This window comes from Chenopodium album, chromosome 10 (assembly GCF_948465745.1).
Source record: "Chenopodium album chromosome 10, dcCheAlbu1.1, whole genome shotgun sequence".
In the NCBI taxonomy this organism is placed as follows: Eukaryota; Viridiplantae; Streptophyta; class Magnoliopsida; order Caryophyllales; family Amaranthaceae; genus Chenopodium; species Chenopodium album.
Genome location: NC_137843.1, coordinates 57,950,749 through 58,091,390, shown reverse-complemented (window position 1 = coordinate 58,091,390; position 140,642 = coordinate 57,950,749). Strand labels below are relative to the sequence as shown.

At 35.0% G+C, this 140,642-nt stretch overlaps 14 protein-coding genes, 1 long non-coding RNA gene, 1 other non-coding gene and 4 pseudogenes across 17 annotated transcripts; 7 read left to right on the top strand and 13 right to left on the bottom strand.

The window, feature by feature from the left end:
* Positions 1 to 259: 259 nt before the first annotated feature.
* On the bottom strand, positions 260 to 17,782 carry LOC145562691 (separase-like). Its single transcript, XM_081623057.1, has 26 exons — positions 17,076 to 17,782; positions 15,910 to 16,084; positions 14,559 to 14,693; positions 13,935 to 14,437; positions 13,534 to 13,627; positions 13,283 to 13,417; positions 12,504 to 12,797; positions 12,298 to 12,423; positions 11,980 to 12,198; positions 11,789 to 11,881; positions 11,528 to 11,674; positions 11,059 to 11,427; positions 10,887 to 10,976; positions 10,291 to 10,551; positions 10,060 to 10,183; positions 9,307 to 9,945; positions 7,166 to 7,394; positions 5,449 to 5,551; positions 4,639 to 4,833; positions 4,177 to 4,229; positions 3,847 to 4,076; positions 3,510 to 3,744; positions 3,010 to 3,394; positions 1,455 to 1,691; positions 1,114 to 1,201; positions 260 to 1,004 (listed from the first exon to the last, which is right to left on the bottom strand). Exons 1-26 carry the CDS (start codon positions 17,780 to 17,782, stop codon positions 487 to 489), a joined length of 6,384 nt encoding a protein of 2,127 aa, XP_081479183.1. The 3' UTR covers positions 260 to 486.
* Positions 17,783 to 21,581: 3,799 nt separating this feature from the next.
* LOC145562690 (luminal-binding protein) lies at positions 21,582 to 25,470 on the top strand. Its single transcript, XM_081623056.1, has 8 exons — positions 21,582 to 21,744; positions 22,684 to 22,951; positions 23,033 to 23,247; positions 23,354 to 23,596; positions 23,701 to 24,180; positions 24,288 to 24,442; positions 24,525 to 24,607; positions 24,707 to 25,470. Exons 1-8 carry the CDS (start codon positions 21,687 to 21,689, stop codon positions 25,206 to 25,208), a joined length of 2,004 nt encoding a protein of 667 aa, XP_081479182.1. The 5' UTR covers positions 21,582 to 21,686; the 3' UTR covers positions 25,209 to 25,470.
* Positions 25,471 to 26,417: 947 nt separating this feature from the next.
* LOC145562689 (acyl-CoA-binding domain-containing protein 1-like) lies at positions 26,418 to 30,839 on the bottom strand. The gene is made up of 6 exons (XM_081623055.1): positions 30,029 to 30,839; positions 28,648 to 28,753; positions 28,398 to 28,501; positions 27,636 to 27,727; positions 26,970 to 27,067; positions 26,418 to 26,844 (listed from the first exon to the last, which is right to left on the bottom strand). Exons 1-6 carry the CDS (start codon positions 30,604 to 30,606, stop codon positions 26,665 to 26,667), a joined length of 1,158 nt encoding a protein of 385 aa, XP_081479181.1. The 5' UTR covers positions 30,607 to 30,839; the 3' UTR covers positions 26,418 to 26,664.
* Positions 30,840 to 32,926: 2,087 nt separating this feature from the next.
* LOC145565547 (glucan endo-1,3-beta-glucosidase pseudogene) lies at positions 32,927 to 34,141 on the bottom strand (annotated as a pseudogene).
* A 2,438-nt stretch (positions 34,142 to 36,579) lies between these two features.
* TRNAG-CCC (transfer RNA glycine (anticodon CCC)) lies at positions 36,580 to 36,650 on the bottom strand. Its single transcript has one exon. It is a non-coding gene; the product is annotated as a tRNA-Gly (tRNA).
* Positions 36,651 to 37,699: 1,049 nt separating this feature from the next.
* Positions 37,700 to 41,272, bottom strand: LOC145562688 (thylakoid lumenal 17.4 kDa protein, chloroplastic-like). Its single transcript, XM_081623053.1, has 4 exons — positions 41,074 to 41,272; positions 39,874 to 39,995; positions 38,511 to 38,757; positions 37,700 to 38,199 (listed from the first exon to the last, which is right to left on the bottom strand). Exons 1-4 carry the CDS (start codon positions 41,189 to 41,191, stop codon positions 37,976 to 37,978), a joined length of 711 nt encoding a protein of 236 aa, XP_081479179.1. The 5' UTR covers positions 41,192 to 41,272; the 3' UTR covers positions 37,700 to 37,975.
* A 548-nt stretch (positions 41,273 to 41,820) lies between these two features.
* On the bottom strand, positions 41,821 to 43,500 carry LOC145562687 (uncharacterized; annotated as a pseudogene).
* Positions 43,501 to 43,619: 119 nt separating this feature from the next.
* On the bottom strand, positions 43,620 to 46,490 carry LOC145562686 (shewanella-like protein phosphatase 2 pseudogene; annotated as a pseudogene). Its single transcript, XR_014094431.1, has 2 exons — positions 46,247 to 46,490; positions 43,620 to 45,265 (listed from the first exon to the last, which is right to left on the bottom strand). The product of XR_014094431.1 is annotated as a shewanella-like protein phosphatase 2 pseudogene (transcript).
* A 7,892-nt stretch (positions 46,491 to 54,382) lies between these two features.
* Positions 54,383 to 59,552, bottom strand: LOC145562684 (WD repeat-containing protein YMR102C-like). Its single transcript, XM_081623052.1, has 8 exons — positions 59,235 to 59,552; positions 57,449 to 58,652; positions 57,274 to 57,364; positions 57,025 to 57,182; positions 56,867 to 56,918; positions 56,429 to 56,508; positions 56,226 to 56,319; positions 54,383 to 56,118 (listed from the first exon to the last, which is right to left on the bottom strand). The coding sequence occupies exons 2-8, from the start codon at positions 58,580 to 58,582 to the stop codon at positions 55,580 to 55,582; spliced, it is 2,148 nt and encodes a 715-aa protein (XP_081479178.1). The 5' UTR covers positions 58,583 to 58,652; positions 59,235 to 59,552; the 3' UTR covers positions 54,383 to 55,579.
* A 17,390-nt stretch (positions 59,553 to 76,942) lies between these two features.
* Positions 76,943 to 78,316, bottom strand: LOC145564297 (uncharacterized). Its single transcript, XR_014094791.1, has 3 exons — positions 77,408 to 78,316; positions 77,229 to 77,320; positions 76,943 to 77,080 (listed from the first exon to the last, which is right to left on the bottom strand). It is a non-coding gene; the product is annotated as an uncharacterized LOC145564297 (long non-coding RNA).
* Positions 78,317 to 78,607: 291 nt separating this feature from the next.
* On the bottom strand, positions 78,608 to 80,191 carry LOC145565546 (putative disease resistance protein At3g14460). The gene has a single exon (XM_081625513.1). The coding sequence runs from the start codon at positions 80,189 to 80,191 to the stop codon at positions 78,608 to 78,610; it is 1,584 nt and encodes a 527-aa protein (XP_081481639.1).
* Positions 80,192 to 82,021: 1,830 nt separating this feature from the next.
* On the bottom strand, positions 82,022 to 85,277 carry LOC145564296 (histone-lysine N-methyltransferase ATXR6-like). The gene is made up of 6 exons (XM_081624612.1): positions 84,993 to 85,277; positions 84,224 to 84,304; positions 83,881 to 84,110; positions 83,151 to 83,251; positions 82,856 to 83,068; positions 82,022 to 82,461 (listed from the first exon to the last, which is right to left on the bottom strand). The coding sequence occupies exons 1-6, from the start codon at positions 85,261 to 85,263 to the stop codon at positions 82,302 to 82,304; spliced, it is 1,056 nt and encodes a 351-aa protein (XP_081480738.1). The 5' UTR covers positions 85,264 to 85,277; the 3' UTR covers positions 82,022 to 82,301.
* A 1,464-nt stretch (positions 85,278 to 86,741) lies between these two features.
* On the top strand, positions 86,742 to 93,245 carry LOC145564295 (uncharacterized). The gene is made up of 8 exons (XM_081624611.1): positions 86,742 to 87,229; positions 87,591 to 87,722; positions 89,247 to 89,370; positions 89,997 to 90,436; positions 90,561 to 90,637; positions 90,719 to 90,854; positions 91,716 to 91,919; positions 92,757 to 93,245. The coding sequence occupies exons 1-8, from the start codon at positions 86,786 to 86,788 to the stop codon at positions 92,814 to 92,816; spliced, it is 1,617 nt and encodes a 538-aa protein (XP_081480737.1). The 5' UTR covers positions 86,742 to 86,785; the 3' UTR covers positions 92,817 to 93,245.
* A 1,312-nt stretch (positions 93,246 to 94,557) lies between these two features.
* Positions 94,558 to 96,216, top strand: LOC145564294 (AAA-ATPase At2g46620 pseudogene; annotated as a pseudogene).
* Positions 96,217 to 96,529: 313 nt separating this feature from the next.
* LOC145564293 (uncharacterized) lies at positions 96,530 to 100,772 on the top strand. The gene is made up of 7 exons (XM_081624610.1): positions 96,530 to 96,798; positions 96,882 to 97,028; positions 97,862 to 97,960; positions 98,738 to 98,929; positions 99,082 to 99,201; positions 99,551 to 99,622; positions 100,462 to 100,772. The coding sequence occupies exons 1-7, from the start codon at positions 96,538 to 96,540 to the stop codon at positions 100,684 to 100,686; spliced, it is 1,116 nt and encodes a 371-aa protein (XP_081480736.1). The 5' UTR covers positions 96,530 to 96,537; the 3' UTR covers positions 100,687 to 100,772.
* Positions 100,773 to 101,328: 556 nt separating this feature from the next.
* Positions 101,329 to 103,558, bottom strand: LOC145564291 (rhodanese-like domain-containing protein 14, chloroplastic). Its single transcript, XM_081624609.1, has 6 exons — positions 103,220 to 103,558; positions 103,044 to 103,090; positions 102,399 to 102,491; positions 102,077 to 102,215; positions 101,889 to 101,991; positions 101,329 to 101,556 (listed from the first exon to the last, which is right to left on the bottom strand). The coding sequence occupies exons 1-6, from the start codon at positions 103,434 to 103,436 to the stop codon at positions 101,442 to 101,444; spliced, it is 714 nt and encodes a 237-aa protein (XP_081480735.1). The 5' UTR covers positions 103,437 to 103,558; the 3' UTR covers positions 101,329 to 101,441.
* Positions 103,559 to 106,235: 2,677 nt separating this feature from the next.
* On the top strand, positions 106,236 to 111,402 carry LOC145564290 (uncharacterized). Its single transcript, XM_081624608.1, has 8 exons — positions 106,236 to 106,496; positions 108,115 to 108,259; positions 108,352 to 108,520; positions 109,325 to 109,595; positions 109,853 to 110,118; positions 110,200 to 110,415; positions 110,704 to 110,806; positions 110,910 to 111,402. The coding sequence occupies exons 1-8, from the start codon at positions 106,346 to 106,348 to the stop codon at positions 110,966 to 110,968; spliced, it is 1,380 nt and encodes a 459-aa protein (XP_081480734.1). The 5' UTR covers positions 106,236 to 106,345; the 3' UTR covers positions 110,969 to 111,402.
* A 7,957-nt stretch (positions 111,403 to 119,359) lies between these two features.
* On the top strand, positions 119,360 to 124,761 carry LOC145562683 (uncharacterized). The gene is made up of 6 exons (XM_081623051.1): positions 119,360 to 119,514; positions 120,880 to 120,940; positions 121,093 to 121,225; positions 121,406 to 121,733; positions 123,523 to 123,651; positions 123,737 to 124,761. Exons 1-6 carry the CDS (start codon positions 119,421 to 119,423, stop codon positions 124,159 to 124,161), a joined length of 1,170 nt encoding a protein of 389 aa, XP_081479177.1. The 5' UTR covers positions 119,360 to 119,420; the 3' UTR covers positions 124,162 to 124,761.
* Positions 124,762 to 124,875: 114 nt separating this feature from the next.
* Positions 124,876 to 128,205, bottom strand: LOC145562682 (disease resistance protein RGA2-like). The gene has a single exon (XM_081623050.1). It carries the CDS (start codon positions 128,095 to 128,097, stop codon positions 125,125 to 125,127), a length of 2,973 nt encoding a protein of 990 aa, XP_081479176.1. The 5' UTR covers positions 128,098 to 128,205; the 3' UTR covers positions 124,876 to 125,124.
* A 6,030-nt stretch (positions 128,206 to 134,235) lies between these two features.
* Positions 134,236 to 135,459, top strand: LOC145565545 (disease resistance protein RGA2-like). The gene has a single exon (XM_081625512.1). It carries the CDS (start codon positions 134,236 to 134,238, stop codon positions 135,457 to 135,459), a length of 1,224 nt encoding a protein of 407 aa, XP_081481638.1.
* The last annotated feature ends 5,183 nt before the right edge of the window (positions 135,460 to 140,642 follow it).

Sequence of the window (140,642 nt, the reverse complement as noted above, 5' to 3'; positions counted from 1 at the left end):
TTGTTTAGCTTCAGGAGATTTTTGGTTTCAGACAATATCTGAACATAATAATGAAAAAAAGCCCTCCCAAAATGATTAAACATGATAGGAAAAGTGGTTATATTACTTATAACCGTTGATTTTGGAAGGTACAAAGTACAATGACAATGTTAGGTACTAATGTAACGAATTGCAGCCTGTCAGAATGTATTTTTAACAGAAAAGTTAAACATCTACAGCCAAATGACCATTAATAAAAAGGTATAACTAAAGACAGATATTACAGGATGTATAATTTTTTTTCATAAATGTGGTCCAAGTAAAAATAATTTTTAAACAAATAACCTGTGATTTAATGATCTCTTCATTTCTGTACAGCTTTTTTTGCTTTTTTTTTTTTTTTTTCATGCTAAATCTAGGATTATAATGTGTTACACTGATCAACTAATTGTACTACAAATCTACGCCCCTCACTTTGTTTGAAGGGGATCAACAAGATGTTGAGGACTAAATATCTCTCTTTTTCTTTAAACCTGTAGGAACACCATAACAAACAGGTGCAGCTCCAATCAAGAAGGGAAGTTTACATGCTTTTCGAGCTTGACTTACAAAATATCCAGCTCTTAACTTATGTTTGTAGCAATATTCACCTGAAACATCAGGCACAGGATCAACCGCTTTCTTCTTTCCTTGGCCTTTCTTAGGGTTTCTTTTCCTTTCATTTACACTCATAGACTCCAATTCTTCCGCTAATAAACTGCATTGAATGCAGTCTGTGGAAGACATTGATCTTTCTTCAAAGAAAGATTTAAGCACGGCTTTAGCAAAACGGTCAATGTCCAAGTCTGTCACTTCCCACAGGTTAGCAACCACGATAGGAGCGCCAGCTAACATATACGAGAGAGAAGTACCAACTGGAGCATAGCACCCGTTTAAGTTCAAAGATCCGCTGCTGCATCCCATAAGAAGCATAGCAGAGCAGCTTTCTAGTTTTTGGATCTTGTCTCTGGGCATATATTGTGCACCTGCATGATCACAAAGAGTAGCATAGTAAGTGCATATGCCGTGAGAGAATGGAAAGCGAGACTAAAAAATATAAATACATGATTATGTAACGAAACATGAGAGACACACCACTTCCATGGCCAAAATATAGGAATAGATCATGGTTCTCCAATGCTGCACTCAACTCTTCAGTTGACGGAACAACTCCTGCCTTTCCCTGAAAGCAAGGGAAAGAAAGATAAAAAAAATAGCCAGATAATGGGAGAAAAATATAAACTCATGTTACGCATTGAGATCTTATAGCAGTAGCCTTTTCAATGGAAAAATAATTCTAATGTCGTTGTGCACTTGACTTGATCATAGGGCATGAAAACAATTTTGACTTATTAGAACTTGTGTCAGTTGCTTTCCCATTGCCTTACGTGATTTCTCATCATCTTTTAGCCACTACAGAAGCAGCAAGAGCATACCTGCATGTTCTGATATCTAAACCACTCCTCAAATTCGGATTGTGTGCGACTTAGGTCACCACTTGGATTCAGGAGATAAAAAGCATCCAGTGGATCTATCAATGGAAATTTGGTACCAAGCCTAGCAGCTTCTTCTAAGACAGACCTCCTTTGCAAAGCCATGAAGATACTTGCAACAGAGGGCATGCGATACACCTCTTGCTCCCTCATAATAGGAATGCTCTCCCAAGGAAGCATCTGCAAATAATTACAATAAAATCAGCACAGGAAAGATGAGTAAAATAAGGGGCATGACATTACAACCCAAAGTACACCCAGAACCACCATTTACGGACCAACAATTTGGATTTGGTGTCACTGCAGGGGAGTAAAATTTTCAACACTGAAATTATCATGACATTATGCCATCCCAAGAAAGATTAGAAATTAACTACAGAAACATCATTTTGCCAGTCAATTAATTCATCACTAGAGCTTAAAGCACGATAAAGGTAGAGATTTGGGGATTGAAGTTATACTTGAATCCAATCTGCAATGATGCTGATACCTACCTAAACACTTGACCTTTGTCTACAATATCAAAAATAAACACTTGACTCAATTATGACCAAAGTGCCATCCAATAACATAGTTGCCAATATTACAGAAATTAAGGACAAATCATTTTCAATACATAGAGGTGAACACAAACAAGATCATATTCCTGATGGGTTAGGCATGACATATCATTTACACATCTAATCCACTCATTAATACATCCATAGAATGGTCGAGATCAATAACAAACTTCCACACAACAAAATACTGACTAAGAAATATTTTTCCATACTCGAGTTTTCACTGCATTATCTAATTGAGTGGAATGGACAAAATAGCATACATTGGAGTAATTCATCTCCAGGGTTGGAGCTTATAAGTGAACAACAAACCTTCCTAAGTTGAAAACAAAGAAAGAAGTGGATGATTCTAAATGCCTTCAATCTCTTCTAAAGCATGGGACAAATGACAAAAGGAGATTAAATAGCTATCGAGGATGAAGTTCCAATTAGGATCAATCACAAACAAAGATCTTTTGTCATAATGAGATTTTATGAAAGTATCTTCTTACGTAAATTTTCATGTGGACATTATATGTCGCAATTAAAATTTTCCTAAAATGAACTCTCAATATTGTATATCAAAGTTTTCCTACCAGGATCACTTCTCTTACTGGTTAAATCAACCTTTTACATGCCACATCTTCCTCAGGTAAACAAACAAGGATAGATAGTGTTAATGACACATTATTCACGGGATGGAGGATTTTAGAGTAACGATGAGGGGGAAGGGGGAGGAAGGACTCAAGAACCGTCCCTGCGAATGCTGCGAGTAGGTAATTAGGTATCTAATCTTGGCACTGGCAGAAACACTCCAAGGACATGACTCATGCCTATGCGTCTCCCACGAGACACATGGTACCACTTGCCAAAATATACACATTTGAAATATTTGTTCTTTTCAACACCAGACAAAAGATTAAGAAAGCAGTACATATTGCAAGATAAACCAGACCAACCTGAATGTCGCTGTCTAGTACAAGAACAACAGGTTCCCTGCGGCTGCAGTATTCTAACTCAACCTGGTTAGCTGCAGCAATGAGTAAATCTGATACATAATGAACACCATCATATTCCTTATCCAATCCTCGAACAGAATCTATGATGCTTCCAATGAAACAACCTTTCTCAAGGAACGACTTTGGGATTTTCAATTTTTCCATATTAATGGACTTGATGCCTCCTATAACTATCTTTACTATACTTTCATTTATATCCAATATACATCCATCTTTTCTGGTATTATCCATGAACTCCTTCACGGCACACTTAAGGGGGTCAGTGTCCAACCATCGACCCAGAAGCAAGTATTTCCACTGACCAAGCCATTTTTCTTCTATATCCCTAAGATATTGATACCCAAGACAAATATATTAGTTTGTTACAATCAAGTTGTACAACAGGCTCCTTAAGCAGGGTTATGCATGCCTCCATTTGAAAATTTTACAAAAATGCTTACCACAGTAACTTATGCAGGCACTTATCAAGGTTATCTCTCAAAGTCCACCATAGTTCACGGCTTTTTTCAGTGTGTTCTTCAGGAAAGCTTGAGCAAGATAAGTAATTTCCTCGCAAAATCAATTTAAACAAAGGAGCTACATCATCAACCAAGGCGTTGGACCCCCATGGTGAGCACCATTCCTTTAGTACATTCTTCTCACCAAAGATTGAGCAGCTTGTATTCGGTTCTTCTTCTGAATTATTAAACCCAAAAACAAATAATTAGCAATCTGAAAAGGATACCCCTATGTTGACTAAAATTTTAAATAATATTCCCCTTTAAGGAAAGATGTTACCTTGGATAACATTACTTAGCGGTAACATTATCACAGCTGGCTGACTGTCAGCATCAAAATGGGACAAGAGCATCCAACCATAAACAGTAGAGGGATAACACATCAATTCTTTTAAAAGGCTCGCATAAGAAGCCCCTAGTATGCTCACACATACTATTGTGGTACTGGGAAGGTTTTCAAAAAACTTTGCCACACATGATTCCATATCTTTTGTTGATTCAGGAACAATCCTGAAATAAAATGTTGCCACGTGAGATTCAGTTTCAGAAAGGTCAAGATGGACCCAATATGTTATATGAGATCAATAATGCATATAAGAGTCACTAGTACCTAAGCAGCTTGCATGTATCTGTTACGCTTGTCGCATCAGTAGCTTCACAACCCTGCATTGGTAAAAGACCAAATTAATTTATTCAAAAACACAATAAATATGCTGAATAATGGTATCAAAACAGGAGCACGCACAGGTAAAAGCAGAAACTCGCCCAGTATTCTGAATACAAAAGAGAATTGCTTGTTGAATACAAAATCAGCTGTTATTATGCACACAAAAAAGAGTTTCAAGTTTATCCTTAGGAAACTCTTACCAGATTACTTTATCCACAAAGACCTAACCTTTAAATTAAGTACCTAGGTTTAGGACCTACAACCTGCATTTTAAGCTACAACAATGATTACTTGTAAACCCACTAAACCTATCATCATATTCATTGAAAATACGTTGTCAGTTTACAGCACCCGAATGGCCGAACACCTGTAATATCCTCAAAGAGTCACTACAGCACAACATACCTCATTTTTGGATACCAACTGGGATTTATGCTTCAAAGAAATGGCTGAAAGTAGCTGCAAATCATGATGAGATCCAACTGAGGCTTGGTGAAAATAAGCGGCCCAATAACTTTCTGAAAGCACTTTGCAAGATATAAGAGAAGAGTTCTTCTTGGAAGACGAAACCACATAAACCAAAGCAAGCAGTCTCGACACCTATCATTGTCAATTTACCATTATTAACACCCAAAAAAAGGAAGAAGTATCATATAACAAACACGCAAGCTAAAGCAGGTTTAAACCTGCCTTTTCACCTATATTCAAAAATCAGACTACAAAGCCTAGTTCATGCTTCAACCATTCAACAATCAACAATCAGACAATATGAATCACCGATTCTCCACCAAAATAGATCACCTGTCAGCACTTGCAAGGGAGAGTGCAGCCTTGATGAAAGTCATTTAGCTAACACATATAGCCAGGGGCATCTCAAATGGAGTTTTAATTCCATAATGGCAACCTCCCACACAACTAAGTTCTTGTCAAAAGCATGGTAAAACTGCAAATCTAGAATTTATTTCAGACATATTGTAAACTTACTTCGATGCCAAAATATATCTCACAAATAAAAAAAAATAAAATATAAATCTGCACTTTAACAGATTTAAATCATTACGAACAATGCCCAACAATATTTATTCACAGCTTAATGTTAAACCAGCAACAAGGATCAGACAATATAAATCACCAATTCTCCACCACCCTTGAGCAAATAACATGATTACTTTACTGTAAAAATACCTGTACAAAAAATACGTTTTGGAAACAAACCTTCTGAAAGAGCAAAGGAATCTCACGACTCAGCACAAAGGATAGCTTTAGGAAGGATATTACATGAGACATTTGGATGCAGCAAAAAGGAAAACAAGTAGTCCTGGAATAAAAAAATAAAAAATAAATTAGTTACTTAATTATTAAAAAAAAGAAAAAGAAAAAAATAGGTTGCATAGGACTGCAGTTAGTTATTGATATTCCTAAAAAAAATAGTTATTTGGTAATCTCATAATATGAAAATCTGAATGAAGTCTAGGTGTGACACTAATATAGCCAGTAGACACAATCTCTTAACATTATCTAATTTTATTAATCACACAGCAATGCAGATCCTGCAATAGATTAGCACATGCCATTAACTAACAACACATGAAGGGTGGCAAACGAGGTTGATTGAATACAATGCCTGTGCATAACCAGAAATTAATATAATAGTTAATACAATGCCTTAAAAGTAAACTCTTCCGCAGATAAATGAATGAGTATAAACAGCAAGTCTACAGCATTAACAGCAAGGTACAAGTAATTTCCCACCAAGCATGTTCATCCTTTCAAGACTAGAATCTTCCTACAGATCGCCCAGAGATTACCTGACAAACTAGTGGCTGGCACGTCCACTAAATTAAAACTTTAACTAGGAAAATATTGCTAATGATCCTTCATGAAATTAGTAACCACAGCAAAATGCCAAAAATATCAAAAATGAACAGTCACTACAGTCTCCCTTCCTAAAGTGTCTCTCTATAACTCTGCCTGACAAACAAGCCCCTAGAATATGTAAAGTCAAAATTTCCAACCGAAATCCTTGAGACTTGGTTGAAAACTGCACCTTCATTTAATATTTATAAAAAGAAAAACCCCTTAGAAAGTTTTGGCATCCCACAAACTAGTCAATCCCCTAAGCATCCAATTGCCCATGGGCCATAATATGCACTGTAATCTTTTGGATTCCAACATTAAATATGGAAATAGAAATACAGTATATGGAAACACCGGATTTCTATCTAGAGACTAGTTACAGCACTATGCTCCACAAATTCTTCCTTGTTCCCAAAAAATCATTCCTAATCAATGGTCACATGACTCACATCACATCAGTGCCTAGTTAAAAGGTTAGGCAAAGCTAAGATAAACTCACAGGAGAAATACGACGCTTTGCAATGATAATCATGTATAAGTCCAATAATGTATATGATTGAGATATTTGTGACTAAAATAAACAGATGATCACTGTCACTGCATCCACTCATCATCCACCAAACTTTGGTAAAATAATGTTACAGAAAAATCAAACATGATCCCTCAAAATAAATCAGGAGATAATTCATGTGAAATCTAAGCATAAGTAATGGGAGGTAACCAATAGTACTCTAATCTGCCAATGACAAAACAGAGCTGCAAAAGATCATAGTCTCCAAAATCTTAATCCTTTGAAATTATGGACTCTTTAAAATTCAAGTAACAACTAGCACAAAGCCTTAAATCTTAATCACAAATAAAATGTATATGAACATATAAAATTGATGCAAACAAAAGATCATAGTCTCCAAATTAATACCCATTTCTTGTACTTTTTTTATCTTGAAATGGGTCCCCCAGACAACACCACAATCTTTTTTTATCATGTGCAAAGTGATGGTAGATGTAATACTCGAGCTCAAATGCATGTGCTGTCTATGCAAGGGTAAATTGTAAAATTGAGCATCTACCATACCTGATGTCCTCAGAACACAAAGCTTTCAAGGAAAGCAAACAAATATTGTACAGCACTTCTGCACGTTCGCTAACCAGAATATCCCCAGGAATCTCTTTGCTGATAGAATCAAAATCTAGAACAGTAGAGCTTGAACAATGACAATCATTTCCTCCCAGCAATATAAATATGCATTTAGAGTATATAGTGTGCAATCTATGAGTTCCAACCAAAGCTCCCTGATGCTTCCCTAGCAACAGAAAAAAATATATAGAGATTCGGGTTAGTCAAATTATCACAAACTTTCATAGGTCAAGATATTCCTTGTATGGAAACTATATAAAGCAGCTGTAAACATGTTTCATACTTCCTCTTTTCACTTTTAGTTGCAACACTTGCAAATTTACATTCACCTTCTTTCATTTGATCCCCTTTTTTAGGTATATGTTAAGCAAAATATAGTCATCATAAGGGATCCTGTTAGATTCGTCTCAATTTATTCTTTCACAATATCACATTTATCTATAATTAAAGATATGAATGATTAAAATAATGCATTGGCAAGTGTGAAAATCAAAATGGTGCAAGCTTGCAACTAAAAGTGAACGGAGGAAGTAATACATTATGCGACGCCATGACGGCAATGGCTTATCATCTTGATGTTTGTTAGAAGGATTAATCAAGTAGCTAGCATGTTAACATGCATTAGATTTAAAGTAATAGACCAAATATAATCAAACAGCCCCTTTTTCCATGAAAAGCATAAATTCTTTTACATGATCCTTTCCCAATTAACCTTCCGGGCAGTTCCAGTTGAATAAATATGAAACCAACGTATACAAAATCTATTCACATAGAGAATTCTCAGTTTTCATTTACAGTGTATGTCATGCAAAAAAATAATAAGGGACCACAAATTCTCTATTCACAACAACTTGTTATGTTTAATTTGAAAAATGGAACAAAAAATAAATAAACACACTATGCATCAAACAAACCTACACAGACCAAATGACAACCAAAGGAAATCGGCAAAAGAATGTGAATCTATACATTATAAAAAAAATATGCTGATGTATGACGACAAATAAAACATCAGAGCCATAATCACAAAAGTATGGGGTCGACCACACGAACCAAGACGACATCCCCAAGAGTTTCTACCCAGAAAACTCATGTCTTTCTTGTTTATTTCACCCCTTCCACTAAGGTCATCTACAAAAAAATTTGACTTCTTCAAGATTTCCTGTCCATTCCATTCCTTAGTTTTAGAGGGCGCACCAAGGCGCAAATATCCTTGGAGCCTAGGTGCAAGGCAAAGATGCGGGCCTTTTGTAGGTGAGGTGTACTTTATTAATATTAAAAATGTATAATTTCTATTAAATTAGTCTAAAGAAGGAATGGTAAGAAAAGGTGATAGCCTGAAAAGACCATGGGATTAATAGCTAGGGCTCTTCAAATCGAATTGAGGGATATGAGAATTCAGGGTACATGAGAATTCTCTCTGATTTAGAATTAAAGTAAACCTGCCAGTCACAAAGTCTTGTGTTTTTTTGTAAAAAAAGTATCTTACACATTAACTATTGATGCCTTACAAGTTACAACATCAGGCGCAAGAAGCCTCTTTGGAAATAAAAGTGCTTGTAGGACTTTGAGCTTCACAGAGCTAAGTCGCCAGCTCTTGAGCCTCACTGTACCTTGCGCCTCAAGCGCACTTTTTTAAATCTAAGTTCCATTCTACACATCTATGCATATTATGTTGACGTAAAACAAAATTACTCACTATATTTCACTTCAGAAACCTAATATTGAAGTTCAAGTTTCAAAATAATTCAGTAAGCCAAGACCTCTTAAAGGAGGAGAACCAAAGCTCTGTTATACTTTGCTTGAATGTACAGTATATCAATACATAGGAATCATCATGTCAATACGTATAAAATCAACAGCTTTAGTAAGTGACTATGTGTAACATATACAAATAATTCTTTTGACATGGGTTTCTACTGACTATAAGAACATAAAATGAATCATAGCTAGGTCAATGAGTATTCTCAATATTAATATGAAAGTATTAATCAACAACGTAGATTGAAAGTAAGATATGCAAAACAGCTTCATGGCCTGTATTTCTAAAGACAATAAGAATAAGAAATGAACTATACCTAATCCAATGAGTAGTCTCAGTATTTGTTGCCGGCGAACAAACTCCCTTTTCATTTGAATAAAACAAGCTAAAGAACCAAACAAATTAAGTTCGCTTGAAAAACATTTCTGGCATGAAATTTTCTTAGAAACAATAGCTTCTTCAGTTTCCAGCTGGCCATTGGTCTGGCAAGTTGTAACATTCTTTCCGTCTTTGACAAAGGCAGTGATTTTGGCATTAGAAGACAGCTTTCTAGAACGAGTTACCCTTTTATTCTGCTCAGCTCCACATGAATTAACAGTTACCTGAGTTTCTAGTTCCTTTTTTGTCTTCCTAGACCTTTTAGCTTCCACAATATCTTTTGCTTTTGTAGGTCTTGATATAGTGTCAATGCCTGAAATAGCAGCATCACATTCATGCACAGAGTGTGCTACACTGGCTTCCTCAAGTGATAACAGATTTAGAATAGATAATTCATAAGGATTTCCTGGAGCACAATCAACACCTTTTCTACGCAAATTACCAAGTTCAATAATATCACTTTCCAACATGAGTAAACACCTTGAGCAAGTCATAGAGTTACTTTCAAAATCCAAATTTTGCTCTGATAATTCTGTGGATGCCAAGTCCAAAAGGCCCATACCGTGGTATATTTTCCCTGTATTATGTTTAAGAACTACAGTCAACACACCAAATCTCCAACGATAATAAAGAACAATATTCAAACAAAACATAATTAAAAATAAATAAAAACAAAAGTTTATTCACATACCTAAACAAGAGGAAAATCGGAAAATGAAACGGGGCAGGCACTGCAAGCAGGAGATACTCTTGCCTAATATAAACTGAGCTTCTGCCTCAGCAACATTTCCAAGTTTTTCATGGATTATACCAACCTAACATATAAACCAACAGTGAAAACATGGTGTAACATTAAAAATTCAAAATTCTAGTAATGCTACTTCAAATATTACATACACAGTCAAAATAAAGATTTGGAAACCTGCAGCGTGCTCTCAAGATAACAGCAGAGCACATTCCACGGGGAAAGAGAAGAACTGTCTAAAGACGGTGCAACAGAATTAGCGGGCCAAGCTCTAATAGCTATTTGATTCAACACAGAGAGCTGACTAACAACAGCTGATGATTTCTTCATCGATTCCTCAAGTTTTTGATTTTCATCATATTGTTGAATTGAGCAAGAAAAATGCTCTTGCAATAGCTTACCACGCAACCGATGAGCTTCTTTTGCATAAAAAAATGCCTACAACAAGAGAGATAATAAATTGATTAGATCAAGAGAAAAGATAGTATTTTTGAGTTCAATGACACAAATCTTGTCCTTCAGCTATCTTTAATTATAATGAAATAAGCATGAAAGAGAGTTGAGACAGTCCTAATAATTTAACATATATAATGCTGATAACCAAAATCCATTACAAATAGTAAGCATAAACATCAAGTATTTTAATTCAGTCAAAAACTGCCTGTCACCAGAAGAGTACAAAATTTTAACACTAAACAGCAAATAAACCTACCAGAGATGATATCCAACAGACTATAGGGGATTTGGGTGATAATTCCGAGTATTAAACATACCTCAATAGTCCTTCCACCAGCACAAAGCCATTCACTCAAATCATGGTATAAATATCCAGCTAGAAAAGCTGAGCTACGAGATACAGAAACCTAAGCAAAAAGTAAACATAAATGGGCAGTCATTTATAGTACTTGTACAGAGATAATTGTTTAATCTAACAATGAACCTTACATTTGAAAGAAGGTTCGATGCAATTTTTTTCACTTCATCAACAGAGATCTCGGACTGTAAAGAATGCTTGCGTTGAAAGAAAGCAAGGGGAAAAAGAGAGGATAAAAACGAGAAATTTTGCTGAAGCCCTACTAGTAGCGGCTGGGAATCTTTAAAACAACTAATCCAGAATTCAAGAGACTCCGCCTCTTTACCATAATGTTTTGAAAGAGCCTCAATGAATGCCTCATTAATGGGTACAGCACATAGTGCATGGTTAACCCTTCGCGACTCCCACAACAGTGACAGACACTTCTCCAGTGGGACATTCAACTGTTTAAACACTTTCATGATTACAGATAGTACTTTTGCATGAAGAGTCACATCGCCCTGGCAATGAAGCAAATATCATAATCAGGAGATAGTGTTAATGGAACCATAAAGTTACCAATGAAGAAAGCCAGATTCTGTTAATATTTTATCAGCAAACCTTGATGGATAATAAGTCAGCAATGTGATATAGAAGCTGCAACACATACTCACATCCCATCCCACAATTGCCACTAGAAGAGAAGCAAAGAACATCAATAGTCGTCAACCATAGGTCTACAGCCTCATGGATATCTCTAAACATATCCTGCCCAAAGGACAAATTAAGATGAAATTAAAAAAAGGACCCAGGCACATTTCCACATTGAAAAAATACCTTTGACCAAGTCTAGAAACGTGAACTTTTATGTAGAAGACAGACCTTTGATGTTGGGTCAGCTTCATGGCTGGAAAGCGCACGCAAACAATACACAACAGCTAACTGATTATACACTTTATCACCAGACAAGCCATTCTGTTGAATAAATTAATCCATATCAGAAAAAAGAAAAAAAGAAACTAGTCAATATGGTAAATGATGGATTGACCAAAGAGCAGAGTGATGTAACTCACAACTGATTCAATTGCTTTTGACAAACAACCGATACAATCATCCAGATTTTCGATTCCAAAGGTCCTTAATAACAATCCTTTCTTGACTAGAATAGTCGATCTCTGCAAGCACTTGCTAGATATATACAATTTCTTCAAGAGGGTGTCAATTAAATTCATTTGCATTCTCTGACAAAATATAGGATACAAGTTGCTCATCTCCTGGTAAGCTGAAAGTTCCTGAAACATAAATTTCAAGCAGTAATCTAAAACATTATACAGAGATGAGCAAGAAGATAGCAGAAAATACTAGGAAGAATTGAAGACAAAACGCCAAACCTGCTCTAAAATGGTCCCAAAAATTTCAGATGAAATATTGTTTTTCGCCAAGCAAGGAGATTGGAGGAGATTATAACCCAAGATTGGAGCATCATCTTTGGTATTCTTATACAACTTACACTGCATCTGCAAAAGTAAGTTGAGATTAGTAGCGCACCAACTAAAAAAAAATAAAAAACTGCAAAAATAAAAATCACTAAAATTACCTTAGTCCAGTTCTTTATCAATGTCACAGGACAAGGGAGCTTCCTTAAAAGATTTTTGCCAAGGCACCACTTTACAAGTCCGCTATCTATTGCCTTCTCCACTTTACCGCTATCAATACGATGGTCAATGTCAATAAGAAGAGAACTAACTTTGCATGCCTCATTCACAGACTCAGCAACCATAGTTTCTGATACCTCTCCATCAACTCCTTTCTGCTTGCCCACATGTATCTCACACAAAAGTAAACAGTGATTCCATGATGCTCTAGAACATAATTCTAATGCATCAAAGGCCTGCATGGAAAATACTAAACAGGTCAGCATCATGAAAATGAAAAGAGAAGGTTACACTCTCCCTGACATAACCAGGAGCAACAAACTCAGAGAAGATTAATAATATACATAAAGAAATATGGGTAGATTATATGGTAGGTCATTTAACACATACTGCACATCAGCTTATAAGTTATAACATCATCCTCACCAGCATATTAACAACAGCACAAGGACATAAAAAACAAAGATAATCGTCTAATTTATAGGCAATTACTAAATGAGATTTCAGAAATTTTATCAGTTGCAGCATAATTACCATAACAAATTTTAGATCCACACTAAGACTAACCCATTGATTTGAATAGGAACAAAAATTCTTAAGACACTCCCTAAAGTGTAAAACCAAATTAAAATAAATAAAGGGAAAAACCTGTTATAGTACCAGAATTATCAATAGGTTTTTTAATTAAAATAAAATGGAAAAAAAAAAAAAAATTAAAAACCTCTTTAAACTGTTCATGTCTGTAGAATTCGACAAAATTGTTGTGAAGCAGGGCTATGATGTACTTCAGCATGTGAGGCCGTAACAATGAAGTACACTCATCAGAGAGAATATAATTTACAAGCCTTGTACTTCCCTGAAATTACAGGAGCAGAGGGAATTAGCCAATAAAAACAAAGAGCTTCATTATTGTATTTTAGACAAAAATAGTTGCATATCAGCATGTAATACATCAGCTCGCCATCAAGATACCTCGGTGATGAGATTTAGCTTCAGGGAGAGAGTAAAACAAGCCACGGAGATGTTTAGCACAATCATGTCAATTTCAACACGAGATTCGCCATTCCTGTAATGTGTAAAACCAAATTTAAGATACATAAAAGGCAATACAAAAGCCAATGCAGCTAGTTCAACGAGATATATTGCTGGAGCAGGAAATTAGAGTAACTTTTCTGCTCTTTTGAATTCAGAAGAAATAATAAAGAATAAAGATGAGCAAGCAGAACTTTAGTGAGTATTTCATAAACTAGCGTGTGAGATAATGCAGCTTTTAAAAACTTACAACACCACTCTCCTTTCCAGAACCAGAATGTCAGAAAGCAGGTAGGTCAGAGGAAATAAAGAGAACAATCAACTTAGTAGCTGCTACTTACTGCTGACAATGAGAAAAGAGATAGCTGTATTCAAGGAATGCCTCCAGGATATGCTTCAATGCTTCTCCTAGGGGGGACTCGGTGTCTTCCACAATTATCCTTTTTCTTTCTGAAGTTACAAAGTCAGCAAGTGGCCAACATAGGAACTTCAAGGCATTCAGATAATAAGATAGATTTTCTTCCCCATTTGTTGACTTAAAGGATTTAGAAATCTTACAATCAGCTCTAGAACTTATAGATGCTTTCTCAACATAATCCCTGAAATCATGACTTAGTGGGTTGTCATAGACCTCTAGGTGAGAAGGATAGTATTTCTTGCCACTACTCAGCAAACGAGATAAATCTTTTAGCTGATCCCAATCATTGGGAGAGAATCCCGCAGAATGAGTACCTGTTGAGCTCCCTGAAGTCGAAGACATACAATTGTTTGATTCAAAACATAACTCATAGAAGTATAGCCCCAAAGCATGAAATCTCTGAATAAGTGAGAAGTATGAAAAACCCTGCTCAGAACAAAAAAAAAAATACAAGCCACATCAAAATTTCAGCTATAAGAATATCAGTCTTATAAAAAATTATTATGTAATTTATGTTAGATTTATATTAGAATTTCAAACAATGAACCTGAGAGAAATTGTCAGCAGATTTGTACAAATGCATAGCAATGGAGACCCGGACATTCTTGCTTGCTGACCGACATTTGGATGTACAATTTGATACAAATTTTACAAATTCTTCTTGTTCCTCCGTTGTTGTCCCCTATAAAAGAGTATAATAGCTTAAAACAACAATGATATTGTTCACAATTTGTAATTTAAGTCATTAAACTCAAGCAAGCTGACGTTATAAGGCTTCAAATACAGATTATTGATGTTTTTTCAACATATCCAACACCTCACTACAGAAAGCAAAGTGCTCCTGACAACAAAGGTGAACTAGTACTGGTTGTTAAAGCTACTGAGAGTACTTAATGTGTCTTTCTTTATTAATGTTATAAGGAAATATATTCCTAAAAAGAATTTGGAGATTCTTACATCACAATCATAATAGTTTGGTTTTAAAAGAGTAACATAGAATAAAGCATTAGAGAAATTCAGGTTGTGTGCAGCAGGCCAGATATGGAGGGAAAAGTTAGCAAATCGAGGCTCTGCCAATTACACTAAGCCAGTAGCTAAAAGAGAGATATTCAATTCCCATAAAACTTCCAGTAGAGCAGCTACTGGAGCATAGGGGATAGTAGTGAATAAGACAAAGGACTTGAGTAGCAGACTGCGGACCTTATTATTATTACATGTAGCTAGATACAGGAAAATAATGCTAAAACTATGATTTATCCCAGTAATTAGGTGATATAATCTCTCATCAGCTAACTCTTTCTTTGAGGAGACTAGGACTTAAATGAAGCCCTTGTAATCTACTTCCTCCATTCCAATAATATTGCAACAATGGGACTTTTGCACTATTTATAACTTTTGTTTGACCATATAATATGATTTTAACATTAAACAAAATATAGTCATGTGAGATTTTGTTAGATTCGTGTCATAAAATACTTTCACAATATCAACTTTTTATAACTTTTACTCTTACACAGTTATAGATATTTAACATATAAAATATGTTTTGGGATGCGTAATTTCATCCTTGTTGCAATATTATGGGAACGGAGGAAATATTTTGGTTTGAGATTCACTTTCAGTGCGGGATTGCATAACTGTAGCAGTTATTTTATGTTGACACTTGTTATTGTAGGTCAATTTAAAAAGTACATTGACATTGCTGTCAGTTTCTTACTTAGTTGTATCCCTTAACTGCTATTGATCGTAGGGCACATAATAAAAATGTTATACACCTAACTTGCAAACGAAGGAGGAATGAGAAGTTACCGACAAGTATTAGGATATATATAGCATCACAAGATGGTTTGCAATTCTATAGCCAAATTGATCACAAAAGTAAAGACCAGATAGATCACCTGGATACTTTGAGCTTTCAATAATTGCGTATACTCGTTGAATACAGCAGCACAGAAATCAGGTACCAAATCCCCTTTAAAATGTGTAACTTCTCTAACCAAAAACAGCGCAGCATTCTTCATGTGAGCTAATAGCTTCCATTGCAGCTTACTGCATACACTAGTTTCCAGATGCCTTAAGCACCAACAAATACTTCAATAAGAGCAGGATTATTTATCTGAACCATCAATTTACACCATAGCATGTGCATCAACATCTAAAACTCTAAAAGAGAATAAGAGAATTTCTGTCAACATCTGAAAGAGAATTTTTTTCAAGACCCAGCAACCCATCCATACTGTTTTATTGTTTATGACAGGCAAGTCACCATATAACTTCTTAGAGCAAGTTTAGCCCTAAGTCTTAAAGACTTGGATGTGACATCATTTTTGGTGGTCCTTATTGAAAATGATGTCATTAAATTCTTGTAAAGACTTACTAAGACTTGTCCAAATTTATCACTTTAACCCTAAGACTCAAATATATGACATATTTTTTTATTTTTTTTTATCTCTTTATATGTAGGAGGAAAAAAAAAAGGATAATAAAAATAAAATTGAGGTGGATCCCAATCTCAAGTCTTAAGCTGAGTCTTGGAATTTCAAGACTCAACTTGAGACTTGCTTGAGATTTAAGAAGAAAAATGGGGGAAGTCTTAAACATAATTCTTAAGACTCAAAATGATGATGTCACCCCATGTCTTAAGACTTGAGGCTAAACTTGCTCTTAGCTATATTCAAACTACGCAACCCGGTCAAATGCATTACCAAACTTCAATTAACAAGTATTGTTGTTCTAGCCTCTTAAAAGTTAAAACTACCCCAAAATTTTTGAAATGCGGACACACTGCTGCATCATACCAATCCAGATGTATGTCATCTTTCTGCTGTCTACATTTAAACATAGGCTTTGTTTTCTTCAACTTGTGTATGTTAGTTTCAACAAATCCAATTTGGGAGAATTCAGTTTTAATTAGAATTGTCAATTGGTGTCAACACATATCATTTCAATTCATAAACAAACAATTGAAGAGAAAAGGGTACAAGTGTTGAACATAATTCCAGTAAAACTTGATTTAATAACAACAACCTTTGAACTCAATTCTAAGATTAACAAGATCACACACCTGAACCACGGGCGAACCTCGTCGAGCAAGATCAACAAACCAGTATACTTCCCAGCATCTTTAACTTTACTCAATGATACAGACTGTGCAACAGCAACAACCAAATCCACAATTAGGTGCACAACATCCCCCTCCACCTCCACTCCTCCATTATTATGGACATCGACAGAGATTAACCGAGGAGCGAGCTCCCCCATCGAAACCTTCCATCCAGCCCCTTCAAGCTTAACCCCTCCAAGGTCCTTCAAAACCCTAAAACCTTCATTGATAGCATCCTCATACCTCTCCCACCTAATCAAACAATGTACATACCTACCTCTCTGCAAATGCACACAATACGGCTTACCCGAAAGCTCGGACAACAAAACATCTAAACAATCTAAGCACAGTTTGTAACAATTGAGCAATTGAGTCACATATTCGCGAGTTTTCGGGTGTTTGGGAGATTCGGAGAGGCGTTTCGGGAGGAGAGAGAGAGAACGATTAACGAAAGGTAGAAATGTCTTCGCAAGTGACCTAATTGACGAAGAAGGGGAAGATTGTGAGGGTTTTATGCTGCGAGAAGGTTTTTTGCTAGGGTTTTGAGGTTTGGTGGAATTGAGGAGAGAGAATGGTTGCAGAAGTTCGGAAAAATGAGTGTAGATTTCGGCGAATTCGTAGGTTTCGAGCTTTGAGAGGAGAGATGAAGCTTGAGTTGGTTCATCCATGGCGGATGAGATGGAGGAAGGTGGTGGAGGAATGAGTGAGGGGCGTACTGAGTGTTTGAAAAATGTACTGTATCAGAGCAAAATGAGCGCCAATTATAGAATCCGTTGCTTTTTTTTTTTTTTTTTTTTTTTTTTTTTTTTGTGATTGGGACTGCTTCGCATATTGGCTTCCTCGGTACACTTCTTGAAGGTGACAATATGGTTTGCGCCTTTGCGGGGTTAGGTCAATCATATCGGATTATTACCTAGTGTTGATATGTGTGTAATAGAGGTGATCAATAATGCTTTGGTACGTTACCTGGTCTATCTCAGTCTAGAGAGGTTATGAGTTTGGGTAATTTAAAAAACAAATTTTAGACACAAAAATCTCGTTTTGTTTGAAAATTTTCGAAATTTCGAAAATGTCAATTTGTCCCAACATATGTGATACTATTTACAATGCAAACGATTTTACAATTTGGTCTGATCTATTGATTCTAGTATGATGTGATTTTCATCACCTTTGGTATGTGACTAATGTGAATCCATTCATTTTGATTTGAGTTTAGTTTGGGTCAAGATCAAATGAAGTATCATTTTGCATTTGAATCCAGTTTTTATCATGTGTTTTGGTCAAATTTCTATTAATTCATTCAAATTGCGAGTCAAGCTTAATATAGTCATTTAATAATATATATATAGATACAAGCAATTTACTTAAAAATAAGTTGTCACAAAGTATAGTCTGTTTGGTTTGAATTGAATTTTCATAGCATAGGTTTTAGGTTGATCGTTGCTTGGTAAGGTTTTGTTTAGGCTTAGGCTCAAATCACTAGATCGATATAAAGTTGTGTAGTCATTTACCAATAATGGAAGAGATTGTGGTCCAAAATCTTATTATCATGTTAAATCAATGGCTATTTTGACATCAATTAATTTTCCAAGTATTCAATTTCTCAATGTTAATTGTGTTATTGATTTGATACATGCAAATACTTCGTTAAAATTTGTTCAAACAAAGACCTAGATGTACACTTGATCACAAGGGGCAAGCTTTGGTGAAAAATTTATCCAAGTTTGGAATAAGGGTTGGCGGTCTAAGCTTGTAACTAAAATTCTTCCTAAATCCAACTTCCCCCCAAACCAAACTAAATTACTCCCTCTGTCACTTTTCTATTATTATATATTCTATTGGACATATTCTTTTTATGGTTATAATTTAAAACCGTCCTAAAATATAATACGACTTCATATTTCCACTGCACGTTTCCTACTTACTCTCATATTTTTTTTTATTTTTTTTAAAAAAAACATCGTCAACCGAACATATTATTAAACTTAAATCAAATCAAGTTCCACCAAAGTAGTAATACTTTAAGGGAACGAGTTCATACAAACATGCTCTACATTACTACTTACTCTCATATTATCTACTTTCAATGCAACTATTCTCATTTACCAAAATATTAACACATTCTCAGATCAACTATTTCCATTTTTCAAAATCTTAATTGCTATCTTCAAAACAAATATTTTCATTTACCAGAATACTCACCTACTCCAAAAACAAATTATACATACTCCCAAAGACTTTTTTTTAATAAAAAATATTAATACCCATGATAAAGACTACATGTAACTGTGAAAAGGTGACAACGAATAGTAAATTTGTCATAACAGGACAAATTGATTGGCATTTCAAAGGGATAACAATTATGCATGGTCAAATGCATAACATGAGGCATTCTATATATTTAGTGGTTCTATATATGCCCATTAATTTAAAGTGGTATCATTAGGTAGTTAAATAATACCATTATATATATATTTAGTGGTACTATATTTGCTTGTAGTGGTAGTAGATACACTGTCATTAGTACTTAAATAAAATTCCAATGATATCTTATAAGTTCCAAGTGGTATAATTAGAGTGTTGTCCTCATCTGATGGTCAAGTAATAACATTGTATATTCACTAGTACTATACAGGCTTGTACTGGTATTGAATAAACTCTCAACAATACTTGCATAAAATTCAAATTGTATTTTATAAGGTTTAAGTTGTAACAGTTGAAGTATGATCCCATCATTAAATCACTATTTTCATGTGATTGTAGGGTCCACGTCCCCCTTTCTTTATTTTCCATGCACTTTTCTGAAATAATCCACAAGTGTGATCTTCCATGCACTTTATTTTAACAATGTTATGTATTAGCCAAGGCCCGAGGAAGTAGTAATGCAGTATTGTTATGCATATTCAAATGCATAACAAATACTACTAAAATATTCAAAATGACATAGAAGAGAGAAAGGAGGAGAGAGATAGGTAAGTGAAATCACTTTTAATTGTACCACTTAAAGCTTGTATGATATTATATTTAATGATACTATATATGCACATAGTTAGTATCACTGAATGTATATATAGTATCACTACATACACATATAATACCACTAAATATTCAATGGTATTATTTGATCACTCAATAATACTATTGATCACTCAATGGTACTTGTTTTGGGGTTTTTTATACGTACTCGAGTGGAGGGCGTGTACGTCTCGCGAGAGACAGATCCGCAATGCAACACTCGAACGGTTTGGTCACCTGCAAAACAACGGACCCCCGGGGGGGCTGGAGGTCCGCCTCCGACGATCAAGTTAGTGACCGGAAGAATTTATTTTTAGAGAGAGAAAGTAGAGAGAAGGGAGAGTGATTGTGGGGGGCATTGCCCCCTTGGAGAATGAATTAACTCCCTTTGAACTAATGTAAAGATCAGTATTTATAAAGTATTGGGATATGTGCCTTTTAGGTTATTTAACCTAAGTAGATTGGCTTCCCACCGTTTTACGGTTTCTTGGGTTATGGGGTTAGAGCCCAATTTAACCCTTCTATCATTTGAGTGACACGTGTCATACTCTAATTGGCTCATTGAGCGCTGAGCTTGCAGACACATGTCGCGGTGGCATTGGTCCACACATAGAGGGTATTTTTACCCTAAACAACACTCCCTCCGTCTTCAATTGTTTGCCCCAAACCATAAATCCACTTTATTAAGGCTTTGGGCAAAAAATGGTGCACATGGGTTGACACAAATATCAATGAGGAAAGAGATAGAAAGAGTGTAAGTGGGAAAACATGCCAAAAGTAGTATGGGGCAATCTTTTAGGGACACCTAAAAAGGAAAGTGAAGCAAACAATTAGGGACAGAGAGAGTACTACTCTAAATTTAGAATATACATTTACGTGTAATTACACATTTACCCATTGTTATACAATTATGATGCATAACAATACTCCCTTTAGACCCCCTCGTATTAGCCACTACGTAACTAACCTACACCATTACTTCCCTGTCAAGAGTCAAGACTCAAGAATGAAACCCAATACGATAGACATAGGCCCAACATGTCACGTGAAAGAGAAACGGAGAATCGGCCCATTTAATTCTCAGGAACGACTCTTCAAACTAGAACCGCATCTCCCATCCATCAGATCCAAAAACCAACGGCCACGATCAACCCAACCAACAAATTCAACTTATTGGTCCACGTAACAATTCTCCAAACCTCATTGGTCCACGTCATTTCAAATGACGCTTTGTTCGTTTCAAATTCCTTCTTCAATCAACTCCATTCCCACTAAAAAAAAGAAAAAAACATCAAATTCCCACACAAACTCTCCAAAATTTTCTGATTGGCTAACAACACCATCATCGCATTCCTATTGGTCCACGTCACCACTTCTGACACGTCCCAACTTTTCTCTCTCTCCTCCTCTTCACTCTATAAATACCCTCTCTCTCTCCTTTCACAGAGAAGAGAACTTCTGTGAAGAGAAGAAACACAAAGCACTACCTGAAGAAGGAGAAGAAGAAGAAGCGTCGGAAATACTAAACGACGTCGTTTTATATCACCAGCGAAGATAATGGCGGGAGCGTGGAATTCACGCGCATCGTCGATCGCATTCGGCATCATCTTATTCGGTGAGCTTACTTTCTCTAGATCTTTGTAGTTTTTTTTTGATGTAATTGAGTTTTAGGAAGTTGAGATTCGAACTGCATTTGAATTTGAATGATGTTGATTTGTTTATTGAATGTTGTTTTTGGTTAATGATTTCGGATTGTTTTGAATTAAGGAGTGAGAGTGAGAGTGTGATAGTGATTGATCGCATTATTGTTTGATTTGCGGCATTAAAAGCAGATCTGATGTGTTAGTTTTCAGTAATTAGTTATCATGAAACAGTAATTTTGCGATCTCACTGAAAAATAAGTGTATGAGCTTGAATCTGTAAGTTTCAACGAGAAGTTTGGTTGGATCTATAAGTATTTCGACGCAATTTGGAATGATATATGTATGTAATGTGAAGATCAAACGTAAGGTAGCTCAATATGTTTATGTTTGTAATTGATCTGTGTTTTGATTGGTTTGATGAGTGAATCTATGTAGTTTAGTTCGTGATTGATCGAAGATATTAGGAATTAAGTATTGAATTTGGTACTGTTTTCACGAAATATAAAATACAGTATTAGCTAATTGATTATCATAGCCAGTTGAGTATTGTTTCATGTATTATTAATTTACATAGTAGTATAATTTATTGATTTGACAATCAGATGTTAACAATCCGATTAATCGAAGATAATGTTGATGAAACTGTTTAATTCGAATAAATGCAATGCAAATATGAAATATGCAATATATGATAAACTTCACAAGTGATATTTGAGAGGATGTTAGTGCACAATTAGTGCTAAAATTCGATTAAATTAAGTTTTGCAATAATGTACGAAGTATGTTTTTTTAGGAAGCTACAGGGTATATGCATGTTTATTTACTTTAATATATAAAGTGTTACACAGTAAATGTTCCCAAATGCAATTGATTTAACATAAATTTTTTTTTGCTTTTGAAATGAATTTCAGGTAGTTTATTTGCTTTCGTTAGTGCGAAAGATGAAGCTCCTAAGCTCGGTACAGTTATTGGAATTGATCTTGGTACCACCTACTCATGTGTTGGTGTGTACAAAGATGGTAAAGTTGAAATCATAGCAAATGATCAAGGTAACCGTATCACTCCATCATGGGTGGCCTTCACCAATGACGAGAGGTTGATCGGAGAGGCTGCCAAGAATCAGGCAGCTGCTAACGCTGAGAGGACTATTTTTGATGTCAAGAGGCTTATTGGAAGAAAGTGAGTTTCTCACTCTTCTGTTTCACTATTATATGCAGCTATCCAAATTTCGTGCTTATCTGATGATATTTTATTTGACAGATTTGAGGACAAGGAGGTCCAAAGGGACATGAAACTTGTGCCTTACAAGATTGTGAACAAGGAAGGAAAGCCTTACATCCAAGTTAAGGTTCAAGAAGGAGAGACCAAGGTTTTCAGCCCTGAGGAAATCAGTGCTATGATTCTTACTAAGATGAAGGAGACAGCTGAAACTTTCCTTGGAAAGAAAATCAAGGATGCTGTTGTCACTGTTCCTGGTTAGATCTCGAAACCATAATATATTGAATAATATTATTACTGCTAAGACTTTGTTGTTTTACAAAATTTGAGTGATTACTTATATTGTTGTTAAATATGTTACAGCTTACTTTAACGATGCCCAGAGGCAAGCTACCAAGGATGCAGGAGTCATCGCTGGTTTGAACGTCGCTAGGATTATTAATGAGCCTACTGCGGCAGCCATTGCTTATGGATTGGACAAGAGGGGTGGTGAGAAGAACATCCTTGTCTTTGACCTTGGAGGTGGGACATTCGATGTCAGTGTTTTGACCATCGACAATGGTGTTTTTGAAGTTCTTGCAACCAACGGAGACACTCACTTGGGAGGTAAGATTGCCTCTAGGAATCATGACTATTGACATATATTTGTTCATTGCTTGTGATATGAGCTTATCAATCAAATTGACATGCTTTGTTTCTTTGTTCTATAGGTGAGGACTTTGACCAGAGACTCATGGAATACTTCATTAAGTTGATCAAGAAGAAGCACAACAAGGACATTAGCAAGGACAACAGGTCTCTTGGAAAATTGAGAAGAGAGTGTGAACGTGCCAAGAGAGCTTTGAGTAGCCAGCACCAAGTCCGTGTTGAAATTGAGTCTCTCTTTGATGGTGTTGATTTCTCTGAGCCACTCACTAGGGCTCGTTTTGAGGAGTTGAACAATGATCTTTTCAGGAAGACCATGGGACCCGTCAAGAAGGCCATGGATGATGCTGGTTTGGAAAAGAATCAGATTGATGAGATTGTTCTTGTTGGTGGAAGTACTAGGATTCCCAAGGTCCAACAGCTGTTGAAGGAATTCTTCAACGGAAAGGAGCCCAGCAAGGGAGTTAATCCTGATGAGGCTGTCGCTTTTGGTGCTGCTGTTCAGGGAAGCATTCTCAGTGGAGAGGGTGGTGAAGAGACCAAAGGTATTTCAATTCTTATTCCTCTATACTATATTAGTTTGAATATGCAACTAGCAGTGAAAGTAGTTTTTTGAACATCTGACTAAAGTTGAGTTTTGGTTCTTTTACAGAAATCCTTCTATTGGATGTTGCACCTCTTACCCTTGGTATTGAGACCGTTGGTGGAGTTATGACCAAATTGATTCCAAGGAACACCGTTATCCCAACCAAAAAGTCTCAGGTTTTCACCACTTACCAGGACCAGCAAACTACCGTCACCATTCAGGTATTTACATGTTCATCATTGATAACCTCGAGTTCTTCAATTGAAAATTGTGTTCTAACATGACATTGATTGCTATAATCAGGTATTTGAAGGTGAAAGGAGTCTCACCAAGGACTGCAGACTTCTCGGGAAATTTGATCTTACCGGAATCGCACCAGCTCCAAGGTTTGTTAGAATGCCAAAATAATATCTGTCCTCCCTTTGCTTTTAGTTTTAACTATTTTATGTCTGGTTTGCTAATATCTAGATTTTGATATGAAACAGGGGAACCCCTCAGATTGAAGTCACCTTTGAGGTGGATGCCAATGGTATCCTAAACGTGAAGGCAGAAGACAAAGCCTCAGGAAAATCCGAGAAGATCACAATCACAAACGACAAGGGTCGTCTCAGCCAAGAAGAAATCGAGAGAATGGTTAGGGAAGCCGAGGAGTTTGCTGAGGAAGACAAGAAGGTGAAGGAGAGAATTGACGCCCGTAACAGCCTAGAGACTTACGTCTACAACATGAAGAACCAAGTCAGCGACGCCGACAAGCTTGCTGACAAGTTAGAGTCTGATGAGAAGGAGAAGATTGAGGCCGCTATCAAGGAGGCCCTTGAGTGGTTGGATGACAACCAGAGTGGCGAGAAGGAAGACTACGAAGAGAAACTCAAGGAAGTCGAGGCTGTCTGCAACCCAATCATCACCGCTGTTTACCAGAGATCTGGTGGGCCATCAGGTGAAAGCGCTGATTCAGAAGATGCTGAGGATGGGCATGATGAGCTATAAGTAGATCACTGATTCAATTGTTCGGTGTATTAGGTTTAGACTAATGGTCTCCTTTTGGGAGCTTTTGGGAGAAAAAAGACGCAGTAGAATGTTTACGGGAGTTGGAAGAAAACTGGGATGGGAAACTCGTTTGGATTTTCGGTTTTCCTCTTTCCCTTCACCAAGTTCAATTTTTGAGGGACAATGTATAGGATATTTCAACTGTTTTATCAGCTGAAACATTAGTATTTTATTTTTTTACTTAAGAATTTATAATTGCTTCTGTTTTTGACTCGTCTTCTATATCTTGTTTTTAAAAGAGATTAATATTAATATGTGAGCAAAATTAGGAGGTAAACACACGGGTCGTTGTGCCCTATTTTCTTCAACAAGTGACCTTCGACTTTTACCTTCATACCACCTATCTGCTATCATTCTAACATGATAAAGAACAGGATTCTAAGCACAAAGCATTGAGCTTTTCATTTCTTATACTCCGTTGTTACCAATTCCTCGCAAAATACATTCTACTCGTATAATAATTGGGTAATTCTAATTCCCCCATTCACTTGATTCAAGGAATAGCAACTGGAAACTCTAATGATAACCTATTACTTCATCACTGACATTTCCAAGAATCCTATATGCAACATAAATATCCAATTTCAAATAGGAATGTATTTCATATACGTTTCTTTTTTATCTACTTCTTAGCAACTATTACGGACATGAGTCCTTGATCAACAATCCAAGTCTCTACTTGCACAGTTGTACTCTGTATTACTTTAGGGTACATAGATGATAGGGACAATCACAACGAATAAAAGTAAATAAATGAAAGCAGTTAATCTCAAATTTAGAAATGAAGAAAAAAAGAAGTTAAAAGTACTAATTTAATAAGTTGAGTAATTGAAATACCCTTATTTTGATATACAAGTATTGAATTACAACTAGAACATATTTTTTTTAGTCACTTTGGAATATTTTATATCTCACAAATAATACCCCAAAATTGCAACTAAAAAAAATCGAAGGTAGTAATTCATATTTATTGAATAAATTGAAAGGATGGATTCCACTTAAGTTGGAATGCCAGAAACAAAGGACTGGAGTTTAACGACAAGAACTTGTGTCCATGATGGTGGGGTTGGTGGATGTAACTGTGTACGTGGTTTAGACAGATTCAAGTTCATTATTCAGAATGCTAACATCTCCTAGCAGCACAAGGAATGCCAAATTACTTACAACAGATTATAGACATTTAAATTTGCGAATACAAAGTTTAATCTTCTTCAGATATTGCAGACAAAGAATAATTTTACCACTTGAAACGGCATACAATATTAACCTATATCAACACATCTTCAAGACAAAACAGGAACATGATTGATAATATGAAGCATGTACAAATCCACATGGAAGTTCCTAACTGAATTAATTAGCAGTAGTGGGAGTGTAGGACAACCAAAAAAACCCATTACTCAACCACTTTATCAGTTGCTTGCATCCAAGGCCAATTCTTCTCACAGAGCTCACTTGGGGATGCACCGTCATTATCTTTTATGTCAATATCAGCATTATGCTTCACAAGGTACTCTGCAATAGCTTCTCTATCACAAACAACAGCATAATGCAATGCGGTTTGTCCTTCATTGTCCTGCAATAGCAATTAATAGTTATAGTATGATTAATGTAACCAGTAGCTGATCAGATATCAAGATACTGGATCCCCAAACAGACAAAAACAGGATGAAGCAAATGGAACAATATATGGAACATTACCTTAGCATTCATATCTGCATCCTTGCTATAGAGCAAGTCTATGACAGGAAGATGACCACGATCAACTGCCCAATGCAACGGAGTCCGGCCTTCACTATCTGGAGAAAGGAATAATGTATTAGATGTTCTCACACAAATGACTAGAGGAAAATAGTCCTGCAATAAATCATGCCAGCTCTATTTACATATGCATTGGGCTCAAAATAACAAGTAAACTGGAATATATTAACCACATTCGCCTATTTGACTGGGTTTACTTTTTCCCACCACCTCCAAGGATAAGAAGAGTACTTTTTTTTTTTTTTTTGATAAAATATAGTTACCTCACTTTGAATAGTTTCCAATGTATCTACAAGTCTGGTCCAACTAAAACTTCCAGTACAGACAACTTCATTCGCTTAAATTAAGAGTTAAAACAAATTAATTCTATCTCCTGTCAGACCTTACTAATATATAGATCACTACAATATCATTCATAACAACTGCTTGTCAAATTTTTATAATTTTTTCCTAAAGACTGATCTAATCATCCAGATCTATAAAACCAATAGGTTCACATAAATCACATATAATTCTTGTGTGCAGAGACACATGAATTTACATAAATCGTTCAGTAGTTGTTTTAAATTTAGTTTAAGATAATATTCATAGACTTAGAGCACAAACCTTTCGAATTTGGTGAAATGCCATTCTCGATGCATTTAAGCAAATTCTCTACATCACCTTCTCTAGCAAAGGCATGTATAGCATCCATTTTCCTAAAAAGAAATAACAGCATGAAACAACATAAGAAATAACCGACCAATGTTGCCCATCTCCCATATAAATACTCAAAAAATTACACACTGAATTCAACAATAAAAAAAAAAAGGATTTCCAGACCTAAGCATCGAAGAAAAGACATAGCACCAAACATGCCCATGCATGAGAAAGGATGGGCCATTCAGTGACTGGAACAGCTTTTAATGTCAGATGTCTTAAATCCATACAATTTCATCCAGACAGCCTATGTTTAACGACAAACCAGACAGACTCCAACAGCCATTGAAAATGTACGAGTATTCAAGCATATAAGTAATGATGATCTTGTAAGATGGAAACCTAAAAATAATGAATTCTTAGCTTTACATTTCACAAGCATGTGAGACATTATGTAAACAAATATGCCCTTGAACATGTCTTTCAGCCCAGCAAGTACTTAAATAATTTCATGACATAAACAGGACCAATGGTTGGACAGAAGGCATTGCAATTTTCCAGCAGAAGAATGATATAGATTATAGATAAGATCTCACAGCACATTGAAAAACATACTGACCAAACATAATCCGCACACACACCCCACCTCCCACCCCCCACCCCCACAAAATTATCATAAACAAAAAATACAATACTTGTATATAAGTTTCATAGTTCTGGCAAACTTACATTTCAACTCCAGAATCCTCCTCATGAATGAAGCTGCTGAAAACTGGTCCCATAGGTCCTTTTGGATCTGAACTATGCTCCTCGGCATCTCCATTTTTGGTTTTCTGTCAACATGGTTGAAGGAAGAATAAAGGAACTTATAAATTGGAACCAAAAGTTATTAGCATTAGCCAGACCAGACATAGATTTGCTAATTTTCAGGGGGTGTTGTCTGGGGAGGGGGGGTTGCCTTCTAAAAGTATAATCTCACCTCTGCTCCACCACTTGCCCAAGAAGGAAATAACTCTGTCACAATATCAACATACTTCTGCATTGCATCCTCAGGAGGCATAGCACCCATTTTCTGCCACGCATTCCTATATCATATCCCAAAACAAATTATAGTTAGCTGGGAGAGTTTCTCATGATCATGGGGGTCAGTTCTAGGTCATCATATTCTCCTAATTTCATTATTCTTAGTTTAACTGCGATGGATGAGGTATGGACTCATGTCCACCGAGAGTTATACAGAGAAGATTGCTAAATTTGATATTTTGATCATCATACTGCAATGCCTTGATCCCCACCCCAACACACACAACAAACACAGGAGAACAAGAAATGTGTCTACTTTACTTTCAACTCCATTACTTTTTCACTAGCACAACACAAACATAAAAATGTGTCTACTTCTTGAAAAACTCCCTTTTTCTATCTAGTATGCCTAAGGTAAGAGGTTAGAGTGAGTGATCACAGCATCCACTTCTCCGTACATTTTTACAAGCAGCACGCCAACCACAGGGAGCCGTCCTACTCCACATAAGACCAACATTTTCAGAAATCAACAAAGTATGTAATGTATAAGGCTTCCATGAATGATTATGGCATCAACTTCACCAGAACAAAACAATATAGAACACATCAAGGCTACATCTTTAAGATAGAAAAAGACATCCCTCACTTCAGCTATTGTTTAAAATGCTTAATTGATCTTAATCAAAAGGTCCACAAAGGCAACACCTAGATTTTTTTCAACTTGGTAATGTTGCCTAAATCGAAAATATAATAATCCTCACACAAGCTACAAGAATGTTTCTTAAAATCAAATAATGACATCAACGTACTAGCCATATCGATTATTGGCCTTAATCAACATAGGAAATCCTCTTCATCAGAATTTCGATAAGATACTAAACCAAAGTTTCTTGTCACATTCCAAAATCAATATCTGTCACCAACTATTAAATAAAAACCCCGTTAGTACAGTTTAATTCAACTTCCACTTTAGTAAATTCCTATCACAATAACACAAATTAAACCTCCTACCACCCAATACTTCCTTTTTGTCACATCATAATCCAACAGCATACTATCTCCATCCAGAAACAATAATCACACATACTATACTTAAATATCCGGAAACACTGTCCTAATTTATGATTGGATTTTCTCAAAATATGCCTCTAGTTATGTTTTTGGATATGGTCAAGCGTAAGATCCAATCAACAATCACATCAGTTCTTGGTGAAATCATGCCATATAAGGGGTTAGTATGTCAATGTGTCGATCACCAAATCACAGCCAAATCAAACCACCAAGAAACAAGAACCTGTACATATAAAACACAACAGTATTGACAGAAGTAACAATACCACTTGGCTCGAGCTGTCAACTTAAAAGCCGGTGGCGGCGGGGCGCTGCAGGGACCTTCAGTGGCAATCTTATACAAACCATAAAGCTGAAGCTGAGCATCATTCCCCACTTTCTGAGCCATAATCTTATCAGCAGCAGACGCCGCGACGAAGGCAGTAGCAGCACTAAAAGCCTCATCAAGCTCAGTACTCTCCACACCTTCCCAATCATCATCATCAGAATCAACATCATCCAAGTACGCATCACCAGCAGTCACACTCCCTTTCTCCGCCAATACCGACGCATTATCATCACTAACTCTCGACGCAATCTCACTCAATTCTCCCTCAGATACCGTCGAATCAGGCTCCGATTGAACCGACGCTTTCCGAACATGCCGCGCATTCGACGGCGCAGGCGCAGTCGCAGCCGCAGCTACAGCGTCAGCATCAGCATCAACGTCGGCGTCAGGTGCGCGAGTAATCGAGAGATTTTCATCACGAAATGCAGTAACAAACGAGATCAACTTCGCAAGCAAGAAAGAGAAGATTAATCCAATGATTACCGATTGTAAGAGCTGCTGCCAATCGCCCCCCATTTTTCTGTAACCCTAACCCTAACCCTAAACTTCAAACCCTAAGAAGCTCAAAAGTAGGGGAAAAATGGCGGTGATTGAGATTGAATCGAAATCGCAAAACCCTAATCTTGAACAAAATTTGATGGAATTCTTGACTAATTGATTGTTTAATCGGTGATCGAAGAAATAGAGAGAGAAAAGATTCGGAAGAAGAAAGAAGAGAGAGAGAGAGAGAGAGAGAGAGAGAGAAGGAGGTGTCAAAGAAGGAAGATAGAGAAAAGTGCAGAATTCAGATGAGGACGATGAGCTTGTACCACGTTTTTTTAATTTTAATAATTTGTCAAATGTGAAATGTAACAAATGTTGGATATTCTTTGTGTATATTTTGTGTCACCTTTTTGTATTTTAAATTTTTAATTAATTAATTGGTAACATAATCCAAGGAGAAGAAAACATTTTTATTTATTTTTTTCATTTTCTCAAAAAAGCCAAAAAATATGAATGAACGAGTCAAGACCTAATAATTTCTTTGTCCTTTGTACTTTTGTAGCTAGGATTAATTGGGAGTTTGGGACTCATGATTGTCATGCAACTCTTGCTTGCACCAACGTTTGTTAGTTTGGGTGTGAAATTTTGGGATGTAGATTTTGCTGGCATGAGAGAACTATGTTGTACTCATCAGAAATGGGAAATTGATAAGCAATGCTTATGCCATTACATTTAGGCCAGGGAATTAAATATTTGTATGGGATTAAACATTGGGAAGGGCTAGTAGGAAGAGCAAATTATTCCTAAGTGTAGCACTTATGGGTAGTGTAAATTGCATATAGGAAAATATTGTTGTTCTTGGTTTTTTGTTGGTAACTTGGTACTACAATATATTTTTAAAATTTCCAATCTTAAGGCTAGAGATATTAATGGCTCAAATCTGGATTTTACTCGGTCAGGGGTTACTTGGTCGATTAAGGGTTACTCGGGCAGGGTTACTTGATCAGGGATACTCGGTTGTTCAAGGGTTATTTGATCGGTGGTTACTCGTGTGTGGTTGGTCACAAGCCACACGGTGTGACCAGCCACACACAAAAGTTGTTTTCATAATGGTAGTAATTTTTATCCCTTTCGTGACAAATAATTTTTTATTTTTTTATAAAAGGACAAGATTCTCTATCTGTCTATCAGAATGAGCTAGGCTAGTTTAGCCAATCAACCAAAATGCATAGGCAAAATAGGTTGAAAGATATAGCATAAAAGTTGTAAAATTCCAAAGTTTAAAAGGTAGAAAAATCGTAAACATGGGTACACTTTATCCGTTTACATAACGTAGGTGGTGCTGTGGTGGTCCTAGCTCGAAAGGAATAGTTGGGATAAGATGCTAGCTAAGAGTTTTGTCAAACTTTACTTGAAATATGCTAGCTAAGATGCATTGCATGATCAACAGAAATCTTATGTACAACACAATTTTATCATTCTAGCAAGTTACAATTACCAAAAAATAAATAAAAAATTAACAAATGGCAACTCTTATCTAGATGGACATAGCACATGAACAAAAAAGAAAAAAAAAAGATTTGTATGAAAATTTGGAATACATAATTGTTTTGTTGTGGTTGTTATTGTTGCTTGTTGAAACAAGTTAATGAGCGGAGTTTAAGTTGAGTATATCAATCCTATAACATAATAGAAGTTGCTTGTTACTATCAGCAAGTATAAATGTCCATAAAAAATAACTTAAGATAAAACATAATTTTAGAAATCTACAAAAATTTATTTTATTTTCATCATGAATATAACTAATTCCTCATTGGATGTATACTTGACACTGTGGTACTCAAACAACAGTCTACAGTTCTCTGTCTTAGAAATGTTTCTTTCCATGATTTCCATCTAGTCATTTCTCAATATTTGCATCAACAACAATTCCCCTAAGAGAAAGAAATAAGGTTCAATATTTAGGTTATCCAACTTTCAGCTTGAGTGAACTAATAAATTTATAATGCTACTCGTAGTTCATATACTTCTTAGTCCTTACCATTTATTTATCCGATTTTATAAGAATGGAAAAGAAAGATTATACAAACGTACCTGGATTAGTTGAGGCAATTGCTGTAGACAGACACTAAACATTGTGTCCAAAATTGCGTAGTAGCATGACTGCATGAACCAGAATAATATTGGGCCTGTTAACTGGCTTAGCCCACTAGCATAATCGTTGTTCCTTCCTTAGCACATCTCTTGGTTCAAAGCCCAAGCCCAAGATATCAATGGGCTCAATGGCCCAATATATGAGTTTCATATGCTTCTACCCAAGCCATGTCACATATCTTGCTTTCTCAAGAAGTAATCAACTTAGAAGCCAGCCTATAATGGTGATAATCAGGAAGAAGCATATGAAACCATTAGGAGAAGCACTATATGCCATATTGGGCCGAAGGAGCCCAATATCGTAGATTGGCACGAAATTGGGGCTAAAAAGCCCAAAGTGCCTTTCGTAGGCTGGGCCCATCTTCAAATTTTCATCGAACAGTGCAAAAAGGCACGTCTCGAAGGTCCGATTTGGCATTAGTGGGGTCCCCAAACCGGAGGTGACATGGCGTATTACGTTGCCATTGTACGTGGCTGCGGTTCGTAGGTCCACGCCAACATGGTCTGACTCGTCTTGAGAAGGCCAACCAGTTTCGGCTATCACAATATCCACGTCATTATATCCAAATTTCTTCATGGCACAAAAAACAGCATCAAGTTGTACATCAAACATGTTAGTATAGTTCTTACCCGTGTATTCATCAAATACCCCCGAATTAGGCCCAAATAATGCATAGTTTAGGTCAATCTCATTATAATCAATATCAAAAAAGGGATAAGGGTTCACCATAAAAGGTGAACCTATATCCCTTAAAAAGCTTAATAACGGCCAAATAACATGCACATCGTACCTTTGCCTGAACCTCCCTGTTGAGGGAGGGTTCGAGCTAGAAAGTATCCCAAGAGAATGAGGCGTCGAAACTCGAACTTTACGTTCCAATGACTCTACAACGAGGGCGGTGTAGAGGGTCTCCATTGCAGGGACAAGGTTGGTAATGAGGAGTTTATTAGCTGTTGCCAACACCTCATTACCTACCAAGATACACTTAATGTTTGTAGAATGTAAGTGTGAAGAAATGTTAGTCTTAACCCACTCTTGAGCAAATGTGAAAATAGTAAACAGAGGAATCATAACATTTGGGATTGTAACAGTTATGTTAACCCTTGTATGTGCAAAGGCTTGAAGAATATCAGGGTTTGCATCGAAGATTCTAACATGGTTGATGATTGTCGAGTTAACAAGGAATTTCGCGACTTCTTCTGGTGGTGGAAGATTATCTGCATTCACTCCATAATTGACTCCAATGTTTGATTCAACTCCTACATAGTACCAACACAACAATAACATGTTAGAAACTGTACTAATTGTACTAAACTAGTACTAATGCTTGTGTGTAGAGAGTTAAGATTCGCGCTTACCTAAGATTCGGATGATCAAGGGGACAATAACATAGATTAGTGTTTTCAAGGCCATGATCATTGGAAGTTTTGCTTGTATGCTAACTGTTGCAGGGTATGACTTTAGCTTGTTACGAAGTACTTAGTTAGACAGAATTGTCTAAGAGAATAAGTATCAAAATGGATTAATGAAAGATACTTGTCTTTGTTGGTGAGTTTATGACCATGATGCAATTAGCTAGCTTGTGCATTGCGTAAAGTGTATTTGACACCACATCTTAACTCATAATTGTTTTATTACTATTATATGGAGTATGACTCAAGCTTTTCTTTACAAATGAATGTGATCTATGTTAACCGGATCAAAATGTTACATACTTCACATACATAATTTGTTTTGGCAATAATATACTCACTTTTAATATTTTCGTAGTCCGTGGAGAATCCCGCTAAATTTCGTGGACAATTTCTATAGTTTGTTGAGTCATTTCACCAGGCCAAGATCTTATCTTATCACATTTACTGAGAAGTTAATAACGCAGCAGATTATGTTACAGCGTTAGTACATATTTGTCAAACCTATCAAGAAAAGTACTTACTACCTCCGGTACATATTAGTTACAACTTTGGAATATTTTATCTCTCACAAATATTACCCAAAGTTGCAACTAATATGTAACGGAGGTAGTATATGTTTTCTCAAAGAATTAATGTCCCCTCATATGGAATCTGTATTTATAATTTTTAAAGTCTCAAAGAATTAATGCCCCCTCATATGAAAAGCTTTTAGGGTTGAAATGTGGATGTAGTATGGGCCACCCTAGTTCCCATACTTATTATTAAATATTCCACTTAGAAGGTAGAGGATCAGGGATATATGATTTAAACTTGTTACCTTCTTGTCACGCTGACTCTTGATACTATATGTTAAGCGGTAAAGCATTTTTGTTGTTCATTTGGGAAGCTTTATCTCTAAAGGGAAAAAGTTCATAACCAATGTAGCTTTAATCATATTTAAATGCAGCTTTAATTATATTTAATGTTTGTATAGTAACCTAGGAGTATTGTGTGGTGTTGTATATTGTGGTGGGTGAATTACATGGTGTTTAGTACTTTAGTACGTGGGAGCTGCCAGTCCAAGGAGTAACTTTAAACTAACACCCTAATTACATACCCAACAAACTAACTCCCTTCCCTTCTACATTATCAAACTTTCCCAAACTGACTTTCAATTGTGAACACTACTATCACGTTCCTCCCATCCCTATCTTGGACCAACAAACCCGACTTTTGGCAAGGGTATTTTCGTCATTTCATCTTGAGGCCGACGATATATATTGTGAGGTACATATATAAGTGATATAACCATAAGAGTTATTACACTTAAACTTATGAATTATGTTCAATAATTCCTCATGAAAACCTAGGTGTTGTGAAAACCTCTTTGTAATGTTTCTTGCTCAAATGAGTATTCCAATCACTGCAGCAAATGGCCTAGGAAAAAATTAGAAAATTGTTGTATTTTATTACTACTACAAATTATTAGTGCATTTTTTTTTTTTTTTGAGGCAAATTATTAGTGCATTTTGGAATGATATTTTTGAAAAAAAAAAGGTGTGAGCTAGTTTATTTAAAAGAATGATTATTTTCTGTGATTTCTTGTAAATTGTTGATGATTGATTGAGATGCTCATTTGAGTAAGCAATATTATGACAAGAGGTTAGTTTTCCAGTTTGTGTTCTACCTCCATTACGATTGATCTATACCAATTGCAGGTAAATCATCATTAAATTAAATATGTTCTTCTCAATTTCGATTTATTTGAAATATGTAATTTAAATCGTAGATATGATTAATCATTTTGAATAGTTCGTCCATAAAGTTTGTACACAATTATCTTGTCAATCAACTTTATACATACATTTCAATGTCTCCTCCGAGATTTACTGATTTACATGTAGTATATAAAGTACGGATTATGTTACATCCATCCAAAATTTCTTGATGTTATCAATATTATATTGTATGGAGTATCAATTAGTAATTATTTGTGAGATAAAAAGAGCCTAAGAATTAGTTGATTGTGAGAGGATGATATGTACTAGTAATTCGATAAGCATATTTTAAGGGTTGCTCTTTTTTTTTTTTTTTTTTTTTTTTTTTTTTTTTTTTTGAGCTTTTACTTACTTTTAATATTATATACGTATTAGATTGTTAAGACCTGCCTCAGGTAGTTAATATTGAATAAAAAGGATCGGATTATGAGCTTGTTGTTATAGAACTTACTCTTTATATGTATCATTAAATCTTGTAAATTTAGATCATAAGTTTAGATCATGAAGTGTTGTTATATTTTGTAGAAGAAAAATAAATCTAATGAACAACTGAGCCATAAGATTTTGTGAAGAAGGAATAAATATCCAGTCCAAGAAATTAAAAAGAAAAAAAAAAAGGATAGAATATGAAGTTTATTACTACGTATAAAAAAATAAAATAAATAAAAAAAAGAAAATTTGCGCATCCGGGGAATCGAACCCCGGTCAGTACCGTGGGAGGGTACTATGATACCACTACACTAGATGCGCTTATTGATGTATTGTTAACTCATTTACAAATAAGTATTGTACATTGTAGAAAGTCAAAATAATACTCCCTTTTTTCCTTTAGGTGACATCTTTTCATTATCACACTTGCCAAAGCATGTTTTTAATGCTTAATAACTTTAATTATCAACATTGTAAAATTAAAATATTAATAAAATATACATATAGACGATTCCAACAAGATCCCATATGACTATATTTTATCGTATCTATAAATCACAAAAGCGAGTCAAAATGTAATTTGTGAATAATGTAAAAGTCAAACGGTGTCAACTAAAAAAAATGAAGAAAGTACAACAATTTTTTTTTTTTTTTTGGGTGTTTAGAGAGCCACAAGAGCAAGGTGATAAAAATCGATCCCACAATCACCTAGAATCGAGAGGAGAGCTCTAACCGCTTTAGCTATCCCCCACTCTCAATAATACTCCGCATGACATTTCTCACCCATCAAAGTATTACTTCATTTACTCTTACTTTCATCGGTGAATATATGACATAGACACATGGTGCAAGTGACCATTATCTTTACAAAGCCCCTAATGTCGAATCACAAACGTACCACATAAATTTAAGATGATTGTGCAAATTCAAGATTATGATAATGCATTGACAAATTCAATGAAAATACGTTTGAAGAGCTACTCAATTTTACTTTGTATAATCCGATTCCTAACAAATCGATTATAAAATTTTAAAGTTTCTTTTCTCACTAGTTGTGAATTCTTTCTAATAAAATAGAATAAAAATAAGAAACCATGACATGGTCTTCCCAAAATACCAAGAAATTGTCCCCAAATTAGGTTTCATAAATGTAACAATTCAGATGTACATTTTTAGGTCCAATGAAAACGAGATCTTTAACTTACCCTATTGTACTTGTACAGTCCAACTCTTAACTACTTTACCCTTAAACCTTGATCCTTAATCCTTTTCTTTCTCCTGTTTTCTGATGAGAGACCAACAGACGATACTCGATACAAGGACAGTATTAACTGTTTATAACAGAAACATTATACACATGAGAAACTCAATGGTGGTTATGAATCTTATGATTCGTATAAAATGATAGGTACAATCGTACAATTGTACAAGTAACATAACTCATACAAAAAAAGACTAAAAAGAGAGAATTATGAACTTGTTCATTCTATCAGTATTAAGTGCATCACTATTATACATAACAAAATACTTGTAAACCTTTAGCTTTTGGTTACGATCTCTTCCCCTTCTTCGCTCTCAGTTTGACACTGAATCACGGAAAAATTGTTAAAAAGAGAAATGGGTTCGGAGAGCATAGGTTGGACGGTTCATCTGCACCCAAGTTCAGCTCTTCCGTCCTCGCTGATAGATTTATTAGTACAGATCTTTTGGAGATCAATGTAGCCAATAATGGTGTCCTCAAATACAGCACCGTCTAGTTTGGCCTCATCAAAAGTGGAGCCTGATAACACGGTATTCTTAAACACAGCTCCTTCTAGATCGGCCTTACCAAAATTAACACGATCTATAACTGCATTTGTGAAATCAGTACCTGCATAAAAATCAATCTTCCGAGGTCAGCAAGAAATAAACTTTACACGACACTTCACTCTTACTTGATTAATAAGCAAATACTCCCTCTTCCAGAAAATAGTTAACATCTTCCATTCTGCAATATAACTCAACAAAAGTCAGGATTACGTTTTTAACAGGATATTCATCCCTTTATATTTACTTATTAATCTCTGTGCAAAAGTAGATGTTACGAAACTTATTTTAGGAACGGAGGGAGTGATTAGCTTCAAGGTGGCTTCAAAAATTAAATAGAACTAATCACTAGAAGAGAAATAGGGAGTAATATACCCTTGAAACTAGCTCCCACAGCATAAGCCTTGGACATGACTACTTCTGTCATGTCAGCACCATCAAACTTAGCATCTGACATAAGAGCAGCAGTAAGAGACTTCCCCTTAAGTTGAGACTTTTCATTTGTAAAGTCACAAAAGCGAAGATCCAATGGCTTGTCATATACACCATTTGCTTGACCAATAGTATTACCAACGAATGCACGCTCACAACGATCAGGATCGGTTGACAATGGAGGAAGTCTCTGCAAAGGAATAATTATGAAATAATAAAAAACAGAGAAAAACAACTAGCAATCCTCTAAATTTATACATTAGAGTTTATAAAAAAGTATGCTTCTTTTGATCTTTTCACAGGTTGAGGAGGAAAATTATATAAGTAACTGAAACATGATGCATATCTGAAAAAACAGTTGAATTGTGCAATAATATTTTGTTCTGCAGCTGATTCAATATCACCCCACCTATTAGGAGAAATGAATGTTTTCTGTGAAAACATGTTAAAAGCTACTGAAAAATAAGAAGTTATCTGTTGAACCCACTATACAAGGTGTGAGTACAAAAGAGTCAAACAGACCAGATAAATGAAGCTTCTTAGGCATGAAGCTATAATTTACTTGAATTTGGGAATACTAACATCAGTAAATGGGAATAATTATGCCTATCAAGATGTGATGGAGCATCTAATCTGAGCTTTCTATGATAGATTGATATCATAATTTGCTGCGAGATTGACATGAGAGAGCTATATAGTCTAAATTATGAAACATAAGCTTTAAAATCAAACAATTGAGCTTTTCAAACCTAGTAGGCTAATTCGTGTTAGATATATAGCTTAGGATTAAGATTATGAAACGTATAACTTAAAGAACAGTATAGCAGCTTGAAAGCTTTTATGATGACCTAGGATCACCAAGTAAACATATCAAATGGGGCGGGGGCGGGGGGGGGGGGGGGGTGTTGGGGTGGGGGAGAAGAGCATAATTTTGGGTTTTGAGCCCAGAGAGAATGGAGATGCAGACAATCAAACTTCAACTGAGAACATGAGAGGTCAATTTTGTTAAGATATGGCTTTGATCACGAGTTCACGACAATCAAGAAATGTAAGCGTCCTAAGCAAAAGATAGATCAACTCAACAACAACAAACTTCCAATACCCCTACTTTTTCAACTAATGAACTCTAATTATCTAATAAACCATAAAACACTTCATTTGGACAATGTCAAGCAGTAGAGACGTAGAGTGTAAATCAGTAGCTGTATCTAGAAAAGTTTGAAGCATGAGAACAGAATCCTAAATCATAAATTGTTTCAAATGAAGGCATCTGCAATTGATACTGAAATCACGGCTAATTCCTAACCTGGTTAGCAGCTATTACAGGTGAAGCAGCTGTGACAGCCCACGTGGCCAGGAGGCCAAACGCCACATTCCTAAGTTCTTTGAATTGAGATGAATTTTCTTTCTGAGATCCATTTCCAACAGCTGCACCAATAATGAAAACATTTATGAGTTCATTTAACATCAGCGTTAGCCCAAAAGAATGAAGAACAAGAAAACAGCAAAGCATAAGCATTCTGCAAACTGTTAAGACTCTGAAATGGGTTAGGGAAAGAAATGAGAAGTATGTTTAATGATGCAGCATAGCATTGATGTATCGTCAAGAAGCACACAAATGTTATAATCCACTTCTATTTCAAGGCATTTGTTGGATTGGTGTAAGGTGAAAGAAAATGTTTATCAATTGACTTACCAATGTTACGTGATGGATCGAACTGTACTAATAGAGTGTCACACGGTTTCCTTTAGTTACAATTCAAGGAGTTTTTGACCGCTGTGAGTCCAACCATGTTGGTATTTTGGTGAACACACTAACTTAAACAGAGGTATTGATAACTCGACCATCTCAATTTAAACATCTGTCTTATAAAGATTGAGATATACCAAGAAGTAGACTTCACCAGAGCAGACACAATACCCTTCAACTTTCATTTTGCTTGGATATTATAAGTTTATAACACTTAGTAAAGCAGTTTGGCATCAATTTATCTCAATATTTTTCAATGTCTTCAAAAGAATCACCTGCCCTGGTTTCAAAGTATGATTGCTATGGTAACTAAGAAGTGTTAGATGTACTCTACTTCACCCAAAATGTAGTAGAGACGCAGCTGTCAAGAGATCTAAGCTCAATCGGAACTAGTGTTAGATGTATGCAAGGATTGTTTAACATAGGTTGTCTCTAAAAACAAAATAAAAACCTTGTGACGTCCCATTATAAACAAAATTACAAAGGCAACCACACGATCAATCAAAACATGTCAAGAAAAGCACATTTTATTCAAAATTGATAACCAAAAGAAAAAAAAAATGAACATGTCCCTTTAAATTACAAGAGATGCACAATTTTTCGAGAGCATAGAGAGCGCGCCACTTAAGCAGGCAAAAGAGTCACTTTAAGCATTTGCAAATAAGCTAAAGATAAGAAATTCAAGCTCAACCAATACAACAACTAAAGCAACAAAACAACTTGACATATGAAGAGAGAGTGAGAGACTGTGCGTACCGGAGCAGGAAATTGGGAAAGAAAGATGAAGTTTACGAGCAGAAAGAAGATGGCGTTTGGCAGAAGAATTATTCAAAGAGATGGCATTTGGGTGAATGGAAATGCCAAAGCTAGCCATGTTTCAAATGATGATTAACAATGTCAATTCCATTTCCTATCTTTTTCTCTCTCCCTTCTTCCTCCCTTATTGGGTGAGCTTATCTTCTTACGTGGCACTCAAACTTACTTGTACTTTTCTTTAATTTTTGACAAGACTCTCTCTTTTTTTTTTCTTTTTTTTTTTTTTTTGGTTTATTCAATTTTTTTTTTTTTTTTGGACTTTTAGTATTTCCTCCCCTCCCTCTAGAAGTGGGTATTTTGCACAATTCAATGACATTTAAAATCTGGTGATATTTATAGGTAAGACATGGATATTATCATAATGATATTTTCCTAATTTAAATATTGGTATTTCATTTTTAAATCTCTTATTTACATTTCATACTAACAAACTTCAAGAACTTTGATTGCCTTCAACATTAAATACGAGACAAAAAAAGAATGTAATCATGTGAATTCTCATTAGATTTATCTTTATGTGTGCTTTAACAATTTTTATTCTTGTTTTATTTATTTACTGCGAAGTAATTTAAAACTAAAGATATTGATATACAAAAGCGTATATAAGAGATCACACAAAATGCAAGTTGATATCCAAAATTCGAAAATGCTATAATATCAAACAGGAAATTTTGGTGAAAATAACAGGGTATTTTTTTTTTTTTTTTTTTTTCTTCAGAAAAGAACCTAGAAGGCTAAAAGGCTAAAAACATCCATAAACAATCAAACTAGGTCCCTAACCTGGGAATATAGGCCCATGGCTTCAGGAGATTCTATGTTATTACAGAGTACTCATATAACCAAGAAAACAGGACCCAAACTTAAGAGAAGGTAGCTCAGACTTCAAATTCACCATATATTACAGAGTAGATGGAAATTCCTTGCCACTGCAATACCCATGGTGAAAGTTCCTATTGCGCCATCCACCCCATAGGAGATCGATTTTTTAAAATGAGGGAAATCTGGTAAAGAATGAGATTGCTGACCACAAGTCCACAAGCCTTTTGCTATGCTGAAGGGCGAAAACATCAGTTCATTACAGTTGGGGCACTGACATAAACATTCATCAAAAGACAAATTCGGAGAGCTCGGGGCCAACCAACAAGGGTTATGCAGCTTCTATAGCTTAACTTTACTATTGGTATTGATTAATAAGCGGATTTTCAGAGAGCATGAACTGCAGGGAAGAATCACACAACCTGGCAAACCTTCAACGGTCCGAACAGAAATCTCATCCTCAGGATCCCTACACAGCACATAACCCATTTCTTCCAACTCGGACCAACTAATCATAAAAAAAATCACCACATCGACATTGATGACAGAAATCCAATTCTTCCCCATTATCCTCAACCATCATGTCGTCCAAAGCAACATCTTCCGCAACTAATTCATCACATCTCAAACTTCTTAGTTTGTCATCATAGAGAGTACGTGATCGTAAATCCCCAAGGGTTTCCCAAGCCTTTTGGACCTTCATGAATCTATCATCTACATTGTCAACTGATTTTGGCATTTTAGATGATTTGCACAGTTTATCAGGGTGGGACTGGAGTAAGGCTAACCTATAGCTTTGGCGGATCTCATCAAAGCTTGCGTCCTCCCTTACGTGAAGGATATCATAGTATGTTTCCAAGGTGGACTGCACATGAAGAGTCATGCTCAGAGGCAAATCCCTATGACAAGGCATGCAGAACATTATTAGCCCAAACAAGGGAAAAGAAGGCTGAGATCACAGCAATCTACTTGTATAAGACATGGATAAAACTTGGCTTGCCCACGGAAAAAAAAAGTTACCCAATAACATACTCCAGAGAAGGATTGGATTATAGAGGTATTATTGAGCAGTACTGAGAAATTCATTATAAAAATGCAACCAAAAATCCTAGTGTTTGCTCTCGAAATGCAAAAATTTTATGTTCAAAGTTCAGGGTAGCTAACAAAATAGCAGCCCAATTATATAAGTTGGACTCACCTTGTACCCCATCTCCTGTCCAACAAACATCAAGTTCCACAGAAAATGAGTTACTAAGGAAGTAAAGGTCCACGGAAGAGAGACAGTCAAATAATATAATAGTTCCCATGACAACATATACACAACAAAGATCTTTAAAATAACGCCTATAATTTGTAAACACCAAAATAAAAAGGACACATAAGATAATGTCAAAACCATAATAATCAGGTCTTCAACATAAAAGCTCGAGACTACATTGGCAACTCAAAATCAAATTTTAAATTTACACTCATCAGAGTCATCACCGTATGCTCCACTACAAGCACTAGCCAAATCCTAATTATATATAATGATGTACTAGAGAATACATCTGTGGCAATCTTAAAAGATCAATAAGCGAAATCATGACCCCTATAAATGGCATGCATGGCTCAAAACACTAATCTTGGATCACAGCTTGTGTAATCAAATTGAGGATTACATCATACCCTGAGCAAAAGAACCTCATTCATAGCATTGCACACAACAATAGACAAGATGGATCACCAAAAAAAAAAAAAAAAAAAAAAGAAAATGAAGTGATTTGCTGGAAGAATCAATTTTACACAGATTCTTGAGTCTGCCAAGTATGAAGATATATACAGCAAAGTAAAATATTAGGTCTATGAAGACACTGAGTAACTGCTCCTTACTTTGAGCATTCTGTGCTTGTATAAATCACCAAATATTATTCTAACAAAACAAAATAGTGTTCACTAAAAAAAGTCAATTTGCATATTTGCATCCAAATAATCTGCCCTATCAAGCAACACAGACTTCCACAGAGCAAAAAGTAGTTCTCCAAAATCATAATCCGTCCTCTTATAGTTGCTTTCAATCATCATCCATGAGAAGTAATATGCAACTCTTTGAGATCATATAAAAATCAAGCTTTAACTTGAACTTGCTTGCGTCTATCGTCCTCAAGCAACACACCAAGCCCTGCTCTCCCACCAATTCTCACAACTCTAGAACCATTACTATCCTGATAAGCAGGATTAGCTGTCAAAACTCGTGCCTCTGAATTCTTAGCAATCTCCAAAACCTCGGGCAATCCATTAATACAACCCTTTGACATACCTACATCAATCCTAATTGCCTTTCCCTCACAAGCACCATTGATCCCTTTCCCTTGAATGGTATGCCCCATGATCATCCTCTTCGCTCCAGGAATTGTAGTAAGAACATGCTCAAGTGCTTCACAATCACAACTCTCCGCTAATTCATGTGAAAACCTCCTCAACCAAACGACTGAGTTGCTACCCCTTCCAATATCTCTCCATAAATCTCCTCTGACCCCATTAATCCAATCTTTAACCTCCTTATTAATTCTCTCTAATCCATAATTCACATGATTTGCTAACAAACCCCCATGAACAAACACACTCTCTCCCATCACCAAAACTGTTGCATTATTCGCTAAAAATCGAGTGCTCAATGGCCCATTTGGCTTCAATGCTGCAATTCTAGCCCTAAATCCCTCATGAAACTCCTTCCTAAGACCCTTAAATTCAACAGGAACACCACGAAATGGATCTTTTGGCACATCCATAATTCCAGAAAATAGTGTTTTCATTGAATTACCAACATTGTACCAAAAGGCCCAATTCGAAAATTCTTTCAACGAATCAGCTGTAATAAATCTGAAATCACCATTAATGTTCATAATTTCATGGTTCCCGTTCATCGTGATAACCTTCCCACCAGATTTATCTGCTTGTCGTTTTAATCTCTCAAGAAAGTATAGGATCTTAATTTCATCACTTCCACGGTCAAGGACATCGCCAATTTGCACAACAGTAGAGGAGCCCCCAGACCAGTTCCCTGTGGCATCAATTATTCCGGAAAGAAGAAGAGATTGCTTGCACTTCTCGAAATCCCCATGGATATCACCAACGGCAATGAGGTGGTCCGGTGATGGGTAGAAGGTGGGTAATGGCATATTAGGGTCAGAATTTGAAGGGGAGGGAGGAAGAAAGAGGCCACTAACAGAGAAGTCGACAAAGGTGTCAACGAAGGAGGAGAAAAGGTTTGGAAGGTTTTTACAGGTTAGGGTGTCACTTTCTCCTGCCATAGTTGTTTTCTATGATGATTGATCTGTAAAAAAGGGTAAATGATGAAGTTCAGGGTTTTCGTTTCATAATCACATAAACTATCAATTATAATTCAGTGTGCCAATCTAAGGTTAATTAGTCACTATTTGCATCAACTTAAGGATAAGTATATGACCTAAAGAAGTTGTGATGGCTAAAAATAGATGTATATTTAGTCCCCCCAAAAAATAAAAAAATTATAATGACCATAACGAATTAATGTATAAATTGATCAAATTCAAAGAGGGTGATTCAAATAGATCATTGTTCAAAAGTAATCATATGACACGAGTTGTTTACTACTCGTACTCCATTAGATATAGAATCCCTTAGTTTACATCCATTCAGAAGAAACTACGGATAACTTCCAGCATATTCATCCAGGTAAACTTTTCCACACAATTGCCTCGTTACACGAAACGTAACAAACATACATCATCTACACATCTCTGACTCTCTGAGGCCACCTGAAAGAATGTTCAAACTAAGTCTTTGGTCACCTATGGAAATCTTTTAGCTCTTGGCCGGGTCCGAAATCCTATCCAAATCCCAAAGACAACTAGCAAGACTGCAACACAAACTCGATTTTTTCCACTATTATACATATATACAGTATCATACAGACATCTTTGAGGTCACTGCTATAGTGCTATAGTCCTTACTCCTGATCATCATCTAAGCATATTTTAAAACATATCCAAGCAAATTTCATAGTTCAAACCTAACATTAAAGGGTTCTGCAATCATTAGCAACCAACTTTGAATCAATTATCAAATAATTAGGGATATTTGACTCAATCATCAATTGAGCTTATAATTTTGTTTCTAACAACATAATTGCAGGTTCTGATCTTTAATAATCTTATTAATTAGAACCAATATTTCAGAATTCCGAACCCTAAACTCACTACACAGACAATTAGATTAAATTAAACCCTAGATTGAGAAATTCATATGACGATTACAAAAGGAAACAAGGGCTTACCTCCGAAGTTGCTTCAATGGGGGATTCAGGTATTAGAAGGACGTCAACTGAGCTTCAATGGAGCAAGAACTGAGAGAGAGAGATTTGTTATTGAGTTACTGACAAGTAGAGCAATTCAATGGGTTGGAGGCTTTGGAGGCTTGGACCCCACATTAAAAGCCCTGATTCGCCCCCATTTATATAATATGGGTCAGATCGATCAATTAATAATTAGGACGGGTCTTTTTGTATTTCAATTTGTATAATCTCTTATCTACCAATTTTTTTTTTCAAGATTTTAAATTATTTGATTAATTTTACTCTCAAAGACTGACATGATGATAATTGAAATTTGGCTTAGGGACATTCACCCTTTAAGAAGACAATCAATTTTGATTTTGAATTTATTGATACGATGAGAAATATAAAAGGATGGAAGAAAAAGAACAAAGTAATTTAATTCATACAAAATCTTTATTTGAGCTACAAAAAGACCTTAATGAGTTGGAGGAATCAGAGGCAAAAGCGATGAAATTGACTTACTGTTTAGAGTAAGATAATGCCAATTCACTTACTTGGAACAAGTATGATGACGAAAGTGGACTTAGGTTTTTTAAAAGGCATTTAATATGATACAACAAAATGGAATTATGTGCCCCAAATTCAGGTCAATGTATGTGCTTGTTCTTACAAAAAAAAAAAAAAAAAAAAAAAAAAAAAATCGAAATCTACCAATTCAATTTCAGTTAGTGCCAAATTGAAGTTTTAGTCATAGAAAAATGATTTACATTTGGATTGAGTAATTCATGTCAATGAATTATTTTTTCAATTCGCAACTAAAAAAAAAAAACAACAACAGTTGAGTGTATACAACCTTTTCTCAAATCAATTTTAGTTAGTATCAAATTGACGGTTTAATCTTAAAGAAACGGTTTACATTTAGATTGAGTCATTCACGCCAATCGATTATCAAAGAACGATAAAAATCTTGAACCCTGGAAATACCTATTCCAAGATTTCCAACAGTATGAATCAAAGAAGAGCCCAATACCCCAAACTCAATAATAACAATTCTATAAAACAAAGAGCCCATAATCAAAATCAATTAGCCGACTCCACTAGTAGTAATAATGTTGAAATTGTCCTTCTCAATTTCCCCCTTTAAAAAATCTCACTTAAAAACTAATCAAACTTTCCTTAATTCTCAACAACAATCCAAATTTCCTCTCTCTGACCTTTTCCCCTTCAATTTCTCCGATTTCCACTCTCTGCCCTCTTCAAATCCCTAATTTCCCCAATTCCCAATTTCCCCCTAACCCTAAAACCTTTGACCTTCGAATTTCTTCAACATTCATCAATGGAGGAAAACACCGCCATAACCACCACCACCACCACTCCCACCGGCAAGCTTTTCATGGTGGCCAACTACGTCGGCGCTAGCGTCGTCTCCGCCTTCTTCACCTCCCTCGAACGATGCTCCTGCATCAATCTCAGCACCTCCGACAACGACGATGAAGAAGACGCCATGGATCGCGGCTTAATCTTCAACCATTCTACTCGTCATGATGATCCTCGCTTCGCTCTTCCTGCTCCTCGTTCCGCCATTAATGCTTCATCTAACCCTTCTCCCTCCGTTGATTCGCTTCCCGTTTGATCTCCGCCGTTGATTCGAGATCTTTCATGGTGGTGAGGTGAGGTGAGGTGAGATGAGATGAGGTGGGGTCTGGTGAGGTGAAGCTCGTGTTCGTCATGTTTGTATGTAGTTCTTTCATTCTCCTTTTGTTTTACAATGTTGAAGGTGTGATGTTGAAGAAAGAATTCGATTAATTTTCTTTTTTTAAGTGTTATGCCTTGTGAATTAAGAATATGTTGATCTGAAACTTGATCAATTGTATGTTACTGCTATATACAAGTATGCTTTATTAAATGAAATCATAGGTATTTCCTCGATCAAGGTTTATGATTTCGCTGTGTTCTCGTTCGATTTTTTGCCTATAGACGAGTTTTGATGTTGCTTTATTAGTGTTGAATCTTCTTGGTACTCCATTGATTTCTGAATTATGTACTACATTGCTATTTTGAAATAGTCCAAGATAATTGCCGCTTTCTAGATTCTAATTTACAAGAGTTTTAAGTTCTAATTAGTGAAAGATAGCTATGAGAATTTATAACTCAACTCCTTAAAGATATAACCACCTGATTAAATCTGACACATCGGTTAGAAACCGAGTGAGATTTATTTGAACGGTATTCTATTATGTATAGTGTATACTTAGTTATTTGATTGATTGGTGTTAGTGAGATGATTGGGGGGATTAGCTATGTTGTTGGTTATGTTATTTGTTGTAGAATGCGATTGCGGACCAGCAAAGTCTTTGTTGTTGAAGCTAAAATCTTTTGTCTATCTTCTGCTAGGGTTTTTGAGATTGGATTTTGATTATTTATTTCAACAACTTACCCTTTGATCATCAAATAGTTCGTGTAAATAGGCATATGGTAGTTGAAGCCACTATCACAACAAAAGTAAACTTTTATCTACTCTTGCGTTACGTATGATGATTTAGAGTAAATTTTCGTGTAAATTTAGGATTCTAGGATAAAAATTTTGGGATCATTATTTATTGATAGTTTTGGAGCTGAAGTACCCTATGATCTACATCGAGGTGATCTTTACTTTGCTCTTTGCTTCATTTACACCTTTCCCTCCATCGATTCTCTCCCAGTCTTCCCATTTGATCTAAGCTGTTTAATTGAGATATCTCATTGAGGATTAAGTGAGGTGAAGTTTGTGCTCTTCGTATTTGTATGTAGTTCTGTTTTCCCCAATGTTGAGGTGTGATTTTCAAGAAATAATTCAATTATGTTTTATTTTATTTTTAAACCTGATTGTATCCGATCCACTAGGTTTTCCCCATTTCTCTTTTCTAGTTGTCCCATTGAATTTTCCCCATGTACCTTTGACTACCTTCCCTTGCATTAACTTTTAACAAAGTGAAAGAGCTGTTTTGGGCAATCTTGATGGGACAAACTACAGAGGGAGTTTTCTTTCCCTAAATTAAATCATAGGTATACCCGTCTTGGCTTTTCTCAATCAAGGTTTTTTGTTTTGTTGAAACTATGTTTGAGTTTCATCTGAAGATTAAATACAGTAACGAAAGAATGAAGAAATCTGACCTCTTATGGGAAGTTGTTTCTGAGGGGGGTGATGATAAACTAATAGTAATGAGTTGTTTGGGCAAAACGTTCACCCCTCGATTAAATCAAATATAATGTTTGAAATTTATTTGATATCCAGATTTTGCATTAATCTATACTCTGCTCATCCATGAATTGAACCATTTTGCTAATGAAATCACAAATAATATGAGAATTGCTTTTACATCATTGATGTATATATTTTGGATATTTTAAATGTTTTTAAGAATTATAAGCTAAGAAAAAAATAAGAAGAAACACTTCCCATGAAAGCCTTTGAAGTGGAGGATGACGAAGTTTGTAAGTGGTTCTTTTCCTAGTTTGGGTATTGTTTATGGTTTTGGTAATCTGATCATCCTTTTGAATTTTGTAGGATTTTTGTGATGTTTATGCTCGTTTTGTTCAATTTGAATCACGATTTTTTTTTTATTGATGTTTACTGCATACTCTTCCCTTTCTTCCTATACCTTCTTTTATAAGAGTACCACACAAACGAATGACATTGATGACTTCAAATTCCATTCCTTTTAAAAATACAACAATATGATCTCAGCTAGAATATTTGAGAACGAGAAAGATAGTGGAATTACACTATACACACTAAACCTTGGAAATTAGGCCCTTAACCCACTTTCTTACGATCTACACCATAACTCTGTAATTATCTTTTGGATGATTTTGTTTCTTCATTCTTTGTACTATATTTCATTTTCTTGCTTTTTACATTTATTCAGTTGAACTTAAAATGTGAACATTGATAAAGACCTACTAAAAATATTGCGTGGCCCAATATTTTGGGCTATTCAAAATAAATGTGGCCTATACGCCTATTAAGTGTGGAAGAGAGAGTGCATTGTGCATACACCTCTTATTAAGTTGTTTGGTTGATGAGTTTGGTGGAATGAATAGTGTGAATTATCATGATGATTAGAGATTGAAGAGGTACTTGCTAAAGATTGATTATTTATCTATTTTGGCTTGTATTTAGCAAAGCTTCTAGGCCTTATTTCCATATTTTTGGGTTCATTGTGGTTGGAGATGAAAATTTTAGCATGCCCAAATTTTGTCATCAGTCTTGCTTCATTACAACAGTTTTGTTTTTATTTGGATATTGAAATGTTTTCTGATCAAAGATATTATACTATGAATGGTAAGTGATAAGTGTGGGAATATGCATATGGTAGTTGAAGCTACTATAATATGGATTACCTAAGGCCCTAAAGGAACTTAATTTTATTCTTGTGGACTGGTGACATTAGCATTGATGATATAATCAGGGGTGAATCTCGCCTAGGATAAGAAAAATTGGGATCTTGATTGTATTTTGGAGCTAAAATAGCCTGTAACTGTGGTCTACAAGATTAGAGGTATTTAAAAGGTGATCTTAGGATGGAAAAATTAAGCTGTTAGGAATATTCTGGTTATTGTGGTAATCAAGCCGGAGCTCAAGGAATTTGGAATAGAGTTACACTCGCTCTTCACTTTGGGTTTTTTGTTATGTTCAGGCATTGGAGAGCTATTACATTAACATGTAGGAGTATTCCCTTGATTAAATTCCAAATTTTAGTTATCAGCCAGTAGCTTGGGCAACCCTGGTAGATTTGGTGCAACTCTTGGGAGTTTGGGACTGTTTGTCAAGTATTACCGATCACCTCTCATAGGAAATTAATAACACACCTACATTTTGTTCTAATTTATGCTTCAGCACTGTTTTTCGCATCATTGCAGGCAATACTTTGTGCTGCATTGCGTAGGATATCTTTTCAAGAAATGATACAGTAGTTTGTTCTTAAAGTTTTAGATGGCACGATATGTGATTTGTGGGGGAGGTGGGCTTTGGCATTAATTAAAAGGAGTCTATTGATTAACAAACATTGTCAAACAAATAGATTTGTCCTGTGTTGTGTAAAACTCAGACACCCTGGGTTTGGGCTTCATAAACTGTTAGATGGGTGATTGAGAAAGCCGAACTGCATCACAATCAGATGCATCATTTCACAGTACGATTTTCCTCCTAGTGCAGTGTCTTTTATAATTTGATCACTCCAAAATGTTGGTAGATTTAAATCCCAGGTTGTTGGGTCAATTTACCAGAAATGAGTTGGAAAGGTTGTACTACTCAATATGTCTATATCATTACACCTTGTGTTGCTTAGCCAGTTGTTGACTCACAAAACAGGGGTGAAATTAGCTGGTAAAGACACTATAAATCGAATTTATGTTTGCACTCTCTCACGACAGTCATAAATACTAGTATAGCCAAGAACGATTTCCTTCAATAGGAAGGTTCACTTCCATAGCAATGGAGACCTATGGCCATCATAATAGTCCTTCAGATACTCTTGAAGATGGCAACTGTTTCAGCTTAAATAGGATTCAATTTCTCCAAGTTAAGACGCAAGCTCTTAAGAGTCTTGGTAGATAGTCATTAGTCATTTAGAACTTATGCCGGGTAGATAGCTATTTAACCAGATTAATACATTAAGTATGCCTCTGTGTTCCATTTTACTGTATCTTGTTAGATTGATCTTCATAATGATCTTAGCGTCTTATGAGTACACTACAAGTGGAGAGGTACCAGCTCTCGGATGGTCCCTGGTAGGGTTATGAGGATCAGGCTCTTTAGCATAAGCTATTCAAGGAAAAAAGCACATTTGTATCCAACGTTCTAGATTTAACATTCATTTAGCACACATTCGTAATACTCCAAAATGAAATGATAATGGACCTATCATTTGCAGATTGAGGCATCTGGCAAAGCTCTTTTATGGTTTTTTTTATTTTTAAGCTGTCTCACCTTAGCATTAACATGATACGGGTGTACATAAGACAGCTTTTCGACTTGACGTTTCGGGTTTCAATGGTTATGGAACAAGACAACAAATGATGGCTCTTGCTATTAAGGTTGGTGAGAGAAGTTGATCTAAATAACCCTTACTTCGTCTTTTTGCAGCCCATTTTTACATGGATGATGGATCCTCATCCAACTGGCCAAATCATAATTAATAAATCATAATTCATAAATGAATTCCTAGACTTTGTTTGTGTCAATTCATGGTCTTACATTAGCCCAACTATATACCGAATAGTATACATTTTACAAAACTACAAAGTACTCTAGACATGGGATCAAATTTTATGTACCATGTCTACCTTTTGTAATTCTCTATATGACTTGTACAAAAAAAAAAAAAAAAAAAAAAAAAGATCATTAGGAGTCTTGAGGAATGTATTTCATTATAATAACTTTACGTTTAGTTCACTTATTTAAGGTTTTTTTTCTACTTATTTCAGATTATATCAAATATAAGAGTGTAGATTGGATAAGATAAGGAAAAAAAGGAGAGTTTAAATTAGATCAGATAAAGGGAAAAAAAAGTTCTGAAATACTTTTTCGTTCATTTTAATACACATTAACACAAATTTACTAAAATCTCATTTTAACTGTTTCACCGTCGACATTATCAAGATCGTCTTATGAGAATGATGTACGAATCTTTACCATAACCATTGATAATCCCTGTTTGGTAGATAGGTTTAAAAGAAGGTTACAAAGTTTCTTATTCTATGAACATAATACTCTATTAATTTTTGCCATGTCATTCACTCATACGCGTTGAAATCTTCACAGTTGGTCTAATTACATATTCCGTACAATGTGTTAGTGTGATTGTTCAATAGTCATTGTCAATCTTAAAGACTGTTTATGACGACAAAGTTATAAAGACTGTTTGTAGTTTTGTCTTCTTATATTTACTTAGTGTAACTAATTTTTTTGGTTCTTGCAATTTGTTACGGATACATTGATAATCAAGTAATTTTGAGGTAACAACAACGGCAATATTAACTATTCTACAAGAGATAGTTATATGTGCCCAAGTGCACCGTACACCCGTGAGTATTTTGTTCTCATTTTGATGATTGTTTTTCATTTAATCGTTAATTGAAGAGCAAAAACTAACCTTGGGTTAGTTGGGTGTACGGACCACTCGGGTGTATAAAACAAATTCTACTATCCTACTTGTATTATTTATGACGACAAAGGGATGAGTTTTACATAATAATGCTATTGAAATAGAATTTGAAGTAGACAAGTAGTATCATGCTGTGTCCAAATATGTTCCTTTATTGCTACAATAGCATTGATGCAAGTATTTGCTAACATATGTAACCACGGTAACATTTTAATGATCGCTAGCATTCTCGTATTAGTTTTACTCATACAAGTTTATTTTTTTTGGTGAAGACTCATACAAGTTTATGATTAAATGTAAATACAAGAACACATTTATGTTGCGTTGTGTGCGATTTGTCACACACAATACTTTTTCCGGTTTAGTTGCTAGTTGCTACGCCTCGTTTCTTGGAGCGCGAATCAACCACTCATGGTAAGATGCCTACACGGCCCAACACGGCTGCACTCGTATACTACACTGTCGGAGATGTACTAGCCAAAGTGCCAGTGAACACAAAACAGCTTGGTGCTTGGTGCTTGCTGCTCCATGCTTCTTTGCCGTTAACATAAATTGTGTCTAAAAAGAGCGTTTAGAAAGTCTGACATTTCATTGCAAGTAGGTAGCAGACCTAAATAAAGTTAGGCAACTAGAATTTGACAAGCCTAAAACTATTACCTCATTTATCTCCAGTTATATAAGAGTATCTCATTTATATAAACAGGACAGTTTTTAAAAAATAACACATAAAATCAGAGGATTGTGATAGATTTAAAGACAATTGCTGCACATTTTGTCAGAAAATTGCTAAGATGTTTTCAACCTTGTGAAAGATCTTTGTATAAGTCGGCTTTAAAAAGATGATTAAAAATTTCCAACCTTTTTTTTTTTTACACTAGCCCGTAACGCCCCATGCAGAAGAATTTCCTGCGACATGTTCATTTTCGAGCGAAACAGAAATACTTGTGGCTGAGTTCTTTGAAGGCAGCACGAGTTTAATGAGGATCTCGCTTACACGCCTTTGAATTCTGATAGGCAAAGTAATGAATGAGGCTTATAGCTTAGTCGAATACTCGAATAGAGGAATGATGCTGAATATTGATAAATTTACCAATGCAAGAGCGAGAGCATATCAAAAAACATCATTATCTATTTTCTTTGAGAAGTAAGGCGATACAAATAGACCAAGTACACTCTCATCTTCATATATAGACCGGGATATTGGATACATTAGATCCAGTATTCGAATCCTCCCCCATTTTAATTGTTGTATAGGCCATTGTGCCTTTACATGACCCGAAAGGGTAGGAGGGTGACCTAAAAAAAAAAGAATTCATTTACACAAGTTAACTTACAATTTGCATAGACCGAAGATCTAACCTGATAGATCTAGTAAATCCTAAACTATGGTGTTAGTACATAAAATGTCAGTAATTGTCCTAAACACACATATTTGACTCTCTATTTAACCCGAAAAAGGGTATATTTACCAGCAGATAGCAGTGACTATATGCTGCATTCCTCCTACCTACAGCTTGAAAAATGTCATTCTTGCTCTCTCGTCTTGAACACTTGTATACTAATGCCGGATGTTGACTTGCAACCAAACAGGAACATGGGTTGATCTCCACTTTTTAGCAACGGACCGATGAGCCAAGCCCCATTGAACCCCACCAGCTCTTTTAAATTTTTTCTTAAACCCAAATGTGCCTGGGCCTAACCATGGGGACAACATCCAAATGGCGGACAGGCGAATTTAAATCATTCTATAACAGCCAATATAGCATAAAGGCTGAGGCTTCCCCACTCCAAAAATTTCCTCCTCCCAGGGATAAAACCCACCAGCTTTGCAATCAACTTCCACACAATTTTAAGAGGAAGATATCAAAAGAGGTTCCACTCAAAGACCCCACAAAGCTTAAATATGCTCCTATCACATGGATATGCAATCCCAAATAGCCAAAATTAAGCACATGAATTGCTCCTTTCTGGGCCACCTCGCCCTAAATTCTCATGGTAAATGAATGGAAGAATCATATGATTATGTTGGGATTTGCCCGTGATTAGCATCCGTAATAGGTGGTTAACCTCAGCATCGCATTATAGCAAGAGGCTAAGCGGAGATATCTGGCATGGACCCACCAGAAAGCGCGATGCACCCCACTGTATTTTTCCAACTCCTGAAATATTGTTAAAACCAGGAATTTCAATGGGGTACTGGTAATCCATAATTATGGAATGATCTGATCCTGCCATCCCATCCAGCAGTTACAATAACCATCCCCCAGGCATTGGAATCAGATCTGCTCTGACAAGTTTTCAGAAATCTGTACTCAGATTTGTGCATTGAAGATGTTAAACTGGGAGAACGGCTTTGGGAGACAAGCTTTTCCTCGGGCCATAATGCGGAACCTTTAGGATGATACAGCTCTAAGAAGAAATCCTGCCTACATGAGAAATGAGGCGGAGAAAAGTAAGGGCGCGAACCATGAGGCAAACCATTAAAAGCACCATCGCGCCACTGAGTTCTGTTGACATCGTTTTGTAGCCCTGGCCAAGGTAGTGCAACAGACGCATTGGAAAGAAACCACTCAGAAGACTTAATCTTCTTTGTCTGTGAAGATTTGGTGTAGTCCTGATCATTACACTTCCAAATATAGACATTGGAGTCTTCAGATGCAGCAACTATATGCTTTCCATCAGCAGTGAAAAATGCTGTGCAGTGAGCACCAGTTCTTCGAAGGCCTGGAGAATAGAAGGGAAAAGAATACAAATCAATTAAGGAACTTATGAACTGTTTTAAAACACTTATAAGTCCTGCCAAAAAACTGGATGTCTAATGAAGAACTCACCCTTGTATTTTCCAATCACATTCACCCCTTGAAGAATCCTAACTTGTGAATCAGCACATGAGATCATCACTTTGTTTGGATCTTGAGGAAAGAACTGCATAGAAGAAACTTTTTAATGAGAACCATGACAGATTATTCCAAACGAATAGAATATACTCTATAATAGAAGGGGAAATTGGTAATAACCAAGAAAGGATGAATACCTGAAAACCAGTTATCCGTTTCCCAGATGATTTCTTCTTATTGTGCAAAAAGATCTGAGCATCTAGCTCCAATTGATTATCTGAAACACAGAAGGGAACACACTTCAACAAATCTCTTTCAAAAACTAAATCCTCCAGACAATACTTTAACCACCTAACGAAAAGACTAAAGTTTCACCACTACATGATTATCAGGAGCGATATACATACTTTGCTTAACTAGCCTATCTTAGACATCCTCTATACCAAAATTAAATCAGTTAAATCAGTAATCGAGTTTCTATTTGAGTTTCTATTTTCAAAATTATTTGTTTATAATTGCACTCATCACACTCTGTGAAAGCAGATATATACAAGTTTCATCATACCCAATGGAATACATTATGATTAGAGTTGCATTTAAAACAGCCTGGACAGGTATCTAGCAACATTTAGTACCTGATATGCTGTAAAAACGGCAACTCCCTGCAATCGACCCAATGATTCCTCCCTGATAAAGGAGCACAATTTATAAGTTTACCTCATTGAAGATCGGTAGCATTTTGAGACTAAAAAATAAGTTTGAAAATATTTCAGACAGCAAACAGACAATGTACCTGGCCATCAGGGCGATAACACACAGCAGTTACTATGTCTTTAGTCTCAGTCCAATTGACAACCTTACAATCAGATATTCCCCAAACGCGAACCTTCCCATCTATTGACCCGCTAATGAAGCAATTGTCATCAACAGGGTTAAACTGAACGCATGTTACTGCATCAAGACCAAATTAACTCAATAAGCAGATGATAAAAATCAAGAGTTGCATAACACAATATATATAACAAGATTCTTGAAAAATTACCATAGTTATTATGTGGAAAGACTCTAAGGCAATGGTCGGTTCCCACTCGCCACAAACGAACAGTTTTATCCACTGATGCTGACAAGAGACACTGCATTTCAAGCAATAGATGTAATTAGACGAGTGTCACAGCAATAAATAAAAAGTATACAATACCTTATATGCAATCACTTACATCATTTTTGGACCATGATAGATCCAATACTTCACTTCTATGGCCTTGAAACGCATGTAATGGCTTCTCCGATATCCGAAACACCTTTGGAGGAAGAACCACACAGGCTGAGTCAGAAGTTTTCTTCAATTTGCCATTTTTCTCTTTATCATGGTTGAGGGGTTTCAATTCAGAATGATGGTTCATTGTAAAGTACACACATGATGGATCCATTTCCGGAATGTCGATCTCATTCGATCTATCATCCTCCACCACTTGCCACACTCGTACAATTCTGTCCTCCCCGGCACTAGCCAAGAATTGCCCATCAGGGCTGAATTTCATTGTCAAAATCGCGCCTTTATGAGCTTGGATGTTCTGGCCATAGTATAGGGCTGAAAGTTCCTTTGACTGTTTCTTTGTTTGATGAACCTTCACTCTCTGAATTCCTCCCCTAGCAGATGAATCACAGTTACATGATTCAGGTTCTCCCTCCATAACACAATTAAAGCTGCGTAATCTGTTCAACCACCATTTCTTCACCTTCTTGGTAGACCCCACTGAACTGCTCATTTCTGTATTCTCAACAGGTGAAAATCCTTCACTCGACGAAGAAGAGCTCAAACTGCCCTCAGACTGATGTGCTCTGACAGTATCATCTGAACGAGATTCGTGGTTTTCAACAACCACATTGCCCTTCAATCCCTCATCTACATTTTCCTTATGAGTCAGATTTCCAGACAGCTCTGTATCATCAAAAGAACAGAATGATACAGGACGCCTGCTCGACGAAAGCTGACACTCAAAACTTCTGTTTCTCAGCTCATTACCATTAACATTTGTAATCCTATCAACCTCAATTTCAGAATCACAACTTTCTTCAGAACAATCACCAGAAAACTTATTATTTACATCAAACCCCAACCAATTAAAGAATTTACTACGACGAGATTCAACACTTTCTGGATTTTGTATCCACACATCAAATTGTGCACTACTGGACACAGAACAACTAGCTTCACGGGAAGAACTCGAACGGAAATCGTTGGCACAATTGGAACCAGAACCGGAACCTGAATCAATAATCTCCTCAAGAGCATCAAAAAACTGGTTTTCACCAGGATCACTGCAAGTATCCATTGTTTGCTTGAGCATAAGCCTCAACCCATCAAACCCTTCCTCAAGTAACCAACTTTATTATATAACCTCGGCAATGTGCAAACTCCTGAATTTCCTCCAAACAAGAAATTCCCAAATGAGCAAAAATTTTATACTATATAAAATTCAGATAATAAAGTAACACTAATTGATTTCTCATAAACAACATATAGACACACAAATTCCAAGACCAGTATTTTTGCACCAATAATATTATATTTGCTCCAAATAAAACAATTCTAGAAATAAGCACAAAAACACAATCAATATTAACAAAGGATCCCGATCCAATAAACTAACTGAACCTGGTCTTTTTGCACCGCAACACTCAACATTTGGAAATGGTCAAATTTCTCAATAATTAAACTTTCAAAAGTTTTAATTTTTAAAATTAAAATTGGAATTGAAATCATATAAACCCTACTTGCATTTTCCAGTAAAATAACCCCTTAGAAAAAATAAAAAAAAATCCATCAACTAAAAACCCTTTAAAAAAACCCATCATCAGAAATTCAAATCAAAGTAATACCCACTTCAAAAATCCTATAATTCAATTGAATTCCACTCAAAAACAACCCAGAAATCAAAATTAATTACATGTGAGCCAGAAATTAAAGGGGGGGGGGGGGGGGGGGGGAAGGAATCTTACAAAAAGATTATGAATTTGCCGAGAAATCAGAGTAGGAAGTAGGTTGATCCAACATTTAGAAGATGAAATTTGGAGCTATCTAGAAACTTGATGGCTCCAGGAAAGAAGAAGAAAGAGCAAACCAAAGCAAAGCATGATACAGAAGAACTACCAGGAAATAGAAAATTATAGTACATGGGAAAAATAAAAAGGAAAATAAATAAGTAATTAAAAAAACTAGAAAATCAGTACTATTTGGAGAAAGGGATTTTTAATTTCCTTTATTTATTTTGGTTTTATATGAGGAAGCTTTTTCTTACCGTAATTTTTTTAGTGAGAGAAAAATGGAGGGTCCAAGAAACAAGAGAGAAAGAGGAAGGTGTGGGTTTTATAAATTACTCGCAACTTTTCCCTACTTAAAAAATAAAAAAAAAAATATATAAAAAAATAACTCCCAAGTAATTTTCCAATTTTATTGCACAACTATTCAATTTGGAAAGGCAATATATTTAACCTCTAGCAAAATTTTGTAAGAAAATTACCACTATTTAAATTATACTCTTTAAAAGTTGTAAACACTTGTATATCTTGTCATGAGATTTTTTTTTTTTTATTATTATTTATTAATGGTATTTAGGTACAACATGTTAAATTTGAAAGTTGAAAATATTAATTTCCCCATCTCGTGAGATATGAAATTCTAACGTATTTTGCGTTTATTCTATTGACATAGAGCGATAATTGACATTAGTATAAACACTATAAAGTGTGCCTAGTTTGACACTTAGCTTTACATTTGTTTGCGTTGTTGTTAGGTAGTTTGCTTATATTGTAGTTTGTATTATTGGTACTTTTCCTTCTATTTCACCGGGAAAAAAAGAGTACATTTTTTATTATTAATTTTAGGTAATCAATATTTCTCTACTTTTTAACTTTGTGTAAATGTATTACTCGTATTATATATTCAAAATTTTCTTTTAAAAAAAACTATGAGTTTGTTTTATCTAACTTAATTTTGTCTTCGATTTAAAAAAAAAAAAAAAAAAAAAAACAAACAAAAAAAACTTAATTTTGTCTTAACTTATATAATTTTACTATTATTTTTTTTATTGTACTGTATCTATTTATTTGTATGTTGAACTTATTTTAATTGAAGTGAGTTAATCAAAACTTTTTAAATTTATTATAAATAAATTAATTTGTTTAGAATAAGTCTAAATTAAATAAACTAAAGAGGACTAACATTACATTGTACAATAAGATCATCTGATTGTGGTAGTACGGAGTATTAATATTTTTTAACAAAAATACATCCATCACTTTAACTCTTTAAGACATGGTATGAAATGGTATCATGATTGGGAAATTTGACGTTGCACACATCACAATTGAATTGCGAATCATCAATGAAATTGGAGAGATAAATCAAAGGTTCTTAAATTTCTTGCTTAAAATTGAGAGCAATTCCAAATGAAGAGTTGGTTGCTCTAGTTTCCTTTTGTGAAGTCTTTGGTAAACAAATTTGACTTTGAATTTCTAAGTTTGGATGGCCTTACTTAATTGGTCAACATACAACACTTCTTGCGGGGACCTAAGTTTCTCACAAATTATAGTCTGAAATTTTCTTTTGCTTTTAAATGTTCACTTTCACCAACCAAATAAAGTTTTATTCATTTTATTTATTTATTTACTTTGTATACAAAAACTACAAATAAAAAAATGGTGTTAACTCTTTTCGAAGTTTTCTTAATTATAATTTTACTTAGGGTTTATTCTGATTTATTGAACTGAGCTGAACTGAACTGATTATTTTATGAGAGAAGAAAATTAGGAATTGAACTGAAAATAAGCTGAAGAGAACAGGCCCTGGTGTAACTAAAAATTCGATATGATTATCAGATCGTCTAGTATTAGAATTAGCAAAATCTCAAAATGTTTTTCAAAAGTATCAAGTTCTCGATCATGCAACATTAAAAGTTAATCGTCATACCTTAATGACCATTTCACTAGTCGGGTAAATCAACACTCTTTACCTATTACCTTAAGAATTGTTTTGTACATCTCCTTATGTAAAAATACCGAAAGAATTGAACATGCTAAGCACACCTAACCATATTGTCATATTGAATCGCATAATTGTAGTGGAGGGGGAGAAATATAGCATGAATTGATGTATGTCCCTTAATTAAAAAGGAACATTTACGCATAATATGGGCCATACAACAAATAATGTACACCATCTTCTAAATTATTGGTTTTCAGTTGAGTTCATGTGCTCATTATGAATTGGTTAGTTGTTCTGAAGAAATTAGCATGTTCATCATTTCCATATTAAATTTTAAATCATTTCCTCGTACATTTTTCCAGTTGATATATTCAAGGATACCATTGGTTTTTTTGGACAAAGTACCCAGCATTTTATGACAATTTGATTGGAAAATGTCAATTTTATAATATATATAATGGTACCTTTTTCTAGTGATCGAATTTATACCATAATTAAGTACATACTAGTAATTGAAGGAAAATAATTCATTGAAATTAATGTAATTGTAACAAGGTCAGCAGATCTAAAAGCTTATGTCTCCAATAGAACCCAACAATATCATAACAATTACAAAGGTTAATTGCTGTCTTTGTTTGCATTTTACATAACAATTTAACTTTAATTAGGTAATGGTCTCTTTTAGTTATTTTTTTCACTTTTTATGATTATGATTTATTACTATTTACTACTTTACTAGTACTAATATTTTCAACCCCTATGATTTATTCTTACCTACTATGTATATGTCTTTAAATTGAGGGATTAGTCTACTGTCTCCTAATTGAGGGATTAGTCTACTGTCTCCTAATTGAGGGATTAGTCTACTAGTAGACTTTTCCACAATTACAAACAACGTTTTTTTTTTACAAAGAAGTTACTATTTTCTTGTGCATCTCCTTATACCCTTATGTTGGGACTAGATTAAGTGTAACTACAATCATTTAGATCATCCTACTTTGGACTTAAGTAAGAAAATCAATAATTATGTCAACTAATTCGCTTATTAATTGCACAATATAAAACTTTCACTAATCGATCATAATAGTTTCTCACTTTCACCGATAATAGCTGTTTTATAAATTACATGTCAAAGTTTTGGACTCCATAAACAATTTGAATATTACTAAATTGTTTTAAAAAAAATGAACACTATATTTCCTCATAAAAAATATTTAAAAAGATGAAGTGATCTTGGGTTAAAAAAGAAGTCGATAATTTGATTTATGGATCAAATCAAGGCTTGATAATTGTGTGGATTTTCCCAAACGAACCCTTCTTAGAAGGAGATGGGTATCTAGCTTCACTACGATGCCTATTTTTTGTTAAACTTTCTTTTACTTTTTGAAGAGCATTATGATGAAAATTAAATTATCTTTAAAAAAAATTGCTAATGTTGGTTATTACTGTAGTTTTAGTGCTAAGTATTACACTCTATTCACCTAATCTTTTTAAAAGAACTTTGATTGCATGTCCACATTATTTGACTATTTTGTCAATATTGGTTCTTCTTTTTCTAATGTATCTAAACATTGATCAGTTTTAACAATAATGCAGAAAAGCTTTTTTGGTGTTGTAATTTTTTTAAAGAAAATATAAGTGTTAGAAACTTAGAACTATTTGAAGCAAAGAAAGGTGGAAGATATCATAATAAATTACTAACTTATTTGTTATCTAGTGGTCTTCCAATATACTCTACAAATTTTTTTTATTTTTTTATTTATTTTTTTTTTTTTGAAAAAAAAAATCTCTACAAAACTTAAACCTTACTACAATTAGTGACATTTCTCTTCTACTTACAACGATAAGTTGATAACAAATTAAATATTTTTGTGTTTCACTAAAGTCAACAAAATATTTTGCACAAGTGTATCATATACAACAAAGTTAGTCATTCCAAATAGCATATGCGTCAACACTCAGCTCGTTATGTATTACTCAGAGTATACAAGATTGACCTCTTATATACACCTCTAATCATCGGCAACTTCTAGCTTATTTATATTGGAGAGCTTTGATTATCCATAACCCACAAGATTAAGATATTCTAAAAATTATTATGCTAGCCATGAATATACTTGGGTGGGACACCTAAGGACTAAGGTCAATTAACCCAACCACTAAGCAACATAAATCAACCCCTTTCCAGGAAACAAACCAAGACATTGTACTTAATTAATTAGATAATCAAACCACCTTATAACTATATAATATGAGATGTATGTCACATGCCCTAAATCTATGTCTCTACCCTACAACAGTACATAAGCAAATAACATTACCTAGAAAAGCTTGAAAAGAAAGACATCTACTTTTTTTAAATCAAACTAAATTTCATTACAAATTTATAATATATGTTTTACTATATAATTTCAAGCACTTTAATCATCCCTTAAATATCACTATCATAGTAATATCCAAAAAAATACTGTCCTTTAAATAGTTTTTGTTGGGGCATTATGAAGAGTGTCACTATCATTGTCTTACAAAACAAGGGTAAAAAATTGTATACGAAAATTAATGGTAAATGTTATAATGTTGTTAGGAAAAAGGCAAAAGGCCAAAAATTTAACAATAACAAATTAACAACCGTGTTAGGAATCATCCAATAATGTTAAAAAGGATTGTCTCCCTCCTGCCCCCTTTAATTATAAATAATTAATGCTTGTTTATTTTGTTTATTTTGTTTCCTGACTTAAATTATAATCAGACAAAAAGTATGCTAATAATGTGGTAGGTGATCAAATAGAGGGAGTGTTGAATTGAAACACCAATGTATTTTAAATTTCAATCGTATGTTATAGCCCTTATAGGCCCCTATACATATAAAGGAAAATGATACGATGAACAACCCATATCGTGAATGGTTGTATGTATATAATGAGATAAAAGTGAAAATATTAAAATTAAATCAAATTAACAGGTTTTTCCCACAAGTTTAATTTACAACTTTAAATATTTTATATAAAATCTACGTGTAGACAATTATTTTTTTTCTCGAAAAATGTATATTATAATTTAAGAATTGTATACATCACCACCAATATAATTGTATAGTGAAGAAAAAAATCTGCATAAGACAATCATTGTATTGGTCAATACATAACGGTGACATTTATACATCACAATAATTTTGTTTAAAACAGTCCCAATTACTAGTAAACACTATACCTAGACTCAATCCTCTGGAATAATAGCTTGTTATTATTTATGTCAATGAACTTTAATATATAAATTCAAATTAATGTATGTTAAGAGTGCAATTTTCTATTGCAATTGAATTATCACATGAGCAAAATGGTCAAACATTATTGTAAACATAATAGTCAACAAATCTTACTAATAATATCATATATGAAATAAATAATAATTCTAGTCCAATATGAGCCGGTCTAAAGAATAAGTATTACTCTGTAATTACTTACTTCGTTTATTAATGGTAAGTTCATTTTATCAATCGTATAAGAAAGTCAATCAATCTAATCCTCGCATCAATTCAACTTGATCTATGAGAAAGTGGTGTCGATCAATTTCTTCACATTCAAAACATCATCACGCACAAAAAGTAAACACAAGCATCTTGTAACCAAAAAAAGTGAGAAAAGAAGTATATGATTTATGATAATAATAGTAGATAAATACATGTTGTGACAAGTAGACATACAAACATTATCCAAATTGTAAGAACCAAGGTAAAAGACACGTGAACCACCTCTATCTTTTTATGCAATTATTTTAATTGTTTAACCATAATAAAATAATATTATATAGCATATGAAATAAAGAGCCAAGTAAAAGAGGTAATATTTTTACGTAACATTTACTCTTGTTACAAGCATATAACTAATTCTATGTATATATGTTTTGTTGATGTCATGGCTTAGGTGCCTTGCAATTTTGCATATTCATCATTTCACGTACATCAACACGTGAGTTCCATATGGTCGGTCTTTACAATAATAATAATTATGAAGTTAGCCAACCTAATTGCTTGTTATGTACGAAGTTTATATATAAAAATATATTAGTATAATACTATTCAATTTTTATGGATTCAAAGGGTAATGGAGTTGGTTTATCAGTTCAACGAATTTAAAAGGCTCAATCTTCATGATCTAAAAACTTATGCTTCCAAATAGACTAACCCAAAAAATAAGGTAAACTTGTTTGAATGAAATTGCAATATATTGGTAAACTATATGTATTGTTGAGGAGGACTTGATGTGGCTTCATATTTGATCTATGTGTCGATGAGTAGATAAATTTATTAACCGATCCATAGTATTATACTATGAAATATGACTAGTCATCACATACTATATTTTGCGATTTTGGATTTTTGTTGAGGTAATGGCCACGTTTGTTCTAATTAATAAATTATAATTAGGTCAAATAATGTAAGACTACATGACAGAAAAGTAGTCTAACTACATACAAATTAAAACCATCATGGTCAAATAAATTTGGTAATATATGATCTTATCCATCAAGTGTATATGTAAGTCATCTTTCTTCTTAAATATAGAAAACTTATTACTTCCAACTCAAATGTAAGTGTGTTATTCTCTTAACAAGATTCCAAAATCCTTGTTAAAAATAAATAAATAAATAAATAAAAATCCTGATATGGTATTGTATTAAGTACATGCAGAGAAAAGAAATTTAAACTATACAATTAACTTAATAATATTTTTGAGGGAATAATTAAATAAATAATTAAAAACCCCAAATATGGCATTTCTTAATTATTATCTTAAAATTATAATAATCACACATAAATTAAATCTTATTAACAAATTAAAAAAATGTATGAACGATGAAGGAAAGTTAGGAAAATGAGAAAGGGAGAGGAAGCTAGCTGATAAATCGCTCATATTAGAGACATATAACCTCAAAATCAGCCTGTAATTACAATTAACTTACGTTTAAGTACTTTCCACATAAAATAAAATAATCTCGGAAAATATTTATAGAAAGTAAACTTTTAATTTAATCATCAAGGCTTTGTTTATTTGGATTTTAACAATTAGAAAATGCCAATTGTTTGATGCCCTGAGTTGTAATATATTCTAAAGTGGATTTCCTATTAATTTATTTATGAATGAAATGAATATTATACAATAAATTGGAGTTTGGGTTGCCTGTTAATTAAGCAACAAATCTTACCCACGCTCAACCCATGATCCTAGCTAAGGCCTTAATGATATAACCCATCATTTACAGATAATTAATTACATATCATAGATTGCATGCATGGAATGTTTTATTCCATTTGCTATAAATAGAACCAGATTCTCCTTATAGTTGACTTATTTTTCTAAATTTTTTATTTCAACTTTGATCTTATATATACATACCTATAACATATATAAATATAAATGGTTGTTGGGTCATCAAATCTATAATTTTACTTCCAATCACAATTTGAAAGCTCAAGAATCAATGCAATATGTATTTATCAACGTAGAGGTAGTTACCAAACTCTTATTTGTATTTGTATGCATGATTCTTTTGAGACTCAATACAGTGAATATGAAAATACTTTGATGATTGCATAGTTATAATGTTATATATTTCTAATCATTATGGTGCATAGATTTAGGATCCGTTTTTTTTTTTTTTTTTTTAGTATCATTAACTAAAGTAGTTGATATCTAATCAAATATATAATAAGTTTGTAATATATTTCAAATTCGATAATTTTACATGTATAATTGGTTTTATCTTATGCATGGTACAACTAAAACTATTTATTTGTCGATGTGCATGTAATAATTCGATCGTGAATCAGTTGTAGCCTTTGTAGAAGGAACATCTTCATATCAACGTACACAATGTAGCCCGATAGTATAATATTTCAATAACAACGAACGAACATGACTACATGAAAGCTCATAAACCAATATCAATGCAACTTAAGCAGCCAAATATATATAATGTAAATATCAATGCAACTTATAATTAACTAACACAAAGACAATATTAGAATAATTTTTTAGACTTAATTCACTGCATATATAATCAACAATAATGCATGTTATATAATGGCATATAATTAATCAAGAAAAATGAAAGATATTTACCCTATAACCTAAGAAGTCATCAAATTCAATTTTTGAATCCATAGGTTTAGAGAAAACCAGGGTATAATGTATAATTAAAATTTAATTAGGTTAGCAGCAAAATATAAACAGAGACAGTGCATCTCTTTTGACACATGCACCCCTTATAAATTGGTTGTGTTTGTCTCCTAAATATATTCCTTAATCATTTCGTAGACTATAATGCTGCCGACATTATGAAGTTGCTATCACAGTAATTATTTTCATTCGTACGTGTTAATATAACTTGTTATTGTTACTTTAAACGCTGATTTTCCTATTCATCATTATGGAACTCATTAATCCACGTACATACCTTTCTTCTTCTAATTCATGGCGTAATTAGTGATTTAAATTGATGATGTTGCCATTGTTTTTGTCACATAATTTTCTGTGGCCAACTTGTCAAACTTTTGACACATATTACGTATATTAGTTGAAAGTTAGATTAATTATATTTTATTTGAATTACTTTAATTTTTTTTTTTTTTTGGACCAAAGGGACCATATAATAACTAATAGTACCTATATTCAAAGTTCAAACACTACCTCTGTTTTTGTAACTTAATTATACTCATCTAATTTTCACTTATTTGAACTTATTAACAGGACTCATTAACTACACATGAATCATAACAGTTATAAATTTAACTTTGATAGCTTTATTTTTCTAAACTTAATTAACCTCGATACAAACCACTGGCGGATCTAGGGGGTTACATAGAGTTACAGCTGTATCCCCATTCTGCCAAAAAAAAAAAGTCTGTTAAGAAAAGAGACCTCCTTTATCAAAGAGGTGGTCTCTTAGGTTCTATTATGTAGTTAGTTATTCAGCTCGCCTTTTTGTGTAACATCAAAGAGATCGCCAACTTAAAAAACAGGTCTCTTAGCCTCTTTGTTGATAATTTTAATTTTTCCAGCAGGAGATTAGTATTTTTTCAATCAAACAGACCTGTTGTTCCAGATAATAGGTCTCTTAGATAATCTCTTTTTTTCTTTCCCAAGCATATTTAGTTACTCAATAATAAGACTTATCGTCGGAGGATGGGATGTATTGTACACGCCATTAGTAATACAAAGTAAAATGATTTATGACTTATTAATTCAAAATTTAGTTAGGAAAAAATTATTGCAATTTACATTATTTTGTAAATTTTTTTTATCGAAATTCATTTCGTACCCCCATTTTACAAATCCTGGATCCGCCACTGATACAAACTACTTGAATTTCATATTACTCGTAGATTGAAAGTTCGTGTTGTAAAGTTGTTACTTGTTAGTGACAAATATACGAGTAGTACAATAGTTATTTTCGAGGTATGGATATATTTTACAGATAAAACTTATAGTGTTATCTTACACCTACATTTAGAATAACTTTAGTTTTTATGCAACTTCTTCAATTTTACAGATACACAGTATAGTTACACACAATCACACATAAACGGTTAATTACTGTATATTTTGGGCTAATTCTTCTTGGGCCAAGTCATAAGTACTGTATTAAATGCCACTTAATAAGCGGCGCCGAAGTTTTAAAGCCCGGTGCAAAATTCTAATCTCCCAATAGTTTGGGCTCAAAATGTGTAAATTTTATCAGTGGGTCCCAATTTGTTTGGTTAGTTGTTCACATTTTAGACCTAATTTGTTCAATGTTTCAGTTTCAGTTTCATTTTTCTTACGAGTATTGACTATTTAAAGGAGGCATCACTTAATTTGTTCACTTACAAGTTACAACCTTACAAGTATAATATGTACATCTTGGCCATTTTTTTGGTCTAAAAAAAGGCACGTATGTTAGTTTAAATTATATTCACGACCTGTTGAAAAATGATGTATGTAATCATTGAATTATATGTTATTTCACGTTTTGGTTGCTATTATAAAGCATTATAAATTTACGTCTGGTCCCAACAACCCTTATTGCGTTGTACCCCTCCCTTTTAGGTCTCAACCCTTCCTTTCCTCCCTTAAAATTTCCCTAACTAAATTGATAGGATAGATTATCATTATCTTGTTACAAAAGTTCAATGCATTTAGACGTGGACAATGTATGTAAGGAGTTTATAAAGAGTATTTTCTTTTATAACTAGTACTTGCAATATAAACAATAGAGAAAATGGACAATTTTCATGTAAGGTCTTAATCAATCAGCATTAAGGTAGCTAAGGTGGCTTATGTTTGTGAGTAGTTTGGACTAGTTTCAAACTTATTAACATTGAAGTATTGATTAATCTTTATTATGCAAAGGTGTGAGCGTAGAAATACTTTTAATTTATATGTCTTTGTCCCGAAAAAAACACAAATGTGTGACAGAAGGGTATAAAAACTATAAATTTCTATTGGTGCATAGAAACAAAAGATAAGGCAATATATATATATATATATATATATATATATATATATATATATATATATATATATATATATATATATATATATATATATATATATATAAATGTAGTGATATGTTAAAAGTTTAAGACATGCTTTTAGTGTGCAATCTACTTTTTTGTGAAGACAACATGAATAATGGAAAATGATATATATATCCACTAGCTTGTTGCTTTAGCTCCAACACTCTATTACAAAAATAACTTTTCAAAATTTTATCTTGAAATTAAAAATTAGGCTATTTAAAGTATTGTTTGGAGATAAGGAGCACAAAACAAATGTAAGCCTTAACTATATATGATGACCTATTTGAGTTTTAAAACTTATTAATAACGCGATCTAACATAAATTAAAAATACAAGAAATGGTTTTTTAACCTACAATCAACCATCGCAATTGGGGGTGATATAGTTAGGAGACAGTTCTAGTGTTATACCAAACAAGCTAGTGTTCAACTATTTTTAGTACATGAACTAAAAACTTGGCTCAAAAAAAAAAAAAAAAAAAAAGGTCACACAAAAACTAGTAAGTACACACCGATATTCCCCTTTGATTACTTCAAGGAAATACCTTATATTTTATTAAAAAAAAAAAAAAAAAAACCTTATGAGTTCAAGTAGAAATTTGCATGAATTATAGGATTACCATAATTGGTCACAACAAAAGAGAGAATTACAAATAAATTTGTATGTACTCGTATGTAATATTATCAATACACATATTATTTGATAGATTTTATAGATAATAGTGCTACCTATATGAAGTATCTAACATTCTAAGTTGTAACAAAGAAAGAAACAAAAATTTGGACGGCTTATGTAAAATAAAACTATTATATATTTATAAATATAGTACTATCTATGATATGTATATTTGATTGATTGATATCTAAAGTACGTACCACGGCCTAATAAGGATAGAAAGAGAATAGGAGGTTGATATTTGATAATGAGAGTGAAAAGGTTGTAGTAGTGGAAGATGGATATTATTGGGGCATTATTTTCCACCAAACAAATTTGCTTGATAATAATGGTGTCCTTTTTTTATTTTTCACAATTTTTGTAATTTTTATTTTTTATTTTTGAGTGTGTGTTTGTGTGTGTGATGGTTGCGTTACACTGCAAAATGTTTTTATTGCAATCAGAAGAAGTCCCCCCATTTTACAATGTCCACTATCACTACTTATTAATCTCCCTTTGTCTTCAAGTATGTACAAATTGGTCATAAAATTTTACATTTACTACTACTATAATTATTATTTATCTAACATGTAATATTTTGTGGCTACTTGTGTAAGTTCACTTGATATGTATAACTTGGCCGCTTCGAGGGAGCAAGTGTGTGCTCTTTACCACCTTTTGTTTGTTGTCGGGAATCTGAGTTCAATTTTAAATCTTATTGTTGTTACAGATAACAAGAGAGTGACCATTTTGCATCATGACTATTTCCAGCTAATTTGCTCATTTGTAACTCTTGTCATCTTTCTAGATTGAATTTGCGTATGGTTGAGAAATAATTTTGATCTTGTCGTGCCTACACTCCTTACTAAACATACATATACTCGAATGTACATTAACAATCATGCATGTATTAATTAGCTAGGATATCAAATAAATATATATACAAATTTGAATGAGCAACCAAAAACTTAAGAGAAATTAAGAATTGTGCAAATTGTGACCTGTGAGTATGCGAGTGCCATCGCCACCATGCAATGAAATCAAAACAATGATTGGACTGTCACAATGATCATAAAGTAGAAAAATTATTAACAATAACATACTCGATCGGTAGAAAGCTTAATTGATTTTTGTATGGGTAGCTAAGTAGTAACATAGTAGATCTTAGCGGACTGAAATTTTTTACAAGTCAATTCGATTTGAGGTAAGATTCTGATCCCCAACTCAAAGTGTCTCTAAATGATTATGATCCCATAATCTTGTGAATGTGAGGTTCAAAATTTTCCACTAAACCTAATATTGATTGGTAATTATATTTTCTTAAACTCTCAGAAAATGACACGTATTCCATAAAAATTAGCGTAGCTACGACTTTACGAGTATGTAGTCGAGTACTCAGAGTCGATCAATTTTATATTTGACATTAAATCTTGTTTACCGCACGATTCTTTCATATAAAAAAACATTGACAACGATGTCTCAAACTTGCTTGTTGTCAATCTTGTCATGGAATTAGATTTGTGTAAATGCTAACTAGTGGTTGAGAAATTGAGATAAATGCCAAAAAAAATGCGAGTAAAATATAGATAGAGGTGGCTAATTAAGCACGCTAACTTATTGGTAGAAGCAGGAGACCAATAGGTATGGTAGGAAAGAATACTGTTTCATATTCCACAAGACAAATAAAAAAAAAAAAACACAGCCTGTTATTATTTATTTTAAAAAATGGATCGAATACAATTTTGTGGCTCAGATAGTCAGATGATGATACATGGAATGATGGAATAATAATAATAATACATTGGATAATTTCATAAAATTGTCTACTCAATAAAACTAGCACTTTCAGAAAATATATACTTCTATATTACATGAATACTTATATTTATCGGATATTAATCATATTATTGTGACCTACTCATTTCTCTAAAGACTGATTGATAATGATTTATCCGATTTAGCACTTCCATATTAGTATATGGTGTCAATTTCTCTATTCTTTTTGCGCCATCCATGTTATTCGATCTGATTGGTTAGGAAGACTTCTACTTTGTATTTTTTTTTTTTAATTTCAAATTACACCTTCAAAAGAGGATTTACGATATGAAGAGCTGATATCAACAATTGCTGAATTTCGTTGATCAAACTTTATTGCGGACGGCCAAATATGCTCAATGTCACCAAACCTTGACATATGGCTATAAATTGACTTAAAAATAGCAAGGTGTACAATATAATTGATTCTCCATATTTGTGCTCTATACTTTAAATTATAGCAATACCTAATGCATATCCTGTCCTTGATGAGTACGTACAATAATTGTGCAAAGTCCTTTGTGTTAGGGTCATCTCACAATGAAAGCGGGTGCCACTGCCCGAATAATGGAATTAGTTTTGTATTCCAATTAATTTTTGGAAATTTTGTCTAGAACTACCCTAAATATAGGGTCATTTGTGAACAACTACCCGTTTTTTTTATTTGTTAAGAACTACCCAAAAGTTAAGAAAAGTTTGGGTAACACTACCCATTAACGTTTTCCGTCCAAAAAAACGTTAATGGAGTCCACTTTTTCACTTTTCCCACTTAATTAACTCCCCTAATTACCTTCTCTCTTTTCCCTAATTAACTTCTCCTAAACCCTAGAAATTAAAACTCCCAAATTTAGACATCCTATCAATTACAATGGCCAATTAGACATCCTACCAACTGCAATGACCAATTAGTAATTAAAATGCAATTGAATTCAATCTCAAAGTCAAAATAACTGAAACCTAGAACTCAATTGAACCCCTAAACCCTAGAAATCAAAACCCCCAAATTTATTTGAACCCATAAACCCTAATCCGAATCCCTAATTTACACCCTAATTATGTTAATTGTGTTCAATTAAAACTTGTATACAAATACAATAAACAATGAATTAAAAGGAAAGTGTGAAACATTACTTGAATAATTGAGAATTTGTGTTCAATTGATTGAGTATAATCTTTTGGATTATTGAGTGAGAATGGAGGGGAAGTTAATTAGGAGGAGAGAGAAGGTAATTAGGGGAGTTAATTAAGTGGGAAAAGTGAAAAAGTGGGCCCAATAACGTTTTAATTGGACAGAAAACGTTAATGGGTAGTGTTACCCAAGCGTTTTGTAACTTGTGGGTAGTTCTAAACAAATAAAAAAAAAAGGGTAGCTGTTCACAAATGACCCTATCTTTAGGGTAGTTCTAGACAAAATTTCCTTAATTTCTTCCTTTAACTAATTAAAAATACTGACAAATAAATGATAAGTGCTGCCATATTTGACAATAGTTTAAGCCACTCTTAATTTATACTCCCTAAATAAATTTAAACACGTAAACTGATAAAAATAAATATACTTCGTAAATAAATGATTAATAATAGTAACCTTTGGCCAACTCGATCAAAAAGTTAACCTAGTGATTGAACATTTGAACTCCATGGATTGATTTTAATTTAAAACTTTATCATGTCCCCTCGCATAGAATAAACCATATGAGATTGAAATGAAGATGCAGTTTAGGTCTGGTTATCTAAATGAGATTAGGACTCCTAATCTTCGTGTTACCTTGGTTTTTGAAAGCCATGTCAAATAATCAACTCAATCAAAAACTTAAACTAATGATGATTGAGGCCTAAGGATTGATTAAAACTATTAATAATTTTTTACAGTTTTTTTTTATTAAAAATTGAACCATCTTAGGTTAACTCCGATGACATGTGGAGGAGTACATTTGAAAGTATAATGCTTGAATCACTCCGTACCATTTGAGCAGCTAATGCTCATTACGTGGTATGTATAAGGAAACTCACTACTGAAAGATATTCACATTAAGCCCATACGTTATACATTATTGGTTTTGAAGTTGGAAATCAACTTAGAACAACGTGTAACAAGTTTCATTTATACAAAAGAAATTATATGAATAAAAAAGGAAGAACTAAAAAAATGGGACTCAAAAATTGTCCAAAAATCAAAAGTCATTAGCCAAAAAAAGCAGACATGCAAAACGAATCCTATATCATATCTGCATTGTTTTAAGGTTGCAATTCAATTTAGTGGCAACCTGGCAAGAAGCAGTATAGAACTACTACAAGGACGCACCCAACAACAAGTAACAGCAATACAATCAATATGATTAAATGAGCTTTTTCCAAGGAGGGCATAACTTATTTTAGGACCACTATAACACTAGGGCAAGCTAAGGAAAGGAGTCGAACGCGTACGTGCTAGCTAGCTCTTACATGTTTTATGATCGTGATCGACAGTCTAATTAGCTTATATGTCAAATTCTATATTACATATCTTACGCGTACGTGAAATGAATTTTAAATGCACTTAAACGCATGTAAAGGTATTGTATGTCCTACGACTTAACTGCACCGTGGCACACTCCATCCTGTCATGTACACATCTGAGTAGAATTATAGTTGTTGTCATTTAGGTAACAATAATGCAAATAAAAGTCGTCAATGACCTTACTCATGCGTTAAAAGCCCTATACATCTACGTAACAATCCCACACTACGTATGCCACGTCAATTACAACCTGTACCAATGTACGACACTTAATTTGCATGCATTACTAAATAAAGAATAGGTGTATATTATATAAATCGACGACGGGTGATGAATCAAGTGAGGGACCAAATGAATCACCTACAACAGTTTTTTCTAAATTTCTGATACAAAATCTTTGAGGGATGACAGATGATCTCTTAGCCTGCTTGTAACACCCAAACACAAGTACACACAAAATATACAAACCTTGTGATTTTTTGTAGGGGACCTGATTAAAGCAATCTGGACCATTTGATTAAGATCAGATGGTAACCACGCCTTCCAGCTAAGAAGGGGGGTGCATTGGACCACACTTTGTGGGGATACATCTGATCTGATGCCATACATCAAAGCTCTCTGGAAGATGGTTGACAAACACAATCAAGTTCCCTCTCTTTTTTCTTCTTTTTTAATTAAAAATATTATTACAGTATTTATTTTTTGTTACAAGTATTATTATGGACTTTTAAGTCTTTTATGGAGAGACCCAATAAAAATTTGGACCACCCTAAAATTTTTAGTTCTATAACACATTTTTCATAGGGTAGGGTGGTCCAATAATATTGTATGGAGTGTAGCATATGAAGTGGTTTTGAAAATTGGAGTTTGTTACCAAGAAGCAAGTCGAGCCCAGACTTGACTGACAGTCCTTTTTTCTTAATAATTGTTTGAAATGATATTTCTACGGAAAATGTTAAACGTAGCCTAGCGTAATGTTTAAGCGTTAAGTAATTTTTTCAATGTAGAACAAGTAAATATTTCATTTCACCAATAATGCATGATTTTGTCATAAATTCTTATTTTTATAACTAATTATAATTGAGCAGAATATCTGACATATTTAATATTTAATGCTTATATGTATCCTTTATTTTGATGTTCGGCTCTGATGTTGTAGGACTTGAGTAGCCAGTGAAGTGGTGACAAGAACAAGTCTTGAGTTTGTATTTTTCTACACAAATATGATTGTTTGGGAGGGCATTTGGCATTGAGATTTGGAATATAATCATAAATTGGTACAGATTGATTTCAGAGCTTTGTCAACATATACTTGGACAAATTTACCAGAATCCCATGCATTCTACTGTTTGAAATATCAAAATAAACTGCAATTTATTTTTCTATTGTGGAGGGGCCAAGGAGGGAAGTCAATATAGGCCAGGCTAAAAGCCCAAGATTGTAGGGAGTATAATGGGCCTTTAAGCCTATTTTGTATGTGGACTTTTGTTTAGATCCAATTTAGCCCAAGTTTAGCTTCCTAATCTTGCTGTAGATTTGGCAGCAAAAAACCTCACAATGTTGCATTGATGATGTAAAACCTCTGCCTCAGAGAAGAGAATGTAGGAGACTTCTTGGACCTCTGACTCCTGTGAGAGTCCTCCAAATATGCAGGTTCACGGCTTTCTCTTAAAGCCTCATATATACTGCATACGAGTTACGAGATATGTCTTCAATCACATACTATCTCTGTTCCATTATACTGTCATACACTTATACCTGTTATTTTTTCCCATCTATTGGTACTCTAGAGTCAGATGCTCCATGGTTCACGAAATCGAATATAAGTTTCATGAAGAATGTCATCATTAGCTAAATAATAGTTTAGATGTCAGTATGACATAGTTTCATGAAAATTATCATCATTAGCTAAATGATAGGTAAGATGTAATTTGTCATCATTGTTAACGAATGCTGGAGGTTTAATCTTCAAGCTCTCATTGAGGAACTTTTATCATGGTTAGCATTTAAAGCAACGTTACTGATCCCGGTCACACAGTTAAGAAACCATCAAAACTTTTGAATATTTTTTTTCTGAGACATTTGATATGCATTTATCACATACATATCAGCTATTACTGAAACTATGAGAGAAATAGTACTCAAAAAAAGGAGAAAATACATATGACTTGGTTATTCAAGATTTTGCAACTGATCACTGAAGAGAACAAGAAGAAAACCTACTCAGATAGGCAACAGAAAGCAACTGTATAATACTCGGTTTTACATTCAGAATATTGTTTGAAAGAAATATTGACTGAAATTATGAAATGTATAGCTCCACTTTCTCTGATAGGCTGCAAAAAGAATTCAGTAAAGTAAGCGGTTTATGCACTGTGCCATATTTATTTGATATCATTTACTCATGTTGTTAATTTGTTTTAAGGCAGAAGCAAATTCCCAATAAAACTTGAAGGTGATGATCGGGGATAGAAATGGCAATACCTGTGGGAAAACTGAGGTAGTAAAATAGATTTGTAGATTAGCACATACACACTTATCATCAGAAACTATCTGCATTCTTGTATCTGAAGGTTCTGCAAATTGAAAAGGCAAGGAAGGTGAGGTAAAGTTGAGAGAAAATGTGTTTTAAAGAGACAGAGTAAGTAGTGCTGAGTACCTACTTGGGTTGACACAAGTACACAACAGACAGCAGTAAGCAGATAATTAAGCACCAGCCGTTGGACTAGAAAGGCTTATGTCTAACTAACTATTGTAACTACTTAAAAGATATGTTAGATGTAAGGCCAGTATTCCCCAGTTAGATTCCGATTGGAAAGTCGTATGTTTATGTAAGGGATATGTTGAATGTAAGGCCAGTACTCCCCAGTTGGATTCTTGCACCCTTTTCTGTGAGCACTGCAGAGCATTTACTGATTCCGAGCAACTTCAAGTTGGAGAGATTGCTTATCTGATGCGGTAGGGATTCCAGTCTGGGGCATTCCCATATATAGAGGCTTGTGAGGGACCTAAGGCTATCAATCCACTCTGGTATAGCCTTGAGTTGTTTACAGTTGTCAATACGCAGGTATTCAAGATAGAAAAGGTCTTGAATCTCATCAGGGAGAACTTCTATCTCCGGATTACCTGAAAGTTGCAAGCAACGGAGGTTGGGAAAGCAAGTATTGAGGGGGGTTGGTGTTTGTGGTTGACACAAAGGTAGAGACACTCTTGAATTGTGCTTAATATAAAGATGTTCAAGAGAAGCAAATCCCGGCCCCTTGGCTATTGTAATTGCCAACTCTATGCTGTCTGTTGTCAGGGCCTTCAGTTTAGGAAATGCAGGCTTCCATTCAGTGAGATGATTCCGATATTGAACATCATGGTGCTGTCTTAAATCATGGTCTCCACTCGACGACATATTCCACCATCCCTTCAACTTGGGAATGCCCTTAAGCCGAAATGTTTCTAGGCTGGGGAATAAGGACTCAGGAGTTGAGCCTTTGTCATTAGCATTATTGCTGCTACTACTAGTATACTTCTCTATGTACTCCACATTATCTAGCCCCTCAAGAAATAGGACTTTTAAATAAGGGAGCCTTCCCAAGTGACAAAGGTATCTGCAGCTTTTACAATTTAAAATCTTGATTTGAATCAAATTTGGAAGCCTGCAACAGAGATTATCATTTATCATCCAGCTTGGTAATCTCTCCCCGCCATAACCCTGGATCTTTAGATATCTTAGGTTGGCATGGGGTTGAAGGCCTTCTAGCACCGCCTCATCTTCTTTTGTGCTATCCCTAAAATCAATAGACAAGTCTATGAGCTTCTCCTTTCTTCTCAAGTTTGCCATCCTAGCTCCCAACACTATATCCTTTGGCTGCTTACACACCTGGATACCTCAACTCTCCCTTCAGATGGTTGAGGTGCTTAAGGTCTTCCAACCCACCTACATCATTGGCCTCAAATTTACTTCGCGAACTTTTCTCTCTGACTACAAATACGCTTAATGTTTGAAGATCTGTCAGCTTTCCCAACCCCTTAGGCATATGGGTCAATTCTGAACACTCACTTAACTGAAGATGTCTAAGCTTCACTAAGTTGCTCATGTCCTTCGGCAACTCTTGAAGGTTAATACACGAATACAATTGAAGTGATAGTAGATCCACCAGCTGCACAACTGAGTTAGGTAGTTTCACTATAGCAGTTTCTGACAAGTCAAGATGTCGCAAGCAAATTAGCTCACCTAGCGATTTTGGTAACTTCTTTATCCATATCCCGTGTAGGTCCAATATCTTCAAACACTGAAACCTTGAAAGCATTACTTTATGATAGATGAACCAGTTCCTCGCTGTTAAGTTTGTTTCCCTAGATACAACAAGGAAGGACTCGAGGTATTTAATTTTGGAGAGCGAGGAAAGGACATCCCATGATGAGTCCACCACATTGCCAACAGACACATGATGAACTCTTTCATCAAATTCTACAGTGTTTGAGTCAACCATCTTATACTTGTGTCCTGCAAGCATGACAACAGCATCATGCATCACATCATGCATCTTTAAGCCACAACTTCTTTGGAAAAAACCACAGTTTAGCAAGCTGAGCATATATTCTTCCCCTGCTTCTTCCAAGCTTTGGTTCTTATATTGTGGCTCTACGTAACCCAAACAAATCCAGAGACGAATCATCTCATCTTTATCATATTCAAACCCCTTCGGAAATAAAGAACAGTAAGCAACACAAAGCTTCAGCTTTGCATCTAGTTGGTCGTAGCTAAATTTAAGTGTATGCATAATGTCACACCCATAGGTAGAGAAATTTGCAAGCTGATCATTTCTAAAGGCCTCCCATTCCTTCAGTGTAATTTTTCCTGCTAAGAGGCCGCCAATACTCCTTATAACAAGAGGCACATTAGGACACATCTTTGCAATCTCTTTCCCAATAGCCTTCACACCTGGCTCTTGTAACTGTGTAAAAGCAATCTGTTTAAAGAGTAGCCAAGAGTCGTCTTCTGTTAAATCCCCCAGCATGTAAGGACTGGTGGAGTCCATTGTTGCAGCAACTTTCTGATCGCGTGTGGTAATGAGAAGTTTACTCCCATAGGCACCAACTGCTAGCAATTTCTTTAATTCTATCCAAATTAGCCTCAAAGCTCCATTGTCCCAAATATTATCCAGAACAAGCAGAAACTTCTTTCCAGCAATTGCTTCAAGAAAGTGATGGTACAACTGATCTATACCACACCTGCGAGGCATTTCATCCATAGCAGATGCTAAAATCTTCTCCAGCACCTCTTCAACACAAAATCCCTTAGTTGCATCAACCCAAAACCGAACATCAAAACAGCATTTCACCCTTTCATCACGGTACACATAGCGAGCCAATGTCGTTTTCCCAACTCCACCAATCCCAACAATAGATGCAACAGAGAGGGTCTCTGAAGAAATGAATATGTCAGAAAGCATGCTTATGATGGTGTTCCTTTCTACGTCTCTCCCAATGAATACATCAGAGATAATTTGGGACCCAGCTGCTTGAACACTTCCTGCCTGTGTTTGGTGTGCAGGTAGTACCCTAACAATGCTACCAAACCGAGCATGGTCTCTTGCAATGGATTCTAGTTTCTTCCCTATATCCTTGATATTCCGAGCATCTCTAAATCGAGCAATAAGCTGGTTTGATGTAGAAAAGAATAAGCATGCCTCTTTCATAAACCTACTTCCACCCACGACTTTTTTATTCTTGGATTTAACTGCTTTTGCATCCAAGAAGTTCACCAACCTGTTAAGCTCCCAGCTGAGCTTCTCGAGCACATCTTGTTGAACATGGCTGTGCTCTTGCATTAAGTCTGCATCAAGGAGTGCAGCTTGAACGATGGTCCTTGTTTCCTGAAGGCTTTTCAATTCAGACTCGAGGTTCACAACTGACTTGATCTCTCGATAACTTCGGGAAACCAACTTCTTCACAGCAAGTTCAATGACTGCAGCCTTAATGGCTTCACCCATCTTATTACTCCCTGTTTGGTCTCCTCTTTCTTGAAGATTCATAGTCGTAATAAGTAAAATATTATTAGATTTATCTTAATACACAGTATATTATTGGAATGTCATGTTTTTATAAATTATACTACGAAAGTAAGAAGTTATATACAATTAAAGATACTAATAGTCAAAGTTATGGTAAAAATCAAAATGTGTCAAAGTTATATATATTACGATTATGACTACAGTCTCAATGGTATATCAGCATGTTGAATTGTAATTCTTCTGCATGTTACAAATTTTTTTATATTTCACCTGATATTTATAATAAATTACAAGATATGGTCAAAAATTTTAAATTTAAACCAAATGAATTTTTTTTTAAAAAAAATTACAGAAAGAGTAAGTTCATCAGATATTTAGCCAAAATAACATAAATTCAGATATGTTTTTTTCTCAACTAAAGTAATATGATCCAAACAAAGACAAAGTATTACTACATAAAATTGGATTTGAAAAGAAAAAAAAAAATCACATAACTGTCAAATTTATGAAATTTATATTTTTCAGTCCAATCTTTTAGTACTATAAATATTTAAAATTAGGATCCCGTGAGAAACTGAGAGCTATAGCTTAATTTGAGTTTTTAAGGTCATCATTATCAGACGATTATGGTTTTTCTTTTGACATTATATGAATGAAAAGTTATAGAGTTACCTAAAATAGTTTTAGGACTAAGATTTATAAATCTATGGTTATTGAAGCAATTTCATGATTATTAAAGTGTTTAATAATTCATTATAAGCCGCAAACAATCTGAGTATAAAAATTTGCAAAGATATAAAAGCTACTTCTCAATAAATACTTTGTACAATTTACTTTTATGTTTATTTGCTATATATTCATCAATCTCAGATTAAAAAAAAAAAAAAAAAAACAAACAAACAAACTTACATGTAAGAGCGAATTTTGGCAAAGAGTGCAGAAAAGAGGAACTGTATATCAACGAAGCAGCAGTTGCTGGTTTTAGAGCTGAATAATTAAGAATTCAGAATTGATTTTGCGATCTTGAGGAAACTTCTGCCAACTTGGTAGAGTAGATTTATATCAGTACATGTCACCCACCGTAGACTTAGCATAAATTTAATACTAGTATATTGACTTGACTTGACTTGATCAGTACATACATGTCAGTATGTCACCTATAGTAGTCCTGTAATATTCCCTCTATTTCGTATATGGAATTTATCTCAATTCTCAAACGAGAAATACTACCTTAAGATCGTCAAATTTTTTGTAAAATTTTTGGGAGCTTTAGCTTAAATTTAGCTAATACTCGTACCAAAAATAAAACTGTAGTATGCAATTATGCATCAGCAATTAACTTTGATTATTTAAATTTGCTCAAGAAAAAAAATACAATTCTACATCATGAACTGACATGCAGAAGACACCTACGGACTACATATACAGCTTACAGATTCAACTCGGCACATCAGGGATTCAGGGAAGCCAAAAATGGGGCTCAACCGCTCAAGGTCAGAAGTAATTCAATCCATCTCTATGTTTAGGTATGATAGGAACAAGGGAGATGTTATACAAAATGCTCAGTTGGGTATTCATTCTCAAGTCCATTATAGTCATAATAGAGCCTCTCTCCTTTACGTATATCCCTATTTGCAATTAGCAAAACTCTGCATTCACCACCGACATCATATCTTACACACTTCAAGTTCTGTTTCTTCTTCCCCTCCCTGCATTAAAAGCAAGTACAAACTGGTTACTTCAAGCCATTATACAAGTCTTAATAACCGAATCATGTAGTTAAACTAAGTGGAAACGGTTTCTGAATGAAGGCAGCAATTTGTTGGGACTTGGGAGGGAAGAAAAATCCTTTCTAGGATACTGGTTTCTCTCAAGGGAGAAATTTAGTTTGTCTAGAACTCAATTTCCATTGATATTCACTCTCCGTTGAGAAAAAACTCAAATATTTTCCTTCAACCAAAGTAGCCTGATTAAGTGAATTCATTTTCTTTACAGTAGGTGACTTGTATATATGAAGAATACAGTAAATAACAATATGTGACATGTATATACGAAGAATACAGTTCAAGAAGGGCCGCAATTAAGAAAAAGAAGAGAGCTTACGGAGTGTAGTTGTTGATGCCATTGATAAAGCGTGCAATGTTACTGCGCTTGTCAGGGCAGACCACGAGGCTTTGTGAAGGATTACTAGCTGAAAGTAATGTCATAATGCTATCCCCATCATCATTTTCACGGTTCCGGAGGTAATCAACATCTCCAACATATTCTGTGATAATTGTCAAGTCCCTAATGGATTTATCTGCCTGTACTGTGAACCTGTTTGATTAAATATCACTGTCAGTTGATCCTGCTTTTCTGCCCCAGTGTGCAAGTCTAAAATTTTAACAGGTCTACTTACCCTTCTTTATGATCAAAGACAACTAGGAGGGGAGGCCAATCCCCTCTTTCCATCATTTTCTTGCACAGATGCAAGGTTTCGGTGTCTTCTTTTGACATGACCTAAACCAATTGGAAATTCACATTGATCAGGGAACCTTTTACATTACAACAGTGATAATAATGGCAGCAAAACTATGCTTGATTAATGTCAAGTGTAAGAGAATACCATTTAAAGATATCAAACAAGTAAATGTGTATGTATGAGCTATCCTAAAAAATATCCTTACTGGGAGAACACCTAAAAGGGATCAGACTGGCAATATGTATTTGGAGTTCTCACAATTACACTTTAAGTTTTAAGGCCTACTGATGCCCAACCCAGCAACATATACTCTTGCCTAATTAATTCAGATGAGAAAGCTATATTCTAGGATTTCAGTCTGCATATCATTGTTAGTAAAGCACTGAGTTGAAGCATCTCTAGATTTAGTTCAACTTGGGAAACCTATACCAGAACTCAACATGAATTAGTTGTAATTCATGCATTATTAACCGAATACTTGCCCATCAATGAATTGAACCATATCAAACATGACATACTAGTAAAAAGCTCACATGTCACCACAACAACATGAATCCAATTCACAATGACAATTCTCTTACTTATGCATATCTCATGGATAGATTATTTGATTTGCAATAATACGGAGTACATAAAAAAAATGTAACACCCAACATACATGCATTACCTGCATTCCTCCATCCTCTAAAGCAGCACAGTTTGCTGATCTAGGAGCCATGCCAGGGACATAAGTGAGCTCATTGCTAAATTCGGTCCCAGTTGCCATCAACGCAGTAGCTAAAGATGCCATCTGCTCCAATCTCCGATTAGGGTCTTCAGTTGGGTTGAAGGGCAACAACTTCCTGCTCTTTTTTGACACCACGAAGCTACTAGAGCGCTTCTTTCTTTTGTGAGAATCTATAATCAATTAGAAAACTTTAACAATCACCACCACATTATGTACCAAAACTACCAATAGACATAAGGGTTGATAAAATGGAGTGCAATAAAGAACAGTTTTAGGCATCTACCTGCCATTGGCTTTTCATATTCTACAGGTGATTTTTGTATTCTGAAGAAATCAACAATTTTAGTCTGCACCAAAGGAAATGCTGCCCAAAGGAAGAGAACTCAGTATAAAAAGCTGAAATGCAAACTTATTACATCTAAAAACATGTTCCAACAAGAATATCAAACAGACAAAAATCACAGTAAGAAAATCTTAAGCTCAACAAAAAACAACAATAAAATCATCGAACATTTCGATGAGTGTAACCGTAATGCTATCAACTATCCAACAAAGACCATTAATCACAAGCATTGGAACCCTTTACAGGATCGTCAATCAATACCATTTTGACATGCAAAGTATTCAACTTCAACCATTCGCAAATTACAATGTCATAACATTTTCCAGCAATGCACTATCAAAATCCCACACCAATTTGAAGCAATAAACCCTTTCATTCACATTTTCCCCCAAATTTTGACCAATTTTTAAAATAGGACATACCCTAATTTCATCATTTTTTTCCCAATGTTTTGATATTGCACCACATCAACAAAACCCAAAAAATCAAATCAACTAATTTTAACCGAATTAAAGCAAACCCCAATAACACAGGACAATAGATTACCATGCAAATCCGACAAACTTCACTAATCATTTATTACTTCAGATCCAAACCCCACAAATTTCTAGCTGATTGTCATGTAAAATGGCGATTGATAATGAGAAAACAAAAACCCACAAAATATCAGATAAAATTAATGCAAATTAAAAAGAACCCAGAAACATACTCTTGAGCTTCTTGCCACCAGAGCAAGTTGGGCAAAACCAGGAACCTTTAGGAACAGCAACAAGAATGGGTTTAAGACAAAACAAATGGTACCCTTTATCGCATCCGTCGCATAGCAACAAATCAGGAGCATTCTTCCCAGATCCACACTCTTCACAGCTCACATCCTCAAAGTCTAAATCTGACTCAGATTCTGATTCTGGTGATGGTGAAGGGGGTTTATAGATGGGTTTTGGAGCTCGTGTTCTTCGTCGAAGAGCTGCGGAAGCCATGGAAATGGAGGAGAGAGAAAGTAGAGAAAGGCGGGGAATAGTGGTGATGTTTGCTGATGTTGTTGGGGGTATAAGAGGGGGTGAAGGTGTTGGCGGGAGATTGTTTTGGTTTCGCGGTATATTTGTGAGAGAGTTTTGGCGGTAAAAGTGCTTTTGAGTTTTGACTTTGGAGAGGAGGATTGTTGAAATAGCCTAATGGTATCTGGGTGACTGGGTATGAAACCCAAATCTCGAATCTTGGTCCAAAAAAAATAAGAAAATTTGATCTGATTTTATTAAGGTTTGATGTGATCAAAATTTTTATTATTTAGTCAAATTATTAATTTTTTTTTCCTGTAAAAAAATAAATAAATAAATAATTTGACTAAATTTTAACAGCATTTTAATACTAATTTATAAATAAAAACATTATTAAAATGAATCTTGTTAAATTCATCTCATTATGAATTTTCCAAATCTGTAATTTTCATATTTTTTAATACACAATTAACGATATTTAGCAATAAGTAAATGATAATTAAAAGTTCTAATGTGAATAATTATGGTCTAATTTAATTTTATCTGAATTTTTTAAGGAACAAGTAATACGAAGTAACTCATAAGTATATGAAACAAGTTGAAGAGAACAAGTCCGATATGAAGTTGTAAAAGAGTTGTATTGCCTTACATTTTTGTAAGAGTTGTATAAGGCGAATGATATTCGAGTAGACAGTGTTGTATCTCAATTATTAGGTACCACTTTTCAAATTTTGACCAATAAATATGTTTATCTGATTAGTTTTTATGTCAACTAAACAACTATTCTACTACTAAATTACTACGAAAGTACTTCATAGGAAATTAGACTCTCCATGAATTAGAATGTCAACCAAGAAGCAATTATACAGAGTATGATCTAATTGGTTTCCCTTAATTAATTTATTTTTTTTGTATACACTCTTATCAATGTAGAGTTTTGAGCAATAGGAATATTCAGTGACTATTCATCAAGACATTATAACAATATTCCACAACACTACAACATAAATTATTTGATATATATATATGAGGCCGTTTGGTTCCCAAGTTTTAGGTATGAGGCTGAAAAGAATAAAACCCACCCGTTATCCGCTGCTAGAGTTATTTGTCCACCTCTTTCAATTGAAGGGGCAAGATGGGTATGAATCATACTACACCTCAAAGTAACATTTAAAAAGGAAAGAAAAAAAAAAAAAAAAAAAAAAAAAAAAAAAAGAAAAAAACATTTTCCAACCTTTTACAATCTAGTTTCATTCTTGATTCCCACATACCAATTTGTATCAAAGCCCCCCTAAATCACAAATATTGGTCAAAATAATAAGCGAAATCAAAACTAACCGCCTTAGAAAAACCATCTAACCTTAGTTCTTAACCATGTTCATACTTACATTAGTACACCGGCTCACTAGTCACTACTGCACAACCCTTGTAATTTAGGGGGTATCCATTTGTGGTATGATAAATTGATAACCCCTCACGTCAAACTATTTTCTCAAGAACTCAAATGGAAAACACATACCCGAAACCACTAACAATTCACTGGGTCTCAACCACCGACTCGCCCGAGTTCACCCTCCTGAATTGGGCACTGACCCACTCTTCACTCGTCGCACTCGATGCAGAATGGAAGCCAGTTCGCACTCAAACCACCCAACAAACCGACTCCGACAAGGACCGCACTTTCCCGACCGTATCTCTCCTCCAACTCGCTTGTCGACTCGTTGAATTTCCACCAGATTCGGCCGGGTTGATTCAGTTGAACCACCAGGATGACTCGGTCGTGTTTCTTGTTGACTTGCAATCATTGCCTTTTGGTTCAATTTATGAGGAATTGAAGCAGATGTTTGTTGATCAAGATGTTTTAAAATTGGGGTTTCGGTTTAAGCAGGATTTGGTCTACTTGTCTTCTACGTTTTGTTCGAATGGGTTTGAACCTGGGTTTGATTTGGTATGATACTTTTCCATTAATTTTTTTGAGTTTCTTCATATTTGCGAAGTTATCGTATTGGTAGCTTATTGAATTGATATGATTCTCTTTAATAAAGGGCTAATTAGGTTCATTTTTAATTTGCATGTTTAATTATTTTGTGATTTTAGTTTTGCTGTTGAAAGCTTGCTGCTTTACCAGTTGCTATAGTTTGTTAGGATTATCTTGAAAGTTGAAATGATGTATAATAATTTTTTGTTTGGGTGACTTTGCATTGCATAATTATGTTTTTGCTAGAAATAATAAATCATGTGTTTGAGTGACATTTGAGGTTTGTGTAATATATTTTCCCTATTGTTTACAAGCGTATTCGTTTGTTTAGGTTGAACCGTTTATCGACATTTCTAGCATATATCATCACTTACAAAAAAGGCAAATGGGAAGGAAGATAGGAAAGAATAGCAAGAGTTTGGCAGCCATTTGCGAGGAATTATTGGGAGTTTCTCTTTCCAAGGTGAGCTTTGTTAATTGTGATACATAGGTGGATAGTCATATGTGATGTGTTGTATATAATGAGTTTTCAAGGCTACAAAAGATAATGTGTATACAAGGAATTGATCAAAGAAAAATCAGTGTGTCGTGATGGACATCGCTGACTTGAGAACTCTTAACTCAATGCACCTTGCCTCTCTTTACTCCAACAATATGTAATCTGGATTATGTTCTTTTGTAGTCTGGAATTTGCTTGATTTATTGACTATTCTTTAACCCTAGTGAAATTGCATCATTGTTGAGATGTTGTGAAATCAGTTGACTGGTTAGGATTCGCTGTTAAATTGTATTGGTCCACTGTGAAATTATCTGTCTCTGCCTGTAGACGTAGCCCACTTTTATTGGTGAACTGCTAGAATGTGTCTCCCATTTCTTTGTTCTTTATTTGATTTTACCGATCACAATGATCATGAGTGCTAAAAATAGTGGAGCCCTTGATTTTTTTTTTTTTATTTCCCCTTTCCCTTTTAGTATATGTTGGTGAATTCATGGTTAAAGTATGGCCTTATGAAGCTTGCCTCATGAACGGGTCTTTCCATCATCATGACAAACTACCAACCATGGTGCCAAGCCCCTGCTCTTGTTCTAGAATATGCTGTTTGAAGTTCAAACTCAGGAGTGAAGACCATCCACTGGTATTAAACCACAAAAGGAAATGGTTTTTATAATTTCTCTCTTTATTTCCTGGCGATGGGGTGTGGGGCAAATTGGATTTGAGAATTCCTTTTGCTTGCAGAATAACTCTTACAAGTTATTATTGTTTTGACAACACTGCTCCTAGGGACTCTTATTTTGTTGGATATTTTGATAGAGTTTGAAATGGGTTACTTTGGTTATCTTATTAACGTTCTAGTTTGTTTTTTGTTTTAGATTGGTTTAATCTTCCTTTTCCCTTTATTATCATCTGGTATCTAGGTATGAATTGAAATATTTTGATTCTTTATTATTCGATTGTAATGCTCAGCCATGAGATAAGTCCCTTAATTCCCAATTCTTTACAACTTAATTTTTCTGAATTTCAGTTCAGTTAAGACCTATTAAGCTCTATTCAGTTAACTTCAGCTCTCCAGCTACATTAAATATAATTCAATTCAACTCAATAAGGTTCAGTTTAGCATATATTATCCTCGTATGCAGTCATGGGTGTTTAGGAAAGAAAATCTGTCCTCGTCTATATAATTATATATAGGTAGTACATGAACGTTTTATCTGGGATAGTATATCATATAGAAATCTTACCAAAGTTCTAATTGGAGTTTGTCACATACTACTTTCGGTTTCGAAAGTTTATAACACTTTACCATTTTTACTGCTTTACCCCTCTTACCGTACAATGTTATTCACCTTTTCACTCTCTCTTTTACTTTGTTCACCTTTTCTTACATCACTCTTTCTCCAATTGCCTTAATTTGTTTGTAAGCAGTAGGTGTTAAGAGTCTTTGGTAACGGAGGTAGTATGCTCATAGTTTGCTTTCATTTTTATCAGGAGCTTCAATGCAGTGATTGGTCTCAACGCCCCCTTACTGAGGAGCAAAAAATTTATTCTGCAATTGATGCTCACTGTCTACTTGAGATATTTTCTATTTTCCAACTAAAGGGTGACAAAGAAGGTCCGTCAAGCCTGGTACTTGATTCTTCTTAATCTTTGTAACTTCTGTTTTGGATAACTTTCACCTCATTTAGTACTCGACATTTATATATTCCTTTTAATTCAGAATTCCTCAATGCAGCCTTTCAGAAGCTTTAATAAAATGCTTGAGTTGATTCTTTTGCTCTAGTTTTGACAATGAAAGCTGTACACATAACTTAATAAATTGGAAATGTGGTCCTGCTTGGCCTAGAATTGTGCAATGATTGCAGTATTCCACTGCTTGGTTTTTTCCCTTAAAACAGGTCGAGGTATCTTATGTTGTGTCAGATTAGTAATTATGCAGTGGGAAAGGCTTGGAACTTGATATTCAGTTCAATAACAATAACCTGGACAGCGTATCTTTTGTGAAAGTGTTTAATATGACTTTCTGATTTTTCACTCCTTGCATTTGCCATGTTTTGTATGTACATACACCATGCTTACACAGAAGATTTTGGCTGCTATAAATTTATTTTTTCTGTGTGTGTTATTAGTTCTAATTATCAACTAGGTAGTGTATGAAGTGTGCTTTGCTAGTATGATTTTTCTATTTGAAAGAAGGGCACTAGGTGGCATTGTGTGATCCTTCTGTTGGTTTTGCAACAGGGAACTTTGCAAGTGATGTTGATGTGCTTGGTTTACCTAGTTTAAGTCTTGGATTGAAAGAAGTTCTTGAGAGGCCAACTGCTTGTGAGAGAATAGTACATAGTCGAGTTGGCCAGGCTTCAAATATTGTTGGAGCAACAACAGCTACTGAATTTTTCAAAAGTGAAATTTCCATGGACACGGTTGTTTCTGACACATTAAGCAGACAGACCATACCCTTTGACAAGTCCCTTTCAAGAATTGTTTCCAACTATGGCAGTAAGATTTTACTGAATGAGACAGATAGAAAACCTAAAACCTCTAAAAAGAAGGGGAAAAAACAGCCTAAATCAAGTTTAAATGGAAAATACAGAGGTGCTGATGACGATTGGCAAGGCCCTCCACCATGGGAGTCATTAAATGGGGCTGATGGATACCCAAAGTTTCTTTGTGATGTGATGGTAAGTTGATTTATTTTTATTGTTATTTTCTGCTGTTTATCTTGAATTTTAAAGTGGCTAGATAACTTATCTAATGTTAAATTGCTTGTGTATGCATATAACAAGCTGATGCACCTATTTCCAGATTGAAGGATTGGCAAAACATTTACGTTGTGTAGGAATTGATGCCGCAACTCCCTACTCAAAGAAGCCTGAGAGCAGGTAAAAGTTAGCTTTTAGATGCTGTACTTGAATGTTCCATGCGTAGTTCTGATTGATAATTATTGTTCTCATCTTTTCCAGGGAGCTAATAGAGCAGGCACAGAAGGAGAAAAGGGTGATCTTGACTTGGGATGCCAAATTGTTGAGGCATGACTATTTGTTAGAAAATCAAATATACAGAGTGAAGAGCCTTCTCAAGAATGAACAGCTACTTGAGGTAACACATGATCTGACTTTGTAACTTTGTAAGTAAATTTAAGTTGGATATATCTATGTTATGCTTGAAATTAGAATCAAACTATCCATTTCTCGGTTGCAAATTGCACTTATTGGTTACTGAGGATGAGTGCTTGTTGAACAATGAAGGATGGTTTGTTATAAAATATGATTGTCTAATTGTCTATTTTTCAACTTGTTTTTCAACTTTCATACACTAAAGTTTAGCTTCTGATTTGTACCCAAATCAAATTCTACCCAATATATGATTGGAATCGAAATCAACTCAGCCCAAGCTGCCAGTCCCGAAAATTAATTTAACTATTCAATTGATTTATCTTAATAATTCAGTTGATAAACTGATAATTGACCTGTATATGACCCGATTAGGTCCAAGACCTATCTAAATGGGTGAATAAAACACCAACCAAATATGATCCAAACCAGATGGAGCCTACCCAAATCTGATCTGAAAACCTACTCCTCACCTATAGTTGTAAATATTGAGCATGTGGTTAATTGCGGGTCATTATGTGTCTTACCTTTTATGCTGTAATTATTTCAACTATCAGTTGCAAAACTTACTCCTCTTTGATATTAGAAATGGAAGAAGCATAACTCAAGATTTTTTACAGTACTAGTCTAGTTGGCTAGTGGTACCAGCATGTGTACTTGCCAAGAATGGTTTTTGGCAATGCTGAGATTTTAAAAGAATGGTTGATCTTCCTTCCTTCCAACACTAGATAGGAGTCTAGAATGCTACCTCTTCCATCAACCTATATATTAGTGCTGGGCCTGTCTGTGCTAATATCAAGAATGGAACCACATTTTCTGGAACCTGATAATGAGGTGTTTTACACAGGTTATTCAAACATTCCAGCTAAAGATTTCAGAGGACCGGCTAATGTCAAGATGCACGAAATGCAATGGCAGATTTATCCAAAAACCATTGTCAACAGAAGAAGCTGTCGAAGCTGCCAAAGGTTTTCAGAAGATACCTAATTGCTTGTTCAACAAGAATTTAGAATTCTGGCAATGCATGGACTGCAATCAGCTATATTGGGAGGTATGTATCTGCAATCTGCTTCTTAGTATGCCTGACAATGTTAGTAATATGCACTTCCTCTTAAACCTAACCCTTCATTATTAATGATATGACTTAATGCTATAAAAAGATTAATATATTAGTTTCTCTCAATAACTTAATCAAGTAGGGATATATTAGCAAATCCAGTCAGAAACCAATACTCTCATTTTAGGAGAAGTGGACGTTTTTTGGAAATTTTAAAATCGCATGTGTGATATTCAGATGGAGGGAGTACATGAATTCGCAATGCATTTTGTATTGTTGAATTGCTTTTAATTATTTGGGAGATGATATTGATTTGATGCTTTATTTGAGGCACATTTGTCTGCCATAAAAACCATTATGCAGGGAGTATCATATTAATGGCACAGGCTCTTGCAGTCCTGCCTTAAAGTAAATATATGCATTTAATCAATCTACTCATGAGATGCTTTTTTATTAAAAAAAAAAATAATTTCTGGGTAATTGATTAGGATTCTGAATTAACTTTATGTAAATGTTTGAACACCAGGCATCTATCTATAAAATTATAGAGAATAAAGTTTTTGCATAGAAGTTGAAGAATATGTTGTAGGCTTCTTTTTTGTGGGAATAATAATGGAGGCTATAGTATTGCATGAAAATTCATCTTTTAGTAATACTTCGTAATCTTCTGAGAAGTTTGGTCATACATGTTTTGACTTTACTGAGGAGAATTCATAGTGAGCAGTATATGGTAATGAAATTTCTCATTGGATTTATAGGCACTAGAACCTGCCTAATTTGCTTTCTTTGGCATTATTCTTGAACATTTGAAAATTTAAACCTTGATCACAGGGAACACAGTATCATAATGCAGTCCAGAAATTCGTCAACATCTGTAGCTTGAATGAATAATCCACTGCCTCCTCTCATTCTTCAAGTGAAGCTGGCATTGCCTATCAAAACTGACTGTATTTTTGGGAGTCGAATTCTTGAAGCTTATGTCTTTCTTGTGTTCATATGCTCTGTTGGCTGTCTATGCAGCGTTGTAGAAAAATCAAATGTTCTGCAAAAAGTTAAATTTCGGTTGAACGTATGATCTTTCTACCTAGTTCTGCATTGACGATGTGACACCTTTTACTTAGTTGAGGCATTTGTGAATTATGGTAGTATGCTTCACATAAGTGTATAATAGTTTAATACTTATGTACGAATGTAGATGACCCTATGTGGGTGGCACGATTTTGAGATTATCTGTCACCTTCTAAATTCTCTTGTTCCGTAGAACAAAATGTGCTTATGTCTTATGAGCCTATTTTATAATGTTATAAGTTGTGACAAATAGAAAAACTATGTTTTTTTTTTTTTTTTTTTTTTTTTTTTTTTTTTTTTTTTTTTCGGTGAAGTATTTTACATATGTTTCAGTTTGATATGCTCCATTCTTTTGTTGCTTCTATAGCCTATAGGTACTTGGACTACTTGCAGGTTAGTGAAAAAATATATTCGTCATTTCGTCTGTAAAATAATAATTTTACAAATAACAATATACTTCGAGCGGATGTTTAAGTGAAATTCATTTGAAGAGATTACGAGAGTAAACCTTAAAAGTTATAACAGTAGAAAGAGTCGGTTGGGATGTGTCTTGGGGGGGGGGGGGGGGGGGTGGGGTGGGGTGGGTCAGCTCAGGTCAAATTATGTAGGGATATTGGGTCACACCCCAAATTCCGGGTTTTTGGCCAATCGGGCAATTCAAACTCAAATTCTAGACAGATTGGTCTGAGCCTCCAGAGTCACGCTCTTTTATTTACCTCTGTAATTGTATCCTTATTATAGATGAAATCCGTGTGATGCATGATTTATATAGAATATTTTGTACTATGTATAATTCTTGTCAACTCTTTAAAGAAAACTTTTTCTATAAATTTTTTAATAAAATCCGTGTTGGAAAAAATAAATTTTATCATGTAAGTTTAAAAACTTTATCTTATTCATCGGATTTTTAGATAAAATTTTTAATTTCAAAAGATTATTTCCTGTTTTAAAAATAAATTTAATTATTAAATTATGTTTAAATCGTATTTAAATTTTCAAATATAATTCGTGAATTTTACTTGATTGAATTTTTTAATTATAAAATAAAATATAAATCTCTTTTTTCATTAGTCGAAAAATAAGAACTTTTCTTATGTGGCACTTTATAAACGCCCAGATTTTCAACGACCAACTTTCCTAGATGAGTTGCAATTCCTTTTCCTAGGAAACTACCACCCTAAGCAAAAGGCAAAGTTTCAGCCTTCAAGTGTCAAACAGAGACATCTATGACTAATCCCCAACACACGGAGTCAAAATAATCCCATCAAACACTCTTCAATCTTCTTTTTCTTCAATTCACTATCATAGTCTAACTCTTTTAAGCCTTCACCACTATATTCATTCAAAGATAGAATAATAATCTCCTTTTCACTCTAAAACTGCTCAACTTTGAATAAAGTTATCAATTTCAGCAAAACTTACGTCAATTTATATGCTATCTTATATCAGTCATACTTTTACAGCTACTTCTCATGTCTTTGACTAATTCTATATATGTATATGTTTTCATCTTTTCAATTCCCTTTCGTGACCGCCTTCGCATGGTTTAACTATATATATAAATTCTGTATCTTTATGTATAATCTATAGTTTTTTTATTCTCAAAAAATATGATCCCTGAATTCTCTTTCTTAGTATGGTTACTAATTTCATTAGTAATCATAGTTTTATTTGTTCGTTTGTTGTATCTTACTTCTCTTTTTTGTATCATTAGTAGGTGTTTAACTATTTTAGTAAACCAATTTCATATCTATAATCAATACAAAATCCCTCAATACAATGATGATTTTCAAGAAAATCCATTGTTTCGAAAAATCTTTACTTACATAAAATCTTTGCCTTCTTTGGAGGATTCCGATTTTGCTGCTCTTTACTCAGGAGATAAACCGGGTGATATTCTTGTGTCCTTAGACTCTAATGGGTATGTTTTGGATACGTTTTTACATGCACAAGTTATTTGGATGTATAATAAAAAACGCGATAATGATCATGGAGGTGAAGTTGTGCTGAAGATTAAGGCTAAAGATAAGAAGAGGATTTTGGTTCCTTACATTCAACATATTTACAAGGTGGTTGATGAGATTGAGCAGAAGAAAAAGGAGTTACGAGTTTATATCAATCGTTCTTCGTGTGTTGATGGGCTTAATAATCCATTGTGGAGATCGTTTCCTTTTGTTCATCCTTCGTCGTTTGATAATATAGTTTTAGATGATGATGTTAAGACCAAGGTTAAGAATGGTCTTGAGTTGTTTTTGAAGTCTAAGCAATATTACAACAAAATTGGACGTGTTTGGAGACGTAGTTACTTGCTATATGGAGGTCCTGGTACTGGCAAGTCTAGCTTTGCAGCCGCGATGGCAAAGTTTCTGTCGTATGATCTTTATGATATCGATCTTTCTAAGCCATCGGATTGCTCGGATTTGAAGATGCTCTTGTTGCAAACTACGAGGAAATCATTGATCTTGATCGAGAATTTGGATTGGTTTATGATGGGTGAATCGAATGGGATTAGTTTATCTAAAGTCTTGAATTTTATGGATGGTGTTGTATCAAGTTGTGGTGTAGAAAGAATAATGGTTTTTACCATGAATTGTAAAGATCATATTGACCCTTTGGTTTTAAGGCCAGGTAGAGTTGATGTGCACATTCACTTCCCATTTTGTGACTTTAATGGGTTTAAGGCTTTGGCTTTGAGTCATTTGGGTTGTAAGGATCACAAGCTATATGGTCAAGTGGAGGACTTGTTTCAACAAAACGGGTCGCGGTTAAGCCCGGCTGAGATAAGTGAAATTATGATATCGAATCGGATGTCTCCTACTAGGGCTATAAAGACTATAATTAAGGCATTGCAGAGTGAAGATGTTAAACAACTAAATAGTGGTGAACAACAACTGAATAGGAGTGGTAGTGATCAAGTTTTAGAGGATTTAGATGTACTAGACTCAAAAGTTAAGCGAGATGGTTATTATGCAATAAGGGAAATTCAGAAAATGTATGGAAGATTAAGATTGAAAAATAGTAAGAGAGAATCTTTAGATTTAACTTAAACTTTGAGTATAAATATAATATTTGTTTATTAATTTTAGATTAAGTAGAGTAAAATAGTTCTTATTTTAAGATTGTACAAAAATTGTAATATTTGTTTATTTATTTATTTATTCCGTGAGGGATGATATGTGTTACAAAGGTGATAATAAATGGTATATGGTACAATTACATACAATGTAAATACCCCTTAATGTTATTATTTTATACGTAGAGATTCCAAATAAATTTACAATGATGCGTCTTTGTTAGTAAAACAACTATACTTGTAATAATTGTAAATTATCCTAATTTTACTAATGTATAAATTAGCCCAAAAATCTTGCAATCATGATTCAAACTAAATAAATTAATTGTGATTAATGTGATCAATTGCCTATAATTTAGACAATAAACACAAAATTTAACATTTGTGTAATCTATAATGAAATCAACATGGCTAAGATAAGCGCTGTTTTTAACTCCCGCCTTCTTTCAAAGGTATCCATCATCTCTAACAATGGCGACAACGCTGCGTCTACGACTATGGAGTTCCAACCTAAATTTCCTTCTTCACCAACCAAAATCCACCATATCACCCTTTACAACGAACTTATACAAGCCATTTTCTTCTCCTTCTCTCTCCTCCACTACCCACCTTCCGAAGAGCGTAGGAACGCACAACGGCAGCTTTCACTGCGACGAAGCTCTTGGCTGCTTTCTCCTTCGTCGCACTTCCAAATTCGCTGATTCTCAGATCATTCGAACTCGAGACCTTCAGGCTTTGATACCCTTTTCCTCTCTCCTCATTTTTGCACAATTTACCTGAATTTTTTTGACAATTTTTTTTGTAATATTGGGTAGGTGTTGGATTCGTTGGATGCGGTGCTAGATGTTGGAGGAGTGTATGATCCGACCCGTGATCGCTTTGATCATCATCAGAAGGGTTTTGATGAAGTTTTTGGTCATGGGTTTGGGACTAAACTTAGTAGTGCTGGACTTGTCTACAAGGTGTTCGATGAAATGCCACTTTGATTCAAATCTTCGTTTTTTTTTGAGTTTTTTCTTGCCTTTTTGAGTTTGTGGATTTGTGTATAGCCAATTTTTAATTGCTTGTACAGATGTCACTTTATGCTGTTAGGCTATTGGTTTTGGTTGTGTGAATTCTTAATGGACTTAAAGATTACAATGGAGTGATTTCATGTCCTAATTATTGGGAATGGTCTAGCTGATTGACATTATGTATTGGTTTGTCGATTGATTATAGCTTCTTTGTTATCGTAGACATAAAGAGTGCATTAATCTAACGGTCTAACCTCCATTACCCCAACTAGGGAAAGAGTAACTTTACAGGCATTGGAGTGATAATGTTGATGTTGTTGGAATATTGGTCAACCGAGGGAAGGATTAGGATAAATTAATGTCGTAGGGGAACTGTAGCCTAGACATTGGAATGTGGGATTGAAGGTCCTGAGAAACCCCTTATGTTTGATGAGAATCAAATCCCTAATCTCATGGTCAAAAGGTGAGAACTAACTTGATTCTCTGCTTGTACACTAGGCCGTGGTATCAGTCACTATTTTAGTCATTTCCCCATGGTTTCTGTTAGCAAATTTACCGTGGAATTAAGTTTAGAAGCTATGGAAGTTTCAATGGCTAAGAACCGAAGGTAGTTGTTATAGATTGGGGAAAGGTGCCCTGAGTATTTGCATAGGTATCTAAACCTTATGTGTTATCTGTTTGCTAATAACCGTCTTGTGGAATTTGTAACGAATGTTGTTTGTAATAGATATCTGGTTTTATACACTGATAATTGATGATATCTGTTTTCTTCTCTCTTCTAGCATTATGGAAAAGAAATAATTGCAAAGGAGCTTCAGCTTGATCAAAGACACCCAGATGTGCATCGCTTGTTTCTAGCTATCTACAAGAATTTTGTCGAGGTAGTCAGAAGTCACATTGTAAAGCTGTTTTGTTGATGGCTTTCAAGGATTCTTCTTGATCCTGCTTGTGTTATTTGTCTGTTACTGAATGTGTCATTATATTTTTCACTGAAGCCTGGTGGTTTTAAGTTTGATATAATTCTTGTAGTTGATCAATTTTGCCATTAAATCAAAACTCTCTTACAACTTCTTAATTAACAGGTGCCAGTAAATTTTGTTTGATCCTTCCGCTTAGTGATTTTGTTTATTATTGTAGTCATTAAGTTCAGTGATTTGGCTTTGAGATGGAAAGAGGATTATTGGGGGGGGGGGGGGGGGGGGGGGGGTTGTCCTGGCACATAAAGCTATCTGAACAAGTATCACAAACAATAGGAGTGCAAGTTAAAAATCTACGTGGAGCACTGTTTGGGAGGATAACCTGCTGGAACTATAAATCAAGGCATGAACTGAAAATGAGATATGATATAATTCCTATTTCTATTTGTCTATTGCTAAACAAGGTCCTTCACAAAATAGGAACACTTATTTTTACTTGGGGTTCTCATGGACTCACAAGGGGTAGTTTAAATTTGGGATTGGATTCTGCCCCAAAGACTCTAGCAGCATGATTTTTGCTTCTCTTTTGGATCCTCTTATACTTTTAGAGGAGGGGGGGGGGGGGGGGGGGAAGGTGTAAATGAGATGAAATCTACCTCATATATTTCTTGCAAAATTTCTGTTTATTTCATTGGATGTATATTATTCATTATAATCTTGATGTATCAACTATTCTGGCAGGCAGTTGATGCTGTAGACAATGGGATCAATCAATACAATACAGATATATCACCAAAATACGTTATTAACACATACTTGTCATCTAGAGTTGGAAGATTGAATCTTGGCTGGACAGATCCTGATCAGTCAGCTGAGCGAGAAAATGATGCCTTTTTGAAGGCGATGACATTGGCTGGGAATGAGTTTTTGGAGGTGCATTTATCCGAACTGCTCCTTTACCCTGTTTCATTTTCTCTTGTGATAATTCTGATAAGCAACTATTGGTGGATCCATGATCCGGAGAAATACTGCTATAGGGATTCCCTTACCTCTGCTTATATTCTGCTCTTATATTTATGTTGCAGAGCATACATTTTCATGCACAATCATGGTTACCGGCTAGATCAATTGTAGAGGAGTGTCTTGCAGCAAGGCAAGATATCGACTCTAGTGGTGAAATCATGGTGCTCAAGAAGTCTTGTCCTGTAAGTGAACGTGCTGCCTGCCACAATTGACTAGAAAAACCTTGATGGTTTCTTATTCAGCAAAACTTGCTGTCATTCTTTTGGCACCCTTTTTTCCAGGGACCAAGTTATATTGCTTATTGTATTGACACTTGGTAGCTTGTTGCATACTTAATTATTAACTTGCCCTATGCTTCTCCCTTACTAATTCTTTTTTTTTTTTTACCCTCTCTCTTTTTGAGGGTGGAAGGATTTAGTAGGAATTTACTTCTTTTTTTTGTAATTTCACATGGTAGGGTTACTAAAATGGAAACTAAGAAGATTATATTACTTTTGCCTAAAATCCTTTTTTGCTTTTACTTGTGAACAGTGGAAGCTTCACATCTTTGAGCTTGAGGAGGAAATGAAGGTTGAGCCTTCTACCAAATACGTTCTTTATGAGGTAATGTCAGCATTTGGCTAATAATCTTATGTCATTAACTCACTAGTGTAATTACTATATACAGCTTTCTTTGTCCTTTTTCAGTTTTTTGGACAGGGTAGTGTTGGGTCCTTGGGGGTGGGAGGTGTTGGGGATTGTAGGATATAATTTAGTTGAATGCTTTGGCTGAATACCTGAATCACACTGTATAATATAGAGCAACATGCAGTGGCATATCCAGCAATTCCAAAGTGTGCGTTCGAAATCCTTAAATGTATAAATTGAAAGTTCAATACATAAGCTCAAAATTCGGATTACAACGGATCACTCAGAATTTGATACAATGGATTACTCTTTGAAAAATGAAAAAAAAAAAAAAACACAATCTATACGAAGCAAAATTTATATGTTATTATTATTACTATTACTCCCTCTATCCCTTAATTATATGCTTATTTCTTTCATTTATTAATCACATAATAGAGAGAAATAGGCATATAATTAAGGGACGGAGGGAGTATTATTATTCTGATCGATGTAAATCTAACTCTACAATTAATAATTGATACAAATGTGTAAATCAATCTAACTTTGTAAATGACAAAGAAGGTTCAAAGGGATTAACTGGATAGTAAAGCAAAATTAAAACAACCACTAAGCTGCGCTGGTATCACTTTGCTTGTTTTACAAGAATAATTCTTTTAACCCTTATTTAATTTTTTAAAAAAAAAATTAAGGAAAAAAAAAACTTTTCCATTTTTTTTTTTTTTCAAAAAAACAGTGGGTTCATGGATCTGCCGTTGGCAACATGATAATACCTTTTACATATTTGCTCACCCTCTCCTTTTCACTGTATGCAGGATGATAGACGAACTTCATGGCGGGTGCAGGCAGTGGCTTTAGGACCCGATAGATTTGAAAGCCGAAAGCCCTTGCCTCATCCTTGGAGGGGTTTGGAGGGCAAAAAACTCTCAGAGATAGCAGGGATCCCTGGCTGTGTATTTGTGCACATGAGTGGATTTATCGGTGGAAATCAGACTTATGAGGGTGCTATTGAGATGGCAAGAGCTTCCTTGAAAGCATAAAGCAGGTTTAAACCACTATACAAGTTTATACATATATCTTACATTAAATTTCCGGGATTTGGGAGATAAAGGCATCTTAGAGCTTAAGGATGTCCAGGGGTATGCAGTCAGTACCTGTATGCACAATCTGTTCATCTTTAGTTTCCCGTGGATCCAATCAGTCAACGGAATTCATTTTCTGATTAATGAATGCAAGACAAATGTAAGGCAAACTCATTCCCAGCCTTCAAAGATTATCAGCTTCTGGATTCTGAAATGCTTGTTGGTCAAAGTATTCACTGTTCAGAGGAGGTATCATTCTCTTTAAACAAAATTTTGTCTGATCTTAGGAATTGAATTATGTTTGTAATTCTATTGATTCAATCTTCTTTATGAGAATAAGTCCTTATTTTCCTTTTGTTTTTTCAGTTTCTTATCATATAAAATCCTTTTAGGCCATTGGGAAGTACATAATCTTGATCTTTGTTTACCCATGCTAAGTTGATTAGTTCTTTACTGATCCTAGATTCATATTTGTTTATTTTTTTGGAATTCCACAACAAATTCTCTTCCCAAAGTTGATTTTATGTAGTAGTAGTCTACTTTCACCATTGCAGAGACGCAAGTTTCTCAGTGATAACTGTACAGGAAATGCATGGGTCATGGTGAAAAAGGTAAACTGCACCTATTTAAGGCAAACTCATTGTCTATACACAAATGATATCTATCACACGTACAAAATTAATCTCCTCAATGCTATCTTTGTAACTTGCAAGTTATTCTTCTGAAACTAGTGGCAGATCCTCTTTGGACCATTTGTAAAGACCTCCCTCTAGATGAAAGACGTTCTTGTATCCATTGAGTACAAGCAAGTATGCTGCTATTAAAGACCTGGATATAAAGTTTTGTAGATAGTGTCAGTGAGCAATTAATGTGACATATTGTACTATTGTAGAGTAGAAACTAGGAGTCTAGGATTCCTAGCCTACTAGGAAAAGAAACCAGAAGGTAGCAAAGTATTATATTATTGTGAATCATGACCACATATATGCTATGTGAAAGAGCGGAAGTTTTGATTGTTGTTTAGTTGAGGTCTAGAAAAGATGGCAGTTTTGGTTTGGCATGCCTATGTGAAGATAAGGAAGAAAGTTTGTTGAACATTTCATGCAACCAAATGCATCAAATATAGGAAAAAGAGGAAATATCTCAAGTGGCTTATGTACCTTGATTGTTGACCTTCCGGAAGATTTGGGGAGGGTTTCATAGTGCCCCCAGCTGAGCAGGCCACTATAATCTTGGCATTTTTGTCAATTTTCGATTCAACCTCTGTAAGTGTAAAGCAAATGATTAGTTGGTTTTGGGATTGCTTGCATTTTCAAGTGAGTCTGATAATCTGAAATCTGCCCATTACCTTGTAGGAAATTAGGATTTTCTTCTGTGCCTGAAAAGATGCCGAAAAATGCAAATGCAGCTCGCCTAGCAATGTCCCATGCTGTCCACTCTTTTATAAGCCTATATATTTGCACATTAATTGCTTCTGGTGGGTGACCCTGCCCAGTAATTGAAACTTTAAATTAACTCAAAAGTTTTGTGAATCTTTTAATCATCAGCAAGTCTCTTTTTATCCAACTGTGGGGTAAAATTTAAGTTTCTGTGTTGCCTGAGTTTCAGAATTCAGACTGCATTAAGTTTAGTTGCAACCAAGTTAGCACTTAGCACTTTAGCAGACTAACCTCTTTATACTCTGCCTCTGGTCGTACATCGAGCATCACAAAATTATTCTCCTTCTGCAGGCGCAGAGCTTCTTTAACATCTACACTTCTTACCTGAGGAAACCAGATATTAGGACTTGTCATGCCATTTATGAAAGTCTTGCAAATTACACCCTCAATTAACTGTGTGTAGCTATATTCTTATCTTAGGACTGGCACGAGTCTCAGAAACTGAATCTTACAGAGCACAAACTTTATCTAGAGCTAGGTACTGACTATTTCTCTCACACTAATCCCTTTTGTGATTAACTTTTTGTTTGAATCCTAGATTATTGTTCTATACTTCTATAGTGGATGTAATTTTGCCTCAGACTTATCAGACTTAATCTCAGATTATTCAGATAAGCAGATGTCAGAGAGGAAATTGTCTGACTTTTAAAATTGAAGGAAATGATAATAATTTTTACCATGTATAGATTTTCCTTATGAATATATTAAGTGTGATTTATTCTTTTGAAGGGTGACTGGGTGATTACTGTGATGATCATCATCTGGGAGTTGATGAATGACCTCAGAAATCGTAGGCTTTTGTTGGTTTGTTTAGTTCATCATTTAATCTGATGTCCTGAGGTTGGAAAAAAGAAATCTGCAGGGAAAGTGGGATACCTTGTTCTGGAGCAAAACTTCACGCTTTACCTTCCACTCTTCTTCAGCTAATCACTCCAAGACAAAGTCATCAGAAAGTCAGAAAAAAAGGCAGTAATACAGTATCAGAAAATCCTAACAATCAATGCATCTTTTATTCCTAAATTATCATCATGATGAAGATAGGCTTGAAATACCTGGTGATTTAGCTTGTTTAGTAGCTGCATTACGGATGGTTAAACCCATTGGTGAGCCGCGGTAGTGTAAGCTGCCTGCAGGAGTTCTTGCTGAGCTGACCATCAGAGAGGTGAACAGACTGGATTTTGAGGAGTAAGGATGTGTTGAGTCATGAAATTTTTGGTATAACGACGACGAGATCGATTGGTGCTGGGTGATTGAAGTGAAAGTGGCCATTTTTTATATACTTCAAAGCTTCAAAGTTAGAATCAATAAGGTTGGAGTTTGTTCTGGGTTAGAAACTGCAGTTCTTTGATTACAGAAAATGAGATTGATGTTTTGTTTCAAGTGGTGGACCACAGATACCCTGATGAAGATATTTTGGTTAGTGAACAATCTGGTTTTGTGGTGGTCCGTTGGTGCGATAATCTTAATTGGATATATCCTCATCCCCATTTTGACCCATGTCTTTTTTTCTGATATGATTTAAATTCTTATGGACTATGATGAACACATGAATTATTCATAGTACTATCATACTATGGCAATTATTCTTAGAAGGAATTACAGCACACGTTTTGGATTTATAATTCATTTGATTAATATAAGTTTCAAGAGTATTCTGGAAAAACATTGAAAAAATATGGATAATTGTAGTACTTATATTGTTGGGATACGGAGTATAATTTACTAATCTATACTTAGTATTTAAAAACGCAAACCAAAATTGACACATGTCATCATTCTTTCTCACCTTTCTTTATTCATTCTCCCTCCTTATGTTTTCAAAGAAATTCTCTCTTCATCTCCCCCTTTATTTCTCAATAACTTTTATATTTTGTAATCTTTATTTTAATTCAATAACAAATTAAATTTTCTAAACCTTCTCCTCTTCTCATTATTCCATCTATCAATTCAATTTATTCACATTCATAATTCATTTCTTTAATTTGACCCCTTATCTTCCCCCTCTTCTTATATAAATACAAATTTTCAATAAAGATTTTTTCACACTCATTAAGTTTCAAAAACTAAAAAATTAGAGAAACATCTCTCAAAATTCTATGTGAAATTTCTACAACAATGAGGATGATGATTGAAAAGGGAAATATTGAGGTGGCAAGAATACTATGGAAATTCCATGGGATGACATTGTTTGCGTGTCATGGGGCTTTAATTTTGAAGAAATTAAGCGCAATATAAGAGACATATATTGGTAAAGACTAAAGAAGAATATCATGCCTTCACATTTGATGTAAAAATTGTAAAATTATAATAAGTGTTTGGTATTTACAAAGTAGTTTTTTATACAAATTGTTTATTAATATATCATGCGATAGAGATATGATTTTACGATTTTAAGCCATTTTTTCTACAACTATTAGTCTATTACCACTAATTCATAAAATATTATAATATGTCAAAAGACGATAAAATAATTCATTTAAATAATTTGTAAAGGTTTTTTTTTTTTTTTTTTTTTTTTGGTGACAAGATAATTTGTAAAGTTTCAAATAAATTTATAACTTAAGCATAACCCGTGCGTAGAACGGGTCCAAAAGCTAGTTCAGTAATAAGTAACATTCCCAATAAAGGAGTATTTGAGCTGATATATCTAATACGTAGTAAGAAGTACTTGTTATATGCATATTAACATCTAATATTTCTATTTTTTAACTAGAAATATATATTGGCGTATTAGCACCATACCTATTAATCTAAGTATGAACTCTCAAATTGTCGTTGGCATGTGAAAACACATACAATGATGTTACTTCTTACTTATATACGAGTCTACACGTTGTTTCTTGACTTTCAAGGCATGATATGAGCCTTGTTTGCCTACCCGTTGTTAGCTAGTCTAGTTCATTTGACTTGTTTGATTTACTATTAGGATCTGTTCTCTTCACTTTATTTTCAATTCAATTCAGTTTAATTCAGCTCCAATCAGTTCATTTCAATTCACTTCAGTTTCTAATTTCCTTCTCTCATAAAATATTCAGTTCAGTTCCAGCTCCAATCAGTTTAGTTTAGTTCAACTCAGTTCAGTAAATCAGAACAGGCCCACAGTGTTATTTATATTCATGTACTCAGCAGCATTTAATACAAGTTTATGTGAAGATGATTGATAAATATGGAGTTGATTATAGGTGAAGTTGGGTGAACTCAGTCCTAATATTATACAATAACTTAACTAAGGGTATGTTCTCATACGTTGAATTTCAGTTCAATTCAGTTCAGTTTATTTTCAGTTCAGTTCAGTTCAGTTTATGTCTAATGATATTGCTAATGATATAAAGCCAAATTTCATTCTTTTAAGCTCTTATTACAACGACAATAATAATAATAATAATAAATTAATCTTTAATAATAATAATAATAATAATTTTTAATAATAATAATAACAATAATCAATAAATAATAATAATAATAATAATAATAATAATAATAATAATAATAATAATATTGATACAATTCTTTCTTCAAAAAAAAATATTGATACAATTCATTGTTCAAATGGTTATATTTTTTAATATGTATATTAGTATATACACATATGTATAATAATAAATAATCAAAGATCACTAATCCATAGTTAAAAATCACTAATTAATAAGTTCAGTTCAGTTCAATTTATTTTCAGTTTAGTTCAACTGAGTTCAGCGTATGAGAACAAACCCTGAGATTTATTGAAAAAATAATACTCTGTTGATTATAGGTAGTACCATTGCACATTTGCACCATTATTAATGGCACATTGGCTCACCATAACTAAATCAAAATAATATTTCTAATCCAAATATAGATAACCTATTTTAATACTGCAGATCGACCGAACGACACTATAGTGAGTGAGCTCAGTGAGTGAGTGAGTGTAGTGATTAATTAAACATTAAATTAAGAGTGGACGTGGACCAACCAAATTCAATATCCACCGACACCCAAATTTACTAAATTACGCCCTTCTTCACGCTTCCCCTCATTCCGCCACGTGTCCTCTCTTCTCTTTAACATCAACAAACTTGCATCTCTCTTCCTCTCTCTCTGTTTATATAATCTCACTGCTTTAAGTTCCATTTTTCCCAGAAATTAATTCGTTTCTTTTTTCTTCAAATTCTCTCTCCTAAATTTCTTAATTCGTAAAAATGGAGTGGTTTTTTTACCTGGTATTTGGATCCCTTGCTGCTGTTGTCGCAGCAATTGAGCTGAGCAAGAACAATAAAGATCGTATCAATACTTCGACCGCTTTCAATGCCTTCAAAAATAATTATGTTCTGGTTTATTCTCTTATGATGGGTAATTTTTTATTAATATAATCATTCACCCATTTTTGTTTTTAGATCTTATTCTTGCATTTTTGTTTGTAGATTTTGTGGGGTTCAATTTTTTTTCCCCAAATTATGGTTGTTTGGTTGAGTTTTGATTTGTTTGAGGTTTGATCTGATGTTTTGTTACGTTTTTGTGATGATTTATATGCGTTTTTATTGTTGTTGGATCAATGTTTGGTAGATTTAGATTGATTTGTTTCTTGAAATTAAATAATTGTTATTGTATTATGTGGGTCCTAAAGAATTATTGTCAATGTAGATTTTGTAGGTGAATTATTGAAGAAGAAACTTAAAGTAAGTTTAATGTGGGTTATTGCTTTGAATATTTTTTTTGTGACCCCTTGATTGGTATCGGTAAATAGCTAAGGCTAGCTTAGTTGGTTTAAGTGGTGGGGTTAGTATGGACGTAATGTGGGATCAAATCACGTCTACATTATTGTCTTTGTGGCTCTATATACATTGGAATAAGAAAAATAAAATACAGACGTAGATTGGGATTTGGGGGTGTGGTTTTTGCTCTCCCCACTAGCTCGTTTGCATACCTTAATGAGTTATTATGTAGTGCTATTTTCGTTGCTTGTAGTAGGAGTGGGAGCTTAGTGCCAAATTTCTTTCTCATTCGGCTTTTGGAAAAAAATTTCTATCCCGAAATCATAATTTTACTCTTCCTTTGATCCAAAATAAGTGTCGTTTTAGAGATGTAGAAGTTTTACCTCATTCCTTGCATTACCCTGACTTTAACCTCATTTGTAATCTACTACCTTAATTTATACACGCGATTGAATAAGATTTTGGGTAACTTTCTTCAATTTGTTACCATTTGAGCGAAAGTCTTAAATGACTATTGTTTAAAGGGAGTATCCAGATACAATGAAAGATTATGTATTCTTGTGATCAAGGCCAAGTTGTGAGATGAACTGAGTGCTTGCCTCAACTTGCAAAATAATGTGCACTCATAAGCTATGAAAGGTACTTTAAGCTTATGAAAGGTACTCATAAGCTGTGACATCATGGTAGTAGAGATCCTTAGGTACTCGCGTCAGGAGTTCAGTAATAATAGTTCAGACATGTTGTACAAATACAATTACTGATTTTTAGGAACATGACTTCTTAGGATCAATGACCGAGAGTATAAAGGTAAAAGATCAGAATTCCCTTCTTTTAGAAATTATGAAAGGTCATGTTATCAGACAAATTGTTGGAGTTGCTTTAGGGGTTTATTGACTTGATGATAAGTGGTTGCATCTGTATGCACTACATGCTGATGGTATTAGAGTATGTGGGCTATATTTAATCATATTTCTTCTTGTTTTTATGAGATGATGACTTTACAATAATGTTTTATTACGGCTTTTATACCATTGTATGTTCATTGCCCATCTCATATGTGGATTGAAGTTAATTGCTTGTGTTGCCCAGAAGATTCTTTAATTTTCTTACAATCTTTAACCAGCTTCTAGTTTGTTTAAGAGGGGCTAGCTCAAGCACAATCAGTGCGTCCAAAAGCTGAATTGATCTTATTTGGCCATTGAATTGTGGATGAGAATGTATAAGTGATTCTAACTGACCTCTTTATGTGTGAACAGCTGGCGACTGGTTGCAGGGTCCTTATGTATACTATCTATATAGTACTTATGGTTTTGGGAAAGGGGACATTGGACAGCTATTTATTGCTGGTTTTGGTTCCTCAATGCTATTTGGGACTATTGTCGGATCTTTGGCTGACAAACAGTAATATTTCCTTGTACTTTCTTTCTGATACTTCTTAATGTTCTATTGCTTTTTAATTTTCTCTTAAATCTTAATACTGTGCAAAAATTTAGGGGTCGGAAGAGGGCATGTGTGACTTATTGCATAACCTACATCTTGAGTTGCATAACCAAACATTCTCCTCAATACAAAGTGTTGATGCTGGGCCGAATATTAGGAGGCATTGCCACATCACTGCTATTCTCTGCCTTCGAGTCATGGCTTGTTGCAGAGCACAACAAGGTGAGTTTCAGATCACTTGGTATGATTATATCTGCTTTCTTGGCATAAATACATTTGTTTGAAATCCTATCTTATACAATACCTCCAGTGTCTTCATGACATAGTGACATTTGTAATTCCTGATTTGTGAAAATAGATGTTCATGCCGCTACAGTGCCTTTGGAAATATTGAACAAAAGTGGATATAATTTATATGGAGTAGCAAAAGAAACTAGGCTTTTCTATCATATGGGTGACCAAAATGTGATTCCGTTTTATGGTTGGATAGCTGTGCTAATTAGCTTGCATGAAAAAATAGATTTGTGACATGTTTCATGCTTTGTATAATTTTTGTGATAAAAAAAAGATTTAGGTCAGATATGTGTACTACCACATGGATGTTTGTTTTAAGCTTTTAACACTTTCTGTTTCGAAATTGTTTCTATTTGATTATTTCCTTTTTCCTTTCTGCACTTATTTTCTTTGGGTTACGATTCGGTCTTTGGAATATTGTTTCTTTACATGAAATTCTAATCATAATGGTTGGATTATGTATTTCTGTCTTGGTCATCTTAATAATAGTTTTTTATTTATTTATTTTAATTGTTATATTCCTTGTTTGGTGCTTATAGGGTCAGTGAATTATTGCTCTTTGTCTGATTTAGTTCACTTTGAATTTGAGTGTTGTCTACCTTATATTTGGCTTGATGCATCTCAATTTGTTTCTTTTATTTTTGAGTTGATGCTTATTTGTTTATTGCGTCTTTATCTTCTGGCTATCTATTCTATTGACTATGGCTTTCTTCTCTCCTATGATTTATGTAGAGGGGCTTTGAACAACAATGGCTCTCTGTAACTTTCTCAAAAGCAATTTTTCTTGGAAACGGTCTTGTCGCTATTCTTTCTGGCTTGTTTGGAAATTTATTGGTGGATACATTTGGGCTTGGGCCTGTAGCGCCCTTTGATGCTGCAGCATGTCTTCTTGCTATAGGCATGGCCATCATTTTATCATCATGGACTGAGAACTATGGAGACCCTTCAGAGAATAAGGACTTGCTTGCACAATTCAAGGGTGCTGCAATAGCTATTGCTTCGGGTAAGTTTTTCTTGAAACATGAGGGTAGATGCCTTGTATTTCGGTATGTTATATACTTATATTTCCAACCATTATTCCCTGTAATCTAATCTTAGTTTTGAGCTGCTGACATATTTGGTACTTTCTTAAATGTGAAAGTTATAGGATGTGTAAATAATATGATTTTAATGATTGTAAATTTGTAATATTTGTGACTCTATTCTTTTCAGTCCTTGTGATATCTAATTTGTGGATAAATGCTATTTATTGATGTTCAGATGAGAAAATAGCTTTACTTGGAGCCATTCAGTCATTGTTCGAGGGTTCTATGTATACCTTTGTATTCCTCTGGACCCCTGCATTGAGCCCAAACGACGAGGAAATTCCACATGGGTTTATTTTTGCAACTTTCATGCTGGCTTCAATGTTGGGAAGCTCTATTGCATCTCGGCTTTTGGCTCGTTCATCTCCTAGAGTTGAGAGTTATATGCAAGTGGTTTTCTCCATCTCTGCTGCCTCTCTCTTGCTACCAATTGTGACAAATGTATGTTGACCTCCACTTCTGATCTCAAACTAGATTGGATTTATATTTCTTGTAGTAGTTCTGACTTTCTTATTCTTACAGTTCCTTGTAGAGCCATCAAAAGTGAAGGGTGGTGGCATCAGTTTTTCAGGTTGTATCCAGGTTCTCGGCTTCTGTGCTTTTGAAGCATGTGTGGGAATATTTTGGCCATCTATCATGAAGATGAGATCCCAGTATATTCCAGAGGAAGCTAGGAGTACTATCATGAACTTCTTCCGCATTCCACTTAATATCTTTGTCTGCGTTGTTCTATATAACGTATGTCACCAAATATCCTTATCTCCTTAGTATTAATTTTTAAAAAAAATTATGTTACCATGTGAACTACTTCTGCATTCCTCTTTATATTTTTGTTTGTTTTATTTCAATTTCCACCCAAGTTTGTTTTTGTTTTGGTGGATGTAGAGTGTGTCACTGTGTGTGGTTCTGCGTCACAATTTCTCCGCAAGTTTGTAGTCTTTATTCAGTCTCTTCATAAATTTTTCCCAATCTCTTTGCCTCTTGCTCTGCTCTGTTTCTAACACTTGTTTATTTCTGTCCCTGAAGGTCAATGCATTTCCCATTACTATCATGTTTGGCATGTGCTCAATCTTCCTGTTCGTGGCCTCTATATTGCAGAGGCGACTCATGGTGATTTCTGACAAACATAGTAAGTAGAATGAATGCTCATTTGCTTTCTAATAATGGTTCTTGTTATTCTTATGCCAATCTAGCTTTACTGCTTTATAATACTGGTATCAATCTATCAACAGAGACAGAATCATATGGACTCAAGGAAAGAGATACTGAATCTGAGCCATTGAGCATCTAAGCTTGAGATGTAATAGGCATGAAAGATAGATATTAAAACCATGCAAAGCATCATGATAGAGTCAATACAGATATAACTCAGAAGCATATTGATGTTTGAATGGTGATCATTCTTATAAGAATTAGTTTTGCTGCTCCAAACTCGAGTAAGAATACACGGAAATACAAGGTACTTCAGTTCTGCAGAAGTAGTATGTAGTTTTAAGTCTTCATAGCAGTTCACTAATGCATTAGGTGGCGATTTTTTTTACCCTATAACCTCCCGTCCTCTCCTATCCAAGAGTTCAGAGGATGGTGAGTATATGCCAATTTTTTGTTTAGGCTCCACATTATTTGTTATGCAATTGAACAGTTGATCATATACTGTATTTTTCTCCCTTGATTTTTTTGGAGATTTTTTTTTCCCTCTTAATATTGAATTGATTTTGTAAGCAATTTCTTGCGCAAAACAATTAGAGCAAGTGACTGAGATTGTTATCACAATTTATTTGAGAGCAATCAAGAAGTTTCATATCCCATTGTTCTTGTTTAGTCTGTTCACAGACTAGTAGGGAAAAAAAAAATTGTTCAAGAGTTGATCTTTGACAAGTTTCATACCAGTTACTTTCATAAGCTTCATCTTCATCTTCGGCTTTTTGATTTACCAGTCTTCCCGAGATAACTGTTGCTTTCTTTGGGGCAAATAATCAACTATATCTAGCAAAATCATTTTTTGCCTCTGTTTCGATTAATAATCACACTCATATATGTATTGGCAATTTTGCTAGAAATCTTATACGGAGCAAATAGAAAGTATTAATAAATTATGTAGTGAGATAAATTGAAGATTAAAGTCGGTCCCTAACAAATGATAGCATTAACAAGATTACTTTGCAACGGAGAACTAATTCCACAGAAAAAAGCCTAACAAATGAAAGCATTAACACGATTTATTTGCAATGGAGAACTAATTCCACAGAAAAAGCTGTTATCCTTCTTATACTCGTAATAAGTAGTGTTAATTTGTAATATGTATTGCCCTTCTTGCACCCCAAAAAGAAAAGTAATGAGATTTCTTAATAATCAAACATCCAAAAAAATACTCCATATAAAAATAAAAATTGATGAGGTAAAAATTACTACTAATCACTTTATCAGTTATCATATACAGTTAAAGTTTATTTTGAATTACAGAGTAATGTCACGTGTCCTTAGTTGTAAGAAGCTAAAATTATGTGACAACTATTTTCAGTCTATTAAGAGACGAAAATTATCATCTCATACATATAGAACCATTTTTTTAACAATACATGGTTCGACCAACTTAAATTTTACAGAAGGAATGAACAGACACAAATCATCCACTGAGATTTACAAGCGAAGATTTGTTATACATACAACAGAGAAGTAAGCTTACAAACATTGTGGTTAACATAAGGGGTTGTACACTATGTACACATCTTTCCATGACTTCGAATCAGTTGGCGTGTAGAACACAGCACGATCTTCACCCCACCTCTCCTTGAAGAGGTCAGCCCATAAAATGTTATCTGAGCCCAAGACTTTCCATTTCCTGCAAACTTTACACCAAAGATCCACATTCACTCAACTGAGAGCACACCAGATAGAAGTATACCCCTAAATAAAAAAACATACGCCCAATAATGCTCCCTTTTTCTTTCATCATACCTACTGATCAATGACATACAATCAAGTCTTGTGATTTCTACCGAGCTAAATAACCATAGAGGTACTCAACCTTCATTAAACTACAATACGCAGCCTAATTAAGTTTAGTGAAATACTGTGATCTATGACCTCAAAGACTGTCCTCAATCTCCAGATGATGATACAATTCATTTCTTCATTTCTTCCCCAATTTGAGAGAACGAATCTAGGAACTTTCCATATAAATAGTAACTACATACTCGTACAAATTACGAGTAGTGGCTAACCTTGTCCATTCAGATTTTTTTATAGAGTTAAAAATTAATCTTATTTAGCCTCCTATTACACGTGTGCTACTCTAGTGGAGAAACGACCACTTGTCACTTGTCATTTTATTTTTAGTTTTACCCTCTTCGTCCCCAAAAAATTAACCTTGTCAATTTTCACGAGTATTAAGAAGTTAAATAAAAAGTGCATTGAAAAGGAAAATATGCAATCATAAAACAAAAATGGTACTCTATAATTTTTGATGTTCCATTTATCATCCAAGTGTTCGGTTAGGTAGGAGACAAACATGTAAAAAATTGCTTGGATTTATCCATCAAAATTAAAAAATACACTTTGTTTTTTTGCTGGAGACTTCATAGTAGATTCTATCTAATTACTAGTTAAGATTATATTAGTTTAGCTATTACTTTCTACCTTAGTTGAATTACTGCAATAGTGATCTTTTTAATAAAAATTCTTTTCTTTCATACCTTCTTACCCAGACAGGATTTTAGCCCTCCCCCCCCCCCAAAAAAAAAAAAGAAAAAAAAAAGTTTATAGTATGGCTTTTCATGGCCATGAATGTGCTTGTGTATCACATGCCGTCTTGAAACTGATCTGACATAAGAATGCCGGTGCTCATTAGTCTGCTAATTACTTGATAGTGTAATTATTATGCATAGCTTAAGTTAGTTTAAGTGATGGTGGAGTCAATTGATATAAATTGTGAGTATATATAACCTTCTCTTGTTAGTATTATTATTATCTTTATTCGGATTCCCAACTTAATAGAAACTCATCATATACTACCCACTTATATTTTAGAACATGACCAAAACAAATTAGAACATTGGGTAAAAAAAATTTAGAACATAGTAAAAAAAAAATTTAGAACATAGGCTTAGATTATACGAAAAAATATAGAACATATGATTAGAACATAGGAAAAAAAATTAGAACATAGACAGAATATTTGGAACATAGGAAAAACAGATTTAGAACAATCTTACATCAAAGAAAAAAATTTAGAACATCAGAAAAAAAAAATTAGAATATAGGCAAAAATAATTTAGAACATAGAAAAACTTTAGAACATGGTAAAAAAAATTTAGAACATAGTAAAAAAAAAAAAATTTACTCGTAGAACATAGCTTAGATTAAATTAGAACATAGGATTAAAAGTTTAGAACATAGGTAATAAAAATTAGAACATAATAAAATTTAGAACATAGGGAAAAAATAGAACATAAAAAAAAAATTAAGTTATATACCTTTAATTAGATCATAGGAAACAATTAGAACCGGCAAAAAAAATACTTGTAGTACATAAGCAAAAAAAATTTAGAACACGTGTTTAGAACTTAGGAAAAAAAATTAGAACATGGGCAGAGAACTTTAGAACATAGGAAAAAAAATTAGAACATGAGAAAAAATAAATAGAACATAAGAAAAAAATTTAGAACATAAGAAAAAAAATTAGAACATAGGATAAATAATTTAGAACATTAGAAAATTAATTTAGAACATAAGGAGATTACTTTTAACTAATTTAGAATATAGGCAGAAAACTTTAGAACATTGGCAAAAAAATTTAGAACATAGGAAAATAATTTAGAATGTAGGGTTAATTTTAGGTATGCTAAAACCTATTAGCTCAAGTGGTAGAGCACTATGCAAATGCATAGGGATGTAAGTTCGATTCCAACATAGGTTATCTCTCAAAATAACTTTTTTTTTTTTAAAAAAAAAAAAGCCAAAGTATTTCATAAATAAACTAGAATAACTCAAAGTAAATCAAACAAGTGGTAAGTTTTATAAATAAAAAATTGGCTTGAAATGATTAATGAAGGTCTGAAATCTTTGTTACAAACAAATCTAATACGAAGTATAATTCTATTTTCAACATTACACATATGAAGCTACGTGGGATTCGAACCCACATCTTTGTGCGTTTGCACAATGCTCTACCATTTGAGCTAGTAGGCTAATGTTTATAAAGGATCATTTAATTTGCTACTAAAACCATTGACCTTCACACCGACCAAAACTTATAACACATTACTTTATTGAGGTTTAATATCTATAAAAAAGATAAGTATGCCAATATGTCATTTAATTTTTTTCCTATGTTCTAAATTTTTTCTGCTTATGTTCTAAATTATTTCTTATGCTCTAATTTTTTTTCAGCCTATGTTTTAATTTTTTTTCCTATGTTCTAAATTTAATTTTCAGCTTAAGTTCTAATTTTTTTTTTACTATGTTCTTGATTTTTCTTATGTTCTAAATTTTTTCTTATGTTCTAAATTTTTTCAACTTATGATCTAAATTTTTTCCTATGTTCTAAATATAATTTTCAACCTATGTTCTAAATTTAATTTTCAGCTTATGTTCTAATATTGTTCTAAATTATTCTTTTGTTCTAAATTATTTTGTTTATAAACTAAATTTTTTCAACTTATGTTCTAAATTTTTCTTGTGTTCTATTTTTTTTCTTCTTATATTGTAAACCCTTTCCTACTTTGTAAACTTTTTTTATGCTTATGTTCTATATTTTTCCTTCTTATGTTTTCCTATGTTAACTATGTTCTAAAATTTTCTGCTTATGTTCTAAACATATATCTTAAAAAAAAAAGTATATTAGATTAACACTAAGTTATGTTTCGTACGAGCAAAAAAATTGGCTTGAAATGATGTATGGGCAAAATATTGGCTTGAAATGATGTATGGGCAAAATATTGGCTTGAAATGATTAATGACTATGGAAAACTTTGTTATATTTTTACTCTCATATAGTCATGCAAACTCTCGTTTGCACATTATAATAATGAACCTACGTGGGATTCGAACCCACATTTTTGTTCATTTGCACAATGCTCTACCCGTTAAGCTAGTAGGTTTAATATATATGAAACATCATTTAATTTGCTATTGAATTCATTGACCCTAACACGAACCAAAACTTATAACACAATACTTTATTGAGGTTTAATATCTATAAAGAAAAAATATAGAGTATAGGTCTATAGGATGTAATGTCTTACCAACTTAACTAAGGAAACTAACACCACTAGGCTCTAAAAATTGGCTTATTATGTTGCTAGTATCTAAGTCAACAATATTAGTACTTACATGCACACATGTGAGAAGAGAGATGAATAAGAGTTATATCTGGGCGAATTACACACAGGGAAGAACTTGAACAAAGAGGGGGATTCAATTCAATTTAAGAAAATTACCAAATTTTCTAGATTTGAAAACATGTAATAATGAGAACCTATCTGGTCTTTAACAACAATTACAAATCTTAGGTGCACAATTTAGGTAAAAAAAGAGAGTAATATAGACATACATTATTGAATGAAACTAGAGTTAAACTTACTCATTGTGAATTTTATGACAAAATTAAGGCCGTCAATGATGTTAGTCATGTCACCATCTTCCATATTTAAAGCATCAGCTATATGAGTCCCATCCAACTATCATTAGCAGCTCACAATACTAAATTTCAAGGTCGTAATGCAAATAACAAACATAAATTCAATTACTCAAAATGAACTTATAACTAAAGAAACTCACAATTTAATCTCTGAAAACAACCAAATATAATTGGGCTTGAAAAGCTAACAAGAATATTGAGATCTTTAAGTCAAATATTAATATCAACTTTCTTCTAGATACTTTCATAAACATTACTTTAAACTTATCCAATAGAAAATTTAAGGCCTTTTTACAAATAAGCTAAACCAGATGTCTAATTTTGACAGTAACCCCAAACAATACTGCTGCAACTAGCTATGACCCAAAGACTCAACCAAGGTACAAAATAATCAAAACAACATCTTTTATAAATTTGTTGGTGCATTCACCGTTTACTTCAATGCAGCAGATACCGTTCTCTTTCTATATTAACATAACATCTACTGTAAAATATTATAGTTCACCTCCTAAATTAATAACCATCACCATCAAAAAGATGCAAGTGCTAGCATTCTAAAATTGAGATTTAGAACATAGTGTGAAAACTTTAGAACATAGAGTGAAAACTTTAGAACATACTTGTAGTAAGTAAACTTTAGAACAAATAGAGTAAACTGAAATTAAAGCATAGAATACAACTAAAATTACCTGAATGAGTAACAGAAGAAGAAGGAGAATTTTGTTCGACATCAACTAAATCCATCAACATGCAAAAACCTAATTTCAAAAACACAAAATATAGCAAAAATTGCAAACTAAAATTAAAATCGAAATCGAACAAAAATCGAACTAATGAATCAGGAAACAAAATAATTCAATGGATATATCCACTAACATTCTTATCAATCAGGTAAAAGCATACATCTGACATACATGAGCAGTTACATTCCACAGTTACAAAGAAACCAAGAGCCAAGAACAAAATGATACAAAAAATAAACGACAAAAATGAAATCAAAATTAGAACAGAAAAATCAAACAATCAAACTGATAAATAATCGAAGAAAATAAAAAAAATATAGAAATCGAATAGAAATCACCAACAATAAAAAGCGAACGGAAATCGAACCAAAAATCGCCAAAAATTGCAAAAATATTGACGAAAACCTTAATTAATGAAGAATTCGCACAATAGTCGTGAGTTCAAGTAAATTTGAATGAAGAATTTGATGAATCTTGCTTTGAAAGCTCTAAATTAATCCAACAAGAGATGCTAAAGGGGAAGAACTCTAGAGAGAGAAAAATGCTACACCAATTTTTAGAGAGTGAAAGAACTGATCAATTATTTTAAAACTTCTATTATACCACAAAAAGTTCATTAATTTACGATAATGCCATTATTTTAATCCGGACAAATGTAGAGCGTTAGATCTTAATTGATCCATGGCTGAAAATGGTTCTTATATATAATGGGTTCTTATATAGAGGAAGGTTCTCATATGAGCCTTCCTATATATATATATATATATATATATATATTTGTATTTTTTTGGGTTTTTTTGAGGCAAACAAGTCTTAGATTGTACTCCTCCATAAACCCAAAGTTGTTTTTTTTTTTTTTTTTTTTTTTTGTTAAGGAAGACTTTGAAGTAAATTCATACTTTTAATGGCAAAATTATGCATCACTTTTTCCACTTGAACAAATGTACGAAGTATAACAGATTATTGAATTCCTCTTGAGAAATACTCTGAAATCTATATCATTTTGGCTTCCAAATTAAGGGTAAGAGCTTCAAATAGCAACCATTGCTAATTTGCTACTAATTGCGAGTAGTGCTGTCAAATTTCAAACCGAAACCGTTTAACTGCCCGAAACCGACCGACCCAAATGAGAACCGAACCGATTAAAAACCGATTTTTTTGAAACCGAAAACCGACCCGAACCGTATTTTAATAAACCCGAAACCGAATCGACCCGAATAATGTTAAACCGTATAAAAACCGAACCCGTTAACAAACCGAACCAAATATAAACCGAACTGAAAGAAAACCGAACCGAAAAAGAACCGAACCGTATCTAACCCGAAACCGGTTCCAACCCGAAACCGTTTAAACTGGCAAAAAAACCGCTTACACCGAACTGTTAGCAAACTGCTACCCGTTTGCACCGAACCATTTAAAAACCGAACTGATTGTAAACCGAACTGGTTATAAACCGAACCGTTTATGAACCAAACCACTTCTAAATCGAACTGTTTACAAACTTTTTTATATAATTAAATGGATTTTTTTTTTGACGGGAATATAATTAAATCGAACCGTTTACAAACTTTTTTTTTGACGGGAATATAACTAGTAAGATCAGTATGACTAAACTTGAAACAGAACATAATATGTATTTATAAAATCAATGAGAATTTGTTTATAATATGATGCCTAAATATGAAATGATTCACGACTTTATATAAAACTTGTGAACGCAAAAGGTTAGCAAGTATTATCAAATTTCAAACCAAAACCATTTAACTACCCGAATCCAAACAACTCGATAAACAATTTATTTTTTGAAACCAAAGACCGACCCGAACCGTAATTTAGTAAACTTGAAATGGAACCGATATGAATAACGTTAAAGTGGTTAAACCATCGAAGAACCGAACCAGTTATAAACTAAACCGAAAACCGAACCAGTTAAAAATTGAACCGAAAAAGAACCGAACCAGTTATAAACTGAACCAAAAAAGAACCGAACTGTTTCTAACCCGAAACCGTTTCCAACCCGAAACTGTTTGAACCGGGATAAAAACCGTTTACACCGCACCGTTAACAAACCGCAACCCGTCTGCACCAAACCGTTTACTACCCGGACTGTTTACAACCCGAACCGAATTAAAACCGCTTAAGAATAAACCGAAACCGAATCGAACCGATAACTATTTGAACCGAACCAAAACCGACCCGTGAGACAATTAAACCGATTCCAAACCGACCCGATTAAATACCGAACCGATTTCAAACCGAACCGAAACCGAACTGTCAAACCGTTTTGACAGTGCTAATTGCGAGTAATTCTGAAACCAACATCTGAAGCAAAGAGAACAATTTTCTGGAAAAGACAGAAAATGGAGCACCAAATTGACAACGAAGTTATTAAGAAGAGACCTGCTATCTTGGTTATCGGATCTCCCGGCGTCGGAAAGCGCACCATTCTCTCCAGTATTTCATTTTTCTCCTTCATTTATGATTGTATTTTTATTAATTTGATCAGCTTAATTGCAAGTTTTTTTTTTTTTTGAAGAATTTCAATTGTTTTTGATCAATTGATGAATATCTTGTGCTAAAGTGTTCCAATTTGCAAGATTTTTGGAACTTATCATAATCGATCGATTTGAGGGGTTTTGTATTTCTTCAATTGGGCAAATTTTAGGTTTTGGGTAGGTGGTATATTGTTTTGATATTGTGAATTTGTGATGTGGGTGAATAAAGTGATAACCTGGAAATCTGGAATTTTCATGTTGGGATATTTATAAATGAATTTTTAGCAATTAGCGGACTTCAAAGCCAGGTATTATGAATGTAAATGAGTTTTAAGTATATCTGTAGCACTATGAATTAATCTAAATTGATCTTTTACGATTAATCAAGATTATTTTTCACTATTTCCTTGTGTCAAGGAGTACTAATTTGACCCAGACTCGTTTCGAGTGTGAGTATGATTATTCTAGCAGCATGCTAGGATATGAATTATGTTCTTGTATCCAAGTAGTCTTCATGCAATGAGTTCGGGATTAGTTATCTGGTAAAAACGAGACAAAGATTCATTGTAAATGTAAGAGGTTGGTCAATTTTTTTGGTTTAATTCAATTTTTAAAGGGCTGTTTTGTAGAAGAGTTTCTATTTACTGTTCGTGAAAGCTTTTCCATAGCATTGCAACATTTCTTATAGACTGTCGTTAATGAGTATTCATATATTGAGTGCAGATATAAGACTAATAAGAGTACCTTAAATTCATCTCAAGTCACTCTGTAAATGTTTACAAATATACCTCGTAAAACAACAGGTTAAAGGTTCAAAAAGTATTTTTTCTTCTTGAATTACAATGCTAAATTGGTGCCTTTTCATATATATTCAATTTATGGTGTTGTGATAGCTGCTGCTAAACCCTTGAAGTCCTGTTTTTAATATTGCGACTGTTACCGTTATAGCAATCGCAGTTGTGATTTTTAATTCTATTGTTTTTGGTATTTTTTTTCCAGCTCGATGCTCTTCTAGGCGTGTGTACTAATACCTGAGTGATTGACAGTGGTTTATGCTATTTGATGCACTATTTTCAGAAGATGCTTAACTCATCTGAATCTGTTTATTGGTATACTACGTATAACACAAGTCCACAACCTTTTGTGAAGAACTATATATCTATCATTTTGTAATAATTGTGGTATACTTTTGTTTTGTGATGAAGTATTGAGTTTTTAGTTGTTGATTATGGAATGACGATATTCTATTATTAATTGTGAGTAAATGGCGTGTCATGTCTGTAGGCATTTTCAGTTTTTTACTAATATTTTTTTCTTATTTCAGGACTATTGTCAGTGGATTATGAAGATGCTTTTGAAACATCATCTGAAGTACTTATACAAGGGTATGCTGATTGAATACCATAATTCAGCATGTGGATAAAAATTTGCTATTATGAATATTATTCCCAACCTCAGAATCTTACATGCACATCTTAGGCATCTTTTATTCATCAAATATTATGTAAATGTTTCTTCCATTTTTCATGTCGAACAGGTGGACTATTGACACAAAATATTATTATGCTGATGTTGCTGTATGGATGGCTCACCTTAATGATGATATTCCCCCCAGTTCCCTGCCAGAAATTCAGTTTGCTGCCATAATGATGGTTTTTGACATGAGCGAGGCATGCATCACTTACCTTTTTACTCTTTACCTTTGATCAATTACTTGTATTAAATAATTTTGAATATTGGTGCCAAAACTTCATGTGTGGCACATTTGTGTTTTTAACTTTGTAATGTTGCTGAAATGACACTGCCTGATTTTACATTTTTCTATTGTCGTTTTGTTATGCATTTGACAGCTATCTTCTCTTACTGCTCTCAAAAAATGGGTCTCTCATACTGATATTCAGAAATCTGATATCCTATTGTGTGTTGGAAACAAAGTGGATCTTGTTCCAGGTCACCCAGCTCATGCTGAATACAAAAGACATTTACAGAGGCTCAATGACCCTTTTGCTAGTTCAGATGTGGATTCATTAGAATATGGAGTTTTTGAATCTGAGGGAAGTAGTCTATTGGGGAATGAAGAGCCATCATGCGATATTAAGAGATCTTGCTTGGAATGGTGCATGGAGTGTAATATTGAATATGTGGAGGCCTGCGCTTCTAATGCTGAATTTGATAAATGTGAGTATCTCAAACAGTTATTATCAGTGAGTTGATTGCATATAGTGTGTGCTCATTTTTCTGTTACCTTCTTACTAAAAGTGGTGGGTGGTTTCATTTACTGTCATTAGAAAATGCAGAAGAGCTTAGACGATGTTGATGTTGTTGGTTTGATGTTATTAATATTGATGAAAGAATGTACTCCGTATTATATTGGATGGAGTTCCTGTACATAACACACGCTTTATTATTAACAAGATAAAGGAAAACTAATTAAGACAAAGTACAATACACTACAAAAGTACAAATATAAGATGAAGTTACTGTTAACATCTGATGTTACTTTAATAAATTGAGGTGTATGAAAACATGAATCAGAGAAGTATGTTAAGAAAAACTTGCTTATAAACAAACTCCCTATTGTATTATTCTCCCTGCCTCATTTATGAAGGGTGTGTAGATCAAGTCATGTCTAGTTGGCTAAATTCCCAAGACAATGTGTTACCTATAAACCCCCTTTTTTAGTATTCTAATCTTGCTTTTGAAGGGAGTGTAAATTTGATCATGCCTAGCTTGCTAAAATCCTAAGATAAATGTATTTTCTCCTTGGTTTCTATCAATATCAATATTCTGGTACAGTGGACACTAGCTTTAGGGTATCTGGTAGGTTTTTGTGTGTGTGTGTGTGATTGTGTGTGTGTGTGGGTGTTTGGGGGGGGGGGGGGGGTGGTTTTATAAGTAATAATTCAAAATTTGGAGGTTAACTTTTATATAGGTTAATTTAAGTTAAAAAAAAAAAAAAAGAAAAAGAAAAAGAAGATAGAGAGTCCATGTTGATTTGATGCTAAGTTGTGCCATGCATTTTTATGCTCAGTTCTTCAATGCCCAGCTGTTGCTGTCTTTAGCTCTTTACTCCTACTGTGCCCAAAATGTGACCCACGGTCCAGAACACACAATACCATTAAAAATGTGCTTGATTCCCCGGGATTGTTTTCTGATTGAACTCTTCTTTGGTATAGAGAAGCTGGCAGGTGATGTTTCTGTTCTGTTTGGGCCTGGAGAAATCATTGCAGAGGAGGTTAAGCTGTCATCAGTTTGTAGGTGTTTTTTTAGGGTGTTACGGGTGTTAGGAGGGGAAGAGGGGGCTTGTGGTATCAAATACCATGACTTTCCTGAGCTACCATTAGTCTGCCACTTTGTTATGGACCATGATTATGACATGTGAACTTGCCCAAACAAGATAAAACAGGGGTGAGATGAGGAAACATAAGTAATTGTTTTATACTCCGTAGTTGGTCTTTGGGAGAATAAAATGGGAATAAGGATAATTTGAAAGAATCTGAACTAAGTGGGTTTGTAATGCTTGTGAACGACTGCTTATAGAAGAAAAGAGACAAAGTGATTGGGGACCTAAGGATATTGTTTAAGGAAAACAAAAATTCTAGCTGAAAAAGCAAACCTTTTCTTTGAGCCTAGAATTAAGTGGAAGGACTCACTGAATCCCTGCATTTAGATGCATCTTAAGCTTTTGTATACAATATATATATATAAAAAAAAAAACATCCTACCATTTAATAAATTCTACCTTCTTTCTAGAGATCTAGAAGCACTTCTGCTACTTTCTGTCTTTTTTTCTATTTTTCCCTAGCGCTCTTTTTTTTACTTCTTCCATGTGAATTGCAGAAATGTGGAAGCATAGCGTGCAGCGTACTCTTAATGATGTCAGAAATATTGAGACCAGCTAACTTGGCAGCTTTTTTTATTGCGTCATCTGCAAATATGCAGTTAATAAACTGTTTTTCTTTGTCAGGTTTATCCATTGATGGTGACTCGCAAGGAGTCGAACGGCTTTTTGGTGCACTTTCCGCCCACATGTGGTCTGGAATGGTTTTAAAATCTGGAAACAGAATTCTTGCACCAACTCTACCTGAAAGACAAGGTTAAATTTCTCTGATTATATCTTTCAGTTTGCTTTTGTTAACAGTGTCTTAATAGCTGACCATTTGTTTTTTCTTTCCCTATAGATTCATCAGAAGATGAATCTGAGTATGAAGCTGAGTATGAAGTCCTTTCTGGTGGTTCAGCTGAACTATGGGATGATACAGAGGATGGCTGGGTGTCTGCCATCCCTCCTCCTAATGCATCTTCTGTTGAATCCACTGACTTAAAGTCTGTTTCTGAAGCTGAAAGGGCTGAGCCATCAACATCGGCATCTTATAATGTTGAGGAAGTAGAATTCAAAGCGGGTGAGGCTTACAATGGTGATAATCTTGACAAGGGTGCACATCTGGAGCTTGAGGATTTGGAGCATTTAATGTCAGAAATTGCAAATATGCGCAGCAGCTCAAGGTTGATGCCTGATTTTCAGAGGCGAGAAATGGCTGCCAAGCTGGCCATGCAAATGGCTGCTCTTTTTGGAGATGACAGTGGTGATGAAGGAGTTGAGTAATAATAAGACAAAGAACAAAAATTGTAAACTTCAGCGAAAGGAGATGTAGAGGCAAAGGCTTTCTCCATGCAAGCACATATGATCAAAAGATCTATGTATTATTACGTGTTATCATCTGGAGAGTCGTTTGAAGATTTTCTGTACTGATCTTCTCGCATAGATGAGTAAGTTCTTTGGCCTCCCCCCCCCCCCCCCCCCCTCTCTCTCTCTCTCTCTCTCTCAAGTTATTTACTTGTGTTAGTTTTGAGTAGTGTCCTACTAATGATAATTATTGAGCTATCATGAAATCTGCATGCTGTTGGTTGCGTTCCATGCTGTTGTTTGTGTTATTAGTCCATGAGGTTGTGATTTTGCCTGCTTTTTGGCTATTTTGTGTTAGATCCATGGCCTGCTTTTGGCTATTTTTGGGTTAAATCTTGTTAACTTTTGCCAACTGCTTTATCAATATTAATCATCATGCTATTGTAAATTTATGTACTGATAGAATACAATGGCCAAAGTAATTTCTGACTGTTAATGTACTCGTATTGTATTATTGTGATATGTGAATTTGAGGATGTAATATATAGTACTTGAGTTTATGAACCAGTTATATCTGTTTCAAGCCTAATCTATTAGAATTCAAGAACATTTATCTTACATATAGGGTCCAAGGGTGTGTAATTTTTTTGTTTTTCATTTTTCATTTGATCAATTTTGTTAAAAATATGTAAATAAATTAAACTAGACAAGATAGATTTTAAATCAGAACTCGCCTCTGAAAAGCCCAGAAAAGAAAAAAAGAATAAGAAACTAGAAAAGAAAAACAGAAAAAAGAAATCATGCTTGAAGCAAAAATCAAGCTTGTGAATTGTGACCCTTTGTCTGGCGTCAACCCGCTTTGTCCCCAAATGCCACTCTAAAGCCACTGATCTTTTACTTCAGTGTCATCTCAGCTTTTTTTCTTCCCTTTAAACTTAGTACTCAAGCAGAAAACATGTAGCACCCAGACCCGAAGATGCGTATAGTAGGGATATGCTGGATTTTGGGCCAGTCTTCGCCTGTTGGCTTTAAGCACCTCTTCTCTAGCTTCTTAGAGCAATTTTCAAGTGTAAGCGTCTTCAAGCTGGAAAGGTTGGTTGTCCATTCTGGTATGGCATTGAGGTCTTCACATCTGTTTACTGTTAACTGTTCCATGGAAAAACCTCTAAACTCCCCTGTGATTAATAATATCCTGTCCATTTTGTCGACTTGCATATGCTTCAATCTGGGGAATGCCAGTTTTCGCTCAATGAGATTATTCTGGATGGGTTGTCTTAAATCTGCTTCACTATTTGAAATAATTCTCTTCCATCCCTTTAAATTAGGCATGTTCCGAAGCCAGAGATTCTCGAGTGATGGAAATAAGGGAGCATGGTGCTTATGCACGATGTCGTTACTACTTTCATTGCTCCCAGCACAATTCTCAATATACTCTACATTGTCTAAATCTAAAAGATTCAGATTTTTAAGATGAGGAAGCCTCCCAAAGGAGCAAAGGTATCTGCAGCCTTCGCACTGGAGTATCCAAATGCTAACAAGATTCGGAAGCCAAAAGTAAAGGTGATCCAACATCCAGCTTGGTAACCTCTCTCTTGCATAACCATATATCAACAGTTCTTTTAAATTAGAATTGGGTTGGAGGCCTTCTATAACTATCTCATCATGTTTTAGGCTACCACCAATGAACTCTAAATCCAAGCCTAAAAGCTTATCTTTACTCTTCAAGTTTGCTGCCTTAGCTTCTGAAACTGTATCCATTGACCTCCCAAAGACACGTATTGTTAACTTTCCTGTTAGATTGTTTAGGCAATTTAGCTCTGCTAACTCGCCAACACTGTTGGCCTTTGATCTGTTTTCTGAACTCTGCTCTCCTTGTATGAACATGTCTAGTGTTCGAAGATCTGTCAAGTTCCCCAACGCCTTGGGCATATGACTCAATGCATTACAGTATCCAACTTTGAGATGTCTCAACTTTATCAACTTACTCATGTCCTTTGGTAACTCTTCAAGTTTGTAGCAGCCAAACAAGTCAAGTGACAATAAATTCACAAGCCTTGTGATTGAATTGGGGAGTTTAACCATAGGATTGTATGACAAGTTGAGATAATGCAAGCACTGCAGCTCACCAAGAGATCTTGGCACGATCTTTAACCCCAGCCTGTGCAGGTCCAATACCCTCAAAGATTTAAGTCTCAAAATTGATCTATCATTGATTGACAAATTCTCAAGTGTCAATTTACAATGCCTAGACACTACCAAAAGGAATGATTGCAGATGTTCAATTCTGAATAGCGAGGAAGGGACTTCCCAAGATTCTGATATTGTACCACCAAAAGACAGATGACGAACTTGTTCATCAAATTCATGTGTGTCTGAGTCTGCCATCTTATACCTGAACCCAGAAACAGAGAGCACGAGATCGTGCATCATGTTATGCATTGTCAAACGGACCCCAGTGCCAAAGACATAGGTTTCTTTTATCTTGAAAAAGCCACAGTTTACCAGGTTGAGCATGTATGCACCAGCTGCTTCCTCCAAGCTTTGGCTTCTATACTGGGGCTCAATATATCCTAAGGAGATCCAGAGACGAACCATCTGATCTTCATCATATTCAAAACCCTTTGGGAACAAGGAACAATAAGCAACACAAAGTTTTTGTCTTGCATCCAGCTGATCGAAGCTAAGTTTAAGTGTCTGTATGACATCACGCCCATAGGAGGAGAAATGTTTAAGTTGATCATCTCTGAAGGTCTTCCATTCCTGGAGTGTTTGTTTACCCGCTAAGAGGCCTCCTATACTGCGTATAACAAGTGGCACATTCATACACATTTTCGCAATCTCCTCCCCTGCTTCAACACCCGGCTCTTGCCACTGCGTAAATGCTATCTTTTGAAAGAGAAGCCAAGAGTCACGTTCTGTTAAATCCCCTAGCATATAAGGGCCAGCTGAGTCCATTATACCAGCAACTGTTGGAAAACGCGTGGTAATAAGAACCTTACTTCCCTTGGCCCCAACAGCTAGCAAGTTCCTCAGCTTTAGCCACTTCAGCCTCAAACCATCTTGCTCACATATGTTGTCCAGAACAAGCAGGTACTTCTTCCCGCCGATTACTTTAAGGAACTGATCATAGAGCCTATTTACCCTGCGACTGAAAGGCATTTCATCAGAACTAGACTCTAATATCTTCTCTACCACCTCTTTGACGTCGAAAATTTGATTTGTAGAAACCCAAAACTGAACATCAAAACAACCTTTCAATCTTTCATCATGGTAAACATACTGAGCCAATGTAGTTTTTCCTACTCCTCCAATGCCAACAATGGAAGCAACAGAGAGATTCTCTGAAACAAGCGAGTCTGAGTCATCAGAGAGTACGCTGACTATGCTGTCCCTATCTCCATCTCTTCCGATGACCACATCAGTGATAACCTGAGACCATGTCGTATCAGTGCTTAGTGCCCGTGCTTGGCTTACAGACGGTATGCTAACTATAGCACCAAACTGGGCATGATCTCTTGCAATGCGTTCAAACTTCTTGATGATACCCTTGAGTTTTTTAGCATCTCTCAAGGGAGTTACAACAGGATTTGATTGAGAGAAGAATGAACGTATTGCTTTGACAAACTTGTTTACGTAAATAATTTCTTGCTGTTTGGCTCTAGCTGTTTTTTCATCTAAGAAATCATCTAACTCAGCCAGTGCATGATTGAGCTTGTCAAGCACGTCTCGTTGCGAATTACTCCAAGACTCCAAGGAAGCAGAATCAAGAAATGTAGCTTCAATGGTAGTCTTAAGCTCCTGGAGCCTTTTGATGTGGGAATCCAGATCCTTTGCAAACAAGATTTGTTTGTATGCTCCGGAACCTAGTTTTTCCACAATAACTGAAACGACTTCAGCCATTATCGCTTCAGCCATCTCACTCTCTTTAGTTCAGTTGTTTAATAACAAAAATAAAAATATTCTTAGCCGTTGATCTAACTTTTGCTGGTGGATGAGAAACGATGTTTCTGTATCCTGGTTATAATTGTGGTTATAAAGGCTTTGTAAGACTAGTTAGCCATCTAGGTGTATTATTGCAGACTTGGATGTTGGATCCTTGCATTCCTCCAAGTGAACAAAAGGGTTGCTTAGCTAGCATGGTTTGCGGACGCGTGTCACATGGTATTATGACATTTTATAGCCCCGAATTTAATTTGAGAAGATATTATGTGAATTCAGATTTATAGGTGGACTGATAAAGGTTATTGAACACTTTATATAAATTTAAACATTTTTGAAATCTAGATGTAAATTTTTGGACATTTTTTATTAGTTTGGGAAATTCTACAATGTAAGCTTTTAGTATTGCGAATTCTACGTTGTGCCCCCATTTTAGTATTAAGAAATGTCTCAATTTACATGTTATTAATATTTGGTGCTCTATTTTGTATTTCATTTATTTTATCCAGATATTTACTTAGTACTCCTTAGTTTAGACTCACATATTATTCTTCACAGAACTTGTGGTATTAAAGCAGTGCTCCAACAAAAAATCTCAAAAATAGTTTGAAAAGTCTACTGAATAAAAAATTAAATCAGTGATGTCACTTCACGGTGAGTCTAATTTCTACAAGGAAGACTATTGTGGCATCACCGCATCAGCCTATCCTAATCTTTAATGTAAAAACAAGACTTCTGAGTATAATATTTTGGACCATGACATGCTTAGATGTGATGCAGCTTAGAGACTTTTCCTGTAATTAGAAGTGTACACTGAAAGAGCATTAATACATTAGAATGGATAAGAGTTGGTAAAAGCTAGACCTATTTATCAACAACTTCTCTTGCAAAATACCGAACAAATAAAAAACTAGTTCATCATTGAGTTTTTTCTTGAAAATAATTTTCCATAACAAATCATTATTCATTGAAGGTCTTTCAAACTGAATGGAGTTTTAGATGAAAACTAAACATGACACAGGCTTTACATGCCCAAGCACATAATATAGTACAGAAAATTGGCAATCGATAACATAGCTTGTGGAAATATCTTAGACATTTCAGTAATAGAGGGTTTCTTAGGGTCTGTTCACATTTACTAAGCTGAACTGAACTGAACTGATTGGAGCTGAACTGAACTGAATAAAGCTAAAATGAATATTTTATGAGAGAAATAAATTAGGAGCTGAACTGAACTGAACTGATTGGAGCTGAACTGAACTGAACTGAATAGAGCTGAAATGAATATTTTATGAGAGAAGGAAATTAAGAATTGAATTAAATTGATTGGAGCTAAATTTAACTGAATTGAAATTAAATTGAAGTGAACGGGCCCTTAGTTTTTTCATAAAAATTGACATTCAATTCCTTTTGAAATTTTAGCTGATTTCAAAATCACAACTGAAAGATGGGGTAGTACTAGTACATGAAAGATCACTTTCTAGTTTTCAATTTTCATTATAATTCCAAACATACCAATAACAATGCCCCAGTATATTTTTTTTTTTTTGAGAGAAAAGGGTAAATTAATTACTGAAGTTAGTGTTTTGGCTTCCTATTGGATAGCCCAAAAGTACAGACTGGGGAACAGAATCCCTAATAGTGCTTGCAATGTCATCATCTAGAGCTTTAATACAAATATTCGGAGGAACTGATATAATACAGACATGATTCAAAAAATTTAATGTTCCTCTTGCATCCTTTGCCAGGATATCAGCCACAGAGTTCTTGCCCCTTTCTCCATAGTACAGTTTCACTTCACTCAGTTCCCATAGCAGTAGCCTGCAGTCATGCAATCTTGGGGTTAGAAAGCAAGCACTGCAATCATTAATATCCTGCACTAAAAATTTACAGTCAGACTCAATTTGGCATTTTGTCCATCCATGATCTTTTATCCATGTTAGTGCTAGATATATGGCCTGTAATTCAGCCTCCTCTGCTGTAGCAGCATAGCCTTTCCATTGAAAACCTTCCTTCCAGATGCCTCGGTCATCCCTGCACACACCCGCACATCCAGCCTCTTTGGAAGAAGGAGTGAAAGCGGCATCTACATTTATCTTGAGGTAAGGGTTTGGGGGAGGATCCCAATGCTTTGAAGTGTGCTTTATTCCAGCTGTATGGTTTATGGAGTAAAACCATTCAGTAGCAGCCCACAGGCGTTGAGTTATAGAGCTTTGGATAGGTATATTTTTTGTGGAGAATAACCAGCTATTCCTTCTTTTCCATATATGCCAAAGGGAAAAGGAGAAAATAATATTCCAGGGTATGCTGTTGTGGGAAGGAGTTTTATTTGCCAGGTTTCTAGAAAGCCAATTTTGTAAAGGTTCTTGAGAATTTGTAGAGATAAAGGGGTATTTTTATTTGGCTCCAGAATTCAGATGCTCTGTTACATTCTAGGAAGATGTGGGATGCATTTTCAGTTGAGTTTAGGCAGAAGGTGCAAGATTTTGAATGGATTATTTTCCTAAAGTGCAGGTTTTCAGCAGAGGGGAGACTATCCCATAGTAATTGCCATAGGAACATTTTTATCTTTGGGTAAGTGTTAACTTTCCATATAGGTGACCAATCCCACACCTCAACTCCTTTGCTCAGATCTAAGCTTTCTCTGTTCTGTATAAGATGTTCTCTAGCTTTGTTGGTGTTGAATCTACCTCTCTTTGTCCATGTGGTGAAGTTATAGTCACAATCATCAGAGAAGTTGATACAACTTATTCTTGAAAAAAGCTCATCAGAGATTTTGAATTGGATGGCTTCTTCCAAGTCATTTTTTGAGTGAATGGGAAGAGAGCTGATGGTTAAAGTATCACAATTTTGGGTGAGAGGTCCTATTAAAAGGCTTCTGGCACTATCAGAGTTCAACCACCTATCACTCCAGAAATTTATGTTCTGTCCATTCCCAATCTCCCAACTGAGGCTATGCCTAAATAGCTTCCACCCTTTCCCTACAGCATTCTAGATATGAGAGCCTTTATTGAAAGGTGTTGGTCCTTGTCTATGATTTATGTATTTCTCATAGAGAATTTTCCCAGCCAGTTACATTTTGTGTCAACCATCCAACAAAGGCTTGCAAGGCTTATCATGTTATATTCAGCATTTGATAGAAAGCCCAGGCCCCCCTTTTCCTTTTCCTGGCAGATGTTATTCCTGGATATCCAAGAGACTTTCCTGCTACTTGTATTCCCCCCCCCCCCCAAAGGAATTTTGAACAAACTAAGTCCAGCTTATTCAGAATGAAAGTTGGGAGCTTAATGCAGGACATTGTGTATCTAGGAATGGCTAGCAGAGTGGATTATAACCATGATCATTTTCCCTCCACTAGATAAAGAATTTGCTTTTCAAGTGGAAAGTTTTTTCCCCATTTTGTCAATGATGGAAGATAAATGTCTCCTATTTGGCCTTTTCAGTTAAGGGAAAACCTAAATATGTGCCCAGATCAGTAGATTTAGTCACATTTAGTGTATGTTCAAAATCATCAATCATGTTGATGGGTGTGTTTTTTGAGAAGTAGATTTGGCTTTTCCCCTCATTTATTTTCTGGCCTAAGATTTGGCAGAAATTATGCAGTGTATTTGCAACTGAACTAAGAGTCCTTTTATCAGCCATCCCAAACAAGAGAACATCGTCAGCAAAAAGCAGAATGTGAAATTTCAGTTGTCCCACCTCTAAATCTGAAGGGTTTTCACTCTTTGGTTCTACACTGGTCATGAATTTTGAATTTTTCTAGAGAGGTACTGAAGGCAGATTATGAAGATGTAGGGGGAGAGGGGATCTCCTTGCCTTATTCCTCTAGTTGGTTTGAATTCCTCAGATAACTTTCCATTTATGAGGACTTGGGATGAAGCAGAGGTGATACAAGACATGATCATTGAGATTGTGGGTGGAGAGAAATTGAAGAAGTGAAGGCAATGGTTTATGAATGACCACTCAAGCCTATCATAGGCCTTTTCTAGGTCCAATTTCAAAGCAAAAAAGCCTCTTGAACCTTTCTTCTTTGACATGGTATGCAAAATTTCTGAGGCTATAACGTAATTTACCTCAGTCCCCCTCCCTTTGAGAAAACTGTTCTGGTTTGGAGAGATTATAGAGATCAGGTGAGGTCTTAGCCTATTTACAAGTATTTTGGAAATCAATTTGTAAGAAGTATTGACTAACCTGATGGGTCTAAAGCTGGTTATGAGAGATGGTGAAAGTACTTTTGGAATCAAGCAGGTTACAGTTTTGTTTATGATACTAGGAATTTCCTTATCTGAGAAAATTTGTTGGACAAAGTTGAGACAATCCTGATGTATACAGTCCCAAGTTCTTTGAAAGAAAGAAGCATGGAACCCATCTAGGTCAGGTGCTTTATTTGGAGCAATTGAGAAAAGGGCATCTTTCATTTCTTGCAATTCTGGGATGGAGCAGCAATCAATATCAGCAGAGGTTTGGATGTCCTCAATTTCTTGAGTTGGTTCTGAAGAGAAAAGCTTCTGGAAGTGGTGTAAAATGTGGAGGTGAATTTGGTTTGGATCCTCAATCCATTCCCCCACACTATTTTTCAGGGCTAAGATTTTGTTTCTTTTCCCCCTAATGATTGCCGAAGCATGAAAAAAGGAGGTATTTCTATCTCCTTGAAGAAGCCAATCTGATCTGGCTCTAGTTGCCCAAAGAATTTCCTCCTGGTCTAGAATATTATTTAGCTGTGTTTGTAGGTCTTGTTCCAGATTGAGAAGGTGGGTTTGGTTTGGGTTGGGTTTCTTTGAAAAGCTAGTTGAGCCCCATTGATTCTAGCAATCAGTCTGTTTTTTGTGGCTTTTTGATTTGTGAAGATGTTATCTGCCCATGGTTTAAGGTCTCTGGCTAGGAAATTTATTTTATGGCAAAAATTGGCATGATAAGAGGACCATTTTTGGGAAACAAAAGGGAGGAAGTCACTCTCAGTAAACCACATTGGCTTAAATCTAAAGGGTGTGGTGCCAGGGAAGACCTTTTTCTTTTCAAATTGAAGTAGTAGAGGGTTATGGTCAGAGGTCATCCTTGGAAGGTTTGTTACACAATTATAAGGGTAAAGCTGAATCCATTGACTGTTTGCCAAGAATCTGTCAAGCCTTTCAAGGATGGGATTCTTTTTCAGTTTATTGAACCAGGTGTATTTGTGACCTACATAGCCCAGGTCTACTAGGTTACAGTTTGCAATGGTCTCATTAAAAGCTCTCATCTGGTGGAGGGGGTGTGCATTTCCCCCCCCCCCCCCCCATTTCTCATGGTCATAGCAAATCTCATTAAAATCACCACAAACTACCCAAGGCATGTCAATATTTTTGCTAATTGATTCTAAAGAGTTCCACATATTAAGTCTACCATTATGCGAAGTAGAAGCGTAAAGTGCTGTAAGGAAGAATTTTTTTGAGTGGTTTACCTGCACTACTGTGTGGATAGCGCGAGGCTCCTTGCTAACTACAGTGATGGAGTGGTAGCCAGAGTTCCACAGGATAAGAATCCCTCCCGAATAACCAATGGGTTCAACCACCTCAAAGGAATTGTATGGCAGGATAGAGATGAGTTCTTCACAACCTATTTTTGGCACCTTTGTTTCAGTGAGTATGATTATGTCAGGGTCATGATCTTTGATTAGCTGACGGATGTTCCTCTTGAACCCGTCCCGAGCTATTCCCCTAGCATTCCATAGAAGGACATTCATTCCCCAGTATAATTTATGAAAGCTACATTTTGCCTATAATTCTAAGCTAGTTAGTTGTGTAGCATAAAATAAATATGCTTAGATATTTCGACGAAGCATCTAACAAATCCCTTTTTTATAATCCTTCAACAAGTCCTTGAAGCTTACAAACCACAATATCAGCTTCTAATCACTGCCCTTTCTTATTTCCATTCCCTTGCCTTTACGTGAATTGAACCAAACATTCTCGTAACTTAATTTTTGTTTCCTTTAAACTTCTCCAATAATCCTTCAACCATTTCTCAAGCTTTCATTCGTAAACTAAAAATCATTGCCCTTTCTTATTTCTTTCCCTTCCTAACTTTTGTTTCCTTTAAACTTCTCCAATAATCCACCCCTCAAAAAAAAAAAAAAAAATGGCAGAGCCTGTAACGACTGCAGTAGCTGATCTTGCTATGAAGAAATTGGTAACCAAAGGTTTTGAAGTAATCAATTATGTAATGGACCTCGAGTCCGAGCTGAAAAATCTTGAGAATACAAGGACTCTCGTTGAAGCTGCACTCCTCGATGCAGATTCATTGTCAGAGCATTACAGCAGCCACACTGAACAAGACACGCTGGAGAAGCTCAGTTGTCAGCTTGATAGGTTGGTTGACTTATTGGATGTAAGAGCTTCTAGAGAATTACAGAAACAAGTCATGAGTGGAGGTAACTTCACAAAAGAGTCACGGTCCTTTTTTTCTGCATCGAATCAGCTTGTTGCACGATTTAAAGATGCTCGAAAAGTTGAGGATATTAAGAAGAAATTGAATTCCATTGGAATAGACCATGCTATGATTGGTCGCATTTGCAGCTTGCCAACTCAGGCAAGAAGCATACAAAGTGTCGAGTTAGCTCATGTTGGTAGCACTTTGGTTGTTGGGAGGGCCAAACAAAGGGAAGCGATTGTAAACATGCTGTGTGAGGACTCCGTGGTGGTGGCTTCACAGACCCTCTCTGTTGCCACCATTGTCGGGATTGGTGGAATAGGGAAAACAACATTGGCTTGGTATGTGTATAATGATGAGAGGATGAAGCGCTGTTTTGATGTTCAATTCTGGGTTTCAGCAACTCAGGATTTTGATACTAGAAAGATGCTGGTGGAGATGATAACATCATGTGGTGCAGGAAAATTGCCTCACAATCTGTGCAACATGGATCAATTGTATAATCACTTTCGACGAGCAATTAGTGGGAAGAAATTTCTGCTTGTTATGGATAACATTTGGGGTCATGTTAGTCTGAGACAGAAGTGGGTTGATCTGGAAAACCTGTTATCAACACATGCTGGAGGTGGGAGTCAGGTCCTCATTACTACACGTGATAATAAAGTTGCCGGAATGATGGGCACCGCCAACCCTTACATGCTTGGGGATTTAACAGAAGATGACTCTTGGCTTCTCTTTCAAAAGATTGCTTTTACACATTGGCATGAGCCAGGTGTAGAAGCAATTGGGAAGGAGATTGCTGAAATGTGTCCAAAAGTGCCCCTTGTTATACGAAGTATTCGAGGCCTCTTAGCAGGGAAACCTACTGTTCAGGAATGGCGTGCTTTTAGAGATGATCAGCTTGCTAATTTATTTTGCATCCTATGGGCGTGACATTATGCATACACTTAAATTTAGCTACGACCAATTGGATGCAAGACTAAAGCTTTGTGTTACTTACTGCATCTTGTTCCCAAAGCGACAGAGGTTTGTAGTTGATGAATTTAATCCATTATTGGATAGCTTTGGGATATATTAAGCCACAATATAGTAATCAAAGCTTGGAGGAAGCAGGGCAAGAATATATAATCTGTTAGATTTCGGGAAAATTCCTCAGATCGGAGTGTGTACCATTGATCATAATATATAGAGTTACAATCCTAGTCCTAATCTCGTTAGGAATCTAGTAAGATAAGTATACAACATATATCAAAAATATATACAAAATATCCTAGCTCTGTGACAAATATTATCGTAAACTATAATATCTATCACACCCCCGCAGTCGTAGCGGGAGGAGGACGTACGCTAAGACTGGACCTAAATTCCAGAAATAATTCTCGCGGTAGGCCTTTAGTGAAAATGTCCGCAAACTGATATCTAGTAGGAACATGGAGAACCCGAACTTGCCCCAAAGCAACCTTTTCTCGAACAAAATGAATATCCATCTCCACATGTTTGGTGCGTTGGTGTTGTACCGGGTTGCCAGAAAGGTAGATAGCACTGACATTATCACAATAAACAATAGTAGCCTGCCGTAGAGGACAATGTAACTCAAGTAAAAGATTACGGAGCCAACACGCCTCAGAGACAACATTTGCGACGCCTCGATATTCTGCTTCTGCACTCGATTTAGACAAAGTATGTTGACGCTTAGATGACCAAGACACCAGGTTGTCCCCAAGGAAACAACAATAGCCCGATGTGGAACGGCGGGTATCGGGACAACCTCCCCAGTCAGCGTCAGTGTAAGTAATCAATCGATGAGAAGTAGACGGATATAAATGTAAGCCGTGATCAATGGTACCCTGAACATAACGCAAAATGCGTTTCAATGCCTCATAATGAGGTTCCCGGGGATCATGCATAAATAGACACACCTGTTGTACCGCATAAGAAATATCTGGCCTGGTGAAAGTGAGATACTGAAGAGCACCTGCTAAACTGCGATACAAAGTAGGATCCCGAAAAGGTGGTCCTGCATCTGCACTAAGTTTGGACTTAGTATCAACTGGAGTGGCTGCAGGTTTACAAGAGGCCATACCTGCACGCTCTAAGATCTCCTGTGCGTACTTTTCCTGTGAGAGTAGCAAATAAGAAGGTTTGCGAGTCACCGAAATCCCTAAAAAATAACTCAAGGGACCCAAGTCAGTGATAGGGAACTCAGTTTGCAACTGAGAAATAATTCCTGTACGCAACCTGTCAGATGAGGTAGTTAAAATAATATCATCAACATATAAGAGCAAATATGCCATATCATCACCCTGCCGGAAAGTAAAAAGAGAGTTGTCACTCTTGGTAATGACAAAACCCAATTTGATGAGAAAATTCGCAAAGCGTTGGTACCAAGCTCTAGGAGCTTGTTTCAAACCATAGAGAGCCTTGCGGAGCCGACAAACATGATTGGGAGCCCTCCGATCAACAAAACCCGGAGGTTGATGCATATAAACAGTTTCCTGCAAATCATCATGTAAAAAGGCATTTTTGACATCTAATTGATGTATCGACCACTTTTTAGCCAAAGCTAAACTAAGAACAATGCGAATAGTGGCCGGTTTAACTATCGGACTGAAAGTCTCATCACAATCCACACCTATTTCCTGCGACCTGCCATCACATACAAGACGAGCTTTGTGCCTCTCAAGGTCACCATTAGACTTGTACTTGTGCTTAAATAACCACATACAATTAACAATGTTCACCCCCGTAGGCCTAGGTACCAACTCCCAAGTCCCTGTTTTAATAAGAGCATCAAATTCATCCTTCATCGCTGCATTCCAGTTAGGGTCATTAAGAGCATTTTTATATGTCTTAGGAAGCGGTGATTTATGAGAAGGAATGGTCATATTAGCTTGGTGATATTTGGGATTTGGTTTAACAATTCCGTGTTGACTACGAGTAACTCGAGGAGAAGGTGGGGGTGGGCGAGTTGGTTGTATGGGCACAATACCTCGCAAAGGAGGGGGCGTATATGGCGCATTTGGTGTGGTAGGAGGTGTGGGCCGGTTGGGTGTGACGGGCCCAGCTGTGTGGGCCGGTTGGGGGAAGACGGCCCAGAAGCTGCTATGTGAGGGGGGGACATAGGCGGGCCGTGACGGGGGGTAGTAATGATGGGCAGGGGACTCCGCAATGGGTCTGCGGTAGAATGAGGTGGGCCGCAAGACCCCTGCGGAGTGGGCTGCTTGTTGTGAATAGTTGTATTATGCTGCCATAATGGATTTAGTAAGGGACTAGGATCCGATGGCTGTAGGAAATCATAGTGGGATGTTTGTGCATTATTTAAATTCCGGAATGGAAAAGATGACTCATCAAATGTGACATGCCGGGAAATAATAATTTTGTGTGTAGAGAGGTCTAGACACTTATATCCTCGATGATTTGTGGGGTAACCCAAAAAGACACAAGGAGTGGATCTAGGAGCCAACTTATGTGATGCTGTAGCGGAAAGATTAGGAAAACATAGGCAACCAAAGACTCTTAAATGATCGTAAGACGGTGCCTTGCGAAACAAGGCAAAAGCGGGAGTTTCATTTGCTAGAGTTTTGGTAGGCATGATGTTGAGAAGGTAAGTAGCTGTTTCTAAGGAGTGTACCCAATAGGAAGGAGGAAGTGAAGCATGAATTAGAAGAGTACGAGAAATATTATTTAAGGTACGAATCATGCGTTCGGCCTTCCCATTTTGAGATGATGTGTGTGGACAAGAGAAACGAAAAACTAAGCCATTTGTGACACAAAAATGTTTAAATGGGTCGTTGTCAAATTCCCTTCCATGGTCACTTTGAAATGATTTTATTGGTCGTTCAAATTGAGTTCGGATGTAAGCTCTAAAATTCAAAAAATACTGAAAAACTTGGGATTTGAATTTTAATGGAATAGTCCACACAAAGTGAGTAAAATCATCCAATAGAACCAAATAATATTTATGACCATTACTACTACGAATAGGAGATGTCCACAAATCGGCATGAATAATCTCAAAGGCAGTAGAAGAAATGCTATTAGAAGTATGAAAAGGCAAACGTACATGTTTTCCTAATTGACACGAAACACAAAAAATAGAGTCAGGCTCTTTATTACAAGGAATTAAGTTTTTAGACTTAAGAACACTTAAAGCTGGATTTCCCGGGTGTCCAAGACAATCATGCCAAGTTTGTGAGGTAGCAGCTGTGAGAGAGGTGGCAAGACAAGTGGAAGGAGTGGTAGTGGTGGTGACAGGATAAAGGTCCCCCGAACTATTGCATCTCGTTATTACTTTCCCCGTACGAAGATCCTTCACAGAAAAACCAAAAGGATCAAATTCAATTGACACAGAATTATCGGAAGTGAATTTTCGAACAGAGATAAGATTTTTCACAATTTGAGGTGCTAATAAGACATCACGTAGAACTAAGGGGGGTTTGGGATAGGGCAAGGTAGTATGACCATAACCTGTGACTGGAATGCGATGACCATTACCAACTAAAATATGATTATTTGTGCTCAAATTAAATAAGGGCATGAGAGTACCTTGATTGTTCGACATATGAGACGTTGCACCAGAATCCACGTACCAAGAATTGTCTTGTGGAAGAGACATGGTTGCAAAAGAGTTACCCAGTTCGGTGGGAGTCATTAAAGGCCCATAAGAGGGAGGAGCAGCTTGATAAACCGGGTATTGAGATGTGTAGGCCTGCTGAGAGCAAAATTGAGCTCCTTGGTTGGGCCTTGGTGGCTGCCCAATAGGCCTTGGCTGCTGAGGAAAAGGAAAGGGTGCCATAGCCCATTGTTGGGGCTGCTGTTGTGAGGCCCATTGATGGGCTTGCTGGGCTCCCCAAGTAGGGGGTTGAGATGCGTTGGTTTGTTGCTGTTGTTGCTGACCATTGTCTCGACCCCTCCCCCTACCTCGGCCCTTGCTCGCACCACCCTTTCCACGACCGCGTCCAGTTCCACGGCCACTACTAGTGTTGCCGCCACGTTGCTGCTGTTGTGACGGTTGTTGAGGGGGTGATGCGGTGGTCGACGAATTTGCAGTGTTTTGGGCCACGAAAGCCGACTGGTTTCCTTGGTCGTTAGACCGTCTTGTCTCCTCAAGGAGGAGGCGGGACCTAGCAGATTCGAACGAGGGTAAAGGGTCTGTTTGCTGGATAATTGTTGCGACCGTATCGTAATCTGTGTTAACGAGCCCCGAGACGAGACGAATAACAAGTTTCTGCTCCGACACCGGCTGGTCCACCGCGGCCAATTGATCCTTCAAATTCTTAAGCTGCTGACAGTAGGATGAAACATCCGTAAAATTGGACAAGTGAAGGGAATTGAACTGGTTTTCAAGGTAAACAGCTCTCGTGTTCTTGTTATCTTGGAATAGAGCTTTCAACTTATTCCAAATTTTTTGAGCAGAGTCTCCACGGCATAAGACGGTTTCCAAGAGATCAATTGAAATAGTGCCATATATCCATTGTTTAACAATGGAGTCAAGATGCAGCCATAATGATTCAGAAATATCAGTCGGTCTTGGCGTTTTCGGATCGATATGATCAAGGACGTTAAAAGCATGACAATGAACCTCGAATAACTCGACCCAATTCGAGTATTGAACCTTTTCCCGATCAAGAATCAAAGGTATAGCGTTCTTGATGTTGTTGACGGAAAGTGCCGGATGGTATTCCGTTGATGGTGGAGGAGGTGGTGGTGGGGTGGATTCATCGTCTTTAGCCATGACGCAAGAAAGTCAGCGATAAATGTAGTATGAATGATGTGCAGTTGATGATGGTATGAAATTGCTAACTAGAAGACAAATTAGCAAAGAGCTGCACAATGTGTTACGAATAAACAAAGAGGGAAAAGAAAGTGGTTATCAATTAACCAGTTAAAGAAAATTTGCGGAAGCGAAGGTCCCAAATTAAAACAAAAAACCAAAGAAAGTTGGAAAAAAAAAATTAATTTGAGATCGAAAACCTAAGCTGTGATACCATGTTAGATTTCGGGAAAACTCCTCAGATCGGAGTGTGTACCATTGATCATAATATATAGAGTTACAATCCTAGTCCTAATCTCGTTAGGAATCTAGTAAGATAAGTATACAAAATATATCAAAAATA

Excerpts from the sequence above, each read along its gene's own strand:
- LOC145562683 (XM_081623051.1), top strand. The coding sequence starts at position 119,421 with ATGGAGCACCAAATTGACAACGAAGTTATTAAGAAGAGACCTGCTATC. Across the intron at positions 120,941-121,092 it reads TCTGAAGTACTTATACAAGG|GTGGACTATTGACACAAAAT; the intron begins GTATGCTGATTG and ends CATGTCGAACAG. Across the intron at positions 121,226-121,405 it reads TGGTTTTTGACATGAGCGAG|CTATCTTCTCTTACTGCTCT; the intron begins GCATGCATCACT and ends TGCATTTGACAG.
- LOC145562682 (XM_081623050.1), bottom strand. The coding sequence starts at position 128,097 with ATGGCTGAAGCGATAATGGCTGAAGTCGTTTCAGTTATTGTGGAAAAA.
- LOC145564290 (XM_081624608.1), top strand. The coding sequence starts at position 106,346 with ATGGAGTGGTTTTTTTACCTGGTATTTGGATCCCTTGCTGCTGTTGTC. Across the intron at positions 106,497-108,114 it reads GGTTTATTCTCTTATGATGG|CTGGCGACTGGTTGCAGGGT; the intron begins GTAATTTTTTAT and ends ATGTGTGAACAG. Across the intron at positions 109,596-109,852 it reads TGCAATAGCTATTGCTTCGG|ATGAGAAAATAGCTTTACTT; the intron begins GTAAGTTTTTCT and ends ATTGATGTTCAG.
- LOC145562690 (XM_081623056.1), top strand. The coding sequence starts at position 21,687 with ATGGCGGGAGCGTGGAATTCACGCGCATCGTCGATCGCATTCGGCATC. Across the intron at positions 23,597-23,700 it reads CGGAGACACTCACTTGGGAG|GTGAGGACTTTGACCAGAGA; the intron begins GTAAGATTGCCT and ends TTTGTTCTATAG. Across the intron at positions 24,443-24,524 it reads AAACTACCGTCACCATTCAG|GTATTTGAAGGTGAAAGGAG; the intron begins GTATTTACATGT and ends TGCTATAATCAG.
- LOC145564293 (XM_081624610.1), top strand. The coding sequence starts at position 96,538 with ATGGCGACAACGCTGCGTCTACGACTATGGAGTTCCAACCTAAATTTC. Across the intron at positions 97,961-98,737 it reads TCTACAAGAATTTTGTCGAG|GCAGTTGATGCTGTAGACAA; the intron begins GTAGTCAGAAGT and ends CTATTCTGGCAG. Across the intron at positions 98,930-99,081 it reads CTGGGAATGAGTTTTTGGAG|AGCATACATTTTCATGCACA; the intron begins GTGCATTTATCC and ends TTTATGTTGCAG.
- LOC145562689 (XM_081623055.1), bottom strand. The coding sequence starts at position 30,606 with ATGGGGGGCGATTGGCAGCAGCTCTTACAATCGGTAATCATTGGATTA. Across the intron at positions 27,728-28,397 it reads GAGGATTCTGGAGTTGAAAT|GAAAATGGATGCTATACATG; the intron begins GTAAGTTTGCCA and ends ATTTCTTTTTAG. Across the intron at positions 27,068-27,635 it reads CATTTCACCAAATTCGAAAG|ATAGTGAAGGCCGGACTCCG; the intron begins GTTTGTGCTCTA and ends TCCTTTCTCCAG.
- LOC145562688 (XM_081623053.1), bottom strand. The coding sequence starts at position 41,191 with ATGGCTAGCTTTGGCATTTCCATTCACCCAAATGCCATCTCTTTGAAT. Across the intron at positions 39,996-41,073 it reads TTTCCCAATTTCCTGCTCCG|CTGTTGGAAATGGATCTCAG; the intron begins GTACGCACAGTC and ends TTATTGGTGCAG. Across the intron at positions 38,758-39,873 it reads CTGTAATAGCTGCTAACCAG|AGACTTCCTCCATTGTCAAC; the intron begins GTTAGGAATTAG and ends ATTCCTTTGCAG.
- LOC145562691 (XM_081623057.1), bottom strand. The coding sequence starts at position 17,782 with ATGGATGAACCAACTCAAGCTTCATCTCTCCTCTCAAAGCTCGAAACC. Across the intron at positions 14,694-15,909 it reads TGAAAGCTCAAAGTATCCAG|GGGACAACAACGGAGGAACA; the intron begins GTGATCTATCTG and ends ACTCTTTTATAG. Across the intron at positions 1,202-1,454 it reads TTAGATATCAGAACATGCAG|GGAAAGGCAGGAGTTGTTCC; the intron begins GTATGCTCTTGC and ends CCTTGCTTTCAG.
- LOC145564296 (XM_081624612.1), bottom strand. The coding sequence starts at position 85,263 with ATGGCTTCCGCAGCTCTTCGACGAAGAACACGAGCTCCAAAACCCATC. Across the intron at positions 84,111-84,223 it reads ATATGAAAAGCCAATGGCAG|ATTCTCACAAAAGAAAGAAG; the intron begins GTAGATGCCTAA and ends AATTGATTATAG. Across the intron at positions 83,252-83,880 it reads TAGAGGATGGAGGAATGCAG|GTCATGTCAAAAGAAGACAC; the intron begins GTAATGCATGTA and ends CAATTGGTTTAG.
- LOC145564291 (XM_081624609.1), bottom strand. The coding sequence starts at position 103,436 with ATGGCCACTTTCACTTCAATCACCCAGCACCAATCGATCTCGTCGTCG. Across the intron at positions 103,091-103,219 it reads TAAACAAGCTAAATCACCAG|CTGAAGAAGAGTGGAAGGTA; the intron begins GTATTTCAAGCC and ends TGGAGTGATTAG. Across the intron at positions 101,557-101,888 it reads CCGGAAGGTCAACAATCAAG|GTCTTTAATAGCAGCATACT; the intron begins GTACATAAGCCA and ends CTTTATATCCAG.
- LOC145562684 (XM_081623052.1), bottom strand. The coding sequence starts at position 58,582 with ATGCTCAAGCAAACAATGGATACTTGCAGTGATCCTGGTGAAAACCAG. Across the intron at positions 57,183-57,273 it reads CTTTCCACATAATAACTATG|TAACATGCGTTCAGTTTAAC; the intron begins GTAATTTTTCAA and ends GTCTTGATGCAG. Across the intron at positions 56,119-56,225 it reads TGTGATTGGAAAATACAAGG|GCCTTCGAAGAACTGGTGCT; the intron begins GTGAGTTCTTCA and ends TCTATTCTCCAG.
- LOC145565545 (XM_081625512.1), top strand. The coding sequence starts at position 134,236 with ATGGCAGAGCCTGTAACGACTGCAGTAGCTGATCTTGCTATGAAGAAA.
- LOC145565546 (XM_081625513.1), bottom strand. The coding sequence starts at position 80,191 with ATGCTTTCTGACATATTCATTTCTTCAGAGACCCTCTCTGTTGCATCT.
- LOC145564295 (XM_081624611.1), top strand. The coding sequence starts at position 86,786 with ATGGAAAACACATACCCGAAACCACTAACAATTCACTGGGTCTCAACC. Across the intron at positions 90,638-90,718 it reads TCAAAGAAGCCTGAGAGCAG|GGAGCTAATAGAGCAGGCAC; the intron begins GTAAAAGTTAGC and ends CATCTTTTCCAG. Across the intron at positions 90,855-91,715 it reads AGAATGAACAGCTACTTGAG|GTTATTCAAACATTCCAGCT; the intron begins GTAACACATGAT and ends TGTTTTACACAG.